Here is a 107,454-nt window from a genome sequence, read left to right on the forward strand (position 1 = left end):
TGGAGTACCTGGTACATTGCAACGGGATGGGGTACATTTTTTACAGGGATGGGATACACTGATTAGCACTATGCTGTTCACGGGTGATTACTATTGTTGCTAGGAATTTGAATAGAACCCTGGGTATTTGGAGGTTTATCTTCTACCTCCAAGGTAAATTACTGTATCTTTTGTTATTTGACATTGTTTTTCCTTGAGTTATCCTCTCTCACTCTAAACTCGGCCATCGCCCGTGGTGAGACTTTCTTTCAAAGAGCAAAATACGGGAAGGCCAGTATAAATAAACGAAGAAATTATGTTCATTGCTGTACCAAACTATGTCCCTGTACATCTGCAGTACAATTTCATTTTCGCAGTAATTTTAACCTCTTGAAGGTTGATCGTACCTTATACTAGAGAAAGCACGGGGTACACCGACAATAACTGAGTATGCACACGTCTAGTCTGTACGTTAATGTACGTTATAATGCCCGCTAAGCCGGAAAACTACGACATGATAATTGTACGTGGTATGGGCCGGGGGTTTGGCCAACATTGAATTCGGCCTCAGTGACCGGCAAGATTTACACCAATTTGAGGCAATTTTGGGCTGAAAATGTATATTCCATGAGTCGTTCGATGAAATAGTTTGACTCACAGTAATATTAACACACGTACTACAGTCTACAGATTCAAAACAAATGCAAATAATAGCAGTCCATCTTCTTCATCAGGTAGGTTGGTTAACATTGTCGTTATTTTTCGGCTTTGGAAACCGTAAAAAAAAAAAATTCAACTTCTCTATCCTCTGGGATAGCGATCGTGTATATTATACCGATCTTTATACTGGAATTTCCGTGTTTGTAAGTAAAGACTACGTAAGAGAATCGATGGTAAGGTCAAGGTCCTGACTACCACAAATATGTCTTGGGTTGTGATAAGTACAGGCGCACAAGGCAAAATTACGCTCACAATCAATTGACAATCTGTCAATCAATGGCATCCGTCAATCAATGACATCTGTCAATCAATGACATCCGTCAATCAATGACATCCGTCAATCAATTGACAATCTGTCAATCAATGACATCCGTCAATTAATTGACAATCTGTCAATAAATGACATCCGTCAATCAATTGACAATCTGTCAATCAATGACATCTGTCAATCAATGACATCTGTCAATCAATGACATCCGTCAATCAATGACATCTGTCAATCAATCTCGGTGAACTCTCTCGCGCTAAGTTTTATCGTTACTGTTGTCATTGCAATGGCGTCTATTTCGCCCATTTCATAACGTATTATATACGCGGTACTTCTTTCTTGAGCAAATTGAAGTTTACTAATTTCAGAGATAGTAAATGAACCGCAGATATTGTTTTAAATATTCACCATATGTATTCACCAAAAGAAGCCCACTGTAAATCGGGATGCAGGCATGGAGATCCCCACTCTAAACCGGGATGCAGGCATGGAGATCCCCACTCTAAACCGGGATGCAGGCATGGAGATCCCCATTCTAAACCGGGATGCAGGCATGGAGATCCCCATTCTAAACCGGGATGCAGCCCGGGGGCAACTCCCATAGACGGCAATACGGGGAGGGTCCGCGCGAAAGGGGGTCGGATTTTTATGCTGGTTGGTCGATCTAGGTCTAGCTCCCAGACTAGCTTCCCGTGGGAGCCCTGGCTAGGCTAATCAAAATTCAACTTGGTATCAGAAAGGGTAATACAACTATTTGCATAAAATTGGTATCAGAAAGGGTGTATATATACTTTTTGCATAAAATTGGTATCACAACACATTGTTTTTTTTTTCAATGCTTATGAGAAGCCTCCCCATAATGTTTACCCCATTTAGTTACCCCCCCCCCCACACACACACCCGGGATGCAAGCATAGAGATCTCAGCTGTTTCTGTCAAGCTCATTTCATGTGTCTCTTTTGCGTCATGTAACAATAGCACATTGCAGTACACTCTTGAGAATGTTGATACAATAAATATTATGCAATAAAGTTGATTGAGATGTAAGAAAATTTGGGAAAATTTGGGAATCACTTCCAAGAATTTGTATGAATAGAAATGTTCATTAATGACTACAATCTGGTAACAGAGAAGATACCTTATTGGAATCTAGTTTTTGAAGCGATACAATCTACGTACAGTTGATAGCTTGAATGCTAAGCCTGTATTTGGGGATCTCGATCTGTTACTTCTATTCTGTCACAAAACCACCATAATCCAGATAAAGTAAAGAATTACAAATTATCGTATGTACTGTAATATATGACGTAAGTAAACAATATGCTAGTCTGAGTAAAGACCCAGGTGTTTTTTCTGTTAAACTGTTGAATTTGCAACCATGCATGACACGGTCATGAATTTAATATGAATAATAAAGAATTATTTTACAACCTTCAGAGTAGATTATTTTTTCTTTGATAACATTTGTGATCGTCATAAGAATGACAGCTCGTAAACATGTCATGATTGTGACTAGGTTAGTCTGATTGGTGATTTACGTTTTACTCAATGTTGAACAAAAAATGGAAATACCGGGGATAGTAAAGAGATGGGAGTCAAATATGGAAATACCGGGGATAGTAAAGAGATGGGAGTCAAATATGGAAATACCGGGGATAGTAAAGAGATGGGAGTCAAATATGGAAATACCGGGGTTAGTAAAGAGATGGGAGTCAAATATGGAAATACCGGGGTTAGTAAAGAGATGGGAGTCAAATATGGAAATACCGGGGATAGTAAAGAGATGGGAGTCAAATATGGAAATACCGGGGATAGTAAAGAGATGGGAGTCAAATATGGAAATACCGGGGATAGTAAAGAGATGGGAGTCAAATATGGAAATACCGGGGATAGTAAAGAGATGGGAGTCAAATATGGAAATACCGGGGAAAGTAAAGAGATGGGAGTCAAATATGGAAATACCGGGGATAGTAAGGAGATGGGAGTCAAATATGGAAAAAAACTAAATGAGATACTATTACAGACTGAGAATCATCTGCTACAAACCTGTAAAACGAACACCAGTGTTCTCTGAATCACCATGTGAGGGCGCAATTGAATTGAACTCTTGTGCTGGCGAGTTATACTTTTCCTCCAAAATTAACATTCAGTTTTAGATTTGATATCTTAAACATGTCCCCTCCAATGTCAAAATACAAGAAAAGTGTACGTCTATGACAACAAACACTACTATATTCAAGCACATTTCGAAGGCCAACATATACTGAATTGGGTTGTATGTATGCATAGCAGTACAGCTACTACTAGTAGAAATGTATGCATAGTAGTAGTAGTAGTAGTACTACTACTACTACTACTACTACTACTACTACTACCACTACTACTACTAGTAGTAGTAGTAGAAATGAATGCATAGTACTACTGCTACTATTAGTAGAAATGTATGCATAGTAGTACTGCTACTACTAGTAGAAATGTATGCATAGTACTGCATACTAGTAGAAATGAATGCATAGTAGTACTGCTACTACTACTAGTAGAAATGTATGCATATTAGTACTGCTACTACTAGTAGAAACGTATGTATAGCAGTACTGCTACTACTACTAGTAGAAATGAATGCATAGTAGTACTGCTGCTACTACTACTAGTAGAAACGTATGCATAGTAGTACTGCTACTACTAGTAGAAACGTATGCATAGTAGTACTGCTACTACTAGTAGAAACGTATGCATAGTAGTACTGCTACTACTAGTAGAAATGTATGCATAGTAGTACTGCTACTACTAGTAGAAACGTATGTATAGCAGTACTGCTACTACTAGTTTGATGAACAGGACTGGTCAGAGGTAATGGAATGTAACATTATAGAGGAAGCTTGGTCTAATTTCAAAACAAAGTTCTTATCTGTTCTTGACATATTGGCACCAGTCAAGGAGATTCGGCTAAAGCAGCGATCAGATCCTTGGATCACCAGTGACATATTATACCTAATTAGCCAGAGGGACAAATATTTTACCAAATTCAGAAGGTCAAAAGATATTTCTGATTTCAAACAATTCCAACATTATAGAAATCAGGTTAGATATAAGAAAGATAAAGCTAAATCTCAATACTATGTAAATACTGTTAACAATAATCAGGTTAGATATAAGAAAGCTAAAGCTAAATCTCAATATTATGTAAATGCTGTTAACAATAATCAGGTTAGATATAAGAAAGCTAAAGCTAAATCTCAATATTATGTAAATGCTGTTAACAATAATCAGGTTAGATATAAGAAAGCTAAAGCTAAATCTCAATATTATGTAAATGCTGTTAACAATAATCAGGTTAGATATAAGAAAGCTAAAGCTAAATCTCAATATTATGTAAATGCTGTTAACAATAATCAGGTTAGATATAAGAAAGATAAAGCTAAATCTCAATATTATGTAAATGCTGTTAACAATAATCAGGTTAGATATAAGAAAGATAAAGCTAAATCTCAATATTATGTAAATGCTGTTAACAATAATCAGGTTAGATATAAGAAAGCTAAAGCTAAATCTCAATATTATGTAAATGTTGTTAACAATAATCAGGTTAGATATAAGAAAGATAAAGCTAAATCTCAATATTATGTAAATGCTGTTAACAATAATCAGAATCATCCCAAAAAAATATGGAAAGTTTTAAAAAGATCTTGGCTCTTCTTTTAGATGCAAAACGAAATCCAGTAATATTGTTCTGAATGTTGATAATGGTTTGTGTTTCGATAAATCGAAGGTTGCTAATCATTTTAATTCAGTTTTTACAACTATTGCCTCTTCACTTGTTGATAAACTTTCAGCTTGTACCGGTCGCTATGGTGTTTCCCATATTACACAATTTTATCGTTGTAAAGATATCTCGGACAACATGTTTGGTTTATCATCTGTTTCAGAAGATCAAATTTATAAGCTATTGGGTAGTGTGAGTGACAGTAAAGCGACAGGTTTAGACAATATTCCTGCAAGATTTGTAAAAGATGGTGCTTCGATTATTGCCAAACCCCGAGCTCATATTATGAATATTTCTATCCATACGGGTACTCTTCCCGATGATCTGAAGAAAGCTAGAGTTGTGCCTCTGTACAAAAAGAAGTGTAAAACTGAAGCTGGTAATTATAGGCCTGTGTCTGTATTGAGTATTGTTTCAAAGGTGTTTGAAAGAGTGGTGTACAATCAAATTAATGATTATCTTGTCCAAAATAGTTTACTGTATGAATTCCAGTCTGGTTTTAGGCCCTCTTATTCTACCGATACATGTCTAATTCACCTGTCAGACTATATCAAACAAGAAAATGATAAAGGGAACCTCACCGGTATGGTTATGTTAGATCTCCAAAAGGCCTTCGATACGGTACATCATGATATACTATTAACTAAACTTAAATATTTAGGGATAAATGAAATATCAGTAAAGTGGTTCAAATCGTATCTAACTGGTAGGTCACAAGTCGTTGATGTCCATGGTGTTCATTCTGGATCTAAAGAAATTGCATGTGGGGTCCCCAAGGCTCCATTCTCGGGCCTCTTCTGTTTCTGATATATGTGAATGATATGAAGGCTGCAGTTAAGTGCAAACTTATGCTGTATGCTGACGACTCAGCATTGTTGGTATCAGGGAAGGATATATCAGAGATAGAGGAGACCCTGAGTATGGAGTTGACATCCGTTAGTGAATGGTTAACAGACAATAAGCTATCTTTACATCTGGGTAAAACTGAGTCTATTTTATTTGCCTCCAAGAAACGTTTGCATACAACAAATAAAGTAAATGTGCGTTGTAACGGGAATGAGATTGAATCTAAGGTGAGTGTGTCATACTTGGGGGTTTCATTGGATCAGTCTTTATCTGGTGAGATTATAGCTTCTAGCGTGCTATCAAAATGCGCAAACAAACTTAAATTTTTATACCGTAATACTCGATCTTTTAATCTGAAAACAAAGAAATTACTTGTCTCTTGTCGGCTTTGATTCAGTGTCATTTCGACTATGCCTGTTCATCGTGGTATAGGGTCTCACAAAGAAGTTGAAGGGTAGACTACAAGTTCTGCAAAATAACATCATAAGATACATACTTAGTGCTGCTCCTAGAACACACATTGGATATAATCAATTTAAACTTGTAGGCATGTTTCCTGTAGAATTGAGGGTTGAGCAATTAAAACTCAATCATATGTTCAACATCATAACTCATTGTGCTCCTGAGTACTTAAATTGCAATATAGAAATGGTCCGTAATCGGCACAGTTATAGAACAAGAGCGAGTGAACTGTCATGTGTAGTTCCAAGAGTCAGTGGTATGGGTAAGAGTTCATTCGCCTACACAGGCATTGGTCTTTGGAATAGTCTCCCACTCTCAGTGAAACAATCTCATACAAAACATAGTTTTAAAAACCATGTCAAATCTTTTTTATGGAACAAATTAGAGGTTAAAGAACATAATATTTTGTAACTTTTTAGTCCTTCCTTTTTAAATTGAGGGTGTAGTCTGTGTATTTTATAATTTTTTTTGTGCTCTGTCATTTGTATTTCATTTATTTTTTTTATATTTTGTTTGTTTGTTTGTTTGTTTGTTTGTTTGTTTGTTTGTTTGTTTGTTTGTTTGTTGTTGTTGTGTCATTGTTGCCATGGCGTTTTGAATACCCCTATGAGGACCACATTGGAAATAAGTGTTTTTAAAAAATACTTTTATGTGTTATCCTCGGTGATTTTTTATCCTTGTATTTTAATATGTACTTGTATAAATTTTTACCCAAATAAAATCATATCATATCATAGTAGAAACGTATGCATAGTAGTACTGCTACTACTAGTAGAAATGTATGCATAGTAGTACTGCTACTACTAGTAGAAATGTATGCATAGTAGTACTGCTACTATGAGTAGAAACGTATGCATAGTAGTACTGCTACTACTACTAGTAGAAACGTATGCATAGTAGTACTGCTACTACTAATAGAAAGGTATGCATAGTAGTACTGCTACTACTAGTAGAAACGTATGCATAGTAGTACTGCTACTACTAGTAGAAAGGTATGCATAGTAGTAGTACTACTACTAGTAGAAAGGTATGCATAGTAGTACTGCTACTACTAGTAGAAACGTATGCATAGTAGTACTGCTACTACTAGTAGAAATGTATGCATAGTAGTACTGCTACTACTAGTAGAAACGTACGCATAGTAGTACTGCTACTACTAGTAGAAAGGTATGCATAGTAGTACTACTACTACTAGTAGAAAGGTATGCATAGTAGTACTGCTACTACTAGTAGAAATGTATGCATAGTAGTACTGCTACTACTAGTAGAAAGGTATGCATAGTAGTACTACTACTAGTAGAAAGGTATGCATAGTAGTACTGCTACTACTAGTAGAAATGTATGCATAGTAGTACTACTACTACTAGTAGAAACGTATGCATAGTAGTACTGCTACTAAGAGTAGAAACGTATGCATAGTAGTACTGCTACTACTAGTAGAAATGTATGCATAGTAGTACTGCTGCTACTAGTAGAAATGTATGCATAGTAGTACTGCTACTACTAGTAGAAACGTATGCATAGTAGTACTGCTACTACTAGTAGTAGTAGAAATGTATGCATAGTAGTACTGCTACTACGAGTAGAAACGTATGCATAGTAGTACTGCTACTACTACTAGTAGAAACGTATGCATAGTAGTACTGCTACTACTAGTAGTAGTAGAAATGTATGCATAGTAGTACTGCTACTACTACTACTAGTACAAATGTATGCATAGTAGTAGTACTACTACTACTAATAGTAGAAATGTATGCATAGTAGTATTACTACTACTTGTAGAAAGGTATGCATAGTAGTACTGCTACTACTAGTAGAAGTGTATGCATAGTAGTACTGCTACTACTAGTAGAAACGTATGCATAGTAGTACTGCTACTACTAGTAGAAACGTATGCATAGTAGTACTGCTACTACTAGTAGAAATGTGTGCATAGTAGTACTGCTACAAATAGTAGAAACGTATGCATAGTAGTACTGCTACTACTACTAGTAGAAACGTATGCATAGTAGTACTGCTACTACTAGTAGAAACGTATGCATAGTAGTACTGCTACTACTAGTAGTAGTAGAAATGTATGCATAGTAGTACTACTGCTACTAGTAGAAATATATGCACAGTAGTACTGCTACTAGTAGAAATGTATGCATTGTAGTACTACTACTACTACTAGTAGAAACGTATGCATAGTAGTACTGCTACTACTAGTAGAAATGTATGCATAGTAGTACTGCTACTACTTGTAGAAATATATGCACAGTAGTACTGCTACTAGTAGAAAGGTATGCATAGTAGTACTGCTACTACTAGTAGAAATGTATGTATAGTAGTACTATTACTACTAGTAGAAATATATGCACAGTAGTACTGCTACTAGTAGAAATGTATGCATAGTAGTAGTACTACTACTACTACAAGTAGAAACGTATGCATAGTAGTACTGCTACTACTAGTAGAAATGTATGCATAGTAGTACTGCTACTACTTGTAGAAACGTATGCATAGCAGTACTGCTGCTACTAGTACAAATGTATATAGTAGTACTGCTACTACTAGTAGAAATGTATGCTACTACTAGTAGAAATGTATGCATAGTAGTACTGCTGCTACTAGTAGAAATGTATGCATAGTAGTACTGCTGCTACTAGTACAAATGTATGCATAGTAGTACTGCTGCTACTAGTACAAATGTATGCATAGTAGTAGTACTACTACTAGAAATGTATGCATAGTAGTACTGCTGCCACTAGTAGAAATGTATGCATAGCAGTACTGCTACTACTAGTAGAAATGTATGCATAGTAGTACTGCTGCTACTAGTACAAATGTATGCGTAGTAGTACTACTACTACTAGAAATGTATGCCTAGTAGTACTGCTGCTACTAGTACAAATGTATGCATAGTTGTTCTGCTACTACTACTACTACTAGTAAAAATGTATGCATAGTAGTACTACTACTACTAGAAATGTATGCATAGCAGTACTGCTACTAGTAGAAATGTATGCATAGTAGTACTGCTACTACTAGTAGAAAGGTATGCATAGTAGTACTGCTACTACTACTAATAGAAATGTATGCATAGTAGTACTGCTACTACTAGTAGAAAGGTATGCATAGTAGTACTGCTACTACTACTCGTAGAAATGTATGCATAGTAGTACTGCTACTACTAGTAGAAACGTATGCATAGCAGTACTGCTACTACTAGTAGAAACATATGCATAGTAGTACTGCTACTACGAGTAGAAATGTATGCATAGTAGTACTGCTACAAATAGTAGAAACGTATGCATAGTAGTACTGCTACTACTACTAGTAGAAATGTATGCATGGTAGTACTGCTACTACTACTAGTAGAAACGTATGCATAGTAGTACTGCTACTACTTGTAGAAATATATGCACAGTAGTACTGCTACTACTTGTAGAAATGTATGCATAGTAGTACTGCTACTAGTAGAAATGTATGCATAGTAGTACTGCTACTACTAGTAGAAATGTATGTGTAATAGTACTACTACTACTAGTAGAAATGTATGCATAGTAGTACTGCTACTACTAGTAGAAATGTATGCATAGTAGTACTGCTACTACTTGTAGAAATATATGCACAGTAGTACTGCTACTAGTAGAAATGTATGCATAGTAGTACTGCTACTACTAGTAGAAATGTATGTGTAATAGTACTACTACTACTAGTAGAAATGTATGCATAGTAGTACTACTACTACTACTAGTAGAAACGTATGCATAGTAGTACTGCTACTACTAGTAGAAATGTATGCATAGTAGTACTGCTACTACTTGTAGAAACGTATGCATAGCAGTACTGCTGCTACTAGTACAAATGTATATAGTAGTACTGCTACTACTAGTAGAAATGTATGCTACTACTAGTAGAAATGTATGCATAGTAGTACTGCTGCTACTAGTACAAATGTATGCATAGTAGTACTGCTGCTACTAGTACAAATGTATGCATAGTAGTACTGCTGCTACTAGTACAAATGTATGCATAGTAGTAGTACTACTACTAGAAATGTATGCATAGTAGTACTGCTGCCACTAGTAGAAATGTATGCATAGCAGTACTGCTACTACTAGTAGAAATGTATGCATAGTAGTACTGCTGCTACTAGTACAAATGTATGCGTAGTAGTACTACTACTACTAGAAATGTATGCATAGTAGTACTGCTGCTACTAGTACAAATGTATGCATAGTAGTTCTGCTACTACTACTACTAGTAAAAATGTATGCATAGTAGTACTACTACTACTAGAAATGTATGCATAGCAGTACTGCTACTACTAATAGAAATGTATGCATAGTAGTACTGCTACTACTGCTACTAGTAGTAGAAATGTATGCATAGTAGTACTGCTACTACTAGTAGAAACGTATGCATAGTAGTACTGCTACTACTACTAATAGAAATGTATGCATAGTAGTACTGCTACTACTAGTAGAAAGGTATGCATAGTAGTACTGCTACTACTACTCGTAGAAACGTATGCATATAGTAGCACTGCTACTACTAGTAGAAACGTATGCATAGCAGTACTGCTACTACTAGTAGAAACATATGCATAGTAGTACTGCTACTACTAGTAGAAATGTATGCATAGTAGTACTGCTACAAATAGTAGAAACGTATGCATAGTAGTACTGCTACTAGTACTAGTAGAAATGTATGCATGGTAGCACTGCTACTACTAGTAGAAACGTATGCATAGTAGTACTGCTACTACTACTAATAGAAACGTATACATAGTAGTACTGCTACTACTAGTAGAAACGTATGCATGGTAGTACTGCTACTAGTAGTAGTAGTAGAAATGTATGCATAGTAGTACTACTGCTACTAATAATAGAATTGTATGTATAGTAGTACTACTACTACTAGTAGAAATGTATGCACAGTAGTACTGCTACTAGTAGAAATGTATGCATAGTAGTACTACTACTACTACTAGTAGAAACGTATGCATATAGTATTACTGCTACTACTAGTAGAAATGTATGCATAGTAGTACTGCTACTACTAGTAGAAATGTATGCTACTACTAGTAGAAATGTATGCATAGTAGTACTGCTGCTACTAGTACAAATGTATGCATAGTAGTACTGCTGCTACTAGTACTAATGTATGCATAGTAGTACTGCTGCTACTAGTACAAATGTATGCATAGTAGTACTACTACTACTTGAAATGTATGCATAGTAGTACTGCTGCTACTAGTACAAATGTATGCATAGTAGTTCTGCTACTACTAGTACAAATGTATGCATAGTAGTACTACTACTACTAGAAATGTATGCATAGTAGTACTGCTGCTACTAGTACAAATGTATGCATAGTAGTTCTGCTACTACTACTACTACTAGTAAAAATGTATGCATAGTAGTACTACTACTACTAGAAATGTATGCATAGCAGTACTGCTACTACTAGTAGAAATGTATGCATAGTAGTACTGCTACTACTACTACTACTACTAGTAGAAACGTATGCATAGTAGTACTGCTACTACTAGTAGTAGTAGAAATGTATGCATAGTAGTACTGCTACTACGAGTAGAAACGTATGCATAGTAGTACTGCTACTGGGGTACTACTAGTAGAAACGTATGCATAGCAGTACTGCTAGTACTAGTAGAATCGTATGCATAGTAGTACTGCTACTACTAGTAGTAGAAATGCATGCATAGTAGTACAGCTACTGGGGTACTACTGGTAGACACGTATGCATAGCAGTACTGCTACTAATAGTAGAAACATATGCATAGTAGTACTGCTACTACTAGTAGAAATGTATGCATAGTAGTACTGCTACTAATAGTAGACACGTACGTATGCATAGTAGTACTACTACTACTAGTAGAATCGTATGCATAGTAGTACTGCTACTACTAGTAGAAATGTATGCATAGTAGTACTGCTACTGGGGTACTACTAGTAGAAACGTATGCATAGCAGTACTGCTAGTACTAGTAGAATCGTATGCATAGTAGTACTGCTACTACTAGTAGTAGAAATGCATGCATAGTAGTACAGCTACTGGGGTACTACTGGTAGAAACGTATGCATAGCAGTACTGCTACTAATAGTAGAAACATATGCATAGTAGTACTGCTACTACTAGTAGAAATGTATGCATAGTAGTACTGCTACTAATAGTAGACACGTACGTATGCATAGTAGTACTGCTACTACTACTAGTAGAAACGTATGCATAGTAGTACTGCTACTACTAGTAGAAACGTATGCATAGTAGTACTACTACTACTAGTAGAAATATAAGCATAGTAGTACTGCTACTACTAGTAGAAATGTATACATAGTAGTACTGCTACTACTAGTAGAAATATAAGCATAGTAGTACTGCTACTACTAGTAGAAACGTATACATAGTAGTACTGCTACTACTAGTAGAAATATAAGCATAGTAGTACTGCTACTACTAGTAGAAATGTACTACTACTAGTAGTAGAAATGTATGCATAGTAGTACTACTGCTACTAATAGTAGAAATGTATGTATAGTAGTACTACTGCTACTAATAGTAGAAATGTATGCATAGCAGTACTGCTACTACTAGTAGAAATGTATGCACAGTAGTACTGCTACTACTAGTAGACATGTATGCATAGTAGTACTGCTACTACTAGTAGAAATGTATGCATAGTAGTACTGCTACTACTAGTAGAAACGTATGCATTGTAGTACTGCTACTACTAGTAGAAATGTATGCATAGCAGTACTGCTGCTACTAGTACAAATGTATGCATAGTAGTACTGCTACTACTAGTACAAATGTATGCATAGTAGTACTGCTGCTACTAATAGTAGAAATGTATGCATAGTAGTACTGCTACTACTAGTAGAAATGTATGCATAGCAGTACTGCTACTACTAGTAGAAATGTATGCATAGCAGTACTTCTACTACTAGTAGAAATGTATGCACAGTAGTACTGCTACTACTAGTAGACATGTATGCATAGTACTGCTACTACTAGTAGAAATGTATGCATTGTAGTACTGCTACTACTAGTAGAAATGTATGCATAGCAGTACTGCTGCTACTAGTACAAATGTATGCATAGTAGTACTGGTAGTACTAGTACACATGTATGCATAGTAGTTCTGCTACTACTAGTACAAATGTATGCCTAGTAGTACTGCTGCTACTAGTACAAATGTATGCATAGCAGTACTACTACTACTAGAAATGTATGCATAGCAGTACTGCTTCTACTAGTAGAAATGTATGCATAGTAGTACTGCTGCTACTAGTACAAATGTATGCATAGTAGTACTGCTGCTACTAGTACAAATGTATGCATAGTAGTACTACTACTACTAGAAATGTATGCATAGCAGTACTGCTTCTACTAGTAGAAATGTATGCATAGTAGTACTGCTGCTACTAGTAGAAATGTATGCATAGTAGTACTACTACTACTACTACTAGAAATGTATGCATAGTGGTACTGCTGCTACTAGTACAAATGTATGCATAGTAGTACTGCTACTACTACTAGTAGAAATGTATGCATAGTAGTACTGCTACTACTACTACTAGTAGAAATGTATGCATAGTAGTACTGCTACTACTAGTAGAAATGTATGCATAGTAGTACTGCTACTACTAGTAGAAACGTATGCATAGTAGTACTGCTACTACTAGTAGAAATAAATGCATGGTAGTACTGCTGCTACTAGTACAAATGTTTGCATAGTAGTACTGCTGCTACTAGTACAAATGTATGCATAGCAGTACTGCTACTACTAGTAGAAATGTATGCATAGTAGTACTGCTACTACTACTAGTAGAAATGTATGCATAGTAGTATTGCTGCTACTAGTACAAATGTATGCATAGCAGTACTGCTACTACTAGTAGAAATGTATGCATAGTAGTACTGCTGCTACTAGTACAAATGTATGCATAGCAGTACTGCTACTACTAGTAGAAATGTATGCATAGTAGTACTGCTGCTACTAGTACAAATGTATGCATAGCAGTACTGAGCTACTAATAGTAGAAATGTATGCATAGTAGTACTGCTGCTACTAGTACAAATGTATGCATAGCAGTACTGCTACTACTAGTAGAAATGCATGCATAGTGGTACTGCTGCTACTAGTACAAATGTATGCATAGCAGTACAGCTACTACTAGTAGAAATGTATGCATAGTAGTACTGCTGCTACTAGTACAAATGTATGCATAGCAGTACTGCTACTACTAGTAGAAATGTATGCATAGTAGTACTGCTGCTACTAGTACAAATGTATGCATAGCAGTACTGAGCTACTAATAGTAGAAATGTATGCATAGTAGTACTGCTACTAATAGTAGAAAGGTATGCATAGTAGTACTGCTACTAATAGTAGAAATGTATGCATAGTAGTACTGCTACTAATAGTAGAAATGTATGCATAGTAGTACTGCTACTACTAGTAGAAATGTATGCATAGTAGTACTGCTACTACTAGTAGAAATGTATGCATAGTAGTACTACTACTACTAGTGGAAATGTATGCATAGTAGTACTGCTACTAATAGTAGAAAGGTATGCATAGTAGTACTGCTACTAATAGTAGAAATGTATGCATAGTAGTACTGCTACTAATAGTAGAAACGTATGCATAGTAGTACTGCTACTACTAGTAGAAATAAATGCATAGTAGTACTGCTACTACTAGTAGAAATGTATGCACAGTAGTACTGCTACTAGTAGAAATGTCTGTGGTAATAATGTGTTGTTATATTTGACAACTATATCTATAATACTACAAATGCTATTTCATAGATTTTTTTTTTCAAATAGGCTTGAATATTGACCCAGAAGGGCAAAGTCAAGGTCAAAGGTAAAGATATCAAAAGAAAGTTTATTTCTAAAAATACTGTAATGGTGCTATAGTTAGCTGTTGGTATGGGTGTGGTCTTCAATGTTATATCTTTGAATCTTTATTAATTTGCCTATCCTTTCCAGTGTTTCTCTTTGCACTATAAAAGCCTATGGGCCTAGTCCTACCGCTAGGCATATTTGCATACATTTTAAAAATATTTTTTCAACCACCTACCCATCTCTGTGGTTATCCTTGTAATATGCATCATCATTTCACCATATGGTTGCTAGGACGGCAATTGTGTCAATATGTCAAAATGTTTTGAACAATCACTGCAGAATAACACTTCCAGAAACATCCCTACCGTCTAATAACAGTCCAAACAAGATATGTTTTTTACCAAAATTGAGATTTTTAGACATAATTTGCATATCGCTGATGGGATCCTCATAATGTGGATACAGCTTCATCTACATATCCCCATTAAATTTCAGCTCAATCTGTTTGATAATTTTGGAATTAAAGATTTTTGACCAAACTGACATTGTTAAACCTAATTTGCATATAACTGATGGGATCATCACGTTGTGAATACAGTTTCATTTACACATCCCCAGATGCATCCGTTAAATTCGTGCCCAATCTACTAGATGGTTTTGGAATGATAGATATTTTTACCCAAAAGACACACTTTTAGACCTAATTTGCATGTCACTGATGGGATCGTCATTCCCATCAAATTTCAACCCAATCTGCTCAATAATTTTGGAATTATAGATTTTTGACCAAAAGGACACATTTTTAGTCCTAATTTGCATATCACTTATGGTATCACGTCATGAACAATTCTCAATCTAAACACTCCTAAGAATGTTCTCATCAAATTTCAGAGTGATCTGCTCAGTAGTTTTTCAATTTTTCAACCAAAACTCAAATTTATTGACCCAAATCACACACCAGAGGTAAGATCATTTTGGATTGAACAATTTCCTAACTAGACACCAAAGGCAATACACCCACCAAATATCATGGTCCAGCGGTTTTTGACAGAAAGATAGCCAGACACTTTGCTATGCCTACAGCACTAGTGAACCTTATCAGTTCAGTTGTGATAGACACTTGAATGGAGTCTTGCAGTTGTTGAGTTATGAGGTAAATCAAATGGTGGTCCACAAGTAACACCACAAACTCTATTGCTTTGGACAACTTTTTTTCATATAACAAACTATTTTTTAACACTTTTATGAAGTATTTGTTTTTGAAGAGCAAACTTTTAAAACTTTTGTTTCCAAAAAAAAGAACTTTCAATTCTTGAAAGGAAACTTTCAATACTTTGAACAAAACTTAGTATATATCTTTAATAGTTTACACAAAAATTTTATCACAAGAACAATCTGTTGAATACTTTGAATTAACCTTTTATTGTCCTAAAACAAACTTATAATACTATGCAACTTTTGTTTTCAAAGAGCTTTGCTAATGTTGTTGTATGAACATTCATTATACAACGGAAATCACAAACCCTGAAACAAAACGTCGCCTGGTGCAACAAAAATCTCACTAACATTGCTACAGTTTTTGTCTGGCCCGACAAAATTTCTCTTTGACGTCGTAAATGTTCTCGTCTGGCTCGACAAAAATCTAATTAATATTTCCACATGTTATCGTCTGGCACAACAAGAACTGAACTACAATTGATACATTTTAGTCAATTGACTGTCTCAAAAATATCAAAGAACGCACCAGACCTTAGGTTTACCAGGCAGGGACATATGAATTTGGCGTTGATCTCCTAAGATAATGGTAGTTCACGCAAAGAAAGTGTAACAATATCGGTAAAGATGTTTGTCACACCAGACAATTGATGAAACGCTGTTGGTAAGATTTTTGTCTAGCCAGCCGATAGATTGTAGCTTTGTTAATGAGATTTTTGACGACGTTTTGTTTCAGGGTTTATGATTTCCATCGTATTAGAGAGGATGACATCAACTATGACTATTAACAATGTTTCCAGTATGTATGAAATACATATACAGTTAAACTGGTAAGGCCAGAAAAAATAAAAAAGCTGTTCAACGGGCAACCTAACCCATTACATTGGCATAAAATATCAAACCACAGACATAATTTAAAGTCTTACAATGCTTTAATATGGTATTACCAGAATTGAGAGACAATTGTACTATGCAGTACATATTATCTGGAAGTGTATTTTGTTGTGGCAAAGCTGAAAGATATTTTGCGGATGTGCACTTGGTAAATGACTTCTCCTGAAGTTTAATTTGATTCCAAAAATTCATGAATAAAGAGCAAAGCATTTCATGACTTTCAGACTACCAGACTTCTAATGGCCCAAAGACTGCTCAGCCCCCTCCCCCCTTCCCATTGTCATAAAGTTTTGCTCATTCCTTTTAGTGCACGTTGGATATGCAACAGCTTAGTTTAATCTCACTTCACTCTTGTATGCATCATCAGACCCAAGTAAACCACTGTATAAGATATTATATAATTTGTAAATGACTGTATATGGTCACGTATTCAGTCCAAAAATATAAAGAAATCGCCTTAATTTTGAAACAAAGTGTGCATTTTACTGACATGCAAAGCCAACATGAGGTTATTTTGCACATTACCAAAAAAAATAAAAATAAATAAATATTGAAATGCCATAAATATGGGGAGGTCCAGCTGTTGAACAGCTTTTAAAATTTTTTTTTCTGGCCTAAGATAAACAAACATAAATGACCTGATAAAACTAATAAAGTATTACAATCAAAATATTAAACTTCATTCATACAGTCCATAATGCTGTTTTCAGCTCACGTTTAAAATGTTCCACACTATCAATGCCCTTAAGTTCTTCGGTTAGAGAGTTCCATAGTTTTGGCCCACATATGGCAAAAGCTCTGTCATTCAATTTAGTGAACAACCTGGGCACTACTAGTATTACATTATCACTGTTGGGAGCAAATGTAATTCTCTAAGTGATTGAGACACACCATCATATTTATTGAAACCTTTCACTACACATATGGCATAATTTTCCAGACATTGTAATCTGTCAAATAGATATTGTATCATTCCATATAAAATCAAATTTGCACAATCCAAGTGGGAACTAATAAGAGAATGAACTAAACTTTCAGTGGCACTGTGATTAAGGTATTTGTGTATACGACGCAGATTATACAGGCTATGATGTACTCTTTTGGACACTTGATTTACATGGCATTCCATTGACAGATTGGAATGCATCCAACCACCAAGATTGCGTACATGGTCTACTACTTTGATTTCATCATTACCAATTTTGACATGATCAAAGTTTACTCTAGCTTTTTGTTGTTGTCTGGTACCAAAGAGAATGACCTCCGTTTTGTTCTCATTTAATTTCAGTTTGTGATCCAACATCCACATTTGAATGTCCACAATACATTTTTCGACAGATTTGACAGCACCAGACTGGTTATCTGTTCGAGGTCTAAACACCTTCAATAGCGGAGTTTTATCAGCATAGCCGTGGAAAATTATCATGAGATTATTTATTACATTAAAAAGTGAACTAGAATAAGCAGTGACCAGATTTAAACTGAATGCCTCACGTAAGGGAATCACTAATTATGCAAATAACTCATTAAACTAAAAAAAAACTATGGTAACATGCTTTGTTTTTGGACAAACATGCTTTCTTAGGTTAATGTATGTGCCAAATTATACGGAATTTGAAGAGTGCATGATACTGCTTAATTACTGAATATCGTTCATTATTCAAAATACTCATTAAAGGTAAAAGTTGTAGCAACAAACTTCATAGGAGAGGTGCATATTACTATGGTTGATATATGTATCATATTATACGAAATTTGAAGCTTGCATTTTTAAGATACAACCTAGTTACCTAAAATCATTAATTATACACATTTTTCATTAAAACTGTACGCTATATCAACAAATTTTATAGGACATATCCACTTTGTTATGGTTAACGTATGTACTAAATGATATTGAAATTCAAGTATGCATTCTTAAGATATATCCTAATTACCGAAAATCATTAATTATGCAATTTTTTCATTAAAACTGTAATGGTATATCAACAAAGTTTATAGGACATATCCGCTTTGTTATGGTTATCGTATGTACTAAATTATATTGAAATTCAAGTATGCATTCTTATGATATATCTTAATTACCGAAAATCATTAATCATGCAAATTAGTTATTAACACTGTAATGGTACATCAACAAACTTTCTAGGGCATATAAACTTTGTTATGTTTAATGTATGAAGTAAATTATATTGAAATTGAAGTATGCAGTCTTAAGATATCGCCTAATTACCGAAAATAATTAATTATGCAAATTATTCATTAACACTGAAAGGTACACCAACAAGCTTTACAGGACATATGCGATTGTTATGTTTAACGTATGTACTGAATTATATTGAAATTGAAGTATGTATCTTAAGATATGGCCTAATTACCAAAAATAAATAATTATGCAAATTATTCATTAACGCTGTAAGGTCCATCAACAAATTTTATAGGACAAATGTATGTTGTTATGTTTGACTAAATTATATTGAAATTGAAGTATGCAGTCTTAAGATATTGCTTAATTAGTTGATTTCATTGGTATGCAAATTTCTCTAATCAAACATCTGGCTCAAAACCTAATCAGGTCTAGCCATTACCCTAAAGATTATATATTCCAAATTTCATTACAATTGAGCCATCCAATTTTTAGAAAATGATGATACAGACACACACACGGACAGACAGAGAGACAGACGGACACACAGACAGACATTCCCCTTTTAATACCGATTAAATGAGTTTGCAAGTTCAGACTTTGACTCATGATCAGGCATCGGTTTCTTTCTGGCTTCAGTAGAGAAGTAACGATACTATAGAGTTTGTTCTGATCACCTTGACATTCAGATACTTTGGTACATTAATAATTGACACAGACACTTTCTACTTTGTTTGTCATTCGATTTCAAAGTTGTTTACAAATTAGTCAGCTTATTACAATTAGCTGTTTTCTCCATTTTCTTTCTGCTCGTCTCCTCAGTCAGTCGCCTGGTAATTTTAATTTGATCATCAATCCATGGTAGTTGTGGTCTTTCAGTTACCTGCCACTTTTCCATAGGATTGTGTTTATCTAACAGTTCTCTCAGGACAGAGTTGTATTAAGTGGTAACCAAAGTGTCTAAATGATGACTAGACAGAAAGTCTTGATCACATAGCTGCGATGCTAAAATATCATTTCTGAATTGTAATTTCTACTGAAATGAATTTCTGTATAAGACTAATACCCACCTTTTAGCTTACTTTTGGGTGTCCCTCTGCTTCCCCTTGTGTATTGCCAAATATAAATTAATGCCTCCGGCACCCTGTGGCCTGTCGTCCTAGTGGTCACATGACCTTGACTAGCCAATCCCCAGTATTCCTTGGTCCTAAACATAACCGAAGGTTACAAGGACTGGAGACTGGGGGGAGGAGGATGGGAGCATAAAAGGTGGGTATTAGTCTTATACAGAAATTCATTTCAGTATAAATTACAATTCTGTACAGACAAATACCCACCTTTTAGCTTACTTTTGGGTAAGCCTAGAATACGACACCTAGTTGGTGGAGGGAGTCTCCACACTGAAAGGCATAGCAACATTTTGAGCAGACATCCTGACTGCCTCTTGGGCCATGTCCCGCAAGTAAAAGCTAATGAATGAGTTCTGAGAGCGCCAGGTTCCTGCCTCAATGACTGACTTAATGGATACGCCAGCCCAGAGTGCCCAGGAAGTAGCCACTGCACGAACTTCATGAGCAGCAACTTTAGAAAGTGCCTGTGTATCAGCTGTGGAAGAACTGTATGCTACTTTAATAGTATTAACTATCCACTTAGAAATGTCGGCCGTTGTACAATCCATTTTGTCCGATTTCCAAGGGATGAACAAGTGGGTACGATCGCCCCTAATATCCTTAGTGCGATTACAGTACCACTTGAGAGCTCTGACTGGACATAACAGACGTTCTTTTCGGTCCCTTCCCACCAGCGTGGCTAAATCCTTTATGATAATGGGAGAAGCCACGGAACCTAAAACCTGATTTTTAGCAATGAACTTAGGATGAGTCTGAAGTACAACTTGGTGCTGTAACCACTGGATTCGACCCTGTCCAATATCTAGTGTGTGGATCTTGCTTCTACGACTGCCTGAAGCAAGAGCTAGTAGGAACGTCGTTTTAAGAGTGAGAAATTCCAATGAAATCTGGTGAAGAGGTTCAAAAGGGGGAGATTGTAATGCAATGAGCACTAGAGACAGACTCCACTGGGGAGCTGAAATGGGCCGAGGTGGTCTCTTAATGTGGAAGTTCCTTATCAAACTAGATAAGATCTTATTTTGTCCAAAGTCCGGGCCCACAACACTCCTAATGGTACTAGAAATAGCTGAGCGGTATACCATTATGGTGTGGACAGCTAACTTCTGTACATCAAACAGTTCAAACAGAAAGGCAGTTAACTGTTGTGTAGTAACTTGGAGTGGATCAATCGATCGTTGATTACACCAACTAGAGAATCTCTTCCACTTTTCCCTGTAAGTGGCAAGGGTACCCGCATGCTGGGGTCTTGCGATGACCGCGGCAGTCTTGTAAGAAAATCCCTTTGCAATGAGAGATTGTTCGACAATCTGAATGCGTGTAGATGGAACGTCTCTGGATGTGGGTGAAGGATGTTCCATCCCTGTGACAACAGATCCTCCCTCTGGGGCAGTTTGCATGGGAGATCTATTAGGAGAGACAGTAACACTGGGAACCACGAGCGGTTCGGCCACAGTGGAGCGACTAGAGATAGTACACACTTTTCCTCTTGAATTTTTCTGAGGACTAGTGGTAGTAGGGGGAGAGGCAGGAAGGCGTAAGCCTCCAGCCCCTCCCAACTGAAAGACATGGCGTCCACAGCCATTGCTCTGAGATCTGGTACAGGAGATACAAAGAGAGGCAGTTTGCGATTGAGAAATGTCGCGAACAGGTCGACTACAGGCTTGTTCCACCTGATGGAGATTTGATTGGCTACATTCTGTGGAATCTCCCATTCCGTGGGGCGAACTTGAATGCAGCGCGAGAGTGCGTCTGCAATCCCGTTGCGCTTCCCAGGAAGGTGCTGCGCCCTTAGTGTTATCTTCCTGTCTTTGCACCAGAACATTAGGTCCCAGGTTAGATAACATAGCATCGGTGACCTGGTCCCCCCATTTTGTTGATGTAAGCCACCACTGTTGTGTTGTCGGTATTGACTAGCACACAGCGGTGTGACACCAGGTGTTCGAACTGGCGAAGAGCTAGAACAACTGCCTGCATTTCCAACCAGTTGATATGATGGAGGGTGGATGGTAGATCCCAAGTACCTGAGGTCCAGTGGTGGTCCATATGGGCTCCCCATCCCACCTTGGACGCGTCGGTAAAAAGGGAAATATCTGTTTTCCAACTCGACAATTGTTTTCCTTCCAACATTGCCTCTTTGTCCAACCACCATCGTAGGTGTGGAAAAAGGGGTGGTAGGATGGGAACCATAGACTCTGCTGATTGGATACTGGGGTGCCAGTGAGCCAACAGGTAGAGCTGAATTGGTCGCATTCTGAGGCGTGCCCATGGTGAAATGTCGATGATGGAATTCATCAAACCCACCAGGGACAGAAATAGTTTGGCTTGTATGCGGGTTTGTTTCGCTACAAGTCTTACCAGTACTACAATCTTGTCTACTCGCTCTTGCGGTGGACAGACTATTCCCTGTTTGGTCATAAAACGCATCCCGATAAAAATCATGTCCTGAGTAGGAACTAGAATCGATTTGTCGGGACTCAAAAGGAATCCGAGAGACCTCAGAATAATCTGGGTGTCTTGAACAAAATGACGTAGCTGTTCGACTTTCTTGTAGTGTAGCAGCCAGCCGTCCAGATAAGGATTTAGTAGAAAACCGCACGCATGGAGAGTGGTCACCGGTGTGGAAACTACTCGAGTAAAGTCTCTCGGTGCTGTTGTGAGGCCGAACGGTAGTGCTACGTATTCGAACACTCGACCGTCGGTTGCAAAGCGGAGAAAGTGACGACACGACTCGTGAACGGGAATGTGGAAGTAGGCGTCCTTCAAATCTATGGATGCCATCCATTCGCCTGGCTGAATAGAGGCGAGGACGGATCGGCTTGTTTCCATCTTGAATCTGGGCACTCGCAGGTACTTGTTGAGAGTGGATAGATTCAGTATCGGACGCCATCCCCCCGACTTTTTTGGAACCAGGAAAAAGTGGCTGTAAAAGCCAGGTCCCGATGACTGGGCATCGATTTCCCTTATTGCGTTTTGGCCTATTAGGCAGTCGATAGCTTCCAGAAATGCCGTTCGTTGACTGGCCAGTCTTGGAACTGGAGTAACGAACGGTACGACCGAAAGAGGGGGATCGCGTACGAAAGATAGGCGGTAACCCTCTCTTAAATCCATTCGTCTGACGTAATGCATTCCCAATGTTTTGCGTATAAACCTATACGCCCCCCCCCCCCCCCCACTGGACCGCTGTCTGTGGGGTTCACGGCCCTGTCGGGAAGGAAGTCAGGAGAACTGCTGACGACTTCCTGACCCCTGTGTTTGATTGGTCGAGGAAGTGGACGGCTTACCCGGCTGACTCGAGCGTCTAGTGTTCGCAGCCTGAACCTGTTTGGGTTTACGGGTGCGTTTCTTACTCTGACTTCGACGCTTGTATCCACTAGTTTGCGGTTGCTGTCTTGTAGTCGGAGTAAACGTAGACGCTTTAGGCATAGCAGTGGCCTGGAATTGAGGGGGTTTTGTAAATTTTGCATCCCTCTCAGTTGCGGTCGGAACTTGCTTAGCCATCTCGCTCAGCGAGCCCCCAAATAAAAATCTAGAATTGCTCGTCTTGCTAGCCCTAGCTTCTAGTTTTAGTTCGGGGGTGTATTTCGGTGCTAGTTGCTCAAGGAAGGCATCACGTTCTGACAAAATGAGCGATGCCCGCTGACGTAATGACGAGTCTGTGAGATCAGTCACACTCGTCGCTACTGCGCGAAAAAGAAGGAGGAGTTTGCTCTGCGTGTCTGACACAGGACCACTCTTAGTCAACTCAATCGCTGTGGCGATAAACCAGTCCAGGTGTGATAGAATGCGTATGTTCTTAGACAACGATTCACCCACGGACCTCACGAAGGAGCGAGAAACCATATAAGATTTGAAAGCAGTATAGTTGTCGTCAACTAACCTTGCTTCCTTCTCCAACGTTGGATACCCTAGCCATTGTTCAGATGTATGAACCTGGTAAGACTTCGACCTGGATTTGAACCATGGGAAACGACCCGGTGGAAGGGGATCCCTGTCGTTCATACCTGCCAGTTCGTTCTCAATTTGTGCTTGTCGAGACGAGACTGAATCGGCCCAAGGAAGAGACGTAGTAGGGTAAGATGACACTCGCGACTCCTCCCCCAGCGACTGAAACATTCGGGATTCAAGCGGTTTGGGTGGAGCCGGCCGTTTACAGTCGGGAAACTGCTCGTAAATCCATGAAATTACCTCTTCATAGGTCACTTCATCACTAGTAGTGGCCGCTGACGGACAGCGACTGGCTGCCTCGACTGATATTTCAGAACGGGATTCCATGTCGCTAAAATCATCATCACCTGTGGAGACCTGTGTCCTTCCTGAGTTAAACAATCAAAACGATCTGGAAGGTCTCTATGCGGGGAGCATGACCGATCACCGTGTCTTGACCCTGAGATGGAATGATCGGATGATGACGCTCTATCCTGAGTAGTAGACCTACTACTGGAACGAGACGGCCGAGAGGGTGAAGGTTGACTTCCTGCTTCGGCCTCCTGGTTCCCCTGGGGGTGGGGGCTCATTGTCACTAGGCCCGGTGTGGGGTTAGTAACAGGTGGAGTCCGCCCTTGAAAACCATGTTGAATGGTTTGCTGCCAGGCATTGGGAACACTGGGTACCATAGAGGGTGCTGTTCCCTGTGGTAAATAGGGTACTGCTCCCTGTGGTAAAAAGGCAGTGTTCCCAGTCATCTGTGGATGAACCCCTGTATACTGATGGAAATACTGAGGGTTTGTCACAGAAAACTGATTATAAGGAACGTAGGAGTGTCCCCAAGGAGAGAAATAAACTCCAGGTTGTACTCCTGTTTGGTCGATCACAGAATTGATGGGTGTCCGGTATCTGGACTGCCCCCTCGAATTTGCCGCCTGTGGTAAATTACTACGTACCGCAGCAGTGGTTTGACCTTGACCAAAGGAAATGTCCCTGACCTCCGTAGTGGGGATACGTTCTGCCTCTCCCTGAACGATCGTATTTTTGACCTGTCCGTCATTGGGCTGGGAACACCAAGGGAGGTAATATGGATCCCATCTATCGGGTTCTGCGGAGCATAAATCCCTCTGTGGGTTCGACCGGGATGGTGCGGCGACAACCGCAGGCACTCTAGGATCCCTAATGGAGGTAAAACTGTCGCCTTGAAAAAGGCAGTTTTCCTGAAAAGGAGAAACGGACTTACCTTCTTTGGAAGTACTTACCGTAGAGGAAGTCTGCTCGACTAGCATAGACGTGCGTTGAGGGATGACGTCATTGATCTCGCTAAGTCTTTCTGAAAACTTTTTCCACTGACAATCGGTCCAGTTACTGTAGAAATCGCATTTCTGGTCGGGCCGACAGGATCTGCAGTCCGCACAAAGATCATGGCCATCTCCCGCAACGATTGGGTGGCCACACTTACTTACGGGAGACTGATCCGACATTGTGAAGGAAGTTCAAATGCTAAAAAAAAATATACAAGTACAACAATGGCGCCCGATTTACCAAATGAGGCGCCAACGAACTTGAGAAAAATAAGGTGTCCACGAAACGTAGACGCAACACACGAGAATAAAAAGGAACGACTTAGCTGGAATCCTGAGGTATTCAGCGAAGTGTCCACCGCTTATTAGGAGATAACTCATGTCAATTTTGGCACAAGAGTCCTTTAGCTATTCTACGCAATTCGTCGATTTGCCAAGGAATACTGGGGTTTGGCTAGTCAAGATCATGTGACCACTAGGACGACAGGCCACAGGGTGCCGAAGGCATTAATTTATATTTGGCAATACACAAGGGGAAGTAGAGGGACACCCAAAAGTAAGCTAAAAGATGGGTATTTGTCTGTACAGAATGCCAATTTATCCATCTTTCGGTATTAAAAGGTTAGAATTTGACTGACTTTAACCGATCTTGCTAAGATTCATCATAACAAAGCAAACACATACATAAATACATACATGTATGCATACATACATACATACATACATACATACATACATACATACATAGAAATGCAAAAGGAACTTGTGAGACAGTCCAAATAAATGTAATCCAACATTTTGAATAAAAATTCTTTACATACATATGTGCACACACACACATACATACGTACGTACGTACATACATACATACATACATACATACATACATACATACATACATACATACATACATACATACATACATACACACATGCATGCATACATATATACATATATACGTATGTACGTACGTACATACATACATAACAAACGACCATTAGTTTAAAGGATTTCAAATAATACCAACACTTCAAATGAATACATTTAATGTTTTAATTCCAGACACAAGTGAAAAGTACGCTTATGGTACAAATATATGTAGCTACATGCCACTGGAAAACATAGAGACACAGATTGTACATGTACAGTGTACCAGACATATCCAATAGGCAGTGAGTAAGTTTGTTACAGAAAGTACCAGCTGAGCAAAATTATTTCAAAACTTGTCAACTAAAGCTAATAGTCTTTGTTTCTCTACTTCAGCACTGTCTTTACTCTTTGCATCACCAATATTACCAGCATACTCTGAAAGAATTGAAAAAAACAAAAATAGCACAATACATTATTTTTTGTGTATGTTTATCTGGCAGCCTATCCAACACTGTTGTTACCTTTACCTTATATGCTATCATTTCAATGTTGCCATGGTATAGTCTTATGGCTAGTCATATTTGCATTCATCTTTTGGATGTTTATCCACTTGCCTAACCATCCCTGTTGTTGTCTTAGTGACAGTATGACACCATCATTTGGCATGGTATTGTTGCTAGGCATATTTGCATACACTGTTTGAATGTTTATGCCCTTTCACATTAATGTCTGTTAGTATCTTCACAATATACTTCATCATTTGGCTGTTTCTATGGGACGTGGTTGTGTTGCTAGCCCTATTTGTATACATTTGTGTAATCTTTTTTCATTTGCCTTCCCTTCCCAGTTTTCAGCTTTGCACTATAAACCATCATTTGGCTGTAACTATGGGTGTGGTCTTGTTGCTATGGAAATTTGCATACATTTTTAAAATCTTTATTTATTTACCCATCCCTGTTATCTCTGTAATATGCATCACTATTTCACCATTGCTAAGGATGTGGTCATGGTTGCTAAGGCCAGTTGTGTCAAAATGTTTTGAACAATCACTGCAGAATAACACCCATCCCCCATGTAGTTTTCGAGATGAACGTTTTTGAACAAAATTGACCTACTTTGCACATTGTCAATAGAATCATCATGCTGTGAATTCAGCTTCATCTACACATCCCCATTAAATGTCAGTTCAATCTGTTCAGCAAATTTGGAATGATAGATTTTTGACCAAAAACACATCCTTTCAGACATAATTTGCATATCACTGATGGGATCATCATATCATGAACAATTCTTAATATAAACACCCTAAGAATGTTACCACCAACTTTCAGCTCAGTAATTTTGGAAATGTAGATTTTTGACCAAAAAGAAACATTTTTAGACCTAATTTACATATCACTGATGGGATCATCATGTAATGAACATTTCTTAATATAAATACCCCTAAGAATGTCACTACCAAATTTCAGCTCAGTAGTTTTGGAATTATAGATTTTTTACCTAAAATACACATTTTAGACCTAATTTGCATATCACTGATGAAATCATCACGCTGTGTACAATTCTTAATCTAACCACCTCTAAGAATGTTCCCACCAAATTTCAGACTGATCTGCCCAGTAGTTTTTGAGTTAAAGTTTTTTTGTTTTTACCAAAAAACACATTTTTCGACCCAAATCACACACTGGTGGTAGAATCATTTTGATTTGGACAATTTCCCAACCCAATACCTAAGGTAGCTAGTAAACCCAACAAATATCATGGCAATCGGTCCAGTGGTTTCTGATTTTCAGTTGTTCACACACACATACACATACACATACACACACACACAATTTTCCATGCCTATAGCACTACTGAACACACACACACACACACACACACACACACACTTTTCCATGACTATAGCACTACTGAACTTTAGTTCAGTTTTACTAAAAAGAAAGTTTAAACACAGACACTGATATTCCATTGATCCAAGTGGTGGCTGCTGGGGGCAAATGATGATAGCATATTTCTTCCTTACCTCTTACAACATTCCTTATTGCCGTAATGGATCCACCTCTCAAATTCAGTATTTGTATAATTCGTTGTTTGATTGATGGAATTCCGGCATTACAACTTTCGATCATGATATAATCAACAAGTTGTAATGTAAACAACCCTACGTCCAGACGACGTAAGTAAAACTCATCCTCCATATCATCTGTGATCTCTTCACCACTTCTTCGAATTTTCTGTGTGGAGAAATTATGAAATTTGAAACAACATAATTGGAAAGACATACATGAACATATTTACATATACAGTTTCATAAAATGTTACTGCAAACAATTGTAAATTTGTACCAAGTATAATACTTCATTTCATATGCCTGTCTACAGTACTGGATCTATCACTGTACTACAATGTAGTTCTCATCTATTATCCCAGCCTGTCTACAGCACTGGATCTATCACTATAGTAGTTCTCATCTACTATCCCAGCCTGTCTATAGCACTGGATCTATCACTATGCTAGCTCTCATCTATTATCCCAGCCTGTCTATAGCAATGGATCTATCACTATGGTAGTTCTCATCTACTATCCCAGCCTGTCTATAGCACTGGATCTATCACTATGGTAGTTCTCATCTACTATCCTAGCCTGTCTATAGCAATGGATCTATCACTATGGTAGTTCTCATCTACTATCCCAGCCTGTCTATAGCACTGGATCTATCACTATGGTAGTTCTCATCTACTATCCCAGCCTGTCTATAGCACTGGATCTATCACTATGGTAGTTCTCATCTACTATCCCAGCCTGTCTATAGCACTGGATCTATCACTATGGTAGTTCTCATCTACTATCCCAGCCTGTCTACAGCACTGGATCTATCACTATGGTAGTTCTCATCTACTATCCCAGCCTGTCTATAGCACTGGATCTATCACTATGGTAGTTCTCATCTACTATCCCAGCCTGTCTATAGCACTGGATCTATCACTATGGTAGTTCTCATCTACTATCCTAGCCTGTCTATAGCACTGGATCTATCACTATGGTAGTTCTCATCTACTATCCTAGCCTGTCTATAGCACTGGATCTATCACTACAGTAGTTCTCATCTACTATCCCAGCCTGTCTACAGCACTGGATCTATCACTATGGTAGTTCTCATCTACTATCCCAGCCTGTCTATAGCACTGGATCTATCACTGTGCTAGTTCTCATCTACTATCCCAGCCTGTCTATAGCACTGGATCTATCACTACAGTAGTTCTCATCTACTATCCCAGCCTGTCTACAGCAATGGATCTATCACTATGGTAGTTCTCATCTACTATCCCAGCCTGTCTACAGCAATGGATCTATCACTATGGTAGTTCTCATCTACTATCCCAGCCTGTCTACAGCACTGGATCTATCACTACAGTAGTTCTCATCTACTATCCCAGCCTGTCTACAGCAATGGATCTATCACTATGGTAGTTCTCATCTACTATCCCAGCCTGTCTACAGCACTGGATCTATCACTATGGTAGTTCTCATCTACTATCCTAGCCTGTCTATAGCACTGGATCTATCACTACAGTAGTTCTCATCTACTATCCCAGCCTGTCTACAGCAATGGATCTATCACTATGGTAGTTCTCATCTACTATCCTAGCCTGTCTATAGCAATGGATCTATCACTATGGTAGTTCTCATCTACTATCCTAGCCTGTCTACAGCAATGGATCTATCACTATGGTAGTTCTCATCTACTATCCTAGCCTGTCTATAGCAATGGATCTATCACTACAGTAGTTCTCATCTACTATCCTAGCCTGTCTACAGCAATGGATCTATCACTATGGTAGTTCTCATCTACTATCCTAGCCTGTCTATAGCACTGGATCTATCACTACAGTAGTTCTCATCTACTATCCTAGCCTGTCTACAGCAATGGATCTATCACTATGGTAGTTCTCATCTACTATCCCAGCCTGTCTATAGCACTGGATCTATCACTATGGTAGCTCTCATCTATTATCCTAGCCTGTCTATAGCACTGGATCTATCACTATGGTAGTTCTCATCTACTATCCCAGCCTGTCTACAGCAATGGATCTATCACTATGCTAGCTCTCATCTATTATCCCAGCCTGTCTATAGCACTGGATCTATCACTATGGTAGTTCTCATCTACTATCCCAGCCTGTCTATAGCACTGGATCTATCACTATGCTAGTTCTCATCTACTATCCCAGCCTGTCTACAGCAATGGATCTATCACTATGGTAGTTCTCATCTACTATCCCAGCCTGTCTACAGCACTGGATCTATCACTACAGTAGATCTCATCTACTATCCCAGCCTGTCTATAGCACTGGATCTATCACTATGGTAGCTCTCATCTATTATCCCAGCCTGTCTATAGCACTGGATCTATCACTATGGTAGTTCTCATCTACTATCCCAGCCTGTCTACATTGTATAGCACTGGATCTATCACTACAGTAGTTCTCATCTACTATCCTAGCCTGTCTATAGCACTGGATCTATCACTATGGTAGTTCTCATCTACTATCCCAGCCTGTCTATAGCACTGGATCTATCACTATGGTAGTTCTCATCTACTATCCCAGCCTGTCTACATTGTATAGCACTGGATCTATCACTACAGCAGTTCTCATCTATTATCCCAGCCTGTCTATAGCACTGGATCTATCACTATGGTAGTTCTCATCTACTATCCCAGCCTGTCTATAGCACTGGATCTATCACTATGGTAGTTCTCATCTACTATCCTAGCCTGTCTATAGCACTGGATCTATCACTATGGTAGTTCTCATCTATTATCCCAGCCTGTCTACAGCACTGGATCTATCACTATGGTAGTTCTCATCTACTATCCTAGCCTGTCTATAGCAATGGATCTATCACTATGGTAGTTCTCATCTACTATCCCAGCCTGTCTATAGCACTGGATCTATCACTATGGTAGTTCTCATCTACTATCCTAGCCTGTCTATAGCACTGGATCTATCACTATGGTAGTTCTCATCTACTATCCTAGCCTGTCTATAGCAATGGATCTATCACTATGGTAGTTCTCATCTATTATCCCAGCCTGTCTATAGCACTGGATCTATCACTATGGTAGTTCTCATCTACTATCCTAGCCTGTCTATAGCAATGGATCTATCACTATGGTAGTTCTCATCTACTATCCTAGCCTGTCTATAGCACTGGATCTATCACTGTGCTAGTTCTCATCTACTATCCTAGCCTGTCTACAGCACTGGATCTACAAGTCATTGAGAATGACATAGTCCCCGCTATAATTGGGTTTTAAGGAATTATCACTACTCTGATCATGCAACAACATTTGTGAACCTAAAACAAACAGACTTAGATATGTTGTGTGTGCTTGTTGGACATGGAATATGCCTCCAACAATAAAGGATTGGCTGGGTATGGGGGATCATATCACGATGAAAATGGAGTCTTTGGACATGGAAAATTCACAAACAAAATGGCTGCCAGGCAGCCATATTGGATCGTATCACGACGAAAATGGATATGCACATGTATGTCATAGAACACTGTCCTAATACCAACTTTGAATGAGATCTGTTAAAGCATGTCTGAGTTATGGCTTTAGACAGGGACAATTCGCAAATAAAATGGTTGCTAGGCGGCCATATTGGATCGTATCATAACACAAATTGACGTGCATATGTATGCCATAGTATGTTGCCCCTGTACCAAGTTTGAAAAAAATCGGTCCAGGCATCTCCAAGAAACGGCTGCGGACGGACAGACGGACGGACGCACGGACAGACGGAACCCAATCCATAAGTCCCCGTTCCGGACTTCGTCCGCGGGGTCTAAAAATGGGGAACTCTAGTGAAAGTTACGGCGAGTTGAAAATACCGAAAAATAAGGCCCGTGAGCAGCCATTCATAGTGTCGCTATCTGGAGCATATGAGGATAGATTGTATGCAAATGAGGGTATTGCGGACTGGCTGATTATGTAGAAGGGGTGCAAAATTTGGATTTGAAGTTTACAACCCTGTTTCGAACAAACACTTATCATTTGGGTGCACAATGCGTAGAATTGTGACTATAGCACATATTACATTGCTTGTTTGACGTCAATAGTGTCTTTTGAAAAGTGGCAGTTTACTTAAAGTCTCGTCGACTGATTTCCAATATGGCGTCGGTCATTATGCTCATTAACATATTCATTTTTTTTTCAAATTACAAAAAAAAAATCATAAAAAATAAAAATGAGGATGTGCTGACTTGAAATTAACAAATCTGAGTAAGCTACCCCCTGCGCATCAACACGCCAGATATCAAAGCAATCTAATAAGAGGTTTTCAAGGAGTTGATGAAAATGACATTTTATGAAAAAAAATCATAAAAAATTGAAAATGGCACAGATCAACTTGGCATGAACAAATCTGAATAGCCTCCCCCCAGGGAACATGCACACCAAATATCGAAGAATTCCGACTGTCACTTTTGGAGTAGATAGTAAAGATATAAAAGTTTGACGGACACCTATGATTCACTCTACTCTCTATACCTCAATACCCACCTATACCTAAAGCTACGCTTTCAGCTTTCGCTGACAGCGGAGCTAAAAAAAGAGGATTTTGAGGTTGGCTATAAATAATTCCAGTGTCTTACAGCTTTAACCCTGGAAAATTTTAATGATGATTGAAATAAACTAGGGATCTAAAATAATTTTGAGGCAATTTGAATTTCAATTTTCTAACAAATTTACCAAGTCAACAACATTCAACTTGTACTAGTTGTAGTAGATATATATAGGGAAGAAATGTATTAATCGCCATCTTAGTTTCCATACGGCGACAATCCCAAGTACCCGGAAGAGAGTCATTCTCAGCCATACGTTACTGTGGTAACACTCAATTACCTTTCATAAAGAAAACACAATGAAATGGTTGAAGTGATCTTTTTTTTTAATTTCTTTTCATCACAACAACAAAATCTGCGTGATCAAAAGTGTTGTAAACTAAACCAGAAAGAATTATCAGACTGGCTAAACTTCCCGATGAACTGGAGTAAGGTCCAAGTCCAAGTAAGCCCCGATAGTACGTGAGAAAATCGTCTCAAACTAGCGATACAACTTTCAAAATATAACTTGACATGTCTTCATTTGTTAGAGTTATATAATTCAAGACGGGTTTTCACTCGAAAACAACAATTCTGTGAATAATGACAGTCTGAACGCAGCAATTTCTCGGACGACGTTACCACTGCACTGAAACATATGGCTGACAATGACTTGCTTCCAGGTTAGTCCCTCGTGCATTCGGGTACTTGGGATTGTCGTGTATTACCACATAGGCAATTTTGATGCTGTAATTTTGCCACCAATATTGATCATACAAAAACAAAACTCCATAAATGAACCACAAAGTACTTTCCCTTTCAAAATGTGGTATTATCGTTTTTATTGACGGCTGACTCTGTCAAAAATCGTTCCATACACTTCAGTTCAGGCATGCACGACTTCTCACTTGATTGTGAGGTGCGTATGCACACCAAATATCGAAGAATTCTGACTGTCACTTTCGGAGAAGATGATGAAAATATAAAAATTTGACGGACACCAATGATTCCACCTATACTCTATACCTTAATATACACCTATTAAAGCTACGCTTTCAGCTTTTGCTGACAGCGGAGCTAAAAAAGTGTCAAATTCGGAAATTTCCCAGTTCTGGTTGTAATTTCAACGTCCAACCTTACAAAAAGGCAGAACCCTGAAATTATGGTTGAACTTGTGATTTCGGGATTTTTGGTCCTCTGAACGGCGAGGTAAAATTACTAAATAGTCAATTTATTGCTAATATTTAACCACAGGGTGTGTTAATTCTTTAGTTACCAGCATTTTTGGTAAGCCCATGTTTCATGGCTGGCTCTTCGCAGGACGGAGAAGTAAGGGACGACTTACTCTGTATGCAAGTAGGACTATGACCACTGTGATTATATAACATTATGCAACACTACAGCTAAGCTGCTATGGTTACACAGTCACTCTTTTGGACATACAGTAAAACTCCAATTATCCGAACTCCGATTATCCGAATTGTTCGGTCATCCGAACCGCTGTCATGTCTCCCAAAATTTTCTATTGTTCCTTCGACCCATTGTTTTCATCACCACGCAAACACTGGCGATTCTGTGATTACTGTAACAACGCATTGCCTGCTGTCTTTTGTCTTTCGTCGGCTTATCTTCTGTGTTTCCTTTATACATGAGTTAACATACATACAATTGTTACAATTCAATTCCAGTGTCTAATTTACTTCAAAACAATACAGAGTGTGAAGTGACTAAGTGTACATGAATGGTCAGATCGACGTGTGGGCCGAAGTGTGAATTAAAGTGTGAATAACAACTTGATCTGAAAGGTCTTTTTCATGTAAGTTAGAACAATTGATTGCAAGGAAAATGATAAAAATGAAACGTTCAGCAGAAAATCAAAAAAAACCGGGAAGATCACACAAACCATATCTTTGTCAGAAAGCCGCTGATCGGCGGGAAAGTCATCACAACATAAAATGTAGGTGTCCTTTCATGTCGGAACGACAAATACTCTCACGATGGCCACCAGTGACGAACCCAAGCTGTGAAATTTCTTTTCAACACACACTATAAATTCAGACGATTTTGCGAAAAATGCTCACTCGAAAACCAAACACTGATTGAACACATCTCTACGAAACTGCTCTTCTCATCGATTCTACAACACTATATCCCATAAGTCTACGTCATCATGTCAAATCGCAAGCGCACTGTACTCGACCTCGACACCAAACTGTCAATCATCAACCGACCAGGGCGTACTTCATGCAACCAAACGTCGTTACAAAGCCAAGATGTTGCGTCGGATCGTAATGGAAAACAACGAAGAGACAACTCTGCCTGAGAGCGTGAAGACTGTGAATTTGAAAGACGTCTGCTATATGTTGGGAGATGCGTGGTCTGATTTGAGCGGGGACACTTTACGGAACGCATGGCACAAGTTGAAGCTAAATCTACCGACAGATGAAGTTGACATGAACTCTAGATCTGATACAGGTACGATTACAGCGGAAGCAGAGAACGAAAATGAAGACGACCAGGACATTACAGAGACACTGACGTCAGAAGACCGCGATAATGTTGAAGAATGGCTGAACTGTGATGAAAATGATCCTGGTTACCAACAGCTAGACGACCATGAAATTATGCAATCGGTATGTGAAGCTGAAGACAAGTGTGAAGAAAAATGCGACAGTGACATAGAAGATGAACCAAGTTTGCCAGTTCCCTCACACAGCGAAGCAGCTGACATGTTTTCCAAGTGTTTACTGTGGATGGAAGCTCAAGCTGATATCGAACCCACGCAATTGTTGTTGGTGCGATCGTTACACAAGAAAGCTGTACAGAAAAGATACAACAACAAGAAGCAGCATTCCCTCAAGTCTTTCTTTCAGAAGGTGGGGAAATGGTGAGTGTACTGTAATCTGTGTGTGAACATTTCAACAAGTTAAATTGAACAGACTTTGTTTACATTTTGATACGCAGCTGACCTCATTGAACTCTGCTACGAACATTTGTGTGCTGTAACGACGATATGCGAACCCTTTATGTCACATTTCCAATATTTTTGCTTTATTTTCTTCGTCGATTTTGAAATACATGTACATGTACAGTAATAAACTTTATTTCATTTTAAAACTTTGTGGCTATTTCTAATTTTATTGATCGTGTGAGGTGTGTATGTTGTGTGCATGTGGGTTTTGGTGTAGACATGGATGTACATTGTATGGTTTCAAAACGTCACGCCCCATATCCGAATATCCGAACTGTCCGCATATCCGAACAAAATCGATGTCCCCCCTTGAGTTCGGATAATTGGAGTTTTACTGTAACTTCAAAACCTTTGATCTGATCATTTTCATTTGAACAATTTCCCATCTATGCACTGTAAGTAATGTCCCCACCAAATACCAAGGGCCAAGGTTTTTGACTTCAAGTCGTTTACACACACACACACACACACACACACACACACACACACACACACACACACACACACACACACCTCAGTTCAGTTGTGCTAAAAATGACAAGCCCATTCTATGCAAGGTAAAACCTAAATAAATTTGATTCTCTGACTTACTTGTTTTTCTCTTTCTATTTGATCATCACAGTGTTGAACCTTATCCAGATACTTGAAATGTAATTCCATAAGTCTGTCCACTTTAGCATGATCATTTTCAGTGAATTTACCCATCAGTCTCTGGCGATGTGCTCCATCACAATTTCGTATCAGGGATGCAATCACTGAGGCAGCATGCTCTGATGGTAAGATTTACAGTCATAGTTTATATTTTAATGATGTCATAGTTTATATCTTAATGATATCATAGTTTATATTTTAATGATGTCATAGTTTATATCTTAATGATGTCATAGTTTATATTTCAATATCATAGTTTATAGTTTAATGATGTCATAGTTTATAGTTTAATGTCATAGTTTATATTTCAATGATATCATAGTTTATAGTTTAATGATGTCATAGTTTATGGTTTGTAGTTAAATGATGTCATACTTTATATTTTAATGATGTCATAGTTTATATTTTAATGTCAGTTTATATTTTAATGATATCATAGTTTATATTTTATTGATGTCATAGTTTATAGTTTAATGTCATTGTTTATATTTTAATGTCATAGTTTATAGTTTAATGATATCATAGTTTATATTTTAATGATGTCATAGTTTATATTTTAATGATGTCATAGTTTATAGTTTAATGATGTCATAGTTTATAGTTTAATGATGTCATAGTTTATAGTTTAATGATGTCATAGTTTATAGCTTAATGATGTCATAGTTTATAGTTTAATGATGTCATAGTTTATAGTTTAATGATGTCATAGTTTATAGTTTAATGATGTCATAGTTTATAGCTTAATGATGTCATAGTTTATATTTTAATGTCAGTTTATATTTTAATATCATAGTTTATATTTTATTGATGTCATAGTTTATAGTTTAATGTCATTGTTTATATTTTAATGTCATAGTTTATAGTTTAATGATATCATAGTTTATAGTTTAATGATGTCATAGTTTATATTTTAATGATGTCATAGTTTATAGTTTAATGATGTCATAGTTTATAGTTTAATGATGTCATAGTTTATAGTTTAATGTCATAGTTTATAGTTTAATGATGTCATAGTTTATAGTTTAATGATGTCATAGTTTATATTTTAATGATGTCATAGTTTATATTTTAATGTCATAGTTTATAGTTTAATGATATCATAGTTTATAGTTTAATGATGTCATAGTTTATAGTTTAATGATGTCATAGTTTATAGTTTAATGATGTCATAGTTTATAGTTTAATGATGTCATAGTTTATATTTTAATGTCATAGTTTATAGTTTAATGATGTCATTGTTTATATTTTAATGTCATAGTTTATAGTTTAATGTCATAGTTTATAGTTTAATGATGTCATTGTTTATATTTTAATGTCATAGTTTATATTTTAATGATGTCATAGTTTATAGTTTAATGATGTCATAGTTTATAGTTTAATGTCATTGTTCATATTTTAATGTCATAGTTTATAGTTTAATTAGTTTAATGATATCGTAGTTTATAGTTTAATGATGTCATAGTTTATATTTTAATGATGTCATAGTTTATAGTTTAATGATGTCATAGTTTATAGTTTAATGTCATAGTTTATATTTTAATGTCATAGTTTATAGTTTAATGTCATAGTTTATAGTTTAATGTCATAGTTTATAGTTTAATGTCATAGTTTATATTTTAATGATGTCATTGTTTATAGTTTACAGCGTTAATGAATAATTTGCATAATTAATTATTTTTGGTAATTAGGCTATATCTTAAGAATACATACTTCAATTCCAATATAATTCAGTACACACGTTAACCATAACAATCGCATATGTCCTGTAAAGCTTGTTGGTGTACCATTCAGTGTTAATGAATAATTTGCATAATTAATGATTCTTGGTAATTAGGCTATATCTTACGACTGCATTCTTCAATTTCAATACAATTCAGTACATACATTAACCATAACAAATTGTGTATGTCCTATAAAGTTAGTTGATGTACCTTACAGTGTTAATGAATAATTTGCATAATTAATGATTTTCGGTAATTAGGCTATATCTTAAGACTGCATTAAGTAGTATCATACACTCTTACATACATTTACCTAAGAAAGCACGCTTGTCCAAAAAACAAAGCCTGTTACCATAGTTTTTTTAGTTTAATGAGTTATTTGCATAATTAGTGATTCCCTTACCTCCCGGGAGGCATTCAGTTTAAATCTGTTTTTTTTTTTCTTTTTGCACTGAATTTCCCTGTATCAATCCAAGCTTCACCAAAGCCTGTGGTTAGCATTACTGTCCTCAAACTTCAGTTATGCTAATAAGAGCATGATTTTGTCTTGATATTGGCTGATCTTTCCAACAGAAAAATAGTAATTTTGTGGAAATTTGGTTGCTACTGACAGTGTTTATTAACTAATACATACACACCTTCATGTTCTTCTTCTGATGGTCCTTGTTTTGTTTTCTTAGGTGTCTTCATAAACAATGGGAAGACAGTTCTAAGTCCAAGAATCTCTATAAACTTGATACAGTTGTCTGTACCTTCATTTCCAGACATAGCGTGGTCTAATACTTTCAATGCACTGTTCCTGGACAGTTTCTTCTCCCTGTATGCACATCACAGAACCATGTCAATATATATTATCAACTTAACATGAAATGCATCTAAGACATAAACTGTGTAAACTTCGCTGATATCAACTTAACATGAAATGCATCTAAGACATAAACTGTGCAAAACTTCGCTGATATCAACTTAACATGAAATGCATCCAAGACATAAACTGTGTAAACTTCGCTGTTACTTTGTACAAGAAAACTGAAACCCACTCTGTTAAATTCAACAAAAATCAGTTGTCAATGTACAAATTTTTGAAAAAGGTTAGGATGTGATCAAAATTATGTCATTTTAGAATCCAACATGGCTGCCAAATACAGTGTTCACTCTACTGGAAAATAAGATGGTGGCCCCAAAATTCATTATCACTGATATTTTAAAATGAACCAAATCTTAACAAAACAAAGTGAACACCTAAGTTACAGAGTATGTCCCTTTCCATAGGCATTTTCTACGTCCAACGAGCAGACACAACATATCTAAGTCTGTTTGATTTAGGTTCACAATGCATTGTGTTTATCACCAAGTCAGTGGCTACAATAGACAAACAATGCACAGTGTTTATCACCAAGTCAGTGGCTACAATAGACAAACAATGCACAGTGTTTATCACCAAGTCAGTGGCTACAATAGACAAACAATGCACAGTGTTTATCACCAAGTCAGTGGCTACAATAGACAAACAATGCATGGTGTTTATCACCAAGTCAGATTCTACAAAAGCGTGTTCTCAAGATTTTTCCTATATATTTTTGTTACGAAGAAATATAAATGAGTGGTACACAGTGCTGTTTACATGCAATGACGTGAATCAGATCGAATCAATTATTATGGAACAAGAATATGTATATCGTGATACACCTTCTTGAAGTTTTCCGTGGGTATTCTAGTAGATACTAGTATATTTTATTTGAGATGGAATATGTTCACTTTGTTGTTAAATGAGCCGTTCACAAGGCGACATGAGTGAGTGGGCTAAAACTTATGCTGTCGTGGAGGTATCGCAGTGCTCTTATCGGCAAATGGTAAATATAATGCACAACTGTACAGTTTTTAAAAATGTCTATCCACATGGTTAGCCATGCTAGGTATAGGTGTTCATTTGCTAAATGACTATCTAGTTGCCTTGCCAACCCTGTTGTTATCTTTGCGATATACATGATTATTTGGCTGTTGCTATGGGCATGGTGTTGCTAGGCACATTTACATACATTTTTTGAATGTTTACGCATTTGTCTATTAATTCTTGCTGTTATCCTTGCAATATATGTGATCATTTGGCTGTTGCCATGGGCGTGGTCTTGTTGCTAGGCATATTTGCATATACTTTTTGAATGGTTGTTCACTCGTCTAAGAATCCATGTTGTTAGATTTGTGAAATACACAATTGTTTGGCTGTTGCTATGGGTGTGATCATGGTTGCTAGGGATATTTGCATACATTTTTGAATCTATACCTTATCGGTTCAGTTGTGCTAACAAAATGCCAACATTCATAAAGTTTAGTCAGGCACCTAAAATACTCAATCATCTTTATGTCCAACCCTCTCTGTACGAAATATCACCCGGCATATACATTGTACACTGATTCGTTCATTCACAGATTAAATGCGTGGTGGCATTCATATACAGGAACGTGTGCACACTATAGTTAATTGCTTTGAATAGGCAGGTCAGACGCACTGAAAAATTTTCTGCCACTGTGTGTTCACAGCATAAACCCTGACATTGACAAGACAATATCTCTGCTTCGAAAAGTCAGATTTTTATGAATAAAACATCTTTTTGTTCACATTTAAAAGGTCAATATTTCTGTTAAAACAATTTTTAGTAAATTTTGGAAGCAATCCGAAAAAAATACCTTAAAAATGACATTTATTCAACTGCGCACAGCGGTAAAAATCAGGCGTTTTTACTTCCTCACTTTATTTTCAAAGTGCAGGGGACTGTGTCACTTGACCTACACACATGACCCCTTATTTGAAAGGTCATGACATTGTGCGATGTGTCACAGCCTCGTTCTGGTGATTCTCCGCCGTTCATTGCCGTTTGAAATCAAAGTTCAAGTTTGCAGTCAATTTGCTACCAGAAGCCCGAGGAATTTCAGGTAAACGATACTTTCATGTTAAAATTTGGTGTTTTTTCTATCAAATCATATATTTTTCGTGATTTTTAATGAGCGAGTCCTCTGCACTATGATTTTAGTTTTACTAGTGAACCATCAGTTCGGAATGACACGCGAGTGGAGTTTGAGTGTGAATAGGACGCCATTGTTCATGTACCAGGTCGCAGTGACCGTCACATACCACTAATTCTAAGTGGCCTGAAAGTTGGTTAAAGTGATCAATATTGATTTTCGCTACTTGTGTATACGTATACAGACTACAGTAAGTTGAAATTAGAACAGTACACTAGCATATATCACTGTTGTAATGTTGTGGAGAGTTTACAAATCCGTATGCAGATTTTTTTTCATTTTCTTGTAATTATTGTCAACTTATAATTGTTTTTAAAGTATTGGTTCAAATTTTTACATGCTGCACAGAATGATTGTGCATTTTAATGTTGATTCAAAATTACTGAACAAGTGTTTATGACTGGATGATAGTATTATACTACAGTACCAGGTACAAAGATGCCACACTTACACAGTATTTCCTCTTGCTTTTTTTCAGAGAAAAACTGAACTGAAACGTTCATTAGTGGTTGTCATGGTGAAGACGTCACTGTCTAGTTTGTCTTTTGTAACAGGATCATATCAGAAATATGCATTTTTGGAAAAATCAAAAATGTTTTTTTTTTTTTTTTTGGGTGCAGGGACAATTTAAAATTCAAAGATAACTTGACTAATTATAATAAATGCAGTTTATTTTATTCTCTTTCATATTTTACGTGTGCATTTGCATAATTTGGCCCTCCTCATTTGCATATTTGTGGAATCTCATATTTGTAGCCCTATTACAATTTTTTTGAATGGTGACATTGGATTCAGCACCCATTGAAACATACAAATCCCAAATTTCATGTTGATAGCATGAACAGAAAGAGCTCTACAAGAAATATGTATACGTAATATGTATACGTAATTACGGGGACTTTTTCAGGAAAACAGTTTCCTGCCGCAACTGATTTTTAGACAAGTTGTGATTTCAGTGTACGTTTATTCACATATATGATATATACTTGCAATAATGCCATTTTGCCCAAGTTTACAAATACTTTTTCTGTATGTAAAACAAATTAAATGCTCTTAAGATGTCATTTTCTTGTTGAAATTATGGTTTTAAAATGAAGGACACTCAAATTTTCAAAATTTCAAAATGGTGGCAGAAAAAAATCGGAAAATTTAATACTTTAAAAATCGGTATCTTCAACAGTTCTTGTAAGATTTTAGTCATTCAAGTATCATTTTCCTTCCTTCACCGAGATCTATCTAAGTATGGCAGATTTAATGAGCAATATGTGCACTGAAAAAAGTGCCTGACCTGCCTACTTTGAAACATGCATACAAACAAACATATATTTTGTCTAATAACTTCACTTATCCACTCTTGCTTTTCATCTTTTTAAACTTGTAATTCATGGAAATTATCGTAGATATATCATTTTGAGTACTGTCTTGATAGTCTAGTGTGAATGTCTATTTGCTGCTGTGCTGCTAAGGAAGTCGTAATCACTCGACGTCTCATGCACAGGCACTTGTTTCCCGAGATATGTATCAGAATACAATAAAATGTCGATAATATCGATAATATTGACGTGTTTTAGCCAACTGTATATGAAAGGGGTAAAATAACACTTGTTTCTGTGATCGCGCAAGTCTACAAGTCTGCAAGATATAGACAAGGTTTGAAACAGAACACAATTACCATACTGCAACATGAACTTTCAACCGGCCTTTATACTTAGCAAATATTTCGAATATTTTACCTTCTGTCACTTGCTAGTTCCCAAATTTAATAAACTTCTGATAAATTGCGTCATTGTCACAATCAGACCATGTCTACCAAAGATATTAACCAATTTTTGACGCCATGTAAGGGAATTGGAGTAAATAGTTTTTTTCTAACTGTCTTCAATGAATGTGATTGGCCATGATATTGCCGATAGCAGCGCTCTCCATAAACATCGATATCCAAATGCATTCATTTTATGCATGCATGTTTCACGTACACGTACATACAAGAACAAACAAAAGAAGCCACTCAAATCTTAACATTGAACTTGATGTCCATTTACTCTTCATTCTCAGTACATAATATTACATAGTACATAATATTAGTGCTTTTAATTTTCAAAAAAATACTGCCAATGGCATTGTAGCACAACTGTACAGTTGTTTATCCATATGCTAGTCCATGCTAACAATAGGTGTTCATTTGCTGACTCCAGTTGCCTATCCAACCATGTTGCTATCTTTGCGATATACGACGTGATCATTTGGCTGTTGCTATGGGCGTGGTCATGTTGCTAGATATATTTGCATATATTTTTTGAATGTTTTTGTTCACCTGTGTATGAATTCCTGATATTATCTTTGCAATATACGTGATCAGTTGGCTGTTGCTATGGGCGTGGTCTTGTTGCCAGGCAAATTTACATATATTTGTTGAATATTTATTCAATTGCCTATTAATCCCCATTGTTATCTTCGCAATATATGTGATCATTTGGCTGTTGCTATGGGCGTGGTCTTGTTGCTAGGCACATTTGCATACATTTTTGAATGTATATTCATTTGTCTTCCAATTCCTGTTATATCTTTGCGATATAAGTGACTATTTGGCTGTTGCTATGGGTGTGGTCATGTTGCTAGATATATTTGCATACATTTTTAAATGTTTTTGTTCACTTGTGTATGAATTCCTGATATTATCTTTGCGATATACGTGATTATTTGGTTGTTGCTATGGACATGGTCATGTTGCTAGGTAAATTTACATACATTTTTGAATGATTATTCAATAGTCTATTAATCTCTTGTTATCTTCGCAATATATGTGATTGTTTGGCTGTTGCTATGGGCATGTCTTGTTGCTAGGCACATTTGCATACAGTTTTTGAATGTGATGATGATGAATGATTATTCAATGGTCTATTAATCTCTTGTTATCTTCGCAATATATGTGATTGTTTGGCTGTTGCTATGGGCATGTCTTGTTGCTAGGCACATTTGCATACAGTTTTTGAATGTTTCTTAAATTGTCTTTCAATTCCTGTTACCTTCGCAATATACATGATCATTTGGCTGTTGCCAGGGGCGTGGTCTTGTTGCTAGGCAAATTTACTTACATTTTTCTAATGTTAATTATCTATTAATCCCTGTTATATTTGTGAAATACATGACCGTTTGGCTGTTACTATGGGCATGGTCATGGTTGCTAGGGATATTTGCATACATTTTTTAAATGTTTACTCACTTGCCTACCAGAAGATGTTATTTAACCAAAATATACTGCCATTTTGTTGTTGCTAAGGGCGTGGTCATTGACAAAGTACTTTTTGAGATATAAGTTTTTGACCAAAAATGAACATTTTTACACCTAATTTGCATATCACTCATGGAATCATTGTATGCTTAATATTTCTTTGTCCATACATCCCTAGATGCATTCCCATTGAATTTCAGCCCAATCTATTCTGTGGTTTTGGAATTATAGATTTTTGACCAAAAATCACATTTTTTGACCCGAATCACAAACCGGTGGTAACATCATTTTGATTTGAACAATTTCCCAACTAGACACCCAAGGTAATGGACCTGCCAAATATCATGGCTATCGGTTCAGCAGTTTTTGACTTTAAGTTGTCCACACACACACACACACACACACACACACACACACACACACACACACACAGAGAGAGAGAGAGAGACGTCAGGCGATCCCTGTAGCACTACTGAACTTCAGTTGAGTTGTGCTAAAAATATACCAGTTTGTACTTGGACCAAGAATGTCAAATAATAACATTTGTCTAGTCTTAAAGTTTATTGTACACTATACAGTCAATCAGTCCTTTGATAAAAAAAGACAGAATGCATCATGAAATAAGATCAGTCTACCTGAAAGTATTCAGAGATTGACAGCTGGAAGTCAAAATTTCTGGAAATGTTTCACCTCAAGGAAAGCTCCATGCTGTAACCAATTTTAACGGTTATTTAACTAGACCCAGTGTATAGCTTTTATTTATAATGTTTTATTCTTTTGGTCAAAGTCTATGTACGCACTATTATCATTATTGCTTTGTTTTTTACATAATGTTTGTCGTTTTTGTATGTTTCAAAGCATACATTTCAGTTTCTCCCAATGAGAGTAAAATGTATTGTATGATGAGGTAGTTAAAAAAATATCTCTTTAGCTTTAGCAGTAAAAAAAAAATAGTGCCAATGGCGTTGTAGTACAACTGTACAGTTTTTAAAAATGTTTGCCCATACGCTGATCCATGCTGGGTATACATAGGTATTCATTTGCTGAATGATTATCCATACATCATTGAATGTTTATTCATTTGTCTATTTATCCCTGTTATCTTTGCAATATGTGTGATCACTTGGCTGTTGCTATGGGCGTGGTCTTGATGCTGGGCACATTTGCATACATTTTTTTGATTGGTTATTCATTTGTCTATCAATACCTATTGTTATCTTTGCAATATATGTGATTATTTGGTTGTTGCTATAGGCGTGGTCTTGTTGCTAGGCAAATTACATACATTTTAAAAATGTTTATTCAATTGTCTATTCATCCCCATGGTTATCTTTGTGAAATACACCACCAATTGGCTGTTGCTATGGGCATGGTCTTGTTGCTAGGCAAATTTACATACATTTTTGGAATGTTCATTCAATTATCTATTAATCCCTGTTGTTATCTTTGCAAAATATCTGATCATTTGGCTGTTGCGTTGGGCGTGGTCTTGTTGCTAGGCATATTTGCATACATTTTTTGAATGCTTAATTCAGTGTTCTCCCTTGAGGGTTTTCAGGTATTGGGCCCGATATCCTTTAATTTTCGCCGATACGCTATCAGTTGTCCCAATACGCTATCAGATTGCTTAGGGTTTGGTAAATATTGTTCATCTGTCAATCGGTCAGCTGATGCCTTTGTTGTTTTCAATGTATACTTGCAACCTTTGTATTGATCCTTCACACATAAGCGGCAAGTAAAACTAAAGAGTTTCTAATTAGTTCAAATGACTATTCAACCCTCTACCACTACCCAGACAGATTTCATTCATGCCATCAGTATTATTTTCAATAGGAATAACCTGCGTAAACCCGCTAATGGTAGTGTGATTCACACTATGGTACAGGCTTTCGGTAAATCAAACGCAAAACCAGCCTATCTGTAACGTCGGTGCCATTTTGCTATAATAAAGTATGAAAGTTCGACAAACACATGACTTTGGCATTCAGTGTCTCATTCGAGTATGTCTCAACCCAAGAGCGATTTGTGTAGTTGGTTTACTCCCATGTCGTGAAATGAGTTGAACAGACTAATACAATGTACAATGTACAATGTACCTTTCGATAAAGTGGCGATGTTATCTCCGATTATCAGTTTCATGTTCAATTTTACTCCGAAAACACTTTTTGTTTGTAGTTAGACATTGTAGACTGGTACATCGTACGACTAAGATCATGACGATGAGAGCATGGATTTTCCAATATGACGGCCATGACGTCACAAACTATCACAAGTTTTTGAAGTCCTCCATAGGGAAGTATAGTAATTCTCGTGTATCACAAAATTTCAGACTAACACGATGTCTGCAGGTAGCTAGCTGTACACAAACCTTTCATGTTTTGAAAGTCTAATTTATCTGTGGACATTTAGATTGAAATGATTTCAGCTTTCCTAAGAATAATAATAATAAAAAACACAGGTTTTAAAAAAACTGTTATGAGTTTCTTATTGGTGCTAATATTTTGTAGTAATAAATTGGCCTTCAACTTTCCTTTGGCCACATAATACATGTACCACTTGTTTGATATAATGATGTACATTGATTTTATCATTAAGTTACTCAAGAATATAATTATTTTGTCATGTAAATTTATGCTAATGAGCCAATATCCTGGGGAGAACACTGCTTATTCAATTGTCTTTTAATCCCAGTGATTATTTTTGTGAAATACCTCACCGTTTAGCTGTTGCTATGGGGGTGGTCTTGTTGCTAGACACATTTAGGTATCTAGGTGTCTCAATCGATTCCTTCCTAAATTGGAAGTCTCATATCGAAAAAGTGTGTAACATAATCAATCCTAAGGTTGGAATCATTTCTCGTATTCGTCACTATGTGTCAAGATCTGTTTTCATACTCCTTTACAACACTTTAATTCTACCTCATCTTAGTTATTGCGTGGAAGTGTGGGGAAACACCTTCCCAACAGCACTACACCCCCTCCTTCGTCTACAAAAAAAGCTTGTCCGCTTCATAACTTTCTCAGATTACCATGCCCATTCAACTCCTCTCTTTCATCAACTTAAAATTCTTGATTTTTACAAACTCTGTAGTCTTCAAACTTGCATTTTCATCTTCGATTTAATACACAATTGCTATATTCACAATCTTGAGCATTACTTCGAAGTTCATTTGACCCATAACTATCCAATCAAAGCAAGATCCAATGCAAATTTACCAATCCCAAAGGCCAACTTGACACAAACTTAGTGTAATTTTAACTACGCAGCAGTCAAGGCATGGAATGCAGTACCCCTACCAATTAAATCGCTTCACAGTCGGGAAAAATTTAAGTCTGAATTAAAACAGTTTTTATTCAGTTAGTGACATTCCATATACATGTATATAGCCCATTTATTTATTTGTGACAGCAGTGATTTGTAAAATTTGTACAACTTTAGTTTATGAATATTAAATTAGTATGTGTATGAATGTATGATTGGTTTGTTTTGTTTTTTCTATGAGTGAGTGTGATGCGTGTGTATATAAAGAACATTTGTTATGTATATATTTATTTTTATAACAGTGTAACCAGCAATACATTATATTAAGCATGTCTGTCAGGACCTTGGACCTCGATTAGTTCAGAAAGAACTACTGTCCTTGGTCCTCACCAGAATTTTATTTTGTCCCTAGACATTGTATTTTTTTTTCTCTTTCATTTCTATATATTTATTCAATATCTGTATAAACTGTATAAGTTCTGGTGAAATAAATTTCAATTCAATTCATATTTGCAAACATTTTTTGAATGCTTAGACACCCCTAAGAATGTTTCCATCATATTTCAGACCAATCTGACCAATAGTTTTTGAGTAAATTTTTTGACCAAAAAATTGTATTTTTCGACCCAAATCACACACCAGTAGTAATATCATTTTTGCCTTCTGTAAGGAAGGTTTTAATATAGCGATGAAGTCTGTGTGTCGGTGCGCGTGCGCGTGCATGTGTGTGTGTGTGTGTGTGTGTATCACCATTTCCGAAAAAACGGCTGCATCAATTAAAACGAAATTTCATAGACATCTTCCGTAGGGTAATGGCAAGAACTGATTAGGTTTTGGTAATAATCCGATGAATATTAATGACCAATTTGAGTGAGTATTTAATCGATCGAACGAGTATAAAGTTGGCGTCAGATTCAGATTCAGGTAGCGTTATCTTATGAATGTTATATTGAGCGTCAGATGGCCTCAGATCCAAAGACACCCGATGGACTCAAACCTGAAATAATACCATTGAGACTACAGGGAAGGATTCTGCTTTGGGTGTATTCGGATCTGAGGCTATCTGACACTCAATATGACGCTACCTGAATCTGAATCTGACACCAACTTTATACTCGTGCTCTACATAGCTCTACACTGAGAAAGACTGTTTTCAGGGGTTTCGTATGTGCCAACCTTATTTTGTGTTTCCCTTGGATCTGCACTCTGCATTGGCTGGACAAACACGAGAAAAAAGAAGACCGAGGCAGGGTATTTAAATGATTCAAACTCACCAGAAAACAATTTTTTTTCTTGGCCTTAAAATAGGTTTACAATGAGCACGGAGTTCACAAATAGGTGAAATATTTATCATCGTTTCAATTTCGTCAAATATGGACTAATCGTTTTCAAATTTCACACACTAATGCGCAGATAAATAAAGAGAAATTGTGTCTTTTTAAATTTTCGATTAGAAGTTTAGAAAGTATGATATTGACCTCGAACCGTCTCCTTTTTACCATGTTCTTTTCCGATTTCTCTCGATAACAAACTACCGCTGTTTATTGCAAGGCTTGTACATAATCATTTATCTAGCTCTGTATCTCAGGATATAAATACACTCTCACATATTTATGAAGTGTAATAATCTATAATTTATACCCAAATCATGTGTGTGGTCAAAATATGGAAAATAGACCAAGCCTCGCCTAGCCTACGAAGAAAATTTCGCGACAATGTATCAATAATGGTGACCTATACATTGACCTCTATATAATTAGTGTACAGTGAGGGCGCGCCACTCAACAAAATCTTCACAATTTTCCCGTAGTGATTAAAGGAATGTGTAAACTCGTGGTGGGACAGAAGGAAGTTCAACATGCACATGCCATATCTCGGGTATGTAGGGGATCGCGAAAGCCGAGTGAAGTCGAAGATGGCAAGCTTTCCTGTGCTGAGAATAGGAGGCATGGCGGGCAGTTCAACAACATTTTTGACAACTAACTTTCATTGGGACTTGACGAATCACAGATATAGAGCTAAATTTCTTGCAAAAATCATGAAATTCCTTACGGAAGGCATTCAGTTTAAATCTGGTGATTTGAACAATTTCCCAACTAGACACCCAAGGTAATACACCCATCAAATATCATGGCAATCAGTACATGCAGGAAATTTAACCTGTCAAACACAGTATGATCATGGAGGTCTTGATATGACTATTTTTCTTTCCCCATAAAATGTATGACTTCTTATTCTTTGTACAAATTGCTTTTTTGAATGCCTAAGGATTGTGCATTTATAGGAACCTGTTTTAATCATAGTGTCTAAGATTTAATTCAGCTGTGCTAAAAACAGGCCTAGGTTGCCAAGCAACCTTAAACAGATGTTAATCTTTATGCCACTGACACTGACATGTGAAGTAGCCCATAAAAGATTTAATGATTTCATTGCATCAATAAAACAAGAATCTTTCATTTCCAGGCTGAAGTCAAAGCATTTTGTAATACAACAAATCACATTTTGAAACGTAAAATGCACATTTCTGATGCGATCATTTTCATTTGAACAATTTCCCAACTAGACACCCAAGGTAATGCACCCATCAAATATGGCAATCGGCCCAACAGTTTTTCACTTTAAGTCAATTTTAAAATAGGCGGGGTAGGTAGATTTTTGTTTTATTTTATTTCATTATAAATTTTTTTCATGTGTGAGTGTCTAGTTCTGGTTTTCCAATGTTTTCTAAACGGTCTCTGTGTTGTTTATTTCTTCCTATATCAGATGTACAGCCATTACAGATTGGAAGAATAGTTTTATATTGTCTTTTTAAGTTGACATGTAGAAGTGGTTCAGTTCTTCAGCTCTTCAATATGCAGTTTTGTTTTAGCGATGCAATAAAGTGGTTAGTGGTTCATATGATGTCTCACTATAAAACACATTTTACACAGAAGTTGGTAATGTATTGTACTTTTATACCATAGTCACCATTTTTATAACAAAAATCTACTGTTATGAAAAATTGCACAAAATCTCAGAAAAAAAATGACTGGGAAATGCACACAAGAAAAAGAAAAATAAGAGGAATTTGAGGTTGGCTATAAATAATTCCAGTGTCTTACAGCTTTAACCCTGGAAAATTTTAATGATGAATGAAATAAACTAGTGATCTAAAATAATTTTGAGGCAATTTGAATTTCAATTTCTAACAAATTTACCAAGTCAACAACATTCAACTTGTACAAGTTGTAGTAGATATATATAGGGAAGAAATGTATTAATCGCCATCTTAGTTTCCGGACGGCGACAATCCCCGCCAAGTACCCGAAAGAGAGTCATTCTCAGCCATACGTTACAGTGGTAACACTCGTTCATGTTCTATTACCTTTCATAAAGAAAACACAACGAAATGGTTGAAGTGATCTTTTTTTTTCTTTCTTTTCATCACAACAACAAAATCTGCGTGATCAAAAGTGTTGTAAACTAAACCAGAAAGAATTATCGGACTGGCTAAACTTCCCGATGAACTGGAGTAAGGTCCAAGTCCAAGTCCAAGTAAGCCTCGATAGTACTATAGTACGTGAAAAAATCGTCTCAAACTAGCGATACAACTTTCAAAATATAACTTGACATGTCTTCATTTGTTAGAGTTATACAATTCAAGACGGGTTTTCACTCGAAAACAACAATTCTGTTAATTTGACACTCTGAACGCAGCGATTTCTCGGACGATGTTACCACTGTAACGTATGGCTGACAACGACTGGCTTCCGGGTTAGTCCCTCGTGCATCCGGGTACCTGGGATTGTCGCCGTACGGAAACTTAAGAAAGATGGCGATTAATACATACATCGTCTGATATTTTAATTTACAGTGTGTGACCGGCGCCTGTCAGCAGACTCGGCCATTTTTTTCATCATTCCATTGTATTTAAACCTTGTACTTGACATTTCGCAATATTTATAATTCTCAACAAAATACCTCAACATGCCTCACTTCGCTCGTACTCAAAGCAGCCCCTCGCGGTATGATCACTGATGACATGACGAGAGAGAACCTTTTCGGATTTACATGTAAAACGGGGAGAGATACGCAAAACGTAATGCAAAGTCTGAAGCCAAATTAAAGTTGTAATTATTTTAATTATTTTTACTTGCCAAATATTTGCATTTTGGAAAGGCAAGACACGTTCATGTCGTTTAACATTACATGTGACTGTCGGCCAATAAACAAAGTTTGGTTGATTCACAGTCCGCAGTTAGACTGCTCTTGCATAACTTCAACCGCATGCCTAGGCATGCCTTCCTTACGCAAGTTGTCTTAATTCTGGTTCACTGTCACTCCAAATTGCACGATAATATAGAATTAATCACAAGTTACATGTTATCTGAAAACCACATTTTTATAGTGGGTCTGAAGTGTGATTTTAGTGAGTACCAAGAACGTCCTGTGTTACTTGCTGTGGAAATTCACCCGGTCAAATGAGGTCAGCTTCAGCTTCTGGTCGAATCAGGATAGAGTATGCAAATAAGGATGTTGCGGACTGGCTGATTATGTAGAAGGGGTGCAGAATTTGGATTTGAAGTTTACAACCCTGTTTCGAATAAACGCTTGTCACTTCATGCATTTGGGCGCCCAATGCGTAGAATTATGACTATAGCACATATTACATTGCTTGTTTGACGTCAATAGTGTCTTTTGAAAAGTGGCAGTTTACTTAAAGTCTCGTCGACTGATTTCCAATATGGCGTCGGTCATAATACTCATTAATATATTCATTTTTTTTTCAAATTACAAAAAAAAAATCATAAAAATGAAGATGTGCTGACTTGAAATTAACAAACCTGAGTAAGCTACCCCCTGCGCATCAACACACCAGATATCAAAGCAATCTAACAAGAAGTTTTCACGGAGATGATGAAAATGACATTTTATGAAAAAAAATCATAAAAAATTGAAAATGGCACAGATCAACTTGGCATGAACAAAGCTGAATAGCCTCCCCCCAGGGAACATGCACACCAAATATCTAAGAATACTGACTGTCACTTTCGGAGAAAATAATGAAAATATAAAAGTTTGACGGACACCTATGATTCACTCTACTCTCTATACTCTATACAACCTATACCTAAAGCTACGCTTTCAGCTTTCGCTGACAGCGGAGCTAAAAAAAGGTTTTGGGTTGGCGTCAAAAACTAAGAGGGGTTGGGTAACCGGAACCAAACAACTTTTTTTTTATTTGGCCATATCAAGGTATCAAGACTTTGTTCACATTATGAACAAGAGACATGAAGCAGCCAAACTTGCATTAACTTACACAATACGCAACACATTCACCATGTGCATCACCATATTGTAAACATGCAGTCCAACTGTTGTGCTTCTAATTGCCACAAAACCTCTCAACAAACAAAGATTTAAATGTTTAGTGGCTTCAAAAGAGTGCTAAGATATTGAAGAGATTTACAATTCTCATTCAGATTGAATGGTTCTTTTCACTAGCATTATGTAACGCCCAGATATGCTGAAAATACTAATTACCTTAACATAAGATTCATCAGTTGAAGTCCTTCTCCTTGCAGGAATTTAGCTCTGTTTGACATAAACATCAAAGCTGAACACAAACAGTTGAACAGATTCTCCATCATTTCAAATTCTTCATTTGATGATGGATCATGTCGTTTAAAGGCCTGTCCAAGAATTAAAAATGCAGAAAAACACATTAATTGTGATGTTACAATACACTACACATGTGGTATGGTGCTTGTGATGTTACAGTACTCTACACATATGGTATGGTGCTTGTGATGTCACCGAAAATGCCACATGTGGTATGGTGCATGTGATGTCACAGTAAACTCCACATGTGGTATGGTGCATGTGATGTTACAATACACTACACATGTGGTATGGTGCTTGTGATGTTACAGTAAACTACACATGTGGAATGTTGCTTGTGATGTTACAATACACTGCACATGTGGTGCATGTGCTTGTGATGTCACAGTAAACTACACATGTGGTGTAAGGTGCATGTGATGTCACAGTAAACTCCACATGTGGTATGGTGCATGTGATGTTACAGTACACTACACATGTGGTGCATGTGCTTTTGATGTCACAGAATATGACACATGTGGTATGGTGCATGTGATGTTACTGTACACTACACATGTGGTATGGTGCATGTGATGTCACAGTAAACTCCACATGTGGTATGGTGCATGTGATGTTACAGTAAACTACACATGTGGTATGGTGCATGTGATGTTACAATACACTACACATGTGGTATGGTGCATGTGTTGTTACAGTTAACTACACATGTGGTATGGTGCATGTGATGTTACAATACACTACACATGTGGTATGGTGCATGTGTTGTTACAGTTAACTACACATGTGGTATGGTGCATGTGATGTCACAGTAAACTACACATGTGGTATGGTGCATGTGATGTTACAGTAAACTACACATGTGGTATGGTGCTTGTGATGTTACAATACACTACACATGTGGTATGGTGCTTGTGATGTTACAATACACTACACATGTGGTATGGTGCTTGTGATGTTACAGTACAATACACATGTGGTATGGTGCATGTGATGTTACTGTACACTACACATGTGGTATGGTGCATGTGATGTCACAGTAAACTACACATGTGGTATGGTGCACGTGATGTCACAGTAAACTACACATGAGGTATGGTGCATGTGATGTCACAGTACGATACACATGTGGTATGGTGCATGTGATGTCACAGTACAATACATATGTGGTATGGTGCATGTGATGTTACAATACACTACACATGTGGTATGGTGCATGTGATGTCACAGTAAACGTCACATGTGGTATGGTGCATGTGATGTCACAGTAAACTACACATGTGGTATGGTGCATGTGATGTTACAATACACTACACATGTGGTATGGTGCATGTGATGTTACAGTAAACGTCACATGCGGTATGGTGCTTGTGATGTCACAGTAAACGTCACATGTGGTATGGTGCATGTGATGTCACAGTAAACTACACATGTGGTATGGTGCATGTGATGTTACAATACACTACACATGTGGTATGGTGCATGTGATGTCACAGTAAACGTCACATGCGGTATGGTGCTTGTGATGTCACAGTACAATACACGTGGTATGGTGCATGTTATGTTACAATACACTACACATGTGGTATGGTGCATGTGATGTTAAGTAAACGTCACATGTGGTATGGTGCGTGTGATGTTACAGTAAACTACACATGTGGTATGGTGCATGTGATGTTACAGTAAACTCCACATGTGGTATGGTGCTTGTGATGTTACTGTACACTACGTATGTGGTATGGTGCATGTGATGTTACAGTAAACTCCACATGTGGTATGGTGCATGTGATGTTACAGTAAACTACACATGTGGTGTATGGTGCTTGTGATGTTACTGTACACTACATACGTGGTATGGTGCATGTTTATGGAACAGATGTCAATAAGCTTAAGTGTGGTAATACACATCTTTAATGAAATCAATATCCCAATTTAGGGTTTAGGTGAAAAAATGATCACTAACCAAGAGTGAGATCTATATATTTTTATGAAATCAAAGCAAACATTTTCCTTGGAAAATACATCACTTCAGTCAATGAAATGGACATGTATAAAAATCTAATCTCTTTCCACTAGAAGGAAATATTTCTCATGAAGTTTAAACACTTGCTTTGTCATTGTGTCTTGACAAAGATGATTGATGGCTAAATCTCACAGATTTTGACAACTATGGACACACTTTCTGTGCATATTTTCATTAATAATGGACACCATTATTAACGTATATAGTCTGGTTCCAATTTCAGAAAATGTGAACGCTGTAGGCATTTTGGACTAAATACTGGAAGGCAACTTTTTGGGGTAATTTGATGGTGCTGATTCAAAAAAAATACCACCAATGGCATTGTAGCACAACTGTACAGTTTTTAAAAATATTTATCCATATGCTAGTACATGCTAAGAATAGGTGTTCATTTGCTGAATCCAGTTGCCTATCCAACCACGTTTGCGATATACAACGTGATCATTTGGCTGTTGCTATGGGCGTGGTCATGTTGCTAGATATATTTGCATATATTTTTTAATGTTTTTGTTCACCTGTGTATGAATTCCTGATATTATCTTTGCAATATACGTGATTATTTGGCTGTTGCTAAGGGCATGGTCTTGTTGCTAGGCAAATTTACATATATTTTTTAATATTTATTCAATTGTCTATTAATCCCTATTGTTATCTTCGCAATAAATGTGATCATTTGGTTGTTGCTATGGGCATGGTCTTGTTGCTAGGCACATTTACATACATTTTTAATATATTTGTCTTTCAATTCCTGTTATTTTTGCAATATACATGGTTATTTGGCAGTTGTAGTGTGGTCTTGTTGCTAGGCAAATTTACATACATTTCTTGAATGTTTGTTCAATTGTCTATTAATCCCTGTTACCTTTGTGAAATACACCACCATTTGGCGGGTGCTGGTTGCTAGGGATATTTGCATACATTTTTTGAATGTTTACACACTTGCCTATCAGATGATATTGTTATTTAACCAAAATATACTGCCATTTGGTTGTTGCTCATAGCGTGGTCATGGTTGCTAGGGCAAATTGTGTCAAAATATTTGAAGATCTGCAGAATAACAATTCCAGAAACATCTCACCTAGTTTTAGTCTCATTGACTAAGTACTTTTTGCGATGTACATTTTTAAAACCAAAATTCACATTTTAACACATAATTTGCATATTGCTGATGAGATCATTATATGCTTCACATTTCTTCATCTATACACCCACAGATGCGTCCCTATTAAATTTCAGCTGCTGAGTAGTTTTGGAATTATAGGTTTTTGACTAAAAATACACATTGTTAGCCCTAATTTGCATATTACTGAGGTAATCATAATGTCATGAACAAATCTTAATTTACTCACCCCTAAGAATGTTCCCACCAAATTCCATGCCAATCTGCCCAGTGATTTTGGAGTTTAAGTTTTTTGACCAAAAATCACATATTTTGACCTAAAACCCACATATCTGATTCAATCATTTTCATTTGAACAATTTCCCAACTAGACACCAGAAGTAACATGACCACCAAATATCAAAGCAATCGGTCAAGCAGTTTTTGGCTTTAAGTTGTTTACACACACACACACACACACACACACACACACACACACACACACACACACACACACACACACACACACACACAGACACACAGACACACACACACACACATACACACACACACATACAGAAGGACACACAGACAGACAGACAGACAGACAGACAGACAGACACTGCACCATGCCTATTGCACCACTGAGCCTTATCAATTCAGTTGTGTTAAAAATCGCTCTTCTTTTTCAACATCGCTCTTCTGTTTAAAAAATCGCTCTTCTGTTTAGACATCACTTTTCTGTTTGAAAATCACTCCTGGGGACCTCGTTAGTTTCTCTGGATCTGACACCAAAGAGAGTTGACCATACTTTTTCTACTGTTCTCAACACTACGTTTCTAATGGTACTTCGTTGTGAAGTTTATTCTCCGTATCTGTGTTATTGTCTACCATACTTCTTTTGTCACCTGATAATTTTATTATTATCATTTCAGATGTATCGTTATCACTGCTTGTTTTGTCTGTTGATAATGTGTCATTCAGTGAGGCCATATTAATTTTGTTGATGTTGTACTATAATAGTGGTTGCATTGATAAAATTAAGAGTTTGAATATTGTCGGTTTCTCTTGTTCTCAAAAATGAACATTTTGAATAAACACAAACAAACCCACATCCCACTGCTGCCACCAATGTGAAGTTCCATAGTTTCTATTGTGGGATTATGGCAAATAAACAAGACATAATTAACAAAGTTAATGCTCAGCACACCAAATGATATGAGAACACAAGAAATGAAGTGAAAAGTCAATAAACAAATATTTATTAACTCTGAAATCAAATTGACAATAATAAGAATAATATGCTGTATGATAAAAGGAAAAGGGGGTGGGGGCGTCTACTGTAAGGGCAAGAGGGATAATATTTACTCAACACACTAGTCAAGTGTCTATCATAGGGAATAAGTTCACACTGGCCCAATGACACACAGGTCAGGGCTATCGTCTACTACGTACAGAGTCCAGACTTAGGACCCAAGCTAAGATTCTTCCAGGGACAATAAAAATAAGGGAAGATGATTTGTGTACAATTTAGCATGCAAACCAAAAGTATGGACCAAAATCTTAGTGTGCTAAACTGAGAAAGCCTTTGGCAAGAAAAGGGGGGACTGCTCATCGAGCTGTGGTAAACATGGGTTATTTATACCCTACAGGTGGATCCCATTTTGAAACAGAAAAGCAATGTTGAAACAGAAGAGTGATTTTTCAAACAGAAGAGCAAGTTTTCAAACAGCCATTGATAATACAAACAGAAGAGCGATTTGTCGCTTTTTTGGCCACAGTAACATAGGAAAAACTGTGCACAAAATATCAAAGATTCAACATGGCCACTGTATTGAATTCTCCCCATGATGATACATTGCTCACAACATGTATCTTACTTGATCAGAAGTTGGGAAAAAGGCATCGTGATGGCTTTATTAAAGTATTTTTACTCAATGATGTTTCTTTCTAGCTAATTTTAATACAAAAAGTCAAATATACGCAAATGTATGCAAATTTGACAGGTAAGATCTCAAAATTTCACTTTGAAGGCATGTTTTTTTAATTGACCACCATAAAATTACTATATAAAGTAAAGTTGCCTTCCAACTTCTACCTAAAAAATGCCTACAAGACAATTTTCCAGCGACTTTTTCTGGTATTAGAACTATAGTATGATACTATAATTATAGTAAATTATAGATAGGTGATATGTGAATATAGTTAAATAAGCATGTAATTATAGTAAATTATAGAACAGGTGATATGTGAATGCATGAATGCAGTGAGAAATATAGAATCATATGACACTACTTACTACTAGTTGTTGTAGTAAAGAATCATATGACAGTACTTACTGCTAGTTGTTGTAGTAAAGAATCATATGACAGTACTTACTACTAGTTGTTGTAGTAAAGAATCATATGACAGTACTTACTACTAGTTGTTGTAGTAAAGAATCATATGACAGTACTTACTACTAGTTGTTGTAGTAAAGAATCATATGACAGTACATACTACTAGTTGTTGTAGTAAAGAATCATATGACAGTACTTACTACTAGTTGTTGTAGTAAAGAATCATATGACAGTACTTACTACTAGTTGTTGTAGTAAAGAATCATATGACACTACTTACTGCTAGTTGTTGTAGTAAAGAATCATATGACACTACTTACTACTAGTTGTTGTAGTAAAGAATCATATGACACTACTTACTACTAGTTGTTGTAGTAAAGAATCATATGACAGTACTTACTACTAGTTGTTGTAGTAAAGAATCATATGACACTACTTACTGCTAGTTGTTGTAGTAAAGAATCATATGACACTACTTACTACTAGTTGTTGTAGTAAAGAATCATATGACAGTACTTACTACTAGTTGTTGTAGTAAAGAATCATATGACAGTACTTACTACTAGTTGTTGTAGTAAAGAATCACATGACAGTACTTACTACTAGTTGTTGTAGTAAAGAATCATATGACAGTACTTACTGCTAGTTGTTGTAGTAAAGTATCATATGACACTACTTACTACTAGTTGTTGTAGTAAAGAATCATATGACACTACTTACTGCTAGTTGTTGTAGTAAAGAATCACATGACAGTACTTACTGCTAGTTGTTGTAGTAAAGAATCATATGACAGTACTTACTGCTAGTTGTTGTAGTAAAGAATCATATGACAGTACTTACTACTAGTTGTTGTAGTAAAGTATATGACACTACTTACTACTAGTTGTTGTAGTAAAGAATCATATGACAGTACTTACTGCTAGTTGTTGTAGTAAAGAATCATATGACAGTACTTACTACTAGTTGTTGTAGTAAAGAATCATATGACAGTACTTACTGCTAGTTGTTGTAGTAAAGTATCATATGACACTACTTACTACTAGTTGTTGTAGTAAAGAATCATATGACACTACTTACTGCTAGTTGTTGTAGTAAAGAATCACATGACAGTACTTACTGCTAGTTGTTGTAGTAAAGTATCATATGACAGTACTTACTGCTAGTTGTTGTAGTAAAGAATCATATGACACTACTTACTGGTAGTTGTTGTAGTAAAGAATCATATGACACTACTTACTACTAGTTGTTGTAGTAAAGAATCATATGACAGTACTTACTACTAGTTGTTGTAGTAAAGAATCATGACAGTACTTACTACTAGTTGTTGTAGTAAAGAATCATATGACAGTACTTACTACTAGTTTTTGTAGTAAAGAATCATATGACAGTACTTACTGCTAGTTGTTGTAGTAAAGAATCATATGACACTACTTACTACTAGTTTTTGTAGTAAAGAATCATATGACAGTACTTACTACTAGTTGTTGTAGTAAAGAATCATATGACAGTACTTACTACTAGTTGTTGTAGTAAAGAATCATGACAGTACTTACTACTAGTTGTTGTAGTAAAGAATCATATGACAGTACTTACTACTAGTTGTTGTAGTAAAGAATCATATGACAGTACTTACTACTAGTTGTTGTTGTAGTAAAGAATCATATGACACTACTTACTACTAGTTGTTGTAGTAAAGAATCATGACACTACTTACTACTAGTTGTTGTAGTAAAGAATCATATGACACTACTTACTACTAGTTGTTGTAGTAAAGAATCATATGACACTACTTACTACTAGTTGTTGTAGTAAAGAATCATATGACACTACTTACTACTAGTTGTTGTAGTAAAGAATCATATGACAGTACTTACTACTAGTTGTTGTAGTAAAGAATCATATGACACTACTTACTGCTAGTTGTTGTAGTAAAGAATCATATGACAGTACTTACTGCTAGTTGTTGTAGTAAAGAATCATATGACAGTACTTACTACTAGTTGTTGTAGTAAAGAATCATATGACAGTACTTACTGCTAGTTGTTGTAGTAAAGTATCATATGACACTACTTACTACTAGTTGTTGTAGTAAAGAATCATATGACACTACTTACTGCTAGTTGTTGTAGTAAAGAATCATATGACAGTACTTACTGCTAGTTGTTGTAGTAAAGAATCATATGACAGTACTTACTACTAGTTGTTGTAGTAAAGAATCATATGACAGTACTTACTGCTAGTTGTTGTAGTAAAGTATCATATGACACTACTTACTACTAGTTGTTGTAGTAAAGCATCATATGACACTACTTACTACTAGTTGTTGTAGTAAAGAATCATATGACACTACTTACTGCTAGTTGTTGTAGTAAAGAATCACATGACAGTACTTACTGCTAGTTGTTGTAGTAAAGTATCATATGACAGTACTTACTGCTAGTTGTTGTAGTAAAGAATCATATGACAGTACTTACTACTAGTTGTTGTAGTAAAGAATCACATGACAGTACTTACTGCTAGTTGTTGTAGTAAAGTATCATATGACAGTACTTACTGCTAGTTGTTGGAGTAAAGTATCTATTCCATCTAATTCACCAAGAAGTTCTCGGTTTTCTGAAAACAATAACAAGCCCCCTGAATTTAATCCTGTTATTCCAAACTTGTTGTTTTGTTACATGCAAAAATAAATATCCCCGTGACAGATAGAGGATTAACAAGATGTATACTGAATGCCTCCCATATGGGATGGTTGAACAAGATTAGCAAATGAAGGTTGCTTGATTTGACACTGAGATATGGACGACTGGTATCATTATACATATACAATGCAGGAGACTCGTCCAATGGAAATAAAATCGAGTGAACATGTAAATATTATTGATAAATATCAGACATGTGTCAAATGTATTTATAAAACTATCAATTATTCTGTAGTTTCAAATAATTGACCATAGTGTGTTAGTTGTGTAGCTCTCGTAAGTTCAAATTTTGCAGTTACTGTTACAAAAATAGTGCCAATGGTGTTGTAGCACAACTGTACAGTTTTTAAAACTGTTTACCACATCCATACTAGGTATAGGTGTTCATTTGCTGAATGATTATCCAGTTGCCTATCCAACCCTGTTGTTATCTTTGCAATATATGTGATCATTTGGCTGTTGCTATGGGTGTGGTCTTGTTGCTAGGCACATTTACACACATTTTTTGAATGTTTATTCAGTTGTCTAATAATTCCTGTTACCTTTGCAATATACCTGATCATTTGGCTGTTGCTATGGGTGTGGTCTTGTTGCTAGGAATATTTGCAGACACCTTTTGAATGTTTGTTCACTTGTCTAAAGAATCCCTGTTATCTTAGGGGCTGTGTCATTTTAAAACTGATGCACGACAAACATAATACCTTCATTTAGGGGGGAGGGGGTAAGAGTTCATTTCGTTTTGCATGCATCAAAATTGCAATATGGATTTTTAATTCTTATTAAAATGGTATAAAAAGAGGCAATGCTATTTTTCTCGTCTTGCATGTTGTTCTAAAATAACCGTATGGCCAAGTAAACCACCTGGCCTGGGAGTGATGTACAAATAAATGAATGACAAAAACAACCACTTGAATGCTACGAAAACATAGTTTTATTCACCAACACCTAAACAGAAGTTCCTGAATTCAAGAGACTTTTTTCCGTTGTTGCGTCATCACAACTATAAATGATGGTACATGACAAATGCACATGTCAACCAATTCAATTTCTTGCGACTAGGATCATAATTTCACAGCTAGCCCAAGCAAGGCACGACACTTATTGTATACATTACCTCATTTACTTGTACCTGTAACTCTTGGTTTTTAAAACATCCGACATAGCTTTAGGTTTTAGGATCACCTGATGCCAAATTCTAGACGGGTTAGCTGTTTAGACACGATGAGATTCATCAAACATAAATATAAACAAGTCATTGAGAATGACATAGTCCCCGCTATGATTGGGTTTTAAGGAATTATCACTACTCTGATCACGCAACAATACTTGTGAACCTAAATCAAACAGATTTAGATATGTTGTGTCTGCTTGTTGGACATGGAACATGCCTACAACAATAAAGGATGGGTCGGGTGTGGGGGATTGTATCACGACAAAAATGGATATGCACATGTATGTTATAGAACACTGTCCTAATACCAACTTTGAATGAGATCTGTTCAAGCATGTCTGAGTTATGGCTTTGGACATGGAAAATTCATAAACAAAATGGCTGCCAGGCAGCCACATTGGATAGTATCATGACAACAATGAATATGCACATGTATGTCATAGAACACTGTCCTAATACCAATTTTGAATGAGATCTGTTCAAGCATGTCTGAGTTATGGCTTTGGACATGGAAAATTCACAAACAAAATGGCTGCTAGGTGGCCATATTGGATCGTATCACGACAACAATGAATATGCACATGTATGTCATAGAACACTGTCCTAATACCAACTTTGAATGAGATCTGTTCAAGCATGTCTGAGTTATGGCTTTGGACATGGAAAATTCACAAACAAAATGTGTGGCATTGCGAGCAAATGTGTGGCATTGCGGGCCAATGTGTGGCAATGCGGGTCAATGTGTGGCATTGCGGGTCAATGTGTGGCATTGCGGGCCAATGTGTGGCAATGCGGGCCAATGTGTGGCATTGCGGGTCAATGTGTGGCATTGCGGGCAAATGTGTCCCTACTGAATGCCTACTGTATAGTGAATGCCTAAAGAAGCCCTATTTTATCACTATAAACTCACGATATTTGCATACAACTAAGACGGTTGACAGAGGATTATGCAAAATATATGCGGTGTCAAATTCGCACATGCTCAGATCACACACGGATCACTAGCACTGTAACCATATAGAGTAAAAGGGGAGATATCTCCATGACGGTACCACGAAGGAAAGAAAAAGATGTGGGTATCCCAGGCGTAACTTCCTTTCTCTTCCAGTAGTAACATTGCAACGTTAATAACGTCTATATAACACATATGAACAAACGAGTAAAACCTCTCAAAGAATACCGACATTTGCAAATATATTTCCGAAATTCACTGATGACCGAGTTTCGTACCGTCTCAAGATTTACTGCTCATGTCCTCATATCTGATTCTTGTACTTTGAAAACTGTTGATACTTTGGTCACAGTAAAATGCAAGCTGACACATTTCAATCACGTACTACAACATCCAAGGAGAGGGACTGCTGCAGATTGATGAATATACATTCAATTCAAAAGACTGGAAATTCCAGAAACCTACCTGTAGAATACTCCAAAATCCTGTGGAAAGTGTCAATGCCAAAATGATATGTGTGAATTAGTAACTGTCTAGTTTCAGAACTTTCCGTTGCGGCACAGACCGTCAGTGCATACTCACTGTCAAAATCATAACGTACACATGTCAGGCTTCTGGTCGGTCGATCGATCAATACAGACATTTGAACACACCAAAATCGTTAGATAGGCGACAATTTTTTTATCGTGGTTTACATATTGGGCCATTTTTGACTGAATCAGGATATCTCGGTTCAAAATAAACTTCACAAGTAGCGTATAACATTCGTGGCAATATCACCAACGCACAGTGATCTGAGCTTGCTTTAATTTGTACTTCCGGAATACTTCCATAATATCTCGCATCTCCGATTTCAAGTTGGTTTGAAATGTCTTTGATTTTCCTATAATTTTCCTTCCGTGTTCTTACAAAATGTCGGTTAAGGCTGTTTTATGATTGACTAGATGTCCTATTTCCACAATAAAGTCAATATTCATGTGCATGTACTCCTCCTCCGAATGGGTACAACACTAATATCACCCGAGCTATGTATTTCAATTTTCAAAACAAACCCTCGTAACAATCGAGTCTAGTTTTGTATATCCGTCTGTCTACGATATCGATGTGTCTGATACGCAGTGATATGCCAATACATTTTGAAAGATATTTTTAATCGAAAGACTTAGCCATTTTCAAATGCCAACATGAGCAATGCGTCAGACAATCAAACGCGAAAGACACCACAAGTTGCACAACTAACTAAAAGAAAATGATTTACATGTAATTTGTAGCAAGCTAGCTGCGTGGAAAGATTATTTATGTAGCGATCAAACTGAGGAGCATAGAAACATTTTGGGTTCATTGTAACAGCCAAATTCAGCATGACTTCTGTAACAATTTCCCCTTTTGGATTTAATGGAATGTGTACATACAGATGTAAGCAGACACTAACTTTTTGCCTAAATTTATGTGGCAATGTGTAAAATCACGTAGGTTACCCCTTTCATCGCACATTCGAAGCTTCAGACTATATTTTGAATGAAATAGTAACATGGTGATTCCGTCGTGGTTTAGAAAGTGGCCATGGTACTACAAGTAGTTACGAAATTTCTCATGTTTGAGAATTGAAACTGAGCAAAATTTAACATAATGCAGTTATTCCGAAATTCAAAATGAAAAATATTTGTATCGGGAAGTGCTTCCGGGAAAAGTGAAGTTTAGACACACTATAGATAGCACCATGGATCTGCCGCCAGACAGATTAACATCATAATAACCTTGGACTTGACTTTGGCCATGCCTGTGATTACTAATTAATGAGATGACGTCAATATATTAGGCTTCCGCGCCATTTGCAATGTGATCTTGTGTATCACATTCCAGTCGAATGACCTCGATTTGCCATGTTTCTACGATGCTACACTTGTATTAATCAAAACAACAATTAGAATAACTGGAGACTCGTTTTATCCACTGCTTGGTGATATTTTTATTGCATGACACGCCGGGAAATCTTCTGCAAGTCAAATTTTATGCTGTATTTCGAAAATCGACATTTTCTCTGTTTACATTTTCAAGCCCCCAGACTAAGTTCTAAAGTTTCGCTGGTGCTTTTTTGGGTATTGTTCTTACAAAGAGTGGCTGGGAATTTGTAAGTTCACATTATTACGTGGGAAATTGATGATTAAGTGACAAAAATCTGTCAATAAGCTTCCCATTATAATTTGTCAACTTTCGAGGCATGTTGCAAAAGAATGACAGATGGCAGAAAAAAAAGTGAGACGATTTTGTTATGTGTGAAGTGAAGATTCTAAAACACCATAGAAATGGAAAATCGAGTGACAGGTGGTCTCTTCCGAGGCATTTATATACTCTTTTAGAATATGTAAAACAAGTCTGTTATCGGCGATATGAATGTCAAAACCATACTTCTATATCATGAGCATGTAACGTTACTTCAACCAACATGCTTGGCAATAGGTAGGCATGCTTCCCAGCCACACGGCCTGTACGTGGATATGCATGCTGGCTTTTCAATACACTGAACTATTTCTAACTTACAATGGTCGGTGATGCATTTATACTCAATATAACGTTACATTTAATCTTGCTAACAGACCTAAGTTATAGTGTATAAAACTTTGTATGTATGATGACTGCGATTTCTGTACATCAAAAGAACATGGCGGCTGCCAGTCAAATGTTTTGTATTATATGCATATGGGAAAAGATGGGGCTCTCGTTGATGAGAATTAGCCAATGTGGAGAACAACTTTGATTTTTTCCCCGCCATTTGACATTTTCTTTCACACTTGTGACAGTGGTGAATGGGTAGCGTGAGGACAGGAACCTCACTATTTTGAACTGTGGCTACATTTCTAATTGACTCTGGCTATTAATTAAAGTTGTATTACTCATCGAACCAAACAATCAAATCTTTCAGACAATCACACAACCACGTTTAGACGACTTCAGAATCATGACAATAGATGTTTACATATGTTATTTAACTGCGGGCAGTGCAGGCAGACGGTGACTATGAACAGCTGCCATAAAATATTCACACTTCATTATCGCCATTTCAAGGGTTTGGAAGGATGGGCAAGGGTGGTTTTGGACACCTGGGGGCAACACAGGTGATTACCTCCATCTTTAATTCGATCATCTCCCTAATACCACTTGATATGTACATCCCCAGAAACATCCCTGTGAAATTTCAGCAAAAATCAACCAAGTACTTTTGGAATGATAAATTTTGACGAATATAAATTCTTTTAGCCCTAATTTGCATATCAATGATGGGATCATCATGTCATGAACAATTCCTAATCTAAACACCCCTAAGAATGTTCCCACTAAATTTCAGACCGATCTGCTGAGTATTTTTGAGTTTAAGTTTTTTGACCAAAAATCCCATTTTTTGACCCAAATCACACACTTGTGGTAAGATCATTTTCATTTGAACAATATCCCATCTAGACATCCAAGGTAAGACACCCATCAAATATCATGCCAATACGGCGTATTCCGGTTATCGAACTTCCGGTTGTTTCGCAGGAAAGTATCGCGAGAGGGCGCACCATATCTGACAAAGTGAGGGCCAGAATTTTCGTCATGGCATCTAACAGTATGGCGATGTATGAAGCTGTCAACAAAATGGGCGTAAAAGAACTCCGTGCATTCATAAAAGAGTGGAAAATTACTACTTCTAAATCTACTAGATATCGCCAGAAATGCTGTCAACCTTGGTCTTGAAACACTAGAAAATGATAATTTTCTGAGAGAACGGACGAGGAGACGAATAGTGGATGTACGTCAAGCATCAAAAGATAGAACTAATCGACAGCGGAAACATTGAAAGTTGGACGGAGGACCTTCGAAATATACCCGATGTAGACATGATAAACATATTTCTTTACCTTACTGGTGTCTGTTGCTTGACAAAAGAACGATTAGAAAATTACAAATCTGACAACAGCTTCCAATCTGATTAAAATCCGATGTAGATGTTGGCTGATCGTTCATTGCTATTTTACCTTCGTTATTTTGCCTGAATTGACCTTCTTGGTACATGTTTACATTTTTTAGCTTGCCTGATCGCCTCCTCTACGATCAGGCTAAAAAATGTAAACATGTACCAAGAAAAATAATATCAGGCAAAATAACGAAGGTAAAATAGCAATGAACGATTAGCCGACATCTACATCGGGTTTTAATCAGATTGAACAGCTTCCAGCTACAGTCATTGCAATATTGAGAGTTCGGTCGACAATTACCAAGCCACATGTTTATATTGTAACTGATGTCGCCGCATACTTAGGCCTTTCTTGTTTATTAGAACAGTGGTGTAGCACCACGGGTGAAATCATAAAACTTTGTCCGGAAAAAAAAACATTTCATGTACTGGTTATAAGTTGGCATAAACATATTTTTATTGATATACTCATCTTTACTATCACACTTTTTTTAGCTTGCTATTCTTCATTCAGGACCATCAGTGTATAAAAAAACCCATTGAAGTCGGCAACGAATCATAAATATTGTTATTGATGTACCACACCGCCCACCCCTTCAATGAATCGGCCTTCCATGTAACGTTTACGTGGTTCACTCATCATACCATGTCTTATACCGATCTGATTAAACTCCGATGTAGATGTCGGCTGATCGTTCATTGCTATTTTACCTTCGTTATTTTGCCTGAATTGACCTTCGTGGTACATGTTTACGTTTTTGTCCTGATCGGTAGAGGAGGCGATCAAACATGTACCACGAAGGTCATTTCAGGCACAATAACGAAAGTAAAATAGCAATGAACGATTAGCCGACATCTACATCGGATTTTAATCAGATTGGTTTTATACAAGCTGCAATAACTGTAGCGTATATTGTGATTTTGAGGGTTCTTTCCTCTGTTTTTGTACCTTTTTCCGTTCCGATGTTTGACTGGAAGCAATCGCTACAATTTCTCCAACGGTAACGCAAATGGACGAGGTCACACTGAAAACGTGAGTGAGATGTCAGTGTACTACCCGTTTCAAAATGTTGCTACTTTTGGGTTTTCCTCACGGTCGAATTGCAGAGCCAAACTTACGCAAAATATTAGGAGAACAAGAGGTTAATTTGCTATTTCGTTATTTGATGGGCGATAATGCAATATTATAGCGTAAAGTTACGGGGAATGACAGAAAATCTTTAGTCAGTGGTTACGATGCCTATAGACTCTATGCTTTGCAACAATGCTCTACAATTCTGGCCCTCACTTCCGGTTCTAAAACAGCGCCCCTAGTGGCCAAACAATCATATCTTTTATCTTTTCGGGGCTTCTTCGATAACCGGAATACGGCGTATTGGTCCTACGGATTTTAAGTTGTTTACACACACAGACAGACAGACAATTTGCAATGCCTAAAGCACTACTGAATCGAAGAAGTTCAGTTGTACTAAATATTTGTCATCCATCAAACAAGTTTTTTTTCAAATTTGTAACAATTGACAAAATGCCAACATTCATAACATTTAGTGAGGCATCTAAAATACTTAAATATCTGTATGTCCAATCCTCTTACTAATGCAGCCATTGTGGTATGCGTGTTACTCAGGGAGTTGTCGTTATGGCACACTGGACTACCCAGCAAAATGTTAATTACTCTTAATTTGTCAAAGTTTGTGACTGTGTTTACTACTTATGTACAGTATGGTATGCCCTTTGCTAGTTCTGACTCCAGTGCTCCAAATTAATATACGAGTGGATTTACATAGTTTTATTGATAAATTCACCTGATGTCCTAGCCCAGACAACAATCTTACCTACAAATATGGCTGCCATTCGGTCAATTTGCATACGTTCCATATGACATGTCACCTTTTTGCCAAGCTTGAAAGAAACCAGATGTTGCTTGTCTGAGAAATGATGAATTATGGCTACACAGACAAATGGAGCTCATTAGTCTGGGGAAAAGTGAAAGATCAATCCATTTCCTAAAGGAATAAGGGTGGCCAGGGTACTAAACACTTAACACTTTTGCCATAACAACCCACTTGGTCACTACATTTCCTCCATGTATTTCCATCTATTATTATTATTTTGAAATTAGCTAATCCCAGAAATGTAATAAATATTAAGACAAAAATCACTTACCATCATGATTTTGTAACAGAATTGCTAAAATTTCACTAGAGTACAATTTATTTGCATCAAAGGGCATTTTAGTTTTGATTCTCTTCAGTAACCACTGCATCAAGCCTTGTTTGGCAGCTTCCGGAGCTACTTCAGGACGGAATTCTAGAATATTTTCAATTATACCTGTTCCAGAAAAGATAAAAGACAGTCAATTCAAAATGTTCTGTTCCTGGGTCATGTATTAAACTTACCTAAGGAGTTATGAATACTGTCAGCAGTTTAAACTTACCTAACGAGTTATGAATACTGTCAGCAGTTTAAACTTACCTAAGGAGTTATGAATACTGTCAGCAGTTTAAACTTACCTAACGAGTTATGAATACTGTCAGCAGTTTAAACTTACCTAAGGAGTTATGAATACTTCAGCAGTTTAAACTTACCTAAGGAGTTATGAATACTGTCAGCACTTTAAACTTACCTAAGGAGTTATGAATACTGTCAGCAGTTTAAACTTACCTAACGAGTTATGAATACTGTCAGCTGTTTAAACTTACCTAAGGAGTTATGAATACTGTCAGCAGTTTAAACTTACCTAACGAGTTATGAATACCGTCAGCACTTTAAACTTACCTAACGAGTTATGAATACTGTCAGCAGCTTAAACTTACGTAACGAGTTATGAATACCGTGAGCAGTTTAAACTTACGTAACGAGTTATGAATACCGTCAGCAGCTTAAACTTACCTAAGGAGTTATGAATACCGTCAGCAGTTTAAACTTACCTAAGGAGTTATGAATACCGTCAGCAGTTTAAACTTACCTAAGGAGTTATGAATACCGTCAGCAGTTTAAACTTACCTAACTAGTTATGAATACCATCAGCAGTTTAAACTTACCTAACTAGTTATGAATACCGTCAGCAGCTTAAACTTACCTAACGAGTTATGAATACCGTCAGCAGTTTAAACTTACCTAACTAGTTATGAATACCGTCAGCTGTTTAAACTTACCTAATGAGTTATGAATACCATCAGCAGTTTAAACTTACCTAACGAGTTATGAATACCGTCAGCAGTTTAAACTTACCTAACTAGTTATGAATACCATCAGCAGTTTAAACTTACCTAACGAGTTATGAATACTGTCAGCAGTTTAAACTTACCTAAGGAGTTATGAATACCATCAGCAGTTTACAACTTACCTAACGAGTTATGAATACCGTAAGCAGTTTAAACTTACTTAAGGAGTTAGGAATACCATCAGCAGTTTAAACTTACCTAACTAGTTATGAATACCGTAAGCAGTTTAAACTTACTTAAGGAGTTATGTATACCGTCAGCAGCTTAAACTTACCTAAGGAGTTATGAATACCATCAGCAGTTTAAACTTACCTAAGGAGTTATGAATACCGTCAGCACTTTAAACTTACCTAACGAGTTATGAATACTGTCAGCAGTTTAAACTTACCTAACGAGTTATGAATACCGTCAGCAGTTTAAACTTACCTAACGAGTTATGAATACCGTCAGCACTTTAAACTTACCTAAGGAGTTATGAATACTGTCAGCAGTTTAAACTTACCTAACGAGTTATGAATACCGTCAGCTGTTTAAACTTACCTAAGGAGTTATGAATACTGTCAGCAGTTTAAACTTACCTAAGGAGTTATGAATACCATCAGCAGTTTAAACTTACCTAAGGAGTTATGAATACTGTCAGCAGTTTAAACTTACCTAAGGAGTTATGAATACTATCAGCAGTTTAAACTTACCTAAGGAGTTATGAATACCATCAGCAGTTTAAACTTACCTAAGGAGTTATGAATACCATCAGCAGTTTAAACTTACCTAAGGAGTTATGAATACTGTCAGCAGTTTAAACTTACCTAAGGAGTTATGAATACTGTCAGCAGTTTAAACTTACCTAACGAGTTATGAATACCATCAGCAGTTTAAACTTACCTAACGAGTTATGAATACCATCAGCAGTTTAAACTAACCTAAGGAGTTATGAATACTGTCAGCAGTTTAAACTTACCTAAGGAGTTATGAATACTGTCAGCAGTTTAAACTTACCTAACGAGTTATGAATACCATCAGCAGTTTAAACTTACCTAACGAGTTATGAATACCGTCAGCAGTTTAAACTTACCTAAGGAGTTATGAATACCGTCAGCAGTTTAAACTTACCTAAGGAGTTATGAATACCGTCAGCAGCTTAAACTTACCTAACGAGTTATGAATACCGTCAGCAGTTTAAACTTACCTAACTAGTTATGAATACCGTCAGCTGTTTAAACTTACCTAATGAGTTATGAATACTGTCAGCAGTTTAAACTTACCTCAGGAGTTATGAATACCGTCAGCTGTTTAAACTTACCTAAGGAGTTATGAATACTGTCAGCAGCTTAAACTTACCTAAGGAGTTATGAATACTGTCAGCTGTTTAAACTTACCTAAGGAGTTATGAATACTGTCAGCAGTTTAAACTTACCTAAGGAGTTATGAATACTGTCAGCTGTTTAAAACTTACCTAACGAGTTATGAATACCGTCAGCAGTTTAAACTTACCTAAGGAGTTATGAATACTGACAGCAGTTTAAACTTACCTAACGAGTTATGAATACTGACAGCAGTTTAAACTTACCTAAGGAGTTATGAATACCGTCAGCTGTTTAAACTTACCTAAGGAGTTATGAATACCGTCAGCAGTTTAAACTTATCTAAGGAGTTATGAATACCATCAGCAGTTTAAACTTACCTAAGGAGTTATGAATACTGTCAGCAGTTTAAACTTACCTAACGAGTTATGAATACTGTCAGCAGTTTAAACTTACCTAACGAGTTATGAATACTGTCAGCAGTTTAAACTTACCTAAGGAGTTATGAATACTGTCAGCAGTTTAAACTTACCTAACGAGTTATGAATACTGTCAGCAGTTTAAACTTACCTAAGGAGTTATGAATACTTCAGCAGCTTAAACTTACCTAAGGAGTTATGAATACTGTCAGCACTTTAAACTTACCTAACGAGTTATGAATACTGTCAGCAGTTTAAACTTACCTAAGGAGTTATGAATACTGTCAGCAGTTTAAACTTACCTTACTAGTTATGAATACCATCAGCAGTTTAAACTTACCTAAGGAGTTATGAATACCATCAGCAGTTTAAACTTACCTAACGAGTTATGAATACCGTAAGCAGTTTAAACTTACCTAACGAGTTATGAATACCGTAAGCAGTTTAAACTTACCTAACGAGTTATGAATACCATCAGCAGTTTAAACTTACCTAAGGAGTTATGAATACCATCAGCTGTTTAAACTTACCTAAGGAGTTATGAATACCATCAGCAGTTTAAACTTACCTAACGAGTTATGAATACCATCAGCTTCCTCTTTCACACCTTCATCTAGCCTATCCATATTTTGTACCAGTGTAGCCACAACTTGGTTGTCTAACTAATGGAACAAAAAATGACAGGTATTTTGATTACCAATACATGTATATACCACATGGTAGAAAGAGGTTTGTAACCAAGCATAAAGACAATCATAAAATGTATGGTTTTAAATACAATATCCACAGAATCATAAAAGTGACACTTAATTTTTCCGTAATACACCTTAACATATACCTGTACAGTGTTCTGCCGAGGCCGCGGCCTTGCGACAGTGGCCCCCTAAAATTACAAATGACGCAATAATTGTCCCACCTTGCGTCATTTTGGTGCATTCATTGTAGGGCAGACACCTAAGTCCAGGAACAGGCCCTGGCGTCAATACCACAAAAAGTATACTGACTCTGTAAGCGACAGTTTTGTTGACATCATATAAGATACAGTGACAACGCGCAGTTCTATTGTTAACATGCAAAAAATGCATTAATATGCAACAAAAAGATTAACTTTGATAAACATAATCTTCAATTGAAACATTAGAGGGAGTCGAGTAGATGAGACGCCGGAATGGACGTCTCTCTTCCCATGTTTTGTCTACCGTCACTGTCGCGACCTCTGACCTACTCACTGACGTGTGCGAAACACTGAACTTGCTACGGGAAATCGGAACATCTATCTGCCACATAAGCCTTAGTAAACCAAATTTTATGGGACAGGTTGTGATATTCATTTGTTGATGGGTTAACAAAATGAGTACATGTGTATTTTGATTCTGACAAAGCTGCGTTAGGGGATCATGTTGCATGATGTTGACAGTGACACATGTGAATGTTGGGCACTGAATCAATGAGTGATCACTGGCAGCCACTAGAGACGGCCGATGCATGTGCGCCCGGTCAGACATGACAAATGAACTTGTTGTACAAATCAGAAAATAATTACAGTGGTATTACAATCATGCATCCTAACGTTGACGTTGTTGATAGTTTTAGTTCAAGATTTCATAGTTTCAAGGACACCTAATGTCAGCTTTCAGTATCAAGTTTACAATATGTAACTAATACTGTCATTTTGATATAGCAGGACGAAATCATGTTGTTACACAGCCAGTGATGGTAATTAATAAAAATAAATTATTTTAAAGTTTGTTTGACTGTATTATTTGTAAGTTTTTCGTTCACATTTGGTACTTTTTAAAGTCAGGGAGTTTATTTTCTTCAAAATGTTTTTTTTTTTAAAAAACTTGTCATGAATTTGAAGAGGGAATGATAAACATGGCAATGTAACAGTTGTAAAATTGAAACAAGTGGTTACAAGATTAGAATTTCTCAAAGTTTTTATTCAATCATATGTTCACTAATTTTGAAGTTGTTCTTTGTCCTGGTCTGAGAAAAGGAATCATAAATTTGAGCACTGCTATTCATTGATATTCAGATTAAAATTTGTGACTAGTAGCTGGCTGTTCAATCTTTCTAAACAATATATAATATACTCTGTAGAAATGACTTAAAATTACATAATTTTTATTGCCTTCTTTTTCTAAGGTGTAATGTGTAGTGTACAATTTTCAAAATACAGCTTACTGGGAACTGTTATTATGAATGGAATTGTTTTTATGAAGTTAGGTAATAATCTATGTGTAATGGAATGTCTCAGACCATGGTATCTCTATAGTAGTCTGAGGTAATATATATAATTCCATAGACAATAAATAATTGACCCCACTCCCTGTCAAATGACCCCACTTTTTGCAACCAAGGGGCCTTTGTCCCCACTAGTTGGAAACCTTGGCAGAACACTGCCTGTAATCACATCCCTATGTATTGCTATCGAGAAATCGCAATCTCTACCGAGCAGTAATTCTCCTTATCATATACCTATGCTCAGATCAATCGTTCTTGATGACGTTTAATGTGAAATATCACTTTCTGATATGGGACGTTAAACGCCATGATATTCACGTTAAACATCATCAAAACGGCAGTCAATGTTCGATGTTGGTGTTATTGCGTATGACCACAAAACTGATGTCTGAGTTATGGCTTTGATATGGAAAATTCGCAAACAAAATGGCTGCCAGGCGGCCATATTGGATCGTATCACGACAACAATGAATATGCACATGTATGTCATAGAACACTGTCCTAATACCAACTTTGAATGATATCTGTTCAAGCATGGCTTTGGACATGGTAAATTCGCAAACAAAATGGCTGCCAGGCGTGCATGACGTGACGTGCATATGTATGCCATTGTATGTTGCCCCTGTACCAAATTTGAAAAAAATCTGTCCACACATCTCCAAGAAACTGCTCTGGACGGACGGATGGTACCCAATCCATAAGTCCCCGTCCCGGACTTCGTCCGGTGGGGACTAATGATCAGAAAAGTGATCGTTTTGACAGGTAACAACCGTAACATTAGTACTACTGTAGATAGTATTCAGATATCAGTAAAGTACAGTTATAATATTATAGGAAGCAGTTATTTTAAATTAAAGTAACAACTTACCAATGCATCTATCAGAGCTGTGGCCCCATCCTCACTTTCACTGAGTGTGTCTACATCAGTCAATTCTTGTAGTAGGTCTACCGTAGCAACCGATATATCAGTGTTGTCATGTGTTAGTAACCCTAGCAATGACTGCACTGCATTCAAGTCAACAATGTGATGGTAAAGTTCGGGTACAGTTGCTATGACGTGCATTTCTTGTATGACATCATTTAAATTTATTTCAGATTCCATAAATCTAAAATCAAAAAGAATGTAAAATATTATACAAAATGTCAAAACATAATACATACACTACCAACATAAAGTATTGTCAAACCCTGTGATGCTGTGATGCACATGCATAAAAATGTTCATTGATGTATAAACATGGAATGAATGCATTCTGAATAAAGTTTGACACCTTTAACCCAATTTGTATCATTTTTCTTTGGACAAAATTGTATCATTCGATACTACAGGTACCATTCCAATGTTAAGATATATGATGTTCCCCTCATTTGCATACCATTTGTATACATTATCACCTGCTCACTCAAATACTTGATTGACAGGCTTATTTCAGTGTTTCGGCACACTTTTCAAAAGAACGACGCCTAAAATTTACATGTAAAGTATTTACATGTATTTACATTGGATCATTTAAATGACCCTAGTAGGTGTCAGCCAGGTGATTATTGTTTACATTAATAACAGAAAGATGCCTATATATAGAGGAAAAGAATTATAAACCGAATTTGCTAGGCATATTTGCATACTTTTTTGAATGTTTCTTCACTTGTCTATTAATACCTGCTGTTATCTTTGCAATATATGTGATCATTCAATTGTTGCTATGGGCATGGTCTTGCTGCTAGGCATATTTGCATACATTTTTTGAATGTTTACTAACTTGCCTACCAGATCATGAGATGATATTGTTATTTGATCGAAATATACTGGCATTTGGTTGTTGCTAATGCCATGGTCATGGTTGTTAGGGCCAATTGGGTCAAAATGTTTTGAACAAAATCTGCAGAATAACACTTCTAGAAACATCTTAACAAATTTCGGTCTCTTTCACCAAGTACATTTTGAGAAATAAATTTTTGACCAAAATTCACATTTTTACACCTATTTTGCATATTACTGATGAGATCATTATATACTTCATATTTCTTCTATCTAATGGAGTTGTAGCACAACTGTCCAGTTTTTAAAAATGTTTATCTACCTGCTGATCTACGCTAGTTATAGGTGTTCATTTGCTGAATGATTATCCAGTTGTGTACCCAACCCTGTTGTTATCTTTGCAATATATGCAATCATTTGGCTGTTGCTATGGGCATGGTCATGTTGCTAGACATATTTGCATATTTTTTGAATGTTTGTTCACTTGTCTATGAATTCCTGTTGCTATCGGCTTTGTCTTGTTGCTAGGTATGTTTACATACATGTTTTGAATGTTTATTCATTTGTCTATTAATCTCTGTTCTCTTTGCAATATGTGATCATTTGGCAGTTGCTATGGGTGTGCTCTTGTTGCTAGGCATATCTTCATACTTTTTGAATGTTTACATGTCTGAGAATCCCTGTTATCTTTGAGAAATACACCACCATTTGGCTGTTGCTATGGGCGTGGCCATGGTTGCTAGGGATATTTGCATTCATTTTTTGAATGTTTACTCACTTGCCTACCAGATGATGTTGTTATTGGACCAAAATATACTGCCATTGTTGCAAAGGGCATGGTCATGGTTGCTAGGGCCAATTGTATCAAAATGTTTTGAAGAAAATCTGCAGAATATCACTTCTAGGAACATCTCACCAAATTTCAGTCTCATTCACCAAGTGCTTTTTGAGATACAAGATAATATGCATATGACGTCATCTGCCATGGGAACGAGGCTAAATCACGACTGACGTCATATTGAGTGGCAAAAGTGAGTGGCATTGTAACATGTGTCTTCTGCTTCCAGCACTTCATTTGAAATTTCAGTACATGTATGGGAAAGAGTTGCTGTGCCTTTGGATGTACTAACCGCCATAGAAAAGGATGTAATTTGTCCTTTTACTGACTTCTGAAAAGGATTTATAGATCGATGACGACAGTGGCTTTCAGCAATAAATCAAAAGAATCTAGAACCGAAACAGGCATGGTTGTGTAGCATGCATTTGATTATGGTAGGCTGTTTTTGAAACACCTTCGCCAAATAATTTCGGTTTCAAGATGATTGATGGCCTCAGCACCACACTTGATATTTTTGAAGTTTAAATTCATACACAAGTCTTTTTTGCTATTGACAGAAACACTATGATTACGAAAATGGTGCATTCACCCAGTGAACTAGTATGAGTGTTGACAGCATGATGTGTAGTGTACAAACTGGGAAGAAAAAAAATGTGCTGAAAATTGTCCATAGGAAATATGTCAACAACATTCAATAGTGTCTTATTTATTTCACCATAACTTACTAACTCAATGTAAGTAACATAGTTAAGGACGGTCATAGGAATGATAGTCTGGATGCCAACATGGTTTCTATCTATGAGTGGAGGTGTAAATAGTAATGATACTGTATAGGAACAAGTCATTGAGAATGACATAGTCCCCGTTATAATTGGGTTTTAAGGAATTATCACTACTCTGATCACGCAACAACATTTGTGAACCTAAAACAAACAGACTTAGATATGTTGTGTGTGCTTGTTGGACATGGAATATGCCTCCAACAATAAAGGATTGGTTGAGTATGGGGGATCATATCACGATGAAAATGGAGTCTGAGTTATGGCTTTGGACATGGAAAATTCACAAACAAAATGGCTGCCAGGCAGCCATATTGGATTGTATCACGACGAAAATGGATATGCACATGTATGTCATAGAACATTGTCCTAATACTAACTTTGAATGAGATCTGTTCAAGAATGTCTGAGTTATGGCTTTGGACATGGAAAATTCGCAAACAATATGGCTGCCAGGCAGTGATATTGGATCGTATCACGATGAAAATGGATATGCACATTTATGTTATAGAACACTGTCCTAATACCAACTTTGAATGAGATCTGTTCAAGCATGTCTGAGTTATGGCTTTGGACATGGAAAAATTGCAAACAAAATGGCTGCCAGGCATCGTTGTGGTCTTGTATTGTCACATGTTTGGCTTGTGAACACAAGTTTACATCTATTATTGTCTAGGGCATAATACTCTAGTCCGAGTCTGAAACCCATATAAAACCTAAGAAACTCGCATTCGGATCGGACAGAACAGAAGTAGGTCTCATCGACTTGTTGGGGACTCGAATTATTGCTTGTTTTTATCACGGTATACAGGTGATTATTATATATCGGTAGAGGGGTAGTGTTGTCAAGTTTTGTGCAGTCACCGCGGCCGCGGCAGTAAGCTTATACTAGGATAGTTCCGCCGATCAAAGCTGAAGCAGTGTATGTACAATGTACGTATGGAATCGGGAGAGCACAGCGCACGTTCGTGTCGGGTTAAATTTATCCACGTGTTGATGTAATCCATATTTATCAATCAGATATATTGTAAAATTCTTCAAGTCGTACAGAAATAACGTCTCTAACTTCAAAACAAACCCTGAGAAACTGGACCGGACGTGGCTAGCCAAAGTATCTAGTTGCAGGCTTTCTTTCATAACCATGTGCTGGGGTCACGACCTTGATTGCCGACGTCAATATTGTCCAATCATATTTAATATCATGAACACATCGCGATATTTGATTTGTTGGTTTCCTAAACTGTATACTTCGAATACCATGATTCGTTACAGAATTCTTCTAATGAATATTAAATAGGCTTGTTGCATTAAATTAAGTGATATCGCAACAAGGGAAACCATACAAGTTTTCTTACAGACAAGTTGCTAAAGTCATGTAAATGACAACACTAAACTCACAAAATTTCCTCAATTCTTTACAATTTTATTGCTGATAATATGGCAATCTAATAGATGATATGCACGTACGTCATCCGTTACCTAGCAACCCAGGCGGCGCCATATTGAGTGGCAAGAACGAACAATGGCGGGTAAACAAAGTACGTCGTTAGCCGCGCCTCTGGGCGGAGTTCAACCTCTACGTTCCTCAAAGTACGTGGGATGCAAAACAACGCTACCTTCAAAAGTTACATATTTGTGGACTAAAATCGGACCCGTACACATTTTTGAAGTCCGATTTCGACTGCAATGAGCCAAAGTTGTGGCCGGAGGTAACCTACGCTGATATTTATGCATACTTTATTAGCAAGCCGAGTTTGTACACTCACTCACAACTGAAATCGTACAAAAGTTTAGATGCATACCAATTCGTTGTTACCGGACAAACTTTTGATGTAATGTGCAAAAAAATCAAAATCAATGACGACCCCAACACTGGATTTCTGTTTGTGGGAAAAGTACGGCATTCACAGAGCATCTTCACTTCGCCCCCGAACCGCGTATGGGTTGCACTCACAGCAGACGGTACAGTGACTACCGCTCATTGTATTTGTATGGCTGGGCTTGGTGAAGCCTGTTCTCATGTAGGAGCGATCCTATTCTACATCGATGCAGTGACTCAATTCAAAAGAAGAACTGACATGTCAGCATGCACCTCAAAAGTCTGTTCATGGCTACCACCGACTCTGAAAAAGGTTACATTTGAAGAAATCTCGAACATAAACTTCGCCAGACCAAACAAGAAATACAAACTGCTTTGCAACGCCAGTGCCACGGAACGTGTGATTACCGGTAGTGACAAAGGGAAAGCCCCGACTAGAAAGTCTGCACCATCGTTAACACAGGGCGAATTAAAAGACTTCGTGGTTAAACTCGAGCAAACAGGTGTAAAAAGTGCCGTGTTACGTGTACATCCTGACACATACAAGCAATTTGTACCCACGTCAACAAAGCTGGTCAAGCCGCTCACTGAACTCTACAACCCGTCCTTCCATGACCTCGCGTACAATGAACTGTTGCTAAAGTGTGACAATGTTTATGAAAACATGACCTTATCAAAATATGAGGCTGAGGACATAGAAATTGCTACACGCAAACAGGCCACTTCCAATATTTGGTTTAGACAACGTGCAGGCTTGATTACTGCAAGTAGATTTAAATCAGTATGTAGTACAGATCCAAGTATGCCCTCCCAGAGTCTAATTCTCAGCATATGTCACCCTCTTAAACACAAATTTTCAACAGAAGCTACATGTTATGGTTGTGTGCATGAAAAAGATGCCATTGAAAGATTGAAAATACGTATGATAAATGAAGGGCATGTAGGAGTTCAAATTTTACAGTGTGGACTGTACAGTAGCACCAAATATCCCTTTCTTGCAGGTTCCCCTGATGCTTTAATTAGATGTGAGTGTCATGGGATTTTTACAGTTGAAGTAAAGTGTCCCCTCAAATGTAAACATAGGACTCCACAAATGCAAACAGAATTAGATGCATCATTTTGTATGCAGAACATTGATGGAAAGTATGTTTTAAAGCGAACTCATCAATATTTTTATCAAGTTCAGTTACAAATGTTTTTAGTTGGTATTTCATCCAGCTATTTTGTTATTTGGTCACCTGAGGGTGAAGTAATTCAGCAAGTATATTTTGATGAAATCTTCATGGAGCAGATGATAAAGAAAGCTGATAAATTCTTCAGGCATTGCATTCTCCCTGAAATACTAGCCAAGTGGTACTCTAGAAAATATCTACAACTGGGGAGCACAGAGAACCAGCCAGAAAGTCAGTTGTCATGTGATACACATTCAGATACGTCTGTTTGTTATTGCCGTGGTGAGAGTTTTGGGAGGGACATGATTGTTTGCAGTAGCAAAGATTGTCAAGTGAAATACTATCACTTGGATTGTTTGAAAATTAAGCATGCTAAGAAGGGGAAGTGGTTTTGTCCAAGTTGTTCAAAGAAAAGGACAGGGAAAAAATAGACTGTCCTGCACAGTAACACACCACTGTTGATGATGACTAGGTCCTAGGTAAAACAATGGGTAACACCAGTAGAAAGGTCTGTAATTAGTAGCATTCATGTAAATAAAATATATTTACTGCACTAATATACTTGTGTATTATTTGAAATTACAGGAGGTTAGTCAGGTGACCCCTTTATATTTTTAAAATCCATAAGTTTAATATTTGAACTTGCCTCATTGAACAGTAGTGTGTACCTGCACAGGACAATAATTAAGAGAAGAAATGGAGAAACAAGTAATACAAAGACTATAGTTTTTTTAATTCTGAAACAGTTCAAAATGAATTAGTACATTTCATTAAATCTCTCCCTGTTGTTGTAAATATTTCATTAGGACATAAAAAAATCAATATCAGTTCTGTATAATTTGTGTAGTAAAGCTATAAGAAGTACAACAGTAATACTATTACACATTTATATCTATAATGAATGTAATTCGAGGTAAAATATAAACTTACAATAAATTACTGACACTATTCAACATTGTCTTTACAATTCATTTGACAGCTGTTTGTTATTGCATGTACAGGAAATTATTTGTAAACAAACAATAAATACAAGGGACCAAATCAAAATCACAGTTTGAAACTTCATACATTGTTAAAATGCACTCTACAGTACACTGACCTCAGATTACAAGTTACAAAATGTAGGTTTTAATAGCAATTGTCTCACCAAGCACAGAAGAATAATTCTTTGCAATCTTCTCAATTCTAACTACTGATAAGATAAACTCTTACTATTGACTTTGAGTTAGGCGTAATAAAAAAAAAATTGTGTGGTTCTGAACTTCTGATTACATTCAATTTGAGAATAGTTGGGATAGGGCAATTTTTTTTTTCATTTCCTAGTCTCTAGTTCAGGTAGTTATGTTTTCTGTTGTTTTCCATATTGTACCCATGTCATTGATTTCTTCTCATCACATATGGTCATTACAGATTAGAAGAATTTTATGTTGTGTTTGTTTATTAGATGATGTAGGTTTCCACATCCATCATTACTTCCTAGACTTTAAATTTGTTGCGATTTTAGCATTTTTTTTTGCTCAAATATGTAACCCAAACCAAACAATTATTTTGTTTGACCTAAGACACTGACATGGTTCCTTTCTTTTTGTTTTGTTAACAAGAACAATACACATTCATATACCAAGACCTTAGCACTATGTTATAGAATACTATTAAATCAATTGTGGATCAGACATTGTCGTTTCATGTATAGCATGCCATGTATACAGTGTAAAGGCTATATGGATACAACTTTTTTCAGTGTTTGTGAGAGCTAATATAAATACTAGAGTGAACCTGGGTGTCTCTAGTGAGGTGATTTACAGAATGCACACATCCTGGAAGCAGATTGTGATTCAGCTGTGTTTTTTTTTAAGTATCTTGGGGAACAACAGATTCACAAAGATTGCACAAAGCTGAACAAACTATGGCTATATCATCCACTACAGTATTACCACCACACGTTTTATTCATGATCATTTTAATGGGGAGGGTTCCTTGTAATATTCTATATTTATTTCTTAGAAGGCCAATCACTCTTTCAACATGGATTCTCACATGAGCTAATTCCCTGGACCAATCAATATCCTTCCTTTCAAGTTGCAGTTTCCCTTTGGTAAATGCAGGAATTTTTAATACTGCTCTATAAGCACTAACAGAAGCTTCAATAGTAAACCCTCTATCTGCTAGAACTTCATCCCCGGGTAACAATTTTTTCAGGATTCCACAACTTTCGGTCAAGTAAACATCTGAGACCCTCCCTCCCCATGCTTTGGATATATATATTATTGTACCTTGTGGTGATATTCCAATTAAAAATTTTGCAGTGTTATGATGTTTATAATTGGACCATGTCTGCGCCCTGGCTACTAGATCTGTTGGTCTTTCACTAAAAACTTCGAAACAATCTAAAATAACAACACAATTTTTGAAGTGATCTCTAAAACATAATGGCATGGTTGAACGTAAAACTTCTCTGTCAGGCCATATAATAAATGATGACAACCTTGAGGACATTACTGGGACCCACCTGTTAAAAATTCTGCTGATTGTGGACTGGTCAACTCCAAATCGATATGATAAATCTTCATCAAGTAAATTTAACCTAAGTTTCATAAGAACAGATAAAAACTCCTGGAATTGTGTCAATTTGTTTTGTGAATATGTCTTAATGTGTGAAGCAACTAAATTAAAAACCATTTTAACTATAACAAAGTTAGGTAATCCTGTATAAAAACTACATTTCTTTTCATTCAAACTAAAAGTTTCTTCAGAAAAAGATATGGTATCTAGTCTTTCTTTCATCCTGTCCCTTTCAATTTTCAAATTCTGATTGTCATCTCTTAACTGTTTGTTTTCAATAATCAGCCGACTATTCATTTCCTTTAGCTCTGCAACTTCTGATCTCAGTTTTATACTCGCATCATTATTCTCTTGAGTCAGGTCCTTGGTTAACATCTCTTCCTGTTTTCCAAATTTGGTTTCCTGCTCAGTTTCATTGGATTCCTCATCAGGCACCATACAAGCTTTAAATTTACTGCTTCTCCGTTCAAACCTCTGAAGATCAGTTTCCGCCTTTCTTTTTCTTTGTTGTGTGATGAACGAAAACACTGATGGTACATAGTCTGGATGATTGGGGTCGTCATTCTTGGCACCTTGAATGAAAGACAAAATATCTAGGTTACCGCAATATTCATACATGGGAATAATTATACAAAAAGTGATACTGAAAAACAAGGGTTATTAGCTGTAGTCATTTTCCTCAGGATAATTAAAAAGAATTTCATTTATAGAATGTCAGATGTACAATAGTAATAATTGTCCAGTATATTCAAGGTCTAGTCATGGAAATATCACCCATATGTGTGATACTTCATTTCTTAGTCTAGTTCCTATAATTTGTATAAAATATCATTACCATTTATATTTCTATGAAAAATGTTCTTCATTTTTCTTTCTTTCAAGAACCACTACTACTGATACTCAAAACCAATGAGCTACTAGTATACAAATCTCCTATGCTATACTTGCATGTCGAAAAGAAACAATCGTGTCTGAAGCAAAAACTTGCATCACGGCTAACTTTTACAGAAATAAACAAACTGATAAGAGTCGCTTGAACCTACATAAGAGGGATCGTGTGTTGTTTTTTGTATCAAGTTTGACAGTGATAAGAAGTAGACTTTTTTCGGCACCATCAAAGGCATTTTTCATCGCCCACAACTGTTACAATGCGAAGTTCTGTTCACAGGCAATGGTGTACAACGCGCTGTCAACACTCGTACTAGTCCTGCTTGCAGACGGTGCACGGGTCTTCATTACTGACAGGACCCTCAACACCAGAAGGAAGTAGGACTACACTCGTACTAGCTATTTTGTACTAGTTCACTGAGCGAACGCGCCATATTTTCATTAGTCCTGCTTGCATACGGAGTGAGTTGTACCTTCGGAATTCGGACAACGCGGTGGTGAGGGTCATATCATCATGTCGACCCGTACAAGCAGGACTACATTTTCATAATCGTAGCATTTCTGTCAATAGCAAAAAGAACTATTGCATGAATTTGAACTTCGAAAATATCAGGTGTGGTACTTGGATAATCAATCATCTTGAAACTTAAAAATATTTGGGGGAGGCGTTTCAAAGACAACTTTATTTTTCTACTTACCGGTAATGAAATGCTTGCTACACAGCCATGCATGTTTTGGTTCTAGATTCTTCCGATTTATTGCCGAAAGCCACTGTCGCCGTCGATCTAAATCCTTTGGAATTCGGTAAAAGGAAAAATCACATCCTTTTTTATGACGGTTTGTACATCCAAAGGCACAGCAACTCTTTCCCATGGTACTGAAATTTCAAATTAGGCGCTAGTGGAAGCAGAAGACTCGCATTTGCTTACACAAGTTACAGTGCATGCCACTCGCTTTTGCCACTCAATATGGCGGCCGTCGTGAATTAGCCTCGTTCCCGTGACGGATGACGTCATATGCATATCATCTATAGCTAGTATATTTATTCAAGATAAATATGTTTACTTTGTTGCTAAATGCGCCGTTCAAAAGGCGACATCAGTGAGTATAGTCGAGTATAGTGGGCTATAATATACTGTCGACGCCATGCCTGTCAAAGATATTGTAATGCTTCTCCTCGGCAAATAATTAAAAAAATCAGATAAATAAATTGAAACACGCGAGCGACATTACAAGTGTTTATGTATATCTACACTGTAGTCTAGCCGTTTTGATTTATTTTGCCATAATATGAGGAGATAATATTTTAGCATTTATACCCACAGACACTGCCAATTAGTCAGAAAGTGTGAGTAAATATCGGTAAATGTTGGTTAATAAGACATGTAGAGTGTAGTTTTTGTTTACTGATGTCTGTTACAACCACTAGCAATGTATTTTTTCACAATGGTGTTGAGTTTTGTTCACCTAGTGACTACGCTCGTCATAGTCTTAGTGCTAACGTGTACCCCTTATGACGTCATAAAATCCCGTTGTCGAGGTGGGACCAGAAATACCCGAAAACTCTCGAAGTAAATCCGAAGGGAAGTGACTGAAAAAAGGTCATTTTAAGGTGTTTGCAGACGCTTTTGAAAAGGTTTAAAACCAGAATGCATTTCACAAACATGTAGTCTAGCAAATTAGCGATAGTGAATCTGAGCATTTTGAATCACCTTTAAGAAAAAAGCACACAGCTAAATCACAATCCGGGGTGCATGTGTTCTGTAAATCACCTCTCCAGAGACACCCTATACACCCCTAAGAACATTCCCACCAAATTTCAGACCAATCTGCTCTGTAGTTTTTAAGTTTTAAGTTTTTTGACCAAAAATGACGTTGTTTTACCCAAATCACATACCTGTGGTGCAATCATTTTGATTTGAACAATTTCTCAACTACACACCAAAGGTAATGTCCCCACCAAATACCATGGTAATTAGTCTGGTGGTTTTTGAGTTTAAGTCGTCCACACACTCACACACCCACACACACCCACACACCCCCCCCCCACACACACACACACACACACACACACACACACACAAACACACAGACTGACAGACAGACAGACAGACAGACGGACAGACACCGCAACATGCCTATAGCACTACTGAACTTTATATGTGTGGGTGGTAATGGTGGAGTAGAAATATTCTCACTTTTTCACTTTTGACCACAGCACCCACCCACAACACATGGGGGAATTATGATGGAAAGTACACCTGTAGAAAAGTACCACACTTGTACGTTTCATATAACTTGCTGAGCAGGGATGGGATGCAGGTACAAGTACAAGGTCAGCTTTACAATAAAACACCCTTCATAAGAGTTTTATTATTTTCAGTATGCAAGGCTGGAAGGAAGGTGAAGGAAAGCATGTTTACGTCCCATAAGGGGAGGTTATGTTATGTTTTTGTCTGACTGACTGACTGACTGTCTGTCTGTGTGTCTGTCTGTGTGTATCCATACTTACTTTTCAGCTTGGTCAGGAAACTTGATTCTCATCTCCTGATTTCTATACACTTTTTTTTCAAATGACAGAAGTACTCTTCTTAGAGAGGTTTCATCAAGTCCTTCATCCTGTCAAAAATACAGAGATTCAGGTATTAGTATCACTTTCTTCAAAATCACAAATTCTTTCATTTAAATGTTGGATTCACCTCTGACTAGTCAGTCTAACCATTTGTTGTCACTTTACTCAAGAAAGTTCCATTTCATTGAAATGAAAAATCTCCTTATAATTTCAAAATGACAACCAAGTATTACATGAACTCCACAGGAAAAATTTACTTTCTTTTGAAGCCAGAAAATAAACAACCAAATTTCTAGATTTCAAAAGCATTCTAGGATCTTTGACTTTAAAACAAGCGACTATCGGTCAGAATAGCTCCCCTGTTTTTGTTGTTGTTGTTGTTGTTGTTGTTGTTGTTTCATTTCATCATGCCTATAGCACTACTGAACCTCAGTTCCGTTGTGCTAAAAACAAGTCACTGAGGAATGACATAGTCCCCGCTATGATTGGGTTTTAAGGAATTATCACTACTCTGATCACGCAACAACACTTGTGAACCTAAATCAAACAGACTTAGATATGTTGTGTCTGCTTGTTGGACATGGAACATGCCTACAACAATAAAGGATGGGTCGGGTATGGGGGATCGTATCACGACGAAAATGGATATGCACATGTATGTCATAGAACACTGTCCTAATACCAACTTTGAATGAGATCTGTTCAAGCATGTCTGAGTTATGGCTTTGGACATGGAAAATTCACAAACAAAATGGCTGCCAGGTAGCCATATTGGATCGTATCACGATGAAAATGGATATGCACATGTATGTCATAGAACACTGTCCTAATACCAACTTTGAATGAGATCTGTTCAAGCATGTCTGAGTTATGGCTTTAGACAGGGAAAATTTGCAAAAATTGGCAAACAAAATGGCTGCTAGGCGACCATATTGGATCGTATCATGAAACAAATTGATGTGCATATGTATGCCATTGTATGTTGCCCCTGTACCAAGTTTGAAAAAAATCGGTCCAGGCATCTCCAAGAAACGGCTGCGGACGGACGGAACCCAATCCATAAGACTAAATATGTAGCAGAAACATTGTCACTTAGAAAAAAATATAACAAGGGATCGGACCACAAGGGACTCTTTGGATTAGGCAAGAACTACATGTAACCGATATGTGTGAACAACCACTAATATGTTGATAAACTACTTGGGTTGGATATACCAAATGCTCCTCTCAGGTAAACAAACATATTCCGTTACACATGCACAAACCTACTTTTGTAGCGTGAGCAGCTAGCCTGGTTGGACCTTGGGCTTGTAATTTCAGCCCAATCTACTTGATAGTATTGGAATTAAAGATTTTTGAACAAAAAAGATACATTTTAGCCCAAATTTACATATTACAGATGGAATCATGTCATCAATAAATCTTAATTTACATACCCCTAAGAATGTTCTCACCAAATTTCAGACCAATCTGCCCAGTAGTTTTTTTTGAGTTTAAGTCTTTTGACCAAAAATAACACACCTGTGATGCGATCATTTTGCTTTGAACAATTTCCCAACTAGACCCCAAAAGTAATGTTCCCATCAAGTACCAAAGGCAATTGGTCTGGCGTTTTTTAAATTTAAGTTGTACACGCACACGCACATGCGCGCACGCACACACACACACACACACACACCGCAACATGCCTATAGCACTACTGAACCTTATCAGTCCAGATGTGCTAATAAAATCAAAATGTCTCTTGGAGACACATGTAGTATGATGGACCTCTCTCAATCCTATTTCTCCCAACTACATGTAGTATGATGGACCTCTCTCAATCCCATTTCTCCCAACTACATGTAGTATGATGGACCTCTCTCAATCCTATTTCTCCCAACTACATGTAGTATGATGGACCTCTCTCAATCCCATTTCTCCCAACTACATGTAGTATGATGGACCTCTCTCAATCCTATTTCTCCCAACTACATGTAGTATGATGGACCTCTCTCAATCCTATTTCTCCCAACTACATGTAGTATAACTTGTTTACAAAGAATAACCCCTGGGAGAAAGAGAATTAACAAGTAGCATGATTAGGGAGTCCAACTGTTTAATATTATTTACATTATCCACTGTGGCATCAAAGCTGCCATCGTTAGAAAACACCAAAATACATACCTCTGGTTCTTCTTCAACCATTTTCAAAATCCTATCCTTTTCTTCTTTACTTAAACCTCTTTCTCCACTTCCTGATGCAAGCACTGCTGGTCCACCTTCCCTTCTAATTCCTCGGTCTCGTATCTTGGTACCAGGACGTTTTTCTGTCTGTCCATTCTCTTCTCGTTTCCTTTTCAAGGGTTTGTCAGGCTACAAATTGAATGTGGACTTACATTTTGGGTTTTGTTTTTGTTTTTGATTTTTTTTCTGCAGGAAATTGTGTATCTAAACTTGATACAATACTGTCTTTTGGGGATATTTTTAAAAGTTTAGATCAACATTTCTTAAGTTAAACTTTAAACATGAAACTGCCATATATAAAGAGGATTATGGGTAATCTATGCAAATGCGGGAAATTCAAACTGTTGTACAGAGCACTAGCTTCATGGTGTTGTTTTCAGCATTTTTTCTAGCACAGTGTACTGGTCTTTGCATCTATGCATGTGATTTTAAATATTTGCCACCACGCTTCAGAACGTAATACGCATGTGTACTCTATGCTTGAATTTTCTGTGACCAAAAACATCAATATATGCTTCGTCTAGCATACATTCCTACATGTAAAGTCACATACAACAAAATGCAGCTACTCTGGATACCTATTCCGCCTGTGTCTACTTATAGCTGCAATAATTGTAGCGTTTGATCTGATTTAGGAATCCCCTGCAGCACAATCGACGCCCCAGTCTCCCCCCCCCCCCCCCCCGTCAAAAACGACTGCCAAAAATGCGAAACAAGACAATTTTGAAAACAAAGGTCGTTGATCATGCGGTACATTTGCCGAGATCTCGTAGCCGGCCGTTTTTGATGGGGGGGGAAAGGGCAGACCGGGGCGTCGATTGTGCTGCAGGGGATTCCTAAGAAGTGTTGCGGTTAGGAAATGTCAGATTTTCCGTAGGTAGGTCGATATTTTGACGAAAATAAGGGTTGAGACGTGCGATACCGATTCGCATCGCATCAGCTGATTGGAATCCCTGCACTAGGTAGGAATGGTATGGGTTAAACACTAAAACTTAAAAAGTCACCAAAACAGACGAAAAAAAACTCAAAACCGCAGCAAGACGCTGCAATTATTGCAGCTAAATCAAACGCTACAATTCCTCTACTAAACGCAAACGCAAGTAGACGGAACCGATTCAGATCTGAATCGCAAAGTTGGGCGGATTTTTCTGCTAAATTACACCTTACCTGGCAAAATGTCGGACATATCCTAACGCCAACATTAATTACGGAGCCTTCAAGACCCAAGAAGTGTTCAGAGGTACCCCAATTCCGTCAAAATCGGCAAATGTAGCAACGCATGCAGCATTTTGAAACGGGCAGTACGCTGACACCTCGCTCACGTTTTCAACGTGGTCTCGTCTATTTGCGTTTGAGGAATTGTAGCGTTTGATTCGGGTTAAACGTCGGAACGAAAAAGGCACAAAAACAATCGAAAAAGCCCTCAAAATCACATCAAACGCTACAAATATTGCAGCTAGTGTCTACCTAGAATAGAATATTATTAGCTCACAAGTGACTGTGGTTCAGCTTCACCAACCACGTGCATTATTCGCTCGTATAAAAACACAAAGTGGACGCGATCGTAAAAACAATTTGTTATACAATGAGATATTACTATTATATCACTACATATATACATAGTCACTTTCTTAAGATAGTACTTTCCCAACAAATATTCAAACTTTTTCCTTACCTGGTACGTCAGTAACTCACCCACATCCATCTTGTTTTGGTTGACGTACATAAAGTTATTGTCAGATTAAGATTCAGCCTCATATTGGATAAAAATCACAATAACTTAAGCAGTCAAACAAGAAATGATGTCGCGTCGTGGCCCCTGGCGCGAGGTCGGCGCAACAGGAAATGAGCCCCCTTCACGCCTGCTTGACAGGAGAGGGATGTCGCAACTTGCAAGGGAAAAATTACCTGAAAATCAGAGATAAAAACTCATCACCATGGCATTTGAGAGGCCAAAGGTCAAAGATTTTAATCTTGTTATTTTAAAAGTTTGTAAGAGTAATATTTTCCGGTGGATGTGAAGCGGGACATTTCCTGTAGTCCCTGTGGTATTATTTCTTGTTTGATGGCTTTCGTTGGGCATCGTCGTGATTTCCATTATTTGAGGCACACTCCCAGGCTGAATCAGACAAGCCTCATATTTGTCCTCTAATCTGAATCATGTGAATCTGATTCTGAATACTATACTCGTAAATGTTGGCGATTTCCTAACTCCAGTGATTGTACATGTTGTATCAGCTAACTACTTTGGGGATAAGAAAACTATTCTATTAAACATCTTGAGAGAAAAATAATCTCCAAGTGAAACCAAATCGCTAGCTTTTTCTTCACAAATTCATCAATTCACTGTCAGGAATATCTGATTCTGTTAGTCTCGGTTACCCAGACTCTCGTCGTTGAGGGCATAACCCCAGCGAGAACATGTGCTTTAAGGCCGGCCGGTGCTTAGTGCTGTACAAGCTCCTTCGCGTGCACGGTGATATGTTTTGAAAAGTCAAACGGGAAGCATCGGAGCATAGGTGGTCGATATTCGACAGCACTGTGTAGGAGCTAGAATGAGTGCAGTTGTTTAACAGGGGCCCTGCGTCATCACGTGACCTATCGGGTCGGACTGGCACAGCGAATAACCTTTCAATTTGGCGCCAGAGGGCGCTCTAGCGAGGCAACACAACGTTTTGTGGAAATTTCAAAATGGCCGAGTAAGTATGAAGTCTTGTCAATTTCAATGCTGTCGCGACGCTTTGTTCACTTTTGAAATAGTCAGTTGGTGTTTAAAGACAAATTACGGATTTGTCGGCAACCCCAGGAAATAATATGTTGCGTCGACACATCATATAGTATACTATTTAAGTAGTTCAGTTCACACATTCGTGATTATTGACTAATATTATTGTGTAAAGCGGCGCGGACCGTTGCGTAGAATCCCTGGTGTAGAATTGGTTCTTGGTCTTTTTTAGCTGAACTGGTAAGGTTTAGTAGTGCTTTTGGCATGGCAAAGTGTCTGCCTGTGTGTGTGTGTGTGTGTAAACAACTTGAAGTCAAAAACCGCTGAACTGATTGCCATGATATTTGGTGCCGGTGGGTCCATTACCTTGGGTGTCTTGTTGGGAAATTGTTCAAATGAAAATGATCTTACCACCAGTTTGTGATTTGGATAAAAAAATGTGATTTTTGGTCAAAAAACTCAAACTCACAAACTACTGGGCAGATTGGGCTGAACTTTGGTGAAACATTCTTCAGGGTGTTTTTACTAAGAATTGTTCATGATATGATGGTCCCATCAGTGATATGCAAATTAGGGCTAAATATGTGTCTTTTTGGTCAAAAATCTATAATTCCAAGATTATTGTGTAGATTGAGTTGAACTTTAATGGGAACCTTCTTAGTGGTGTTTAGATTAAAAATTGTTCATAACACGATCTCATTAGTGATATGCAAATTAGGTCTAAAAATATGTCTTTTTGGTGAAAAATCTATGATTCCAAAACTACCAAGACCGAGCAGATTGGTCTAAAATATAATGGGGATGCATCTGAGCATGTGTAGACGAATCTGTATTTACAACATGATAATCCCATCAGCAATATGCAAATTAGGTTTTAAAATGTCAATTTTGGTCAAATACTAAAGATCTTGAAACTGAATGAGGTTGAAACTTGGTGGGGATGTTTATGGAGGTGTTATTCTGCAGTTATTATTAAAAACGATTGACACAATTGGACCTAGCAACCATGATCATGTCTTTAGCAACAGTGAAATTATGATGCACATTACAAAGATAACAATAGGGATGGGTAGTAAGTGAATACAGATTCAAAACAGGTAGGCAAATATGCCTAGCAACAAGACCATGCCCATAGCAACAGCTAAATATAGTTGTGCTGCAACACCGTTGACACTGTTTTTTGAATATTTCAGCTATCCAGAAAGGAAAGTGCGAGATGCCCAGATGCGGGCGACTATCAACCAAAAGCTGGTTGAAACTGGTGAAAAGGAAAGGTAAAATGTCTTTAGAAGTATTGGATTTGTCTCAGTGGCTGTAAAACACATTTTGATCAAATATGTATATGGAACCTTGAGACTTGAGTCACGGTAGCCAGAGGTCTCGTTAACGTGTTATTTATGGGTATTTGATGCCATATTTGACACTTGGGACATATTTTTTTGGATGTATGCATCACTGAGGATGTGTCATAAACAGGGGACAAATGGGGCTTACTGTTGGCAAACGTACAGTTGTCATCTTTGCTTCGTGGTTGTAAAACAAGACATTTAGTATTTAGTCAGTTCTATTTGTAACTATTTTCTAAACTCTATGTGCAGTGTGACCTGTGAAATTTGAATATGACCCATCATACATGTATGCATAACGTTTCAACAGTTTCATGTGCCCCATGACCATTTCCTGACATGGAGAGCACATCTTGGGTAGTTTAGAAACTGTAATATTATCATACATATCCATGTGATTGGTTACTTATTAACAATAACAGACATGCGTGAGATGTAGTTAGAAAGGGTTTCCATTGATAGCATGGCCATTATGGCGAAGCATCTTCCCTCCATGGGTGAAGTGATGATCAAATAGTGATGATCAAATAGACCACACCGGCAGACACTCTATGCTGAAAACTTCAGTTAGATAATTTCATACTGCCACATCACCATTTCATTCTCACTAAAACTGAAACTTTTTCTATTTGACCTTCGTTAGTAGATTGAATGCATTGTGAATTTACCGTTCACTAGTAGTCCTGCTAGCAGATGGTGCACGGTCTATGGGGCGCGATTTTGACGTTCCCAGGGACAATTGTCAGAATGGAGTCCCGAATTACTCCGTCTGCATTGTGCAAGCAGGACTAGGCTAGGCAACTAGGTAATGTGATTTGATATCTTGAATTGTACAACTACAACATAACATTGAAGCTATATATTATTGCATAGTAGAAGAGTATGGGGAGGTTTTAACTTTGGAGTTATGGGTTGTGCATTTGCAGGAAATTCAAACTGCCATAAGGAGCACTGACTTTGAGCTCGTGTGTTTGTCAGATTTTGCACTGAACAAGTTTTACATGACTCCCACATTTCATATATACGGTCTAAATTTATAGTGAATACAACTGAGTAGAAATAACTGACATAACTAAGTTTGGTAGTCAATATAGCAGGTTTACGATCGAATTTGAGGCTAAATTTGTGTCAAATAGGTCTAGTATTGTAAAAACCATTGGCCCAGTTGTCAATTAGGCTTACAAGTTACACATCGTGGACATTAGATAAGACACTGTGAACAATGCAAATAATGAACATGTTAAATGCCAAATATCAAACAATACAAGCGAACAAAAGGGTCTGTATGCACTCCATTAGCCCTAGACATATTGCTTGAGATGCAAGCTCACATGTGCCAACAATACATGAAAATGATATTGTTACTGACATACAATGATGTTACACTTACAGTGGACCCAAAATGATTCTCTGTTCCTCAGTTTGATCAATATATGTTCTGGGTTGCTACATTCCTTAGTAAAATCATAATTTCCTTCTACAACTTTTTTTTGTGTAGAAGTGTTTTCTGTCAGTTAGTTGTGTCTTTGATTACCTGACGTATCTTGTCTAGTTCCTATACGTATCGACTGTTCTTTACAATCTATGCATTCTGTGGAGATGATCATAATGTGAACTACTAGACAATGAATATGTAGGCATATGTCATTTGTACAAGGTACTAGATACAGATGCACACTACTGTTGGCATTTAGTTGATCATTACATAAATTTGAATACACCAAAATCCTTGGATAGATGACAAAATTTTTTATCATGGGTTACAGATTATATGTAGGTTGTGTTTTGACAACAGAATCAGGAAAACTTCAAAATTGATTTCACAAGTAGCGATCGTAGAGGCTATATCGGCTGTGGCTGTTTTATGATTGATTAAACTTGTATTTCCAAATCCAATATCTTATCTCAGAAAAAAATCAATACAATCACATACATGTAACATATTATGATGAAGTTAGTTCGTTCCCAAGAATATCAGTTTACAATTTCAATAACAAATTTTCACTATGTGAAAGTGTTTGGATGGTGTTGGAACAGGTTCCTCAAAATATGATAATTTTTTAGATCTTTATGTAGAAATACATGTTTCACCAAGACTGGGTGTCTGGCTGTACATATGCACTGGAAAAAACATAGATGTCATGTCCAATCTAACCATGTGGCTTGTCTCCCTTTCTGTCATGTCCAATCTAACCATGTGTCTTGTCTCCCTTTCTGTCATGTCCAATCTAACCATGTGTCTTGTCTCCCTTTCTGTCATGTCCAATCTAACCATGTGTCTTGTCTCCCTTTCTGTCATGTCCAATCTAACCATGTGGCTTGTCTCCCTTTCTGTCATGTCCAATCTAACCATGTGTCTTGTCTCCCTTTCTGTCATGTCCAATCTAACCATGTGGCTTGTCTCCCTTTCTGTCATGTCCAATTTAACCATGTGTCTTGTCTCCCTTTCTGTCATGTCCAATCTAACCATGTGGCTTGTCTCCCTTTCTGTCATGTCCAATCTAACCATGTGGCTTGTCTCCCTTTCTGTCATGTCCAATTTAACCATGTGTCTTGTCTCCCTTTCTGTCATGTCCAATCTAACCATGTGGCTTGTCTCCCTTTCTGTCATGTCCAATCTAACCATGTGGCTTGTCTCCCTTTCTGTCATGTCCAATCTAACCATGTGGCTTGTCTCCCTTTCTGTCATGTCCAATCTAACCATGTGGCTTGTCTCCCTTCTGTCATGTCCAATCTAACCATGTGGCTTGTCTCCCTTCTGTCATGTCCAATCTAACCATGTGGCTTGTCTCCCTTCTGTCATGTCCAATCTAACCATGTGGCTTGTCTCCCTTTCTGTCATGTCCAATCTAACCATGTGGCTTGTCTCCCTTTTTGTCATGTCCAATCTAACCATGTGGCTTGTCTCCCTTTCTGTCATGTCCAATCTAACCATGTGGCTTGTCTCCCTTTCTGTCATGTCCAATCTAACCATGTGTCTTGTCTCCCTTTCTGTCATGTCCAATTTAACCATGTGTCTTGTCTCCCTTTCTGTCATGTCCAATCTAACCATGTGTCTTGTCTCCCTTTTTGTCATGTCCAATCTAACCATGTGGCTTGTCTCCCTTTCTGTCATGTCCAATCCAACCATGTGGCTTGTCTCCCTTTTTGTCATGTCCAATCTAACCATGTGGCTTGTCTCCTTTTCTCTCTTCATAAAAGGTTAAAAGAACTATTAAGGACTAAGTTGATAGAATGTGGATGGAGGGATCAACTCAAGGCATACTGTAAAGGTATTGTAACATTTAGAGAGAGAAAAATTATTTTGATGTCGGAGCTGAAAATTTGGGTCGGTCATTTAATGAGAATAAAAAAAAATAGGGTCACCCTAGCCATAGGTTACTAATCATTCAATCAGAGTGGCTGACATTGACTGAATCATTAACACAATGTATGAAGCCCAAGTTTCCCTACCTGCCTTATGTAGTCTTTTCTTCAGCAAATACCCTGCTTTGGGATACAGTTTAAATGAAATTTTGAGTGATAAACCCCCAAATTTCTTGATACCAATTTGAATTTTAAATGATGTTTTGTTTCCTCTCGCCATTAAGTTCTTTTTGCCGGTGACCAAGACAATCTTGAAGAAAGTAACAAACCTAATTTAAATAACTGTAATATGTCACAGAATTTATCTCAATCCTCAATAAAACCATTTCACAGACATTCTTAATGGTTCCCCATTGCGAAAGACAATTGTCTTTGTTTTATTCAAATTAATTTCCATTGCCAAATGACTACAGAAGTTCTCCAGCTTATTCACTTTACATTTGTACGTGGTAACCAAATCTGCCGCATCTGCAGCATTGTCTGCATACATTGAAATACCAACTGTGACACTTGCTGTCTCACAACCTCTTTAATTGCCATTTTAGGCATCTGGTGCCTAAGTAGTGAATATTTCGCATTTGGTTTATGTTTTATGTCTTTGTTGTTGCCCCAAACTCTTGACTTAGCTCTTAAGAAATGCGTTCACATTATCCTCATGGCAAAAAGTACAGCAACTCTAAGATCATCCCTAGATAGTTTGTGTTACCATAGCAACAATACAACTGTCACAGATATAAAAAAAAATCATGTAGGTGTAAGTCTTAAAGTGGCCATATGGATGAGAATTGGGTATTTATTTTGGATTGTTCATCTATAAAACAATTTGATCATATACCAAGTCTGTGTTTGTTACTCAATAAATGGATTCCTATTTATGTGAAATAACCTATACCAAGTCTGTGTTTGTAACTCAATAAATGGCAAAGGATTAATAAAATGTGTAAAATGTTTGTTATTGTACGTACATTAACAAACTTTTTACACATTTGTTTAGCTTTTTGGAATTTATTGAGTTACAAACACAGACTTGATCTACAGTCTTGATCTTGTTGTTGTTTCACATTGATTTTTCAAGTAGAAAGCCATGATAAAATTGATTTATAAATTAATAATCTAAAATAAAAACCCAATCCTCATCCATATGGCCACTTTAATGACTGTCTATTGTGTTTGATCTGAATATAGAGGTGGTCAGACAAAAAGGATTGGAACATATCACTGTTGATGACTTAGTTGCTGAAATTACTCCAAAGGGCAGAGGTAAGTGTTTATGTCATGTCATCTATATATGGGCAAGCTCAATTGTACAGTTGTTGAATTTGTCTGTTATCATATTTAAAAAAAGAAGAAGGAGAAGTGTATGTGTTTTGACAAATTCATGTCTTTTCTAAAAATATGATTTTTAGCACATCGCCCAAACACAATATAGTGGTGCAATTCTCAGTTAGAAAATCATAAAATTAAGGTTGCAATAACAAGATAAACATCATTTCATTTTATAGCCTAACATATAAACAACAAAATTTCAAAAATGATTCCAAGTCAAGTGTTATAAATTTTATTTTAGAAAATCTAATACACATCCATGTCGATATGTGAAAATGTATGTTACCATGTAAGAACAGAAATAAAATCTGTTTTAAGGTGGAGATGCACAAAGGGAATGTTTTAAGGGTGACATATTTTCAAGTTATTGTTTCCCAACAATGAATAAAGTTTACATCATCAACCCATATATTTTCTGAAAGGTTTTTCTCTCCTCTGAAATGCTATTGTATTTTCTATTGTCTTTGACTGAAAGTGAGAGTTTGTTTAAGGTATGAATAGAGGTGTCTTGATTATCTCAAGGCGCCAATATAAACGCCTCGGAAGAGACCACCTGTCACCCGATTTTCCATTTCTTTGGTGTTTTAGAATGTTCACTTCACACATAACAAAAGTGTGTCTCACTTTTTTTCTGCCATCTGTCGTTCTTTTACAACATGCCTCGAAAGTTGACAAATCATAATGGGAAGCTTATTGACAGATTTTTCTCACTTAATCATCAATTTCACACGTAATAGAGCGAACTTACAAATTCTGAGACACACTTTGTAAGAACAATACCTAAGAAAGCACCAGCGAAAATTTCAATTGATTGCGAGGAAGTACTGTCGACATTGAGACTTTAGAACTTAGTCTGGGGGCTTGAAAATGTAAACAGAGAAAATGCCGATTTTCGAAATACAGCGTAAAATTTGACTTGCAGAAGATTTCCCGGCGTGTCATGCAATAAAAATATCACCAAGCAGTGGATAAAACGAGTCTTCAGTTATTCTAATTGTTGTTTTGATTAATACAAGTGTAGCATCGTAGAAACACGGCAAATCGAGGTCATTCGACTGGAATGTGATACACAAGATCACATTGCAAATGGCGCGGAAGCCCAGTTTATTGACGTCATCTCATTAATTAGTAATCAGAGGCGTGGCCAAAGTCAAGTCCAAGGTTATTATGATGTTACTCTGTCCGGCGGCAGATCCACGGTGCTATCTATAGTGGCCCTGTGTGTCTAAACTTCACTTTTCACGGAATCACTTCCCGATACAAATATTTCGTTTTGAATTTCGGAATAACTGCATTAATTTTGCTCAGTTTCGATCGTCAAACACGGGAAATTTCGTAACTAGATGTAGTAGCATGGCCACTTTCTAAACCACCTTGTTACTATTTCGTTCAAAATATTGTCTGAAGCTTCGAATGTGCGATGAAAGGGGTAACCTACGTGATTTTACACATTGCCACATAAATTAAGTCAAACAATTAGTGTCTGCTTACGTCTGTACGTACACACTCCATTAAATCCAAAAGGGAAAATTTTGCCTGAATTTGGCTGTTACAATGAACCCAAAATCTTTCCACACAGCTAGCTTGCTACAAATTACATGTAAAGCGTTTTCTTTTAGTTAGTTGGTTGGTTGTGGTGTCTTTCGCGTTTGATTGTCTGACGCATTGCTCATGTTGGCATCTGAAAATGGCTAAGTCTTTCGATTAAAAATAACTTTCAATATGTATTGGCACATCACTGCGTATCAGACACATCGACTGATATCGTAGACAGACGAACAGATAAACAGATAAACAAAACATAGACAGATAAACAGATAAACAAAACTAGACTCGAATGTTACGGACGGGTTTGTTTGGAAAATTGAAATCGCCAATAAAAATGGCCGAGTCTGCTGACGAGCGCTTGTCACCAGAACAATATGCTGCTGACAAGCGTGACCTTTGACACCCATTATGATGTGTTTTGGCGTCAAGTGTAAAACGTTCTTATTACCCTTGAAATTGATTGCACTTTATCACATTATCAAACACCATCAGTTCTTAAAACTGTTAATTTACGTGTGATAGCTCCTGTTTTTTCCAACAACCGCGAAGTCCGCCGCGCACACACATGTACACTTCACCGCCTATATGCTCCATGGCCATGGCCGCGTATGTGATGTAGTACTACATGCAACGTGTAAACAGTAAAGGTAATTAATCTAAAACAACTAAAGTTTGTTGCATCAATAACATTCATTATTGTGAAGGACAGGTAAAATGCGTATAGTTTTTGTGGTGTTGCGTGGTCTTTTTACTTGTTTTATCCCATGTGCAGTGATGGCCTCAAAGTAATGACATTTGACCTGAACAGCTGACGACAGCTCACCGGCCGCGCAAGTTAAACGCCGAATCGTGAAATAAACATTAAATCTCAAGTACTATTAAAGCTGGGGTGGGAAACTTGAAACTACTACAGGAAAACGACACGGTGACGGTATTACTCCATTCCGGGACTTAATTGTGTCAAAGGTACGGGTCAGTACTTACTAGCGCACATGTTGACGTCGACCAGGCTGTAGTACACACGTACGCTCGGCGCTTGTCACAAGAACAATATGCTGCTGACAAGCGCTGGTCACCAGACACTCCGAATAAAAATACATAAGCTCAGGTCGGGTGATACTCGCCATTCAGTATAACTCGGAGGAGTACAAGCACGTGAACATTGACTGTTTTCTGGAAATAGGACAAGTCTAGTCAATCATAAAACAACCTTAACCGACATTTTGTAAGAACACGGAAGGAAAATAATAGGAAAATCAAAGACATTTTAAAACCAACTCGAAATCGGAGATGCGAGATACTATGGAAGTATTCCGGAAGTACAAATTAAAGCAAGCTCAGATTGCCCTGCGTTGGTGATTGTTACGTGCATACGCTACTTGTGAAGTTTATTTTGAACCGAGATTTCCTGATTCAGTCAAAACACAGCCCAATATGTAAACCATAAAAAAATTGTCATCTATCTAAAGATTTTGGTGTGTTCAAATGTCTGTAATGATCGATCGACCGACCGAAAGCCTGACGTGTGTACAGTGTACCGTACGTAATGATTTTCACAGTGAGTGTATGCACTGACTCTGTGTCTCGCCGGAAGGTTCTGAAACTAGACAGTTACTAATTCACAGGATTTTGGAGTACGTGATTGAAATGTGTCAGCTTACATTTGACCGTGACCAGCAAAGCATCAACAGTTTTCAAAGTACAAGAATCAGATATTAGGACGTGAGCAGTAAATCTTGAGACGGTGTACGAAACTAGGTCATCAGTGAATTTCGGAAATGTATGGTCAAATATCGGTATTCTTTGAGCGGTTTTACTCGTTCGTTCATATGCGTTATACAGATATTTTTGACGTTATTAACGTTGCGACGTCGACGTCACTACTAGAAGAGAAAGAAAGTTACGCCTGGGATACCCACATCTTTTTCTTACCGTCATGGAGATATCTCCCCTTTTACTTCATATGGTTACAGTGCTAGTGATTCGTGTGTGATCTGAGCATGCGCGAATTTGACACCGCGTATATTTTGCATAATCCTCTGTCAATCGTCTTAGTTGTATGCAAATATCGTGAGTTTATAGTGATAAAATAGGGCTTCTTTAGCGTTTTGGTACCCATGCATTTGTTTACTTCTTTTTTTCATGATTTTTCGGGATTTGCATAACTCAAACCCAGTCCAGTTTTCTCTGAAGAATATTTACTATGGCAAAAGAGCACATAATCTCAAAAATGGTCAAAATAACGATTTTTTGTGCATCTCCACCTTAAAACACATGCTCTGTGATATACAAGACTGAAAATGCAGTGATATTTTACTTGTACATTTTGACAATGGAAAACAATGACAAATTATATCATCACTTTGGTGTGTCAATCACTCAAATATGCACAAATAATGTATATCGGGCTGTCAAATATTTTGTGAGATTTTGGGATACAACTTTTACTTTTAAGTGTTGTCAAAAAAACAACAAACAAACTAAGTTCTGCGATCTCACAAGACAGTAAAACATCTGTTAAATCTATGTTCAATAAAAGAAGTAGCCAGACTTCTTCAAGAATGAAGATTCATTCAATTTTAATGCACCAGCAAATGTAACATGGTACATTTCAAATATAATATCTGTGTGATCCTGAATTTACCAAGGTAATTAATAGTCATCAGATGTAATATGTTGGGTTCAATTAATTAATTCGATATAAGATATATTCAAATAAAATTTGTTTTAATGTGTACGTGATATGATATTAAGCCACCATTGATATCGTGGTCTGAGATATAATAGCCTGTGCAAAGAGACGACCTACAAACAAATGTATTACATATCAAAAAGGAAATGATACCGTAAAAGGAAATCAATCTCGACTGACTTTTGTCCTATGCATTCTGCCTACTGTTTGATCATCACATGCTTCATTGACAGTTGGGGAGAGGGGGATAATGTATCTGGGTATGTGGAAGTTGACAGTTGGGGAGAGGGTGATCATGTATCTGGGTATGTGGAAGTTGACAGTTGGGGAGAGGGTGATCATGTATTTGGGTATGTGGAAGTTGACAGTTGGGGAGAGGGTGATCATGTCTCTGGGTATGTGGGAGTCAACGTTTGGGGAGAGGGTGATAATGTATCTGGGTATGTGGAAGTTGACGGTTGGGGAGAGGGTGATCATGTCTCTGGGTATGTGGAAGTTGACAGTTGGGGAGAGGGTGATCATGTCTCTGGATATGTGGAAGTTGACAGTTGGGGAGAGGGTGATCATGTCTCTGGGTATGTGGAAATTGACAGTTGGGGAGAGGGTGATCATGTCTCTGGGTATGTGGAAGTTGACAGTTGGGGAGAGGGTGATCATGTATCTGGGTATGTGGAAGTTGACAGTTGGGGAGAGGGTGATAATGTATCTGGGTATGTGGAAGTTGACAGTTGGGGAGAGGGTGATCATGTCTCTGGGTATGTGGAAGTTGACAGTTGGGGAGAGGGTGATCATGTATCTGGGTATGTGGAAGTTGACAGTTAGGGAGAGGGTGATAATGTATCTGGGGATGTGGAAGTTGACAGTTGGGGAGAGGGTGATCATGTATCTGGGTATGTGGAAGTTGACAGTTGGGGAGAGGGTGATCATGTATCGGGGTATGTGGGAGTTGATGGTTGGGGAGAGGGTGATAATGTTTCTGGTTATGTGGGAGTTGATGGTTGGGGAGAGGGTGATAATGTAGTATGTGGGAGTTGATGGTTTGGGAGAGGGTGATACTGTAGTATGTGGGAGTTGATGGTTTGGGAGAGGGTGATAATGTAGTATGTGGGAGTTGATGGTTGGGGAGAGGGTGATCATGTTTCTGGTTATGTGGGAGTTGATGGTTGGGGAGAGGGTGATAATGTTTCTGGTTATGTGGGAGTTGATGGTTGGAGAGAGGGTGATAATGTTTCTGGTTATGTGGGAGTTGATGGTTTGGGAGAGGGTGATAATGTAGTATGTGGGAGTTGACGGTTGGGGAGAGGGTGATAATGTATCTGGGTATGTGGAAGTTGACAGTTGGGGAGAGGGTGATCATGTCTCTGGGTATGTGGAAGTTGACAGTTGGGGAGAGGGTGATCATGTCTCTGGGTATGTGGGAGTTGACAGTTGGGGAGAGGGTGATAATGTTTCTGGTTATGTGGGAGTTGATGGTTGGGGAGAGGGTGATCATGTATCTGGGTATGTGGGAGTTGACAGTTATAGAGGTCATGGGTTGTTGAATATATTAACATATATATGCATGCATTGTCCAACCCATGACCATACATCATCTCAATGGAATGCCAAGTCTAAAATGTCTTTAGCTAGACCTTGGATGTTCCACCTGAAGAAAGGTGTAGCAGCAAGACTAGGTTCTAGTGCTTTAGACATGGTGCAGTGTCTGTCCGTCTGAAGGAAAGGCAATTAAATATACATTCCAAAAATGCATTCAGATAATTCGTCGTGTCAGTGCATTAAAGGTCATATCTGCCCATACAATTGCATAGCAGATACGACCTTTCTGCACTGACGTGACGAATTATGCCTACCAACAAGACCATGCCCATCTCAACAGTTAAACGATGGTGTATATTGCAGATATAACACCATGGATACATATAGGTACATGTCGCCACAGGAATAAATCTTCAAAAAATGTATGCAAATATGCCTAGCAACAAGACCACATGATCATAGAAGAAAATTAATTTTTGCCCTCAACAGTTGTGCTACAATGCCATTGGCGCTTTTATTAATTTTCTAGAGTGATTGTTTTTAGTCCCCGCAGGACGAAGTCCGGGCCGGGGACTTATGGATTGGGTTCTGTCCGTCTGTCTGTCCGTCCGTCCGGAGCCATTTCTTGGAGATACCTGAAACAATTTTTTTCAAACTTGGTACAGGGGCAACATACTATGGCATACATATGCACTTCAATTTGTTTCATGATACGATCCAATATGGCCGCCTAGCAGCCATTTTGTTTGCGAATTTTCCCTGTCCAAAGCCATAACTCAGACATGCTTTAACAATTCTCATTCAAAGTTGGTATTAGCACAGTGTTCTATGACATACATGTGCATATCCATTTTCGTCGTGATACAATCCAATATGGCTATCTGGCAGCCATTTTGTTGGCACAGTTTTCATGTTCCTTAAAACCCAATCATAGCGGGGACTATGTTATTCTGAATGACTTGTTAGATGTAGATCACCAGGGTGGCAACTGTGATTGGGTCTCAACAAACACAAAACAGAGCCTTGTTGCCACATCATGATCACATTTTCCCCAGGAGAATCAAAACATTGGCCCAAGTGTACATGTATCAGTGTTTTTGCTGAGTTGTGGGAACATCCAGTAGTAGATGGTAAAAGTTGCTACAAACACTCTCTGAAGTCATAGTTAAAACAGACATTTCAAGCACTAGACTCCCATCGATGTTTATATGGCTGTGCCAGCATTTGAAATGTGGTAAATGTTGCACAGTATCCCGTACTTTATACCATAAATGCATTAATGTATTCTAGTAAAACACTTGGGGATCTACAATGTTAAGTTTTAAAGTGGTTGAGTTTGAATTAGGTGTGTATGGAGAAAAAGGAGGAAAAGGAAAATATTGAATGTTAGATTACATATATTCTTCTTTTCTTTGCAGCTCTTGTACCAGACAGTGTCAAGAAAGATTTACTGCAAAGAATCCGTACATTCCTGGCACAACAGAGTAACATTTGAAACAGTGAATCACAGACAAAACACAATGACATGTTTTATGGACTTGCAAAACACAAATATAACAGCACTTCCCCCTCAATGGTATAAAATAGACTGGTCTATATGATATATTAACAATGAGACTATTCAACTTTAATGACAGGGCTAGGGATGACAACATGTCAAGGGGGATTATTCATGAAGAATAGTTGTAGAGTATTTACTTCATTATGAGTATGAATTTTAGACCTCCCCCTTCCCCCACAATAACTAAAAGTGTCACATTTTTCACATTTATGTTCTTTTCAATTGCAGTTAACTTTAATCATTGTATCATTGTTAATTTTTTTAGAGTACTTGCACTAGTATGTTTTTTGTATAACAAGTAAAAGATGAGATGATAAGAGTCAGTTATCAACATTTACATACTTAGTCTTTTGGCTAGACAATGGCAAAGTCTGCAGCATGTTTGACTCATTGTGACTTTGTTGTTATTTCATGTTAAATTTACATGTAGTATCCACGATCCTAAGCCTATAAGATTAAAGATATTGTCTGTAAATGACTGTTGCTGATTATAATGTTTGTGTAAAGCTTCAGAAAAAAATGAAAACAAGAAATCCGAAGTGTTCTGGAAAGACTAAACAAACCAACTGAAAATTGTTATGTGAGAACTATAATATTGAAAGTTACTCCAATATACCGTATTAAAATTATCCAAAGTTTTTGAGATACAAGTATCACAACTGCAGCATCCAAGATTAGTAAAAATGATGTCTACAATTTTGATCTTTGACACCAATCACATGGCAGTACAGGAAGCAGTAAACAGAAGACAAATAAAACAATTCTTGAGTTCCTAAAATCTACTTCATCCTAAATATAATGGAACTACTTAGACTAGATGACAATGCTGTGGAGTTTAGTTTGACAATGATATATATATATATATCTACAGAGGCTACAACACTGTGCCTCACTGCACCTCGCGTGAAATGTCATCAGCTACGGTTTCCAGATTACAAAGTCCTATTTTGTATGTCCAGTTTATTAAAAAAATTGATTTTATTATATAATGTAATGTAATATCAGGATTTTGTGCCTAGTATATAAGTCATGGTATGTATTGTTATAATACCAGTGTAGTGAGCTGAAGCTGTAGTTTATAGTATTTGCATTATGCAGTAAGATACACTGTCTTGAGGCATCCTAGTGGTCTGCCCCTTTCAGTAGTGGTTGAGTAGTGCTATGACATAACGCCCTTACAATCTATATTTGTATGTGACCGTGTAGTATATGATTGACATGTCCCTGGCATACCATGTATGTATATTTTCATAAATAAAGAGAAGTAATAACTTAAAGCATAAAGGTTGTATAGATGTTGTTGTTTTAGGAAATCTCTTGAAGCCATAAACAAAAGTTGCTTGTTTTTTGTCTTGCCAAAACCTGAGAGTACCTTGTGCCTCAAGTCAGAGCATTACATAGTGTCTCAGACCACTATAAATAGTGGTCTGAGATAGTGTGAATGGTTTGTTGTTGTAAGCTCTCCACATCATGTCATTTTAGATTAATAGTGGTCTGAGATAGTGTGAATGGTTTGTTGTTGTAAGCTCTCCACATCATGTCATTTTAGATTAATAGTGGTCTGAGATAGTGTGAATGGTTTGTTGTTGTAAGCTCTCCACATCATGTCATTTTAGATTAATCTTTCAGTCTAATGAGTACATTGTAGATTAGAGATTATACTGGATATGTGGGAGATCTTCTTTTGTCCGCGGACAAAATAACAGGACGGGTTAATCAAAATTGTTCTAATAAAAACAGTAAATGTCCTCCGGCGTGTACTATATCTATCAGTAAATGTCCTCTGACTTGTACTATATCTATCAGTAAATGTCCTCTGACTTGTACTATATCTATCAGTAAATGTCCTCTGAC

General features: G+C 37.2%; 4 protein-coding genes across 5 annotated transcripts; 1 reads left to right on the plus strand and 3 right to left on the minus strand.

The window, feature by feature from the left end:
* Nucleotides 1–20,530: 20,530 nt before the first annotated feature.
* Nucleotides 20,531–21,997, minus strand: LOC144438145 (uncharacterized). Its single transcript, XM_078127174.1, has one exon. It carries the CDS (start codon nt 21,995–21,997, stop codon nt 20,531–20,533), a length of 1,467 nt encoding a protein of 488 aa, XP_077983300.1.
* Nucleotides 21,998–26,575: 4,578 nt separating this feature from the next.
* On the minus strand, nt 26,576–91,355 carry LOC144437109 (beta-catenin-like protein 1). The gene is made up of 12 exons (XM_078125961.1): nt 91,176–91,355; nt 89,441–89,629; nt 87,215–87,321; nt 75,754–75,991; nt 73,210–73,303; nt 69,861–70,025; nt 61,472–61,530; nt 53,382–53,530; nt 38,980–39,158; nt 36,561–36,739; nt 28,410–28,620; nt 26,576–26,818 (listed from the first exon to the last, which is right to left on the minus strand). Exons 1-12 carry the CDS (start codon nt 91,224–91,226, stop codon nt 26,730–26,732), a joined length of 1,710 nt encoding a protein of 569 aa, XP_077982087.1. The 5' UTR covers nt 91,227–91,355; the 3' UTR covers nt 26,576–26,729.
* Nucleotides 82,037–85,590, minus strand: LOC144437668 (uncharacterized). Of its 2 annotated transcripts, none has more exons than XM_078126672.1 (2): nt 85,401–85,590; nt 82,037–84,386 (listed from the first exon to the last, which is right to left on the minus strand). In XM_078126672.1, exons 1-2 carry the CDS (start codon nt 85,573–85,575, stop codon nt 83,104–83,106), a joined length of 1,458 nt encoding a protein of 485 aa, XP_077982798.1. In that variant the 5' UTR covers nt 85,576–85,590; the 3' UTR covers nt 82,037–83,103. The 2 variants fall into 2 exon arrangements, with proteins under 2 accessions (XP_077982798.1, XP_077982799.1); XM_078126673.1 differs by having other exon boundaries at nt 82,037–84,378; nt 85,401–85,505.
* A 599-nt stretch (nt 91,356–91,954) lies between the features above and the next one.
* LOC144437491 (transcription and mRNA export factor ENY2) lies at nt 91,955–106,873 on the plus strand. The gene is made up of 5 exons (XM_078126434.1): nt 91,955–92,199; nt 93,419–93,499; nt 96,773–96,843; nt 98,123–98,197; nt 105,458–106,873. Exons 1-5 carry the CDS (start codon nt 92,192–92,194, stop codon nt 105,532–105,534), a joined length of 312 nt encoding a protein of 103 aa, XP_077982560.1. The 5' UTR covers nt 91,955–92,191; the 3' UTR covers nt 105,535–106,873.
* The last annotated feature ends 581 nt before the right edge of the window (nt 106,874–107,454 follow it).

Source organism: Glandiceps talaboti, chromosome 7, assembly GCF_964340395.1.
Source record: "Glandiceps talaboti chromosome 7, keGlaTala1.1, whole genome shotgun sequence".
NCBI classification, from domain to species: domain Eukaryota; kingdom Metazoa; phylum Hemichordata; class Enteropneusta; family Spengelidae; genus Glandiceps; species Glandiceps talaboti.

Coding starts and splice junctions, on each gene's coding strand:
- LOC144438145 (XM_078127174.1), bottom strand. CDS start 21,997: ATGGGAGATTCCACAGAATGTAGCCAATCAAATCTCCATCAGGTGGAA.
- LOC144437668 (XM_078126672.1), bottom strand. CDS start 85,575: ATGGGAAAGAGTTGCTGTGCCTTTGGATGTACAAACCGTCATAAAAAA. Junction 84,387..85,400: donor TAGCAAGCATTTCATTACCG/GTAAGTAGAAAA, acceptor CTTTCATTCAAG/GTGCCAAGAATGACGACCCC.
- LOC144437109 (XM_078125961.1), bottom strand. CDS start 91,226: ATGTACGTCAACCAAAACAAGATGGATGTGGGTGAGTTACTGACGTAC. Junction 89,630..91,175: donor GTGAGTTACTGACGTACCAG/GTAAGGAAAAAG, acceptor TTCAATTTGTAG/CCTGACAAACCCTTGAAAAG. Junction 53,531..61,471: donor CTTTACTCCAACAACTAGCA/GTAAGTACTGTC, acceptor ATTCTTGGACAG/GCCTTTAAACGACATGATCC.
- LOC144437491 (XM_078126434.1), top strand. Junction 93,500..96,772: donor GAAACTGGTGAAAAGGAAAG/GTAAAATGTCTT, acceptor TCTTCATAAAAG/GTTAAAAGAACTATTAAGGA. Junction 96,844..98,122: donor ACTCAAGGCATACTGTAAAG/GTATTGTAACAT, acceptor ATCTGAATATAG/AGGTGGTCAGACAAAAAGGA.